This window comes from Dunckerocampus dactyliophorus, chromosome 17, assembly GCF_027744805.1.
Source record: "Dunckerocampus dactyliophorus isolate RoL2022-P2 chromosome 17, RoL_Ddac_1.1, whole genome shotgun sequence".
Lineage (NCBI taxonomy): Eukaryota > Metazoa > Chordata > Actinopteri > Syngnathiformes > Syngnathidae > Dunckerocampus > Dunckerocampus dactyliophorus.
In genome coordinates, this window is record NC_072835.1 from 23,952,260 (window position 1) to 24,077,500 (window position 125,241).

Genomic DNA, 125,241 nt, shown 5'->3' on the forward strand with positions numbered 1-125,241 from the left:
TGCGTTCCTGGGGGGCACTGGCTCGCGTGGAGGAGAAAGGAACCACTCGAAAAGCAACTAAGCGAACTAAAAGTCTGAAGCGAGCGCGTGTGAACCTCACCTCCACGTCGGCTGACATTTCGATGAACGTGCGAACGTGGATGATTGAAGATGATTGATTGGATGATGAGAGTGATGATGTTTGAGGACCTCCCTCGATGTATCTGCAGTCTCCCTTGAGGACGCGCAGACTCAAGAGCAGGAAGAAGAGCTGCCGGCGGAAGGTGCGCTCCATGTCCGCGAATCAAAGGCGCACCTGGGCGCAGCAAGTCGTGGAGCAGCTTTTATCAGTTCTTCGAGGACCCCCTGACACATGTCGCCCACCGTGGACGCCCCGCCCCCCCGTTACCGAGTGATTGCGTCGTTGTGACGATAAGACGGACAGCGAGGAGGAGGCGGGGCGGATGATCCGTATAAGTGACGTCGGCACAGGGACAGCTCTCGTGTCATCTTTACCAGACTAAACAAAGCTTGGAGAGTTTGGTTGGGTGTATTTGTCATCAAAAGAGTCATGCCAAAACGTGTCTGAGTGATATTGGAAGCTTGAAGGTTTAAGGCTACAATGAAGGAAACAAGTCCCACAGCGAGGAAGGACTGCGGTAAAGTTAGAAACATTCACAGATTCAAGCTTCCGGGATCAATAACCCCGAGAGAACTCGTGACGGCAAGATGAAGCCGACTGTGCTGGCACGTGCACCGACACTTCATGCGGATTCATTCCTCTACGGCGCCATCAAGAGGTCACTAACGTACTACGAACATCAGGAACGTGCTTGTGTTACTTTGTGTTACTGGTGGGAAATAAGCAGAATTCAAACATGGGTTTCATTGGTTTTTATTCAAAACAAGTTTTTGGCTGGCGACCAGTCCGGGGTGTACCCCGCCTGTTGCCCGAAGTCAGCTGGAATAGGCTCCAGCATGCCCCCGTGCCCCTAAAGAGGAGAAGCGGTGTAGAAAATGGATGGATGGATGAATGGGTTATTTCCAGGGTGGTGAAGGTGGATGGTTCTGGGTTAGTGTATAAATACAGGTAACGTTAAAGTGTCCTGGACTGATGTTAAGGGACTAATCATCATCCAGAGTGGGGGTAGTGTTACAGGCATTGCCTGAACAGCTATGTAGTGGGGGCTTGTATGACCTTTGGCTTGGAGAGAGAGAGGGCCTCGGTGTGGGTGTGTTCTAGCTGCTCTCTGGCTGCCGCGTTCACAATAAAAGTTGTCAAAAGCAACAGAAGTTTCCCTCTTGGCTGAAGTCAGGTCGCCCTCACTACGGTTCGGAGCTGAGTAACACTGACAAGGTAACACCTTGCAGGGATATGTTTTTATCCAAATGGTGATTTTATGGTGCCTTTTTTCATATCAGATAGCAGGGGTGTGGCCAGGGGACCTTCCTTTCCCCCTTTTATGACACCCCTGGCCAATAGCAGCCATTATAAATGAATTGATAAATGTTAAATATCAGCTGATTTCAGTCTCGGATGATCTGGAATTTTGTTCATTTCTGATAGGTCCCCAAGATGGGGTAAGTTTACCCCCAGGGGTTACACCAATTGTCATAAGGTGCCTGAATGCCATCCATCCATTTTCTATACCGCTTCTCATTAAGGTCGCGGGGGCATGCTGGAGCCTATCCCAGCTGACTTTGGGCGACAGGTGGGGTACACCCTGGACTATGGCTGGCGACACATAGACAACTCACATTCATACCGATGGACGCCAATTAACCTCACTTGCATGTTTTTGGAAATGTGGGAGGAAACCAGAGTACCCGGAGAAAACCCCCACACACACGGGGAGAACATGCAAACTCCAGCCCAAGGGAGAATCCAACCCAGGTCTTCCCATCTCCAGGCTGTTCCTGTGTTGGCCAACATGCTAACCACTAGACCACCGTGCGGCCTGCGCCTGAATGCCTCTACTGTGATCACATGAGAAAAAAAATCAAGTCCCCAGTTTGCTTTGGTCCACGTCACCTGGTTTGATGTCTGACTTGATGAGGAAATGAGCACTGGAAATGCCACCCTGGGTAATTGCCCATATGGCCCGTAGCTAGAACCACCACTGGCTTTTGGGAACCAGCGAGCTAGAGGGCCTCCATCAAACAATGTATTCATTTTTATTCAGTACATTTCGGTTACGTCTGTCTAGAAATGTTGGTGGTTCGATCCTCGCTTCCTCCATTGGAGTGGTTGTCGTGCCCTTGGGAAAGCATCTCCCCCAGGGCAGCTGAGGCTACAACTACAGATGTAGACTACCCACCACCGATGCGCCAGACACCCGTCCCGTTCCTGTGACGATGTGAACCAGAAGCGTGTCTGGTTTCCAGATCTATATTGTATATTCACGCTTATTCACTTTATTGTTGATTGAACAGAACAATGCAATTGTTAATCTACCTGCATTACTTTCCAGCTGAGGTCCCTGAGCAGGTGGCTAACAGTACAACACCATCCATCAGTAAAACACAATCAACATCAGTAAATGAAATAAATCAAACAATCAGTAATAGTAGGGCTGTCAAAGTTAGTTTCCTTTAACAGCGATTAACGTGCGCACGTCCTGTATGACCCTCGGCCCACACCGTAGTTTGAGGAACGCAGCGGTGACTGTGGAGCTACAAGCGCAAACAAATATTGAGTAGAAATGGAGATAGAGAAAAAGCATCAACACTTGGGAGCAAACATGATGAAAGAAAAAGGGAAAAAATACAGTAGTCTGCTGCGTTCAAGGTCGTCCAACAAAGTGGGACAAAGCACTGCTTGAATCTTAACATTCAAAAACTGGGGGATTTCTAACTTATTTCTGGAATAAAATCATAGCCCATATTTCCAAATTTGATATCCCGATACATAAAAACCGATATGGTTATCGTAGCTGCTTTGTTTACCACAAAGATACGACATCCCGATGAATCGCAGTTAAATACTTGAATATATTGACAGCCCTGAATAAAACACAAATCAATATCATCAAAATCAGTAATATATCAGCAAAATGCAATGCAAATGCAATCGTTATTAAGTCAAAATCAGTAAATGTGATCCATATCATTCATTTTCTAGGCCCCTTGTCCTCAGTAGGGTAGCGGGGGTATGCTGGAGCCTATCCCAGTTGACTTTAGGTGAGAGGCGGGGTACACCCTGGAGAACATGAAGAGAACATGCAAACTCCACAGAGATGCCCAAGGGAGATTCCAACCCAGAACTTCTCCATCTCCTGACTGGTTGGCCAACATGCTAACGTGCGGCCACAATCCATCAATAAATCAAAATGGGTCCAATCAATAATCCAATCAATATCAGTAAATCCACAGATCAGGGGTCTCCACCTTTCTTCTCATGAGAACAACTTAACATGAAAAAGGCTACTTCTTATTTTCATATCTTTGGGTTTTCATCAGTATTAGAGCTTCTCTTTAAACAGTGTGGCCATCACCTTGATGCTATTTGGTGGTCATTTGTTTTGAAATGCAGGCATCGTGTCTGACTGACACTCTTTGGTGAGAGACTCCCCAGACACTGGCTGGAGACCCCTGATCGGCACGTCCGTCAACAACGGCACGGATGTCACGCAGATCGTTTCTCCCCTGAAAATCAAGACGAGGAAGGGAAAACATGGTTAATATTTCCACGTGTTGATGCCTTAGTAAATACACCCTTACAAGTGATTGGTCCAATGGTTAGTGGCTTGAGTGGAGACCTGGAGGCAGTGCGCCGTGCTCTCCCCCTGCAGGACTACATGTGGAAAACAGAACAATCCAACTCAGGGCTTCAACAACAAAAGGCTTGGAACTAACCGTTTGTCAACAGTATACAGTGTGTGACTCACCGGATTGCAAGCGTTACTCCTGCGGTCGCACAGGCTGAGGCTGCAGTGGACGAAAACGTCTTTGTATTCCTCAATAAGGTGGAATCTGAAGGAGAAATGAGCCTGGAGGGACGAGCCGCTCTGAACTGCAAACACTTCTTCGTCGTCAGTGGGACATCTGATAAGAACAGTTGATCATCGGCATTGTGCATCTTGTCTCCGTATTCACCCCAGCTAAGCAGAGACATACTTGTTGGAGATGAGGGGGTCTCGCTCCAAAGTGCTGTCAGGGTCTGATGAGTGAGAGGCGAAGCAGTCCTCCAAAACAACTACCAGGCTGGGATCTTTCTTGTCCACAGAGACCCCCACATATAATGGTGAGCCCAGCTCAAGAACCACCGCACCTGCTGCATAAGGCTTTGTGTAGTCCGGTTGCTGGAACAGGACCATGGAGGCTCTCAGTTTGGCACCTGAGCCAACAAAGACACCTTCCCTCCTGTCAATAAAAGACACATACTGTATACTCATTATTATGGGCCTCATACTTCTGCTTGTGGAGCAATGCTCCACGCATTCTAGTGTAAATGGAACCATGATACTTCCCTGTATGGGCTCACTTCCAGGAGGCTAGCTTGCTGTGGTGGATAACCTTTGTCGAGCCTTCACACAAAGCAAACAGAACTCCTTTCAAAGATCAAAATAAAGTATAAATATTGTAATATTGTGAAATTGAAATGACATAACTTGTTAAAATAGTCTAATACATAACACAATACTGATGATGTAAGATGGCAGCAACCTGTGAGGATACAACGGCAAACTAGTCACGTTTCTACTTTCTACTCTAATCATCTCACATTATCGGATCATCTGGTATGATGGGTTCCTTCAGTCTGGTGTGTGTGTCCAGGGGATACTCGCAGGAGAAAGGAAGCCTCAGGGGCAGAAAGGAAGCTTTGTTTGTTGGATGGATGAATAAAGTGTTGGAGTAGATGACATGGGTGCCGTTGGTCTGAAAAACAGATGAGAACGTTTCATCAAATGCAGCCTTTCATTGATGATTGATGGATTTATGTGAAGAGATGATCAGGGACTTTAGTCCAGATGATTCCAAGGCTTAGCGGGAGAAAGGTTCTCATCAATCCTAAATGCTAATCTGTTTGTCTTCACTGAAGAAAGTGACCTTGTATTTGTAAGAGTTTCTTAAGTCAATGTAAACATTTTATTCACGTAGTACATGAATTGAAATCAGGGGTGGGCAAACCTTTTGACTCCAGTTGATAAAATTGTCTGGGGGGGCCAGCCTATATATTTGATACCTGCACTCTAGTTTAATCCTATACTTCCAACAGTCCGCCTGGAATGATTTGTCTTATTTTATCTGTAAAAGTCTCATACGATCTGCTATGTGGGCTCCTGGCCTTTTTTCAGCAGCACTTTAAACCCCAGACCACAACAAATCAGGACATTGAATTTGAGTGTTTTTACGGAAGACACCCGGAATGTACACGAAGAAAGGATGTGTGATATACAATATGAACCATGAACGTCCCTCCTTTTTCACGTCCCAGACAGTGCAGTGTGTAGGTTAGACATATTTGTTGACGTGTCATGGGTGGGGTAGTTGTCTGGATGGCTGACTCTTGTATGGTCAAACTTGAAAAGAAATGCTTTGGAAGCAACTGGCGGGCCGGATCCAAACGCTTGGCGGGGCCGGATGTGGCCCCCGGGCCGTAGTGTGCCTACCCCCGGCCTAGAAGACGTAAAGATGAGATTGTAGAGGAGCTGCAAGTCACAGCATGTGCACGTGTTCAAATATTGTCCACAGCACATGACAAAACCAGAACTGGCCTGTTGAAGAAGTGCTGATCACAGATTTAGTCAAAAGCTCTGCCAGTTAAACCCCTTTAGCCAAGAAGGCCCTCTTGGGACGGCATACAAGAGAAATAGTTATTTCTAAGTTCTTTGACACCGTACTGCATGTACAAAAATATTGGGACATCTGCACGAGCAAACTGAAAGGATCACTGACAGGATTTCTCACCTTTGCTTCAATAGTTTTCTATTGTTTGTAATTATGTTCTACATTGTTTGTTTTTCAGTAAAAATGACACATCAGAAAAGGGGCAGCGTAAACAAACATGAGAGAATGGAGGAGATAGAAGATGTTTACAGTGATTATAGCAAAGCTTTGAGCCATGTGTCAATCATTTTCCAGGAGGAAGAAACATCTGGAGATATACTGCTCTATGAAAATATGCTCTACCGCAAAATGCATTCAATAAATTTCAAATGAATAGGGTGGCAAGGAAGGAAGGTAAAGAAAAGATGATACTTCTGAGGGAAAAATACTACCTCACAAATTTGTTGTGAGACACAAAACTTGACAATACTAGTAAATATAGATAAACTTACTACAAAACTAGTAAATATAGATAAGAATGAGTTTTCTTAGCTAATTTTAAGATCAACTTTGTTTTAAAGCTTAAATATAATGTCTTATTTCTAAATATCCTACGAAGGCAATTTTGACTTCTTCCATTGGCAGAATTTGTACTTATTAAAAGCAAAAATATCTTGCATGAAGTTCTTTTCAACTTTTCCTGGGAGGAATGAAGGTAGAAATCAAATACTACTTCTGAGGGTAAAAATACTACTTTGGAGAATCACAAGCTTGTTATGAGACCCAAAATGTCCCAATATGAGTAAATCCAGCTAAGAATAAGTTTTATTTGCTCATTTCAACATCACTTTATGTTTTTAAAGACATATTGGAGGCTAACTGGGGAATGTACGCACACCGAGGCAAAATTGTGGCCTGAATTTTTTGTTGAAGGGATAATATGGAATTTTTGCCATGAAGTTGTACGACATCACAAATGTTTCCCTGCACTGTCGCCTGTCCATTCTTCCACACAAGAACGCTCGCATCTTCTTCCGCAACGGAGCACCGCGGCCATCTTGTTTTGCGTGTGTGTTCCACAGCAGCAGAAGACATGAGCGTCTTCATCACATCCACAGGATGGAATGGACATGTGACAATGCACAGGGATGCGGCGGGAGGCCATTTGTGAGCTCTGATTTTTTCAAGTAGGCATTTTTGTGATGCAAATGTGTTCCTCTTTTGAGAAGCCAAACTCCTTACTTGTGTAACTCCAGCCACCACCTGGAACTACGTGTCACGGCCTGCTGTGACATCTGCTGGTCTCATGCTCAGGTTTCTGTATTTGCTTATGACCTGCTTGTATCCCGTACTGCTCCCGCTTTTGTGTGTGTGTTCTCAGATGCTGGTTAACCTGAGTTGGGCGGAGCTACGGGATGAGCACAGCTGCATTCTATCTACTCAGCCCTTAAGTTCTCTCTGTGGCAGCTGCACGGTGTGGGATTATTCCCTTTTGTGGACGCTTTGCCCTACTAGACTTCTATGTCGGGCTTCTGCTTATGTCTTGGGTAGTCTATTGCATTTTGCTCTCCTGTTGTCACTTGTATGCTCATCCTAGTAGCTCGCCTGACCTGCAGATAGTTTTTTGTCACTACTTTGTGCTCCCGAGTTTTCCCTGCTCTTTCACAGTGCAGTTCGGACTGTATAGTGCACTGTCTGCCTCAGTTGTATTTTTGTGTTTAAATAAACCAATTCTTACCTGGAGTTGCCTCGCTCATGCATCTTGGGATCCCCCTGCTCAACTCCACACTCCAAGCCTGACACTACGTTCCCACCAGAGCTGGACTTAGAGACCAAGTGGGGGGGTAAGTTGCTGTTAATGTACTACACTGCTGATGGGGATGATCAGACAAGTTCATGTCAATTATTCCCAACTATAGCTGGAACTGAATAATGCTAACCAAGGTTCCACTGTACATAACTAGACATGCATGCTAACGCTAAGAAGCTGCATAAGCAAGGTCTCTGGCAGCGTGCCATGGCTGCTGAGGTGATGACCAAGAACGGTGGAGCTCCTCATTACTGAGTCCTACTGAGAACATTATTTTCTGGTTTGGAGAGTTTTTGGTTCTTTTTTGAGCGATGGTCTTTTGATCTTGGTCTTTTGGTCTTTTTGACTTTTGATGAGCTGATAAACAGCCTATTGCAGTTGAAAATATTCTTGTTTTTGCATATTGTAGCTCTACTTAAAACCTCATTAAGATCCAAATGTGCAACATGATCATTCTAGACATTTTTCAACTGGCATGTAAATACACGTCAATGATGTGTGAAATGGATACATGAACATTGAAGGTTACGTTGGCCTTCAGTGAAGATGTGATTGTTGCCAAACACATGATGAGGTCGCAAGATCAACACAGACACTGCCTTGGTCTAGTATTTACAGCTCTACAACCTGTCCCATCCATTTTCTATACCGCTTCTCCTCATTAGGGTCGCGGGGGCATGCTGGAGCCTATCCCAGCTGACTTCAGGCGACAGGACTGGACTGGTCGCCAGCCAATCACAGGGCACATATAGACAAACACTCACATTCATACCTATGGACAATTTAGAGTCTCCAATGAAGCTAACATGCATGTTTTTGGAATGTGGGAGGAAACCGGAGTACCTGAAGAAAACCCCCCCCACACACACGGGGAGAACATGCAAACTCCACACAGAAATGCCCAAGGGAGAATCCAACCCAGGTCTTCCCATCTCTGCCGAGCCTGAGCATATAAGTCAAGTATTTCAAAATGTGTACGTACATATACGTACACATATACGGAAGATGTGGGGAGTTGCAACACTTTACACAATCAGACAGTCTGAACAATGAAAAATGCTAAACATTGTACACACTGCCATCCTAAAAACTGAGGCACCAGACTTTGTAAAAGTTAATATTGGTGTCCTTCTCACATTCGGCCATGACTGTACCAGCAAGAAAGATATTGGTTGCTGAAACGACACTTTCCCGGCCTGGCAGGTGCTCCAAACCCACCACACATTCATCTTTGGTCCTGGCAGGACCAAAGATGGCAAAAAACCCAACTTTTCCGAGAGGTCGACTTTCACCACAGAGGGAGTGGCACTGATGCTCTTCAAGGAAGCCCAGAGGCCCATCAATTCAAAGATTATCACTGCGAGATTCCAAACCACCCATAAAAGAATGAACCTTCTTGTCATTCAGTGCAATTCACCTACCAACAACATTTTAGCTCATCTATCAGGCGGAAATGACAGCCCGGATTATCTGCCATTCACCTTTACCCTTTATTTCATGTCCACCGGCTACCTGAGACCTCTGACGGCCACGTACACACGTGCGTTTTAGCTCATTAGACGCCGCCCGACCAATGATCACATCACGAGCCATGAAAAGTCACCACACCCTGCCAAGTGCCCGCCCCCCACAATAAATGAGAAATAGGCCTTTTGTGTACATTGAAACAGCTGAGGTACGCTAAGGGAGGGAATTTTTCATTAAATAAAAATGAATTAATTCAGGATATTTCAATATCAAAGAATACAATATTCATCAACTCTTCCACACCCCCTGCATGGTGAATGTGGTTTGGTGCTGCAGGGCAGTTACAGGCAAAATGACAAGTGCTTTGCTAGGAGTTATTTCTTCAATTCACGAGTGGTTTTCCACTTTCTTCAACATTCTGGCACTTGCAACATTCTTGAGCTTCATTGTGGCTTCTTTATATCGCAGTGAAACGCTAAGGCAGGCAGAGACTTCAGGTGAGTGAGGAACACGCTTACATTCAAGCAGGAACTCACAGCAAAACACACAAGGTGGTGGCGTTGATCTCATTAGCACGTGGTGTCTTTGGCAACAATCGTGTCTTCACTCAAGGTAAACGTAGACACGTGACGTGATGCTGTAAAAGTAGCCTTCAATGTTCATGTATCCCTTTCATTCATGGCTTATATGAATTTAGATGCGGTTTGAGAGCCGGACTGTCTGCTCTGCTGTTTTCTTGTTGCAGCACACTGCCGACCAAGAGGAGGAGCTCATGCACACCTGTATGCAACCAAGCCATGAGTACTTCATGCCTGCTTGAGTGTTTGTTCCTTGCCAGTTTGTCTTCCCATGTTTGCCCATGTTCCCTTGTTCCCTCGTTCCCTTGCATTCTGGTCCACCTTGCCTTGTTCTCGTGAGTACCTTGCATTTCCTGTTCACGTTTTTGCTACAGTGATTCTTGTTTTGTACTTTGCTCCTTCTAGTTTTGGTTGCAGGTAGTGATGGGTAGATGAGGCATCCCGTATCGTTTCGTCGCAGACACACTGTATTGACACTGTGTTGCTGAATACTGACACCTGGTGGACTTAAAAAATCCCTGCAGGAAACATAGTTGACAGACTCAAGTGACTTGATCTGATGACCTATTGTATCCAATAGCGTCATTTACGTATTTGCATGCACATTTTCTTGTTCCATATACAGTATGTCATTTAATTAAAAATCCTCTGATATTTGAGACACAGTTGATAAATTAGTGAACATCTGTCATAATGTCAAAACCTCAGTGAAAGTGCTGTGAATGACGATGACAATGGACTCTTTGCTTAATGATTTTTATTCAAAAAATGAGTTCCTCCAGTGTTTTGTAATTCAGTCTATTTCGTTTCTTTGACGCAATTTCTCCTGCTTTGGAGAATATGCGTTCGCAAGGCACAGAAGATGCTGGTGTACATAGAAACTGCCGCACAAATGCGACATTTTACCTGCAAAAAAATATGAATAATAAACTAAGAGTTATTTTGAAAATGATTTCACTAGAACAGAATATTCAGAAAATATGACAAGTGGGTAAAATGAGGAGATCGATATAAATACCTTATTTTCCGGCAGAAGGTCAAAATGATCCCACGCGGCAGAAAATGTCCGTTTTCCATGGAGGTCCTCCATCTTTTATTCGCCAAGCAATGAACGCGTCAATAACTCGATGGTAAGCTTTGCGCTTCCATCCTATTGACAGATGCGCTTCCTTAAAACACAGTTTGGCGCGCGAAGTTTGTAGCAGTAGAAGTTTGTTATGTAGCCATCTTCGATTTGTTTTGTTGACTGCCGGGAGATCCCAAGACAGGGAAAGATCTGAAACTGTGTGCTTCTGTTCTGGCGTAAGTTCTTCATGTTCAAGCTAAAATAAAAGACCATACAAGTTATTACATTTGCCCAAACAATTTTGCAAGGCAAAGTTTGATACATACCAGTTTTATGATACTCCTGATGTGCAGATCAGGACAGTCTTCTGTAACAACAGTTGCTGTTTCAGGGTCCCCATTGAACAGTACATGAACTACAGCAGGACTTAATCCTGTGACACGGGGGCCATCATGCAGGAAACTGTGGGCCAATATCCTTCCGGCAACCCGGAAGAGGTCGCTTTCAATAAGCACCTCTGATGCTGCTGGAACAAGATGGTCAGGTTCACCCTCAAAAAGCAGTGTTCGGCCCATTCCTCCTGTAAAGTACCAAGAGAGCAGGGGATAAAGTCACAACAATTAACAACTGATATACATTTCAAAATTGCATCAGCTTAACATTCAAAATAGTAAGAGACTTACCAAGATCTAGACTGAATCCAAACTGCAGTTTGGATGTTATTGTTGTCATAAAGTACCGCATCACTCCCTCTCCGACAGCATCACCTGAAACAAAAAACTGATAACACAGTGGAAACACAGTGGCTGACTAATGCAGTTAACTGGATAGGGTAACATAACTTTGGGTGTAATTCTAGAATAGCATCCTTAATATTTACTTTTCCAGATAACAGGAGAATATTGTGCTTTTCATAAGTGGTCATCAAATTATATATTTTTTTTTTTTTGGATCCCATTCTCCCATGTAACAATTCCATATAAGATACTTGAGTTGTATAAACTTTACTGATAGATTTATATTACCTACCAAGAAGAGTACAGTGAAGTGGACATGCCCATTCTTGCGGCTGTTTATAGAATGAGAAGTTCCCGTTCCCTGTCCTCTTCAGAGTCCCTTACGTCCATTTTCATTCTCAATGGTTTTCCAGATGCATGTTCCCACAGCAGATTCTCTTTGAAAACTTTGGCAGCTTGAGCTGGTTCTTTTATAAGCTTCCATTCTAGACAACAATAATAAAGTTATCTATTCCAGAGACACATGTTGTGAGTTGGCATGTCACCTGCAGATACAGATATCCTCTCAGTCTACAGAAAAGGAGGAAAGTTCTGACAAACATCAGACCAAACATCTTCAGAATCTGTTACAAAGCTGAGCTGACATAAAAACAGCAAAACAAGAAAAACTAGAAGAAAAACTAAACATTTTAACAAAATATATAACCCAGTTGAGTGTTAGTGTGTAATTGTATTCTCTTATCTAATTATATCTTGCAGGTGTCATTTTTCTATTGACTGAGTTTAAGTTACACACAATCTTACAGCAACCCTATTGTGATGCCACAAACCATTGTCTGTTTCTTTGTGATCCAAGTCCTCGTCAATCACTGTTGGTACAAGTGCACTCTCAGCTGATGTTCCAGGCCTCACTGGAACACTGTCACTGACTGGGGCTGTCTCTCTATCATTTTCTTCACTTCGGCCTCCCTCTTGTTCTCTTTCTGATTCCTGCATCGGTGTCCTTGAAGTTAACAAAATTTAAATTAAGATCATATTTTATTATTTGTGTGCAAAACACTCGAAGAGAGACATTTTCCAAAATAAAAATTCATATGCTACCCTTGCATTTCTTTAAGAATTACATACCCATTGCAGCTCAATCTGTGCAGCTTCATCTCTGAAAAGAGAACTTCCTCTTGACAGGTGATGCAGGGGATGACTGGACCAGATGCAGTTTGTGAGCTCTCCTAACAACAAATTGTGTTTAACTAATGATTAAAAGTCACCAGTGAGCTTTGTTTTGATTATGTATAAAACTGTCTGTAAATCGATGTACACAATCTATGGGTAGATCCTGTTGAAGTGGACGTATGTAGATTGTAGCCTGTCCAATCATCGTCGATGGATCTTTCAGATAGGCAATGGTGCATCCAGTGCTGGGACACGGAAGCAACACAAGATTTCGACTACGAGTAGATCCTGCAATTTTTAGAAATTCTAAGCCTTCCCCTTCTTTGAGCTTCGGAAACACTTCCAGTTTATTTGTTATAACCATGGGATCGTTGTCACTCCCTGTAAAAAAAAAAAAAGAAAAAAAAAAGACATAACTCATATTGACTCACCTCAAGCCCGTGACAACTATTATTCACACTATGAAAATCAACCAAGTTTGAGTCGAATATGAACATATGGAAATACTTATGACTAAAAAGACATGCCAAATTGAACTGCAAATAATTTTAACGAGCCACAGACAGTACAAACTAATTTTTGTACACAGTAATGAGCCTACCGCAAATACACTTTCGATCCAACTCCAAATTGTTCTAAATTAACCTCCACCTGTGTCCTGAGTCATTGATTAGTAGCACACCTGGCTAACATTCAATTATTTAGCTTACCTTGGACAGGTGTAACGTTACGTGATGGAGCAGCAGGTATTTGCTGTGACTGAGCCGCCGGAGCCGGAGGAGTTCTGCTCAGAGCTTCTTCAATCAAATTCGCTGCTTCTCTCAGCAGCCCTGGGCAGGTTGTTGACATTTTGTCCTGCGCCTCACGCGATGTATCATCATTGGGGCTAGACGACCGAGTTGTCAATAAAGTTTTGTTTGATAGAGTATCCAAACCAACGTAGAGGTGAATAGCGCCACCCAGTGTATTAGAATGTGTTCACAAGCTCTGCATCAATCCATTATCTGGAATCGATTTGCCTTGACTTGATGTGCAGGGTAACCAATCAGGTGTTAGGATCTGCCCACCGACTTTGATGGGCGAGGTTGACAGATAAAATAAATTCATGAGCCACTGCACCGGATTAAAAGTGCCAAAATTAAATAAATAAATACATCATTAAATAATTAATTAAATATGTCATTAATTAATTAAAATGTATTTAATTCCAATTTTAATTAATTAATGACATATTTCATTAATTAATGACATATTTCATTAATTATCTAATGATGTATTTATTTATTTAATTTTGGCACTTTCAATCCTCCATAGGCTTGAGGTTTTTGTTAGCATTTTCCTTGTGGACATTTTCTGTTAATTTTGTACCTTTTTTGTTAATAAACGTGGTAACACGGAAACTGCATTTCGGGATTCTGCCAAACAGCTACACGCCGCCCGTGACACCGTCTGGAACACATTAATGACCCTAACCGAGGTTCTACTGTAGTACTACTTCCAGTAGTCATTCAAATGTACATCCCTTGCGGTCATGTTTCCAACTAAGTGCATAACCTCAGCTGATGATGACTTATAAGTCCGTGTTTTGGATTTGCAAATGATGTAGAATAAAGATGCTGGATCAAAAGCATGAGCTGTTTTGTGTTTTGAACATCTGAGAATCTCCGCTGAGCTATACAAGAGCAAGCTTTGAGCAGGAACATTTTCCTCTGGTGGATGTCTCACTTTATTTCTCCTAAGGCGTTTTTAGGAGAAACATTTTTAGACAAAGCAGAAACTAAAATGAGGCTGAGATCCATCCATTTTCTATACCGCTTGTCCAGTATGCTGGAGCCTATCCCAGCTGACTTGGGGTGACAGGTGGGGTACACGCTGGACTGGTGTCCAGCCAATGACAGGGCACATATAGACAAACACTCACATTCATACCTATGGACCATTTAGAGTCTCCAATGAAGCTAACATGAATGTTTTTGGAATGTGGGAGGAAACCGGAGTACCCAGAAAACCCCCCCACACACGGGGAGAACATGCAAACTCCACACAGAAATGCCCAAGGGAGAATCCAACCCAGGTCTTCCCATCTCCAGACTGTGTGGCCAACATGCTAACCACTAGACCACCGTGCAGCCTGAGGCTGAGATGAGAATGTCAAATGTATCTTCTGAGAATACACACAAGAAGAAGCTGTAGAAGAGCAAGCTTTGAGCAGTAAAACGTTCCTGTGGGTCCCTCGTGAAAGGAAAACCTCACTGACATTAAATTAAATGACATGCCCATCAACAGTGTACGCGTAGTACGCAATTACAAACGAGAGAGAACATCCTTAAGCAAAGTTGAAAAATCCTGCCGGTGCCCCTTTCATTTTTCAGCTTGTACTTTTGGTGAAGCGTCCTCATGCTCCATTTTTATTGACATTGTCAGAAGCTAATAATTGGACTTGATGTTTATTACTGACGTTGTGGTGGATGGTGCAGGTCTACCGTTATAGTGCATTATACACACAGTGCTCCTAACATTTTGCCCCAATAGTGTATATTAGGAGGCTGTGTATACTGTGTGTGTACTGGGCACAGTAAATACCATGGCAATGTTCAATGTATGGCTGCCCATGAAGATCGGGCAATTCACTCCACAATAGTAGTGGATTTACTTTGATGCTTCTTGTTTGTTCAACTGTGAAGTAAATCTCTTGAGTTCTTTTTCAGTGTTGGACATGAAATGAAATGTCTACAGTACGTGTGTGTCTGCTTTTTACCTTCACTGTGGTTCCACAGGTACCCGCCCGAGTGTCAGCTCCGTACAACACGACACTATATTGCTCCGTGGCCTGGGAACACTTGCCGTCTGCCAGCTTGCCACTGAGTGGGTTATAACCTGCGCTTGGTATGCTAGCTGAATCCACGCCCACTTGGATTTTGTCAGGGCCACAAGTAAGGTGAGTGAGGAACGGAGGATCCAATTCTAAAGAAAACATTATGGGGGCCATCATTTCATTTTCTGTGTGTCATTTGCCAAAATATGAAAATACATGACAGCCACCTTCACAAATATCACTGCTGCAGATCATGACATGGATCATACTGAAGTCTTTACATCTGCTAGCATGGCTCTTCTTATCAGGACGTGACTAACATTCCTACACCACATGGGTCCACACTACAGATTCTGAATGATTCTGTTGTATAAATAAATGCTTTGAATGGGTCATACCTGCACAGTAGGCCATGTGGCAAGTGAATGGCTTGACCAGTTTGTACATGTAGTAGCTGGAACCTGCTTGAGGGCACATCTTGACATACAGTAGATGATGTGTGAGAAATCGCAGCATCCTGTAAACCAACGCGCACACACTTTGCGAGCTACAATTTCATTGAGCTGTGTGGGATGAGGTTCTGCCATCCAGAGTGGTCTATAGGTTCCACACGTGTTTTCATCCATGCATCTCTCAGGAATATGTGCACTCTTGCCAACAGACGATACCAGCCCTTCCACTCAACATGCATGTCACATTTCCACGGTCTAATATTTGATTGTGTGGATCGCCAGAGGTCACCCAGGCGAGTGTGCCTCGTACAGGGGTCGAAACATAACACTTTCCCACCTTCTTCAGTGCAGGCTTCGTTGTCTCTACAAATGAGGTTGCTGCACTTGAAATGGAGAGCTGGTGAAGAAAAGACATCATATTTAAATGCACGCAGCTTGTACTTTGCATTTGTTTCATTCAAATTACGGCATGAAAAAGACTCCACAACTGCGTCATGCACCGTGCTCACTAATGATGCTCATCATTTTTCACATTAATCATTTTGCAGAAGACAAAAGTCATTTGCAGTGGAACCTCGGTTAGCGTACGCTCGTTGGGTTAGCATGTTTTTTGCTTTACGTCTTGGACGCATGGTAGAAAGGTGAATTACATTTCAATAAGTGTGCTATTTGTACACCCCCATCCTGAAAGGACGTACTGATCAACATGATACCTGAAATATTTGCAGCGGTGATCATCACAAAGAGGAACAGGAACACCCCTCCAGGCGTCCCCAACTCGGCGCACACGCGGCGTTCTACGCAAAGACGAGACACACGGATTGAAAGATTTACAACAACAGAGCAGGAAGGAGTCCAGGAGTCGGTGACCCAGTTTCACGTGTAGGGAGAGCAAGAGGGAGCAAGATACGCAAGTAAAAAAGTACAGTGTAAAGAATACATATTGACTACAACATGGTGGGAAGAGCAGAGGACAGGGAAGCATGATTGAAGTCACCGGAGATGAGGAGGAGGGATTGGGGGTGCTGGTTCTGAAGTTGAGAGACGATGGTGTGGATCTGCTTTATAGCTGCAGCAGCGACCGCTGAGGGGGGGATGTACACAGTCATAGCAATAACATGTGAAAACTCCCTCGGAAGGTACAACTGAACAATTTCAACACTTTTTGAACAATATTCAACATTTCTTACTTGTGTTCCCATTTGTATCCTTTTCCCCAACTTAATTTGCCAAAAAAGACAACTTTTTGTTGCTTCATTTCTCATATTTATTATTAAGTGTTTCATATGACTGCTGCTTCTTCCATTGTTGCTCTTAAATGTGTGTACATCTTCCTTTCCTAATGTTAGGACTTTATTCCCATGATATGAGGGCTTTTTCCCCAACCTAATTTTGCAACTTTGTTTTGTTTCTCAATAACTAAAAAACATGTGAACTTCATGCGACTAAGACGATGTTATTCTTCATCATAACATTACAAGCTCATTCTCCTCAAATTCTGGCCTTTTATCCTTCAATGACATTTTGACCTCATGCTTGTAATGTGCTTTTTTCCATTGCTGCTGACTTTTTTTCAATTGTTCAAGTATTTCAAATGTACATTTCCTTCTTGGAACTTTATTTCCAGTTTTTTAGTTTTTCCACAACTTCCCTGACCAAAAATCTGATGTTCTTTTTCCTGATAATATCAAATCATTCTCTTTCCTGTTAGATTGCAACTTTATTCTCTTTAATATTTTGATTGTCTTTTTTTTTTTAGCTTTCTTGTTCAATTCTGTTTTTAGAACGTGCCACAGGCTCATTAGCCGTGGGCAGCAAATGGCCCCCGGGGTGCACTTTGAACACCCCTGCTTTGAAAGATATGGAAAATATCAAGAGGGGTTTTGGTACATCAGCAATATTAGCTTCAATAAACACAAACCACCAAGATTCATACAATCTTTACAATCATCACACTCTTGCTGGGTGGGGGGAGAGAGAGAGAGAGAGGCCATGCACAAGCGCACGGGGGGGGGGGACCACACCCCAGCAGTCCCAAAGCTGCTACCCCCCCCCCCAAACAAAGAGCTACATCATAAACATTCGATAAATCGATGAATGATTTGCACGCACGCTGCCAACTCCTTCACTGGTGTCATTTTTTGAAAATCAGGAGGAGGTGATTGATTTGTATGATGGGAATAAAGTCACAATGTTGTAGAATAATGTCTTATTATGAGGGAAATGTCATTTTACTGGCACAGAGATGAAATATTACGGGAAAAGACGAATGAAATGTCTTTTTTCTTGACGCCCTTAAAATGATGTTCTTTTCCTCATCACGTGACCTTATCCTCGTAAAACCACAACTTTGTGTTCATGTTTGGACTCTGTTCCCATAACATCCCTGATGTGTTTCTCCATGTTTGCTGCACTTCATTCATTCATTCATTCATTCATTCATTCATTCATTGTCTACCCCAGCTGACTTTGGGCGAGAGAGAGGCGGGGTACACCCCGGACCGGTGGTCAGCCAATCACAGGGCACATACAGACAACCAACCATTCAGCTGACATTCATGCCTGCAAAAGTGTCCTATAGAGTGGTAAAAAGAGTGGTAAGTACCGTAAATCCCGTGCTTCATATGTCACGTGTACTCTGATGGGGGGGGGGGGGGGGGGGGGGGGGGTACTCCGGTTTCCTCCCACATTCCAAAAACATGCATGTTAGCTTCATTGGAGACTCTAAATAGTCCATAGGTATGAATGTGAGTGTTTGTCTATATGTGCCCTGCCATTGGCTGGACACCAGTCCAGGGTGTACCCCACCTGTCGCCCAAAGTCAGCTGGGATAGACTCCAGCATCCCCCCGCCACCCTAATGACGAGAAACAGCATAGAAAATGGATGGATGGATGATGTAATAGAATAGAATAGAATAGCATAGAATAGAATAGAATATAGGATATGTATGTCCTGAGAATACACTCCTGATCAAAATCTTAAAACCACTTGAAAAAATTGCTAGAATTTGAATAATTTAATGTAATGTAATATATAAAATGTAATGTAATGTAATATATAATGTAACACAATGTAATGTAATATATAATGTAATGTAATGTAGTATAATGTAATAATAATTTAATGTAATGTAATATATAAAATGTAATGTAATGTAATATATAATGTAACACAATGTAATGTAATATATAATGTAATGTAATGTAGTATAATGTAATATAATGTAATGTAATGTAGTATATAATGTAATGTAATATATAATGTAATGTAATGTAGTATAATGTAATATAATGTAATGTAATGTAGTATAATGTAATATAGTATAATGTAATGTAATATATAATATAATGTAATGTAATGTAGTATAATGTAATGTAGTATAATGTAATGTAATATATAATATAATGTAATGTAATGTAGTATAATGTAATGTAATGTAATGTAATATATAATATAATGTAATGTAATGTAGTATATAATGTAATGTAATGTAGTATAATGTAATATAATGTAATGTAATGTAGTATAATGTAATATAGTATAATGTAATGTAATATATAATATAATGTAATGTAATGTAGTATAATGTAATATAGTATAATGTAATGTAATATATAATATAATGTAATGTAATGTAGTATAATGTAATATAGTATAATGTAATGTAATATATAATATAATGTAATGTAATGTAGTATAATGTAATATAGTATAATGTAATGTAATATATAATATAATGTAATGTAATGTAGTATAATGTAATGTAATATATAATATAATGTAATGTAATGTAGTATAATGTGATGTAATGTAATGTAATATATAATATAATGTAATGTAATGTAGTATAATGTAATGTAATGTAATGTAATATATAATATAATGTAATGTAATGTAGTATAATGTGATGTAATGTAATGTAATATATAATATAATGTAATGTAATGTAGTATAATGTAATATAGTATAATGTAATGTAATATATAATATAATGTAATGTAATGTAGTATAATGTAATATAGTATAATGTAATGTAATATATAATATAATGTAATGTAATGTAGTATAATGTAATGTAATGTAATGTAATATATAATATAATGTAATGTAATGTAGTATATAATGTAATGTAATATATAATGTAATGTAATGTAGTATAATGTAATATAATGTAATGTAATGTAGTATAATGTAATGTAATGTAATGTAATATATAATATAATGTAATGTAATGTAGTATATAATGTAATGTAATATATAATGTAATGTAATGTAGTATAATACTACACAAGCATGCCCAAAGCCATCTATGAAGTGATGACCAAGCACGGTGGCGCTCCTCATTACTGAGAACATGTTTGGTTCTGCTTTGGAGTTTTTTGTTACTTTTTGAGCGATGGTCTTAAACTTTTGACCAGCTGACCTCGTTAAGATCCAAATGTTCAAAATGATCATTCTAGACATTTTTCAACTGGTCCTAAGATTTGGATCAGGAGTGTATCAGTCTGTCAATCAAGATGTTGACTGTTGCACGTGGTTGGATGGCGTACCTAAACAGTTGGACACCAAGTGATGGGCGGAGCCAGACTAATTGAGGCCACCTGAAGTTAATGTCTACTTCCGGTTGCAGTGAGCCAATCAGCAGAGAGGTTAGTTTATAAGTCTCAGCTGAGCTTGGCCTGCATGAGCCTTTTTTTTTTTTGAATTTTTTTTTTTGTTGTTGTTTTGGCGATTCTTGTCAGCAAAGCACCGTTTTGGACCCGGACTACCTGGACAGGCCTGGACCAGGACCGGACCATGTCGGGGCCTCCCGAGTGGATTGTGGTTTGGTTTTGGGTCACTCTGGTGACTCTCACGCGCCTCAACAAGGCCGACACCGGCGCCAACTTGGACGCGCACGGAGTTCCAGATGCAGGATTCTTCCCCGCCCCCGTGTGGAAGTTCATGGCAGGTAAGCGCAATGGAAGCTTGTGGTCCAGAGCGCAGTCAGCTTGGAAGGTTTGTGTTCTGCTTCAGTGTCGGGACGCGCAGGCACGTTGGATTCGGGCCGGCCGCGGTTCCGCTGCAGCCACACGACGCTCCGCGTTCGCTTGTCCCTCATCAGACACTCCAAAGCCCGCCTTCCAGGTGAGTGGGTTCGGGGTGCACGTGGCTGCCTGCGTGTTCTGACGTGCGGTTCTTGTCCGCAGACGGGAGGAGGCTGCCGGTGCTGCGCGACACCTGTGCCGCTTCGGTCCGGAGGCTCGGTCCGTGGCTGCTGATCAAGCTGCCGTACGACAGCTGCCACCTGGAAGCTTCGGTACGTCAAACCCGCCTCACACCCGCACGTGCTCAGCAACACCTGGCTGGGAGCGGTGTACCTAATCAAGTGGCCACTGAGTATGATGATTGACAGCTGGTGTTTTGAATGGAAAGAGTAGAAGTTTGGTTTTCTTCATAACGCCATCATGTTAACCAGCTGGAAAAGCAGGCGGTGTTCACAGTGCGGCCCACGGCGGGTTTGTGGTACGTCTGCTGCAAACACAACTTCTTTGACTTGACTCTTCCTCAATGGGATGTTGTCATGTGACCATCGTCTCCCCCTACAGTGCTTGTTTTTGTACTTCAGAGATCATTTGTTGATGTAGACATGAATGTTATGAAGTAAAGAAGTATGACGGTGTCATTCTGCCAGTATTTTCTCATGTGTAAAAGAGCACGATGCCCCCAAGCATGCCAGAAGGCAGGCGCCCCCCAGCCACACAACTTTCAGGTGTAAAAATAACATCAAATTTTATGGAAAGGGATATCAATTGTGGAAATGCAAGCTGCTGTTTTATTCAAATAAAATCATTTACAGTTAAAAATCCCACAGTTTTTGCATGTTTAATGCCAGTGGCCACACGTCCCACTTTGTTGGACAGTCATTGAATGCAGCATGTAGCTTTGTCCCATGCTGCACGGAGACTACTAGACTGTATTTTTAGCCGTTTTCTTTCACCTCATATGGGCTCCCCAGTGCTGCTGCTCTGTGGGAATGCGTTAAGGTAAGATTGAGTGCTAGTGTGTATCTTTGTGGGACACCACCTCAAGTGAATTCATGCTAGCAGACATGAAAGGGTGACGTATCATCTTCCTGACACAATAAACGAGATGGCAGGTGCAACACGCTTCGACAAGGACACCCAAACAAACATTCAAATGAGATTTGAACTTGGCGTTTCAATGAGAAATGTGAGGACATGTTAATGCCTGTCTGAGGGAAGTGTATTGAGTGTACGGCGGGGGCTCTTACAGCCTTAAAACATGTATCATGATGGTAAACATACAGTTGGCTACTTCGACCATTTCACTTATTGCGAGCTGTTTTGGGAACCTACAATCCCATCATCGAAGCATTTCTGGCTGAATGTTCTCCATCCAAGAGGCTGATCCATCTCTTATCTAACCAGATATCCAGCGGCATGGGTTAGTCCTACACAGCCTAGTCAAGGCAGGGCCACATGGACAGGTTTTGTGGTTTTTGGTGAATGATTGAAGTTAAATCTCCATGATGGAGAACCAGCTGTTTGAATACAGCATGCCAGTCAATGTACACATTGAAGCAAATGAAGCATACAAATGTCTAAATGAAGTCAAATACGAATAAAAGCCCCACTGAAAGAGGTTGTGATATGTAGTACTGTGCAGTGGTCGCTAGGTGGCAGTAATGTCAGTCATGTTGGCTGAGACACACAAGCACCAGACTTGATGGGCAGAGCGACAGGCTTTTATTTACAGCTTGGAATCATCTCACAACAGACCCAATCATCCCCAACACGGGATACTGTAGCAGCCATAAACCACACCAAGCTAACGTCAACTCTGAACCCTAAGACATCACTTCCTGTCTGCCCCTCACACAGCTCCCCCAGGACACACATTTGTAGTAACACGCATGAGCACCAGTCTTGTTCTGATGTCTACTATTTGGGTAATGGGAGTGTAAAGGTGACTATAGGGGTGTTATTTCATGTCTAGAGGGCTCTAATCATGTTGGTGTATTTAGAAGGCGGTAAACATGTTTTCTATGGTCCAACTACCAAAATATTCCATTTGTAAATTCGGAATCCTACTCAACTTTAAAATGAGTACACCTCATATTCCTGCACATATTTTCTGTCCATGGGTCAACACTGAAACACTGAATGTAACGTAGTCGGTGTACAGCTCGGATAACCGTGTCAGTTTGCTGTGTAAACCGCTGGCAACAGAAATGAGTCCAACCTCATGAAAAAGTGGGGATGGCATCTTCTATTGTGCTTCGAGTGTTTAGACTGATTTAGTGTTTTCCTAACGTTTGGCCATGGAGTTGGGTAGAACGTGATGGGTGTCAGGCATCCATGATGTTGGATTTTAGACACCTTGTATTTGTAAAGTAACATTTAGACTTTATTCCCATAAGCCCCCTCCCCCCACCCACCCCCCACCTCCTTTTCTAAGAATGACTTAGTTTTTGTCACATCGCAACTTTTTAAAGAACATTTTTAACATTTCATCTCTGCTATTAAAGTTTTCCTATTTTTGTAAAATTGCAGCTTTGTAGAATACACTTTTTTTCTTTTTTTTTTTTTGAAATTCCCAACTACAGTCGTCCCTCGTTGATGGCAGGTAATTAGTGCCTGACTCCTCCACAATACGTGAATTTCCACAAAGTAGGATGGAATAACAGAATATTTTGGTAGAGCATGGAAAACCTGTTTGACTTTCTGAATACGGGTTTTATCATTATTAGAGTTCTCGAGACATCGTCACCTTTACACTCTTATCCACATGGGCAGGCCATAGGATCACTGCAGGGACATAACAGACGGCCACTGCTAACATAGCAAGCTAGTGAGAACGTGTTTTATTCTAAAGTGTTTCAGACAGAGTGGGGAAGAGGAACAAAGAAACCAAAAACTTACCACTTCCGCATGGAATGGGAGAACTTCCCCCACCCCACTCGATCTCAGCCACGGCGTGTCCATCTCGACCACCACGGCATGCGGGCTGGGCTCTGCTAGCTCAGTCGCCAGTCTGCGTGCAGCGTGAAAGGTCGTGTAATCTTACGTCCTGTCTTGTAACATTCTGCTGCCTAGTGGGGATGTGAATATTTGAAAGACGATCCAACTTGAAACTAGATACACAGGATACGATTCTACGGTTAATGTTTGTTTTAGATATTAATAAACATGCCAATGCTATGAAAGTGTCATTCTTAGAGTATTTTCTAATGTGTGAAAAAGCACATAATGTCCCCAAGCATGCTGTAAGGCACTGGTAGAAATAGTTAACACAATAACATGTCAAATGTTTTCATTGGTTCAAAAAACGACTTGCTGAATGAACATCTTTCTTTGATGAATCAATATTTTACATTCTATGTATTTTTATACTGTTACATTTGGAACACTGAAGTTTGAACATGTCTTAATGTTGCTAGAAATGGAGGAGGAGCCATCAAACTAACTTTTATTGTATACTCTGTGCAATGACGATAAACATCCATCTATATAAAATACTGTAAGAATGGTGAAAAACACGTTTTAACCTTCAGTCCAATCAGTAATACACAATAAAATAGACATCTCTTCCACGCGCAGATACTGTAAGTAAATGGAAGTATGTCACACAAGTGTGATGAATGCTGTTTTAGCTTGGAAAAGTAAACAATCCCATACTCCAAATGTCAACACAGGTAATGGTACAACATTTCAGACTGAGCATCGTCATGTCAACACTCCAAAGTAATCAAGTTACATCGCAGAAAACTTACCATCATCGCCTCTGTTGGTGTGACTGCTCAAGTTTTGCACCCTTCTTGAAATTAATCCGAGACGCTCCAAACTTGGGCGTTCAAACGCCGGCTAGCTAGCTCGGCATGAGTGACCATCCTTTCGCTCTTGTGTTTATTGACTGATTGCTTCTCTCACGATACCCGGTGCATGTCTCCACAATCCATTAATCCAAAGATCTCTGGCTGAATATCCATACAGGAGGATGAGTACACAATAGCCCATTTTGTTGGCTCCTCAAACCAGATATCCAGTTGTAGCGGTTTATCATTCACAACCCTAATGCCTAGTGAGCACAGTACTACATAGAACTTGACTTTCAATAGTTTTGGACGAATAAAAGGCCACAGCTAACCACCAAACAGCCATCATTTATGAAAAAACGCGATATAGTGAGGGACAACTGTACTTCAGCTTTCTTTTTGTACATTTTCTTCGCGCGATTGTGACTTCGTTCCCATAGTTTGATTTCACGTAACCATAAGTGAGCTTTGACGACAAGCCAACATATCTGAATATTTCAAGTGTCATGACTCGCCACAGTCGACATTCTCACATTAAAGTGTGTTTTTACATTTTTTGTCAGTGATGCCTTACCACTAATGGCGGTATAGTGTAGTATAGAAAGGTATGGTGTAGTATAGAAGTGCAGAAGGGTGGTGTAGTTTAGAAAGGCATAGGAAAGTATGCTATTGCTAGCACTCACTTTTTGTGGAAGATGAACTGTGGAACTCATGGTATTTTTCTGAACAGGTGTCAAATGGAAGACGCTTTCACCAGTTGGAAGTCCATTATTTTGACAGTCTGCTGCAGACAAACATGATAGGCGTGGCCACCTGTGAGAATCCACCCAGCGCGCTGCAACTGGCACCACCATTGGTCCTGTGCAGAGCAACACAAATCCTTGTCAAATTGCCCCCGGGGAGCAAACTGATGAGGGTTAAAGATGTGGGAGACAACTGTGTCGTCCAGACCAGGGTCAGCACGGCAAGTGCAGGTGCTGCGTTTGTCCAGGTCCCCACAACAGCTAATACGGTAGGGAAAGTCCGAAACAGAATCTATACTGTGGAAGGTTGAAATGACGCTTCATGTTGTTGTCCCCCCCCCGGCACCCCCAGGTTTCCGTCGTGGAAATAATTTATTTGGACTCTCTTGGGGACATGTCAACCATGCTGGCAGCTTGCACCAACACGACCACACAAAGTGGACACAAACGTCATCCAAGATCTGTGCAGCAACTTGATCTGTCGGGGCCGGGGGGTGTCGAGGACATGAGTGTTGAAACATCCAACCCAGAAGCAGCACCATGTAAGACCACTGGAACACAAGGCTCTTATGGCGATGCCCATATCTTTGAGTTGTGGGGTTATGATGACATTCCCAAAGGCCCATATAATGCAGATGAAACAGGTGATACCCCCTGCAATCAAATGCCTGCAAGCCTGCCACCAACTCTCTCAAGCACAAGTGACACATCTCCTAAAGTGACCTGTCCCACAACTACCTCAACTGGTAGCACAAGTCAGTTTACATCTGCCACCTGTCCACCCCTAGCATCAAGACATTCCACAACTGCAAAACCTTGTCCAATCACAATGCACATTGTGCCTGCGACCCCCCCAGTAGCCCCATGCTCCCCAGCACCAATGGTGTCTACTTCTGTGACAATAAGTAGTCTTGCTTCAACCATAAAAACTTTTGCTCCGACTAGAACTAGTAGTCCTGTACCAGCCATGTGGACCTCAGCTCTGACCCCTGCGCCCAAGAGTGTGACACCCACTTCTGCGACCTCAACGACTGCTGTGGCAACAAATACTCGTGTTTTGGTCACATCCTCTGCTTGGGTCATGACTACTGATGTATCTTTGACAACACCTGCTTTGAGCATATCTGCACCTACAACTCCAACTCCAGTGCTCTCACCTCTTGCTCCTACAACAACAACCAGTTCTGGTGCAATAATGACCTCTGTTGTGCCATCTACCACCTTTACTCCTATGCAAACGACAACCAATATTGGTCCTGTCTCTACGAGCGCCCTTCCTGAACCAACAAATACACCTCTTAGTATGACAATGACAACTTCTGCTCTCAAAACTACCTCTGCTGAAGCCACTTCCTCAAATACTGCTCGAACCACACCTGCTACGATCAGAACGACATCTCCCACAACTGCTCTTGATCTGGTCACTGGTAGTTCAACTTACACACCAGCAGCTCCTGCTTTAGTCACAACAACCTCTGGTTTGGCCACAACCCCTACTTTTGCTGCAAAAACTGTTGTTCCCACAACCACCACTTCTGTAATAACTCCTACTTTGACATCTGGTCCAACCAACACAATTCCAATGATTGGGTCAGAAGTGACAAGTCCTGATGAACCGAGCACCACAATGGCTCTGGTGAGAACACAATCTGAACCGCCACTTCCCACACCACAAACAAGTAGCCTTGCTTCACTCAGCACCACAATTCCAAGAACTAGTATGGCTTCAACCATCATGTCTATGGAAAGCCCTACAGGTATGACCACATTTTCACCAGCTCTGACCGCGACTTCAGTGGCCGTAACCACCTCTGCCTCAACCACAGTGGGAAACATTCAAGCGACAACTCAGAACCTGGCCAAGACATCTACTCTATTATGTAATTTTCCACCACAAGGCCCAGGTCGGCCTTTGGCGGTCACAACCAGTATGACCACACTTTCCACCAGTTCTGCGCCATCAAGCACCACTGCTCCTCCAGTGACATCACACTCTGAACCAAAAACTACCACATCAGTAATCTGTCATGGTATACAAAGTACCACAACTCCCCAAGTGACTTCACCTTCTGAATCAAAACCAGTAACAATCAGTCACCATGGACAAAGTACCATAATGCTTCTTGTGTCAACACCACCTGAACAAACAACCATGCCTGAAATATCAACCACCACAACTCTTTCTGAACCAACAACCACGCCAATAACAGCCAATTGTGCTCCACAGAGCAGCACAACTCTTTCAACAACCTTGACAGAACGAACTACCACACCAGCAAGGACAACTCCTCTTGTAACCATTCCCGAACCAACAACCACTCCTGATCTACAAAGCCCCACTACCCTCTCAGTTACGACTATATACCAAGACGATATGCCAAGCATCACAATGCCTTTTGTGACGGCCCTTCCTGAAACAAAAAACATTCCTAACGTACCAAGCACCTCAACACAGTCGAAACATCTACTACACCAATCACTCAATCATCAATCTACTACACCAATCACAGCCAATCCTGCTCTGCAAAGTGGCACAACTCATTTAACAACCTATTTTAAAACTGGCACAGCAATTAGAACTAGTATTGCTCCTCCAAGCACCACAACTCTTATGACGGACCTCTCTGAACCAAAAGTGATCACGCCGGGAACAACCAGTTCTGATGTACCCAGCACCACAACTCTGCTTGTGACACCCCTTTTTGAACCATCAACTACCACACCCGTAACAAACGGTCTCAGTCCACCAAGCACAACCCCCCCATCAGAAATGACTACCTTGCCAGGAACAACTAGTCCTGCTCCACAAAGCACAACTCCCCTTGTGACAACGCCATCTGAACAAACAATGCCAGTAACAACCAGGCCTCATAGACTAAGTGCCACAACTTTCCTTGTCACGATTCCTGTTGCACCTGTAACAAACGGTCCTGTTCCACCAAGCACTGCAACTTCTGATGTGACCACACCTTCTGAACGAACAACCACACCAGCAACAGACAGTCTTGCTCCACAGAGCAGCGCAACTCCACTATTAACAACCTCGACAAAACCGACTACTATGTCAGTAAGAACCACAAAGCCTCTTGTGACAAATTTTCCTGAACCAACAACCAGTTCTGATCAACAAAGCCTCACAACCCTGGCAGGTATGACTGTCTCACAAACTCTGACCGTAACTTCAGTGCCCATAACCACCTCTGCCTCAACCACACCAACTCCTAGCCTGGCCATTACTTCATCTACTCAATTATGTAATTTGCCATCACAAGGCCCAGGTCGACCTCAGATGGTCACAACTAGTATGATCATATCACCAAATCTTGCGCCAACGTGCACCACACGTCCTTGTGTGGGAACCCCTGGGACAACATCTTCTGAAACCACTACTAGGCCAGTAACAACCACTACTGATAAACCAAGTCCTCAACGACCTACAAAGCAACAAACAAGCAGTCCTTATGTAACAAGCACAACACTTCCACTTGTTACAACTCCTTCTGAATTAACTATGACAATGCAAGTAACAACCAGTACTGCTGTGCCAAGCACAACTCATGTGACAACCCCTTCTGAAACAATCACCACAACAGTAACAACTAATCCTGATTTTCCTACATCTGTACTGGAGAATACAACTTCTCAAAATACAACTCCCATGGCAGGAGCAACGGACCATGCTCCACAAAGCCCCACAAATAATCTTGTGACAGCCCCTGCTAAATCAACAAAGCTAGTAACCAGTCCTGTTCCAAGTACCACAACTGGTCTTGTGACAACACCTTATGAATCAACCACAACCAGGCCAATAACCAGTCCTGATGTACCAAGCGCCGCAACAACCCCTCCTGAATCAACAACTACCATACCAGAAACAATCAGTCCTGGTCCACAAAGCACAACTGGTCTTGTCACAAAACTGTCTGAATCGGCCATTATCACACTTGTAAAAGCCAGCCCTAATGTACAAAGTGCCACAACTCCCTGTGTGACAACCCTTTCTGAATCAGCTTTAAGAATACCAGTTACAACCAGTACTGATTTTCCAAGCGCTACATCTTCACTTGTGAAACATTCTCAAGATACTCCCATTCCAGGAACAACCAGTCTTGTTCCAAGCGTCACAACTGATCTTAAGGCAACCCCTCTTAAATCAACAACTACAAAGCTAGTAACAACCAGTCTTTATGTACCAAGCAGCACAACCCCTTCTGAAACAACTACCCTGCCAGTAGTAACCAGTACTGATGTACCAAGCACAATTCTTGTGACAACCTCTTCTAAAATGACCACCACAGCAGTGACCACCTATCCTGATTTTCCAAGAACCACAATTTCACTTGTGACAACCTCTTCTAAAATGATCACCACAGCAGTAACCACCAATCCTGATTTTCCAAGAACCACAATTTCACTTGTGACAACCCCTTCTAAATCAACCATTACCACACCAGTCACAACTAATCCTGCTCCACCAAGCACCGCAACTCATAGTGTGTCAACTCTTTCTGAATCGACCACCACGCCAGTAACAACCAGTCCGAATGTACCAAGCACCACAACTCCCCTTGTAGCAGCAATCCCTTCTGAATCAATGGCTCCCATACCAGAAATGGCCAGTCCTGCTCCAAGCACCACAACTGATCTTATGACTACCCTTTCTAAATCAACTACAAAGCAAGTAACAACCAGCACAACCCCTTCTGAACAAACTACAATGCCACAAACCAGTCCTGAGGGACGAAGTACCACAACTGGTCTTGTGACATCTTCTGAATCATTGACTATGTCTGTAAGAACCACTCTTGCTCCACCAAGCACCACAGTTGTTTTTGTGACAATCTCTTCTGAAATCACTACCAGGCCTGTAACCACCAGTCCCGATGTTAAAAGCACAACTCCCCTTGTGACAACCCCTTCTGAAAGGACCACACCACAAACAAACAGTCTTGGCCAGCCAACTACCACAACAAATCTTGTGACTACACTTGGTAAATCAACTAAAAAGCTAACAACCAGTCTTGACGTATCAAGCAGTACAACCCCTTTTGAATATGCTACTACCATATCAGGAACAAATCGTACTGATGTACCAAGTACCACAACTCCCTTTGTGACAACTCCTGAATCAACAAAAACCATACCAGAAATAACCAGTCCTGTTCCAAGCACCCCAACTCCTCTTGAGATAACTCCTTCAGAACCAAGTAATGACAAGCCAGTAACCAATACTGATAGATCAAGCAGCACAACTGCCCTAGTGACAACCCCTTCTAAATCGACAACTAACATGCCAAAAACAACCAGTCCTGCTCCCCCAAGCCCAACAACACCTTCGAAAACAATTACCACACCAGTAACGAGGCCCACTCTACCAAGCACCACAATGGGTCTTGTGACCACCCCTTCTGAATTGACAACTACCATACCAGAAACAACCAGTCCTGCTGCACCAAACACAAGACCACCTGAACAAACACCTCTTGTGACAACCCTTTCTGAGTCAACTATGACCATGCCAGTAACAACCAGTACTCATCGACCAAGAACTACAACTTTGCTTGTGACAGCCCCTCCTCAATTTCCTGGAACAACTAGTCCTGATTTTCCAAGCATTACATCTGCACTTGTGACATCTTCTGAATATACAACTCCCACATCAGGAACAACTAGCCCTGTTCCACCAAGCTCCACAACCAATCTTGTGACAAAATCGACGACTAAAAAGCTAGTAACAACCAGTGCAGATTTTTCAATCGCAACTCCTCTTGTGATGACGCCTTCAGAAACGAGTACAACCATGCCAGTAACCAATACTGGTAGATCAAGCACCACAAGCCCTTCTGACGGAAGTACAACGCCACAAACAACCATTACTTATGTGCCAAGCACCACCACACCCTTTGTGATAACCCTTCCTGAATCAACAGCTAGCATTTTGGAAAAAAAAAGTCGTGCTCCACCAAGCATCACCGCGAGTCTTGTGACAACCTTTTCTGAAACGACCACACTAGTAACTACTACTTCTCCACAAAGCACCACAGCTAGTCTTATGATAACCCTTGTTGAATTAACAATTACCACACCAGTAACTGGTCCTGCTGCACCAAGCACTGGAACACTACCTGAACAAACTGCCACACCAATAACTGGCCCTGCTCCACCAAGCATCACAACTGGTCTTGTGACAACACCTTCCGAATCAACCACTATCATGTCAGGAACAACCCGTATTGCTCTACCGAGCACAACTGTGGTGACAACTCGTTCTGAAACGACCACCACAGCAGTAACAGCCAGTCCTGCTTTTCCAAGGACCACAGCTCATCTTGTGATAACTCATTATGAATCTACTATGACCACGCCAGTAACCAATACTGATAAACCAAGCACCACAAGCCCTTATGAAGGAAATACAATGCCACAAACAACCAGTCCTGCTCCACCAAGAACCACAACTGGTCTTGTGACATCAACTACCACAACCCTTTCTAAATTAACTACAAACCTCAGAACTACTTATGCTATATCAAACAGCACAGGACCTTTTGAACAAACTACCACGATGCTAGTCACCACCAGTGCTGATGTACCTAGCACAACTCTTGCAACAATTCCTTCTGAAACGACAATCACACCAGGAACAACTGGTCCTGCTCCACCAAGCAACACAAATGGTTTTGTGACATCTTTTCAATCAACCACTACCACACTGGTAACAACCAGTCCTGAAGCACCAAGCTCCACAAGCTCTTCTGACAGAACTAAAATGCAAAAAAAAGCCGGTCCTGATGTCCTAAGCGCCACAACTCCCCTTGTGACAACCCTTTCTGATGCCACGCCAGGAACAGCACTACCAAGCACCATAACTTCTTTTTGGATATTACTTTCTGAATCAACTATGACGCCAGTAACCAGTCCGGATGTAGGAAGCGCCACAACTCTCTTTGTGACAACCGCTTCCGAATCAATAACTGTTGCACCACAAATAACCAGCTCTACTCCACCAAGCTCTAGAACTGATGTGACAACTCCTAACTCAACAAGTACAAAGCTCATAACAACCAGTCTTGATGTACCAAGCAGCACAACCCCTTCTGAAGCAACCACAGAAGTAACAAGTACTGATTTTAGTCCCAATTTCTCAATCACTACAACTCCTCTTGTGATAACCCCTTCTGAATCTAGTATGACCACACCAGTAACAAATACTGATCGACCAAGCACCTCAAGCCCTTTTGAAGGAACTACAATGCCACAAACGACCAGTCCTGCTCCACCGAGCAGAACAGATCTTGGGACAACACCATCTGAATCAACCACTACCATGCCAGGAATAACCAGTCCTGATTTTACAAGGACTACAACTCCTCTTGTGATAACCTCTTTTGAATCTAGTATGATCACAGCAGTAACCAATACCGATGGACTAAGCACCACAGGCCCTTCTGAAGGAACTACAATGCCACAAACTAGTCCTGCTCCACCAAGAACCACCACTGGTCTTGTGACATCAAGTACCACAACCCTTTCTAAATCAACTACAAAACTAGTAACAACTACTCTTGCTGGATCAAGCAGCACAGCCCCTTCTGAACCAACTACCATTATGCCAGTAGTAACCAGTGCTGATGTACTAAGCACAACTCCTGTAACTGTTTTTTCTGAAACGACAACCACACCAGTAACAACTGGCCCTGCTCCACCAACTATCACAACTGGTCTTGTGACAACCCCTTCTGAAACGACAACAGCAGTAACAACCAGTCCTGATTTTACAAGGACCACAACTCCTCTTGTGATAACCCCTTCTGAATCTAGTACGACCATGGCAGTAACCAATACCGATAGGCTAAGCACCACAAGCCCTTCTGAAGGCACTGCATTGCCACAAACAACCAGTCCTGCTCCACCAAGCACCCCAACTGATTTTGTGCAAACACCTTCTGAATCAACTACTGCGACACTGGTAACAACCAGTCCTGATGTCCCAAGCACCAGGACTCTACTTGTGACAACCCCTTCTGAATCAACAACTATCATTCAGGAAATGACCAGTCCTGCTCCACCAAGCACCACAACTGGTCTTCTAAGAACTCCTTCTGAATCAACCACTACCACACTGGTCACAACCAGTTCTGACGGACCAAGCATGACAGTCCCTTCTGGAGGAAGTACAGTGCCAAAAATAACTAGTTCTGATAGACCAAGCACCACAGCTCCCGTTGTGACAACCTTTTCTAAATCGCCAACTAGCATACCAACAACCAGTCCTGCTTCAGCAAGCACCAAAGCAGGTCTTGTGACTACCCCTTTTAAATCGACCACACTATTAACTACTCCTGATGCACTAAGCACCACAATTGGTCTTGTGACAAACCCTTTTGAATCAACCTCTACCACACCAGTAACCAATACCGATAGACCAGTGGCCACAGTCCCTTCTCAAGGGACTACAATGCCAAAAACAACCAGTCCTGATGTACCAGGCGCCACAACTGATGTGACAACCCCTTCTGAACCAACAACTGCAAAGTTAATAAACAGTCGTGATGTACCAAGCAGCACAACCACTTCTGGTACAGTGACTACCCTGCCAGTAGGATCTAGGACTGTTGTACCAAGCATAACTCTTTTGCCAACCCCTTCTGAAACAACCACAGAAGTAACAGCCAGTACTGATTTTATAAGGACCATAACCCCTCTTGTGATAACCCCTTCTGAATCTAGTATGACTATACCAGTAATAAATACTGATCGACCAAGCACCTCAAGCCCTTTTGAAGGAACTACAATGCCACAAACAACCAGTCCTGCTCCACCAAGCAGAACAGTTCTTGGGACAACACCATCTGAATCAACCACTACCATGCCAGGAATAACCAGTCCTGATTTTCCAAGGACCACAACTCCTCCTGTGATAACCCCTTCTGAATCTAGTATGACCACAGCAGTAACCAATACCGATGGACTAAGCACCACAGGCCCTTCTGAAGGAACTGCATTGCCACAAACAACCAGTCCTGCTCCACCAAGCACCCCAACTGATTTTGTGCAAACACCTTCTGTGTCAACAAGTACCCCACTGGTGACAACCAGTCCTGATAGACCAAGCACCACAACTCCCCTTGTGACAACCTTCTCTGAATCGCCAACTATCATACCAACAACCACCAGTCCTGCTTCAGCAAGAACCACAACACCTAAAACTACCACACCAGTAACCAGTCCAACTCCACCAAGCAACACAGCGGGTCTTGTGACAACCCGTTCAGATTCAACGACCATGTCTGTAACAACCACTCCTGCTTCACCAAGCACCACAACTGGTTTTGTGACAATCGCTTCTGAAATAATCACTACCATGCCAGTAACCACCAGTCCTGCTGTACAAAGCACAACCCCCCTTGTGACAACCCCTTCTGAAAGGACCACACCACAAACAACCAGTCTTGTTCAACCAACTCCCACAACAAATCTTGTGACTACACTTGCTAAATTGACTAAAAAGGGAGTAACCAGTCTTGATGTATCAAGCAGTACAACCGCTTCTGAACATACCGCCATGCTAGGAACAACTCGTACTGATGTACCAAGCACAACTCTTGTGACAACCCCCTTTCAAACTGAGACAGCAGTAACCACTAGTCCTGTTCCACCAAGAACCACAACTAGTCTTGTGTCAACTCTTTCCGAATCAACCACTCCTGCGCCAGGAACAACCAATCCTGATGTGCCAAGCACCAACACTCCCCTTGTGACAACTCCTGAATCAACTGACACCATACCAGAAATGACCAGTCCTGCTTCACCAAGCGCCACAACTCCTCTTGAGATAACTACTTCAGAATCAACTGACTCACAAGTAATCAATACTGATAGACCAAGCAGCAAAACTGCCCTTGTGACAACCATACCAAAAACAACCAGTCCTGCTCCCCCAAGCTCCACAATACGTTCAAAAACAATTACCACACCAGTAATGAGGCCCACTCCACCAACCGCCACAGTGGGTCTTGTGACAACCCCTTCTGAATTAACAACTACCATATCAGAAACTACCAGTCCTGCTGCAGCAAACACCACAACACCACCTGAACAAACACCCCTTGTGACAACCCTTTCTGAATCAACTATGACCATGCCAGAAACAACCAGTATTCATCGACCAAGCACCACAACTTGGCTTGTAACAGCCCCTCCTCAATTTCCAGGAACAACTAGTCCTGATTTTCCAAGCATTACATCTGCACTTGTGACATCTTCTGAATATAGAAATCCCATGTCAGGAACGACCAGCCCTGTTCCACCAAGCTCCACAACCAATCTTGTGACAAAATCAACTACTAAAAAGCTAGTAACAACCAGTCCCAATTTCTCAATCACCACAACTCCTCTTGTAATAACGCCTTCTGAAACAAGTACGACCATGCCAGTAACCAATACTGGTAGACTAAACACCACAAGCCCTTCTGAAGGCACTACAATGGCAAAAACAACCAGGCCTGATGTCCCAAGCACCACAATTCCCCTTGTGATAACCCCTTCTGAATCAAGTACAACCACAACAGTGACAAATACACCAAGCACCACAAACCCTTCTGAAGGAACTACAACGCCACAAACTAGTCCTGCTCCACCAAGAACCACCACTGGTCTTGTGACATCAAGTACCACAACCCTTTCTAAATCAACTACAAAACTAGTAACTACTCTTGCTGGATCAAGCAGCACAGCCCCTTCTGAACCAACTACCATTATGCCAGTAGTAACCAGTGCTAATGTACTAAGCACAACTCCTGGAACAATTTTTTCTGAAACAACCACCACACCAGTAACAACTGGCCCTGCTCCACCAAGCATCACAACTGGTCTTGTGACAACACCTTCTGAATCAACCACTACCACACTGGTCATAACCAATTCTGACGCACCAAGCACAACAGTCCCTCCTGAAGGAAGTACAATGCAAAAAATAACTCGTCCTGATAGACCAAGCACCACAGCTCCCGTTGTGACAACCTTTTCTGAATCGCCAACTACCATACCAATAACCAGTCCTGCTCCAGCAAGCACCACAGTGGGTCTTGTGACTATCCCTTTTGAATATACCACGACCACACCAGTAACCAATACTGATAGACCAATGGCCGCAAGCCATTCTCAAGGAACTACAATGCCAAAAACGAGTCCTGATTTTCCCGGGACTACATCTGTACTTGTCACCGTTTCTGAACATACAATGCCCATGAAACCAGAAACCTCCAATCCTACTCCACTAAGCATCACAACTGGTCTTGTGACAACACCTTCTGAATCAACCACTAGCATGCCAGGAACAACCCATACTGATCTACGGAGCACAACTGTGTTGACAACTCCTTCTGAAATGACCACCGCAGCATTAACAGCCAGTCCTGCTTTTCCAAGGACCACAACTCTTAGAATAACCAATTATGAATCTACTACAACTTCACCAGTAACAAATACTGATGCCACCAGCACTGATACAACCATATTTTATGTACCAAGCACCACCACAACCCTTGTGGTAACCCTTCCTGAATCAACTACCATTCCGGAAACAACCAGTCCTGATGCACCAAGCCCCACAAGCTCTTCAGAAGGAACTAAAATGCCAAAAACAGCCAGTCCTGATGTCCCACGCACGATAACTCCCCTTGTGACAACCTTTTCTGATACCACACCAGTAACAACTGCACCACCAAGCACCACAACTTCTTTTGGAACATTACTTTCTGAATCAACTACGACACCAGTAACAATCATTCCTGATGTACAAAGCGCCACAACATCCCTTGTGACGATCTTTTCTGAATCAGCTATGACAATGCCAATAACAAGTACTGATCGACCAAGCACCACTCTTGTGTCAACTCCTTCTGAAACGACCACCACAGCAGTAAACAGTCCTGTTGCGCCAAGAACCACAACTGGTATGACAAGTTCTGAATCAACCTCTACCACACCAGGAACCAATACTGTTAGACCAATGGCCGCAAGCCCTTCTCAAGGAACTACAATGCCAAAAACGAGTCCTGATTTTCCCAGGACTACATCTATACTTGTCACCGCTTCTGAACATACAATGCCCATGAAACCAGAAACCACCAATCCTACTCCACTAAGCACAACAACTGGTGTTGTGACAGCACCTTCTGAATCAACAACTACCATACCGGAAACAAACAGCCCTGCTACACTAAGCACCAATGGTTTTGTGATGACCCCTTCTGCAGCAAGTACGACCCCACCAAGAACCAATACTGATAGACCAAGCACCACAAGCCCTTCTGAAGGAACTACAATGCCACAAACACCCAGTCCTGCTCCACAAAGCACCACAGCGGGTCTTGTGACAGCACCTTCTGAATCAATCACTACCACACTGATTACAACCAGTCTTGATGTACCAAGCACCACAACTTCCCTTGTGACAACCCCTTCCGAAACAACCACAGCAGTAACAACCGGTACTGATTTTACAAGGACGACAACTCCCCTTGTGATAACCCCTTCTGACTCAAGTACGACCACGGCAGTGACAAATACTGATAGACCAAGCACCACAAGCTCTTCTGAAAGAACTACAATGTCACGAACCATTCCTGATGTACCAAGCACCACAACTCCTCTTGAGATAACTACTTCAGAATCAACTGACTCACAAGTAACCAATACTGATAGACCAAGCAGCACAACTGCCCTTGTGACAACCATACCAAAAACAACCAGTCCTGCTTCACCAAGCGCCACAACTCCTCTTGAGATAACTACTTCAGAATCAACTGACTCACAAGTAACCAATACTGATAGACCAAGCAGCACAACTGCCCTTGTGACAACCATACCAAAAACAACCAGTCCTGCTCCCCCAAGCTCCACAATACGTTCAAAAACAATTACCACACCAGTAATGAGGCCCACTCCACCAACCGCCACAATGGGTCTTGTGACAACCCCTTCTGAATTAACAACTACCATATCAGAAACTACCAGTCCTGCTGCACCAAACACCACAACACCACCTGAACAAACACCCCTTGTGACAACCCTTTCTGAATCAACTATGACCATGCCAGAAACAACCAGTATTCATCGACCAAGCACCACAACTTGGCTTGTAACAGCCCCTCCTCAATTTCCAGGAACAACTAGTCCTGATTTTCCAAGCATTACATCTGCACTTGTGACATCTTCTGAATATACAAATCCCATGTCAGGAACGACCAGCCTTGTTCCACCAAGCTCCACAACCAATCTTGTGACAAAATCAACTACTAAAAAGCTAGTAACAACCAGTCCCAATTTCTCAATCACCACAACTCCTCTTGTGATAACGCCTTCTGAAACAAGTACGACCATGCCAGTAACCAATACTGGTAGACTAAACACCACAAGCCCTTCTGAAGGCACTACAATGGCAAAAACAACTAGGCCTGATGTCCCAAGCACCACAACTCCCCTTGTGATAACCCCTTCTGAATCAAGTACAACCACAACAGTGACAAATACACCAAGCACCACAAACCCTTCTGAAGGAACTACAATGCCACAAACTAGTCCTGCTCCACCAAGAACCACCACTGGTCTTGTGACATCAAGTACCACAACCCTTTCTAAATCAATTACAAAACTAGTAACAACTACTCTTGCTGGATCAAGCAGCACAGCCCCTTCTGAACCAACTACCATTATGTCAGTAGTAACCAGTGCTGATGTACCAAGCACAATTCCTGGAACAATTTTTTCTGAAACGACAACCACACCAGTAACAACTGGCCCTGCTCCACCAAGCATCACAACTGGTCTTGTGACAACACCTTCTGAATCAACCACTACCACACTGGTCATAACCAATTCTGACGCACCAAGCACGACAAGCCCTTCTGAAGGAACTACAATGTCACGAACCATTCCTGATGTACCAAGCACCACAACTCCCCTTGTGATCACCCCTTCCAAATCAAATACCACTATCATGCAAGCAACCAGTCCTGCTCCACCAAGAACCACAATGAAGTTTGCGACTATTCTCTCAACCAGTCTTGATGTATCAAGCAGCACAAAACCTTCTGAATCAACTACCACCATTCTAGTAGTAACTAGTACTGATATACGAAGCACAACTCTTGTGACAACCACTTCTGAAACGACCTCCACAGCAGGAATAACAGGTCCTGATGTACCAAGCACCACAAGACTTCTTGTGACGACCTCTTCTGAATTAAGCACTACCACATCAGTAACAATCAGTTCTGTTTTACAAAGAGCCCCAACTCCCCTTGCAACAACCCTTTCTGAACCAACTACCACCATGCCAGCAACAACCAGTCCTTATTTTCCAAGCACAACATCTGCACTTGTGACATTTTCGGAATATAAAACTCCCATGCCAGTAACAACCAGTCCTGATGTACGAAGCACCACAACCCCTTCTGAAACAGCAAGTCCCCTGCCAGTAGTAACTAGTACTGATGTACAAAGCACAACTCTTGTGACAACCCCTTCTGAAATGACAACAGCAGTAACAACCAGTCTTGATTTTACAAGGACCACAACTCCTCTTGTGATAACCCCTTCTGAATCTAGTACGACCATGGCAGTAACCAATACCGATAGACTAAGCACCACAAGCCCTTCTGAAGGCACTGCATTGCCACAAACAACCAGTCCTGCTCCACCAAGCACTGCGACACTGGTAACAACCAGTCCTGATGTCCCAAGCACCACGACTCTACTTGTGACAACCCCTTCTGAATCAACAACGATCATTCAGGAAATGACCAGTCCTGCTCCACCAAGCACCAAAGCAGGTCTTGTGACTACCCCTTCTAAATCAACCACACTATTAACTACTGCTGATGCACTAAGCACCACAACTGGTCTTGTGACAAACCCTTTTGAATCAACCTCTACCACACCAGGAACCAATACTGATAGACCAATGGCAACAGTCCCTCCTCAAGGGACTTTAATGCCAAAAACAACCAGTCCTGATGTACCAAGCGCCACAACTGATGTGACAACCCCTTCTGAACCAACAACTGCAAAGTTAATAAAAAACAGTCGAGATGTACGAAGCAGCACAACCGCTTCTGGTACAGTGACTACCCTGCCAGTAGGATCTAGGACTGTTGTACCAAGCATAACTCTTTTGCCAACCCCTTCTGAAACAACCACAGAAGTAACAGCCAGTACTGATTTTATAAGGACCACAACCCCTCTTGTGATAACCCCTTCTGAATCTAGTATGACTACACCAGTAACAAATCGACCAAGCACCTCAAGCCCTTTTGAAGGAACTACAATGACACAAACAACCAGTCCTGCTCCACCGAGCAGAACAGTTCTTGGGACAACACCATCTGAATCAACCACTACCATGCCAGGAATGACCAGTCCTGATTTTCCAAGGACCACAACTCCTCTTGTGATAACCCCTTCTGAATCTAGTATGACCACAGCAGTAACCAATACCGATGGACTAAGCACCACAGGCCCTTCTGAAGGAACTACAATGCCACACACAAGCAGTCCTACTCCACCAAGTACCCCAACTGATTTTGTGCAAACACCTTCTGTGTCAACAAGTACCCCACTGGTGACAACCAGTCCTGATAGACCAAGCACCACAACTCCCCTTGTGACAACCTTCTCTGAATCGCCAACTATCATACCAACAACCACCAGTCCTGCTTCAGCAAGAACCACAACACCTAAAACTACCACACCAGTAACCAGTCCAACTCCACCAAGCAACACAGCGGGTCTTGTGACAACCCGTTTAGATTCAACGACCATGTCTGTAACAACCACTCCTGCTTCACCAAGCACCACAACTGGTTTTGTGACAATCGCTTCTGAAATAATCACTACCATGCCAGTAACCACCAGTCCTGCTGTACAAAGCACAACCCCCCTTGTGACAACCCCTTCTGAAAGGACCACACCACAAACAACCAGTCTTGTTCAACCAACTCCCACAACGAATCTTGTGACTACACTTGCTAAATTGACTAAAAAGGGAGTAACCAGTCTTGATGTATCAAGCAGTACAACCCCTTCTGAACATACCGCCATGCTAGGAACAACTCGTACTGATGTACCAAGCACAACTCTTGTGACAACCCCCTTTCAAACTGAGACAGCAGTAACCACTAGTCCTGTTCCACCAAGAACCACAACTAGTCTTGTGTCAACTCTTTCCGAATCAACCACTCCTGCGCCAGGAACAACCAATCCTGATGTGCCAAGCACCAACACTCCCCTTGTGACAACTCCTGAATCAACTGACACCATAACAGAAATAACCAGTCCTGCTTCACCAAGCGCCACAACTCCTCTTCAGATAACTACTTCAGACTCAACTGACTCACAAGTAACCAATACTGATAGACCAAGCAGCACACCTGCCCTTGTGACAACCATACCAAAAACAACCAGTCCTGCTCTCCCAAGCTCCACAATACGTTCAAAAACAATTACCACACCAGTAAGGAGGCCCACTCCACCAACTGCCACAATGGGTCTTGTGACAACCCCTTCTGAATTGACAACTACCATATCAGAAACTACCAGTCCTGCTGCAGCAAACACCACAACACCACCTGAACAAACACCCCTTGTGACAACCCTTTCTGAATCAACTATGACCATGCCAGAAACAACCAGTATTCATCGACCAAGCACCACAACTTTGCTTGTAACAGCCCCTCCTCAATTTCCAGGAACAACTAGTCCTGATTTTCCAAGCATTACATCTGCACTTGTGACATCTTCTGAATATACAAATCCCATGTCAGGAACGACCAGCCTTGTTCCACCAAGCTCCACAACCAATCTTGTGACAAAATCAACTACTAAAAAGCTAGTAACAACCAGTCCCGATTTCTCAATCACCACAACTCCTCTTGTGATAACGCTTTCTGAAACAAGTATGACCATGCCAGTAACCAATACTGGTAGACTAAACACCACAAGCCCTTCTGAAGGCACTACAATGGCAAAAACAACCAGGCCTGATGTCCCAAGCACCACAAACCCTATTGTGACAATTTCTAAATCAACTATAACCATGCCAGTAACAACCAGTGCTAATCTACCGAGCACATATCTGACAGCACCTTCTGAAAGAACCACCACAGCAGTAACAATCCGTCCTGATGTCCCAAGCACCACAACTCCCCTTGCGATAACCCCTTCTGAATCAAGTACAACCACAACAGTGACAAATACACCAAGCACCACAAACCCTTCTGAAGGAACTACAATGCCACAAACTAGTCCTGCTCCACCAAGCACCACAACTGGTTTTGTGACACCTTCTCAATCAACCACAAGCACACTGGTAAAAAACAGTTCTGATGCACCACGCACAATAACTCCCGTTGTGACAACCCCTTTTGAATCGACAACTACCATACCAAACACAACCAGTCCTACTGCAGCAAACACCACAACACCTTCTAAACAAACTACACCAGTAACAACTAGTCCTACACCCCTTGTGACAACCCTTTTTAAATCACCGATGACCATGCTAGTAACTAGTCCTGCTCCACCAAGGACCACAACTGGTTTTGTGACAACCCCTTCTGAAATGACCACCACAGCAGTAACAGCCAGTCCCGATTTTCTAAGCACCACAACTCCCCTTGTGAAAACATCTTCTGAATCGAAAACTACTATACGGAAAACAACCAGTGCTGCTTCAACAAGTACCACAACACTTTCTAAAACTGCCATGCCAGTAGAAAACAGTCCTACTCCACCAAGCGTCACAGTGGGTCTTATGACAGTCCCTTCTGAATCAACGGCTACGTTATTCACTACAACTTCTCCACAAAGTACCACAACTAGTCTTATGATAACCCCTTTTGAATTTACAATTACCACACCAGTAACTGGTCCTGTTGCACCAAGCACTAGAACACTACCTGAACAAACTGCCACTCCAGGAACTGGCCTTGCTCAAAGAGCCACAACTGGTCTTGTGACATCAAGTACCACAACCCTTTCTAAATCAACTACAAACCTAGTAACTACTACTCTTGCTGGATCAAGCAGTACAGCCCCTTCTGAACTAACTATCATTATGCCAGTAGCAACCAGTGCTCATGTACGAAGCACAACTCCTGTAACAATTTTTCCTGAAACGACAACCACACCAGTAACAACTGGCCCTGCTCCACCAAGCACCACAACTGGTCTTGTTAGAACCCCTTTTGAATCAACCACTACCACACTGGTCATAACCAGTTCTGACGCACCAAGCATGACAGTCCCTTCTGAAGAAAGTACAATGCCAACAATAACTAGTCCTGAAAGACCAAGCACCACAGCTCCCGTTGTGACAACCTTTTCTAAATCGCCAACTACCATACCAACAACCAGTCCTGTTTCAGCAAGCACCATAGCAGATCTTGTGACTACCCCTTCTAAATCGACCACACTATTAACTACTTCTGCTGCACTCAGCACCACAACTGGTCTTGTGACAACCCCTTTTGAATCAACCACAACCACACCGGTAACCAGTCCTGTTGCGCCAAGAACCACAACTGGTATTATGACAAGTTCTGAATCAACCACTACCACACCAGGAACCAACACTGATAGACCAATGGCCACAAGCTCTTCTCAAGGGACTACAATGCCAAAAACAACCAGTCCTGATGCACCAAGCGCCACAACTGATGTGACAACCCCTTCTGAATCAACAACTGCAAAGTTAATAAAAAACAGTCGTGATGTACAAAGTAGCACAACTGCTACTGGTACAGCAACGACCCTGCCAGTCGGATCTGGGACTGATGTACCAAGCATAACTCTTTTGGCAACCCCTTCTGAAACAACCACAAAAGTAACAACCAGTACTGATTTTATAAGGACCACAACTCCTCTTGTGATAACCCCTTCTGAACCAAGTATGACCGCACCAGTAACAAATACTGATAGACTAAGCACCTCAACCCCTTTTGAAGGAACTACAATGCCACAACCAACCAGTCCTGATGCACCAAGCACCCCAACTGATTTTGTGCAAACACCTTCCGAATCAACCATTACCACACTGGTAACAGCCAGTTCTGATTTTCCAAGCATCACAACTTCCCTTCTGACAACCTTTTCTGAATCGCCAACTACCATACCAACAACAACCAGTCCTGCTCCGGCAGGCACCACAGCGGGTCTTGTGACAACCCCTTTTGAATCAACCACTACCACACCAGTAACCAATACTGACAGACCAATGGCAGCAAGCCCTTCTCAAGGAATGACAATGTCAAAAACAACCCGTCCTGATTTTCCAAGGACTACATCTGTACTTGTCATCGCTTCTGAACATATAATGCCCATACCAGAAACCACCAATCCTACTCCACTAAGCACAACTGGTCTTGTGACAACACTTCCTGAATCAACCACTACCATGCCGGGAACAATTAGTCCCGATGTACAAAGTGCCACAACATTCATTGTGACAACCCCTCCTGAATCAACAGCTACCATCCCGGAAACAAGCCCTGCTACACTAAGCACCACTAGTTTTTTGATGACCCCTTCTGCAGCAAGTATGACCACGGCAATGATAAATACTGATAGACCAAGCACCACAAGCCCTTCTGAAGGAACTACAATGTCACGAACCATTCCTGATGTACCAAGCACCACAACTCCCCTTGTGGCAACCTCTTCTGATACCACGCCAGTAACTACTCCTGCTTCACCAAGCACCACAACTCCTCTTGTGATCACCCCTTCCAAATCAACTACCACTATCATGCAAGCAACCAGTCCTGCTCCACCAAGAGCCACAATGAAGTTTGCGACTATTCTCTCAACCAATCTTGATGTATCAAGCAGCACAAAACCTTCTGAATCAACTACCACCATGCCAGTAGTAACTAGTACTGATGTACGGAGCACAACTCTTGTGACAACCACTTCAGAAACGACCTCCACAGCAGGAATAACCAGTCCTGTTGTACCAAGCACCACAAGTCCTCTTGTGACTACCTCTTCTGAATTAAGCACTACCACATCAGTAACAATCAGTTCTGTTGTGCAAAGAGCCACAACTCCCCTTGCAACTACCGCTTCTGAATCAAGTACTTCCCCACAAACAACCATCTCTACTCCACCAACCACAAGTAGTCTTGTGACAACACCTTCTGAATCAACAACTACAAAGCTAGTAACGAGTCTTAATGGTTCAAGAAGCACAACCCCTTCTGAACCAACTACCACTATGCCAGCAACAACCAGTTCTGATTTTCCAAGCACGACATCTGCACTTGTGACATCTTCTGAACATAGAACTCTCATGCCAGTAACAACCAGTCCTGATTTTACAAGGACCACAATTCCTCTTGTGATAACCCCTTCTGAATCTAGTATGACCATGGCAGTAACCAATACCGATAGACTAAGCGTCACAAGCCCTTTTGAAGGAACTGCGTTGCCACAAACAGCCAGTCCTGCTCCACCAAGCACCCCAACTGATTTTGTGCAAACGCCTTCTGAATCAACTACGACACTGGTAACAACCAGTCCTGACGTCCCAAGCACCACGACTCTACTTGTGACAACTCCTTCTGTATCAACCACTACCACACTGGTCATAACCAGTTCTGACACACCAAGCATGACAGTCCCTTCTGAAGAAAGTACAATGCCAGAAATAACTAGTCCTGATGTACCAAGCACCACAGCTGCCGTTGTGACAACCTTTTCTAAATCGCCAACTACCATACCAACAACCATTCCTTCTTCAGCAAGCACCATAGCAGGTCTTGTGACTACCCCTTCTAAATCGACCACACTATTAACTACTTCTGATGCACTCAGCACCACAACTGGTCTTGTGACAACCCCTTTTGAATCAACCACGACCACACCAGTAACCAGTCCTGTTGCGCCAAGAACCACAACTGGTATTATGACAAGTTCTGAATCAACCTCTACCACACCAGGAACCAATACTGATAGACCAATGGCCACAAGCCCTTCTCAAGGGACTACAATGCCAAAAACAACCAGTCCTGATGTACCAAGTGCCCCAACTGATGTGACAACCCCTTCTGAATCAACAACTGCAAAGTTAATAAAAACCAGTCGTGATGTACCAAGCAGCACAACCGCTTCTGGTACAGCGACTACCCTGCCAGCAGAATCTAGGACTGTTGTGTCAAGCCCTTCTGAAACAACCACAGAAGTAACAACCAGTACTGATTTTATAAAGAACACAACTTCTCTTGTGATAACCCCTTCTGAATCTAGTATGACCACACCAGTAACAAACACTGATAGACCAAGCACCTCAAGCCCTTTTGAAGGAACTACAATGCCACAATCAACCAGTCCCGATGCACCAGGAACCACAAATTCTCTTGAGACAACCCGTGCAGAAACCTCACTTCTCTCTCCCGCTTTGATCAGCACTACTTCAGTGCCAACAGTAACTGACATTGCCAGAACTGCTCAAACCCCCGTTAGGTATACTGTCCCTACAGAAATTACAAAAGACATAGCATCAATACCATGTTTTAGACATGGCCACAGCCATGACAGCAAGGCCGGACATGGACACAGTGGCAAGTTTGGTCATAGCCACGGCAAGGGTGGAAAGTGCTTTGAAGGCCACAGTCACGGACATGGTGGAAAACACTGGGACAGCGATAAGCCTGAACATGGCCACAAGCCCTGTGTGGGACACAGATATGACAGAAAGCCCTGTTGCAAGGACAAACCTGGACATGGCCACGACGACGTACACAGTGGAAAGCCCTGTGCAGGCCATGAGCATGCTAGCAACCTTGACCATAGCCATGACCATGGCCATGACTACGGACACAGGAAAAAACATAGCAGTCCAGACCACAGAAACGGTGGGAAATCCTGTGATAGTATACATGGTGACCAGCCCTGTGACAGTGACAAGCCCAGCCACGGACACGTGCAAAACCACAGCAGGCACGGAAATGGCAAGCCTGACCACACTGACAAGCATGGCCGAAAACCCTGTGAAGGTCACAACCACGGACAAGGTGGAAAACTCTGTGATAGTGACAAGCATGGACACAGCCATGATCATGGACACAGGCAGGCAGGCCAGGGTCGCAAACCCACGCATGGCAGCCGGCCTGGGCACAATCGGCCAGGCTATCACAGGCCCGGACAAAAAACAGGCCACAGCAGGCCCGGCAGTGACAGCAGGTCCGAACACAGTAGGCTAGACCACGGAAGACCTGACGGTAGCGGAAGGCCAGACTACAGCAGGCCCGACGGCAGGCCCAAACACAGTACATCAGACCACGGAAGGCCTGACAGCAGCAGCAGGCCCAACAGCGACCATGATGGAAGGTCTGACAGAGATGGCAGGCCCGAACACAATAGGGCAGACCATGACAGGCCCAACAGTGGTAGCAGGCCTGACAGTGACAGCAGGCTCAACCACGGAAGGCCTAATGGTGGCAGAAGGCCAGACCACATCGGGCCTGAAAACAGTAGGCTTGAGCACGGAATGCCTGACGGTGGTGACAGGCCGGACTATGGCAGGCCCAAAAAAAGAACAAGCGACAGCAAGACCGACAGCAGTGGCAGGCCAGGCCACGGCAGGCCGGACAGCAACCACGACCATGACGCAAGGCCTGACAGCCACAACCTGCCTGAACACAGTAGGCCATACCATGGCCACAGCAAGCCCGACAGCAGTGGAAGACCAGGCCAGAGTAAGCCAGGCCACACCAGGCCAGACAGTGGCGGACGTCCAGGCCACGACAGGCCCAACAGTGACCACGATGGAAGGCCTGACAGCAACAGCTGGCCCAAACACAAGCCAGGACACAGCAGGCCCAACAGCGGCGGAAGTCCAGACCACAACAGGCCTGGAGACAGTAATCCAGGCCACAGCAAGCCCGACAGTAGTGGCCGGCCAGACAACAGCAAGCCCGACCAGGGTGGCAGGCCCGGACATGGTAAGCCAGGCCACGACAGGCCCGACAGTGGCAGCAGGCTGGACCACAGCAGGCCTGACAGCGACAGCAGCACTGAACACAGCTGGCCCGACATTGGAAGTCCAGACCACAGCAGGCCCGGACACAGTAGACCAGGCCACAGCAAGCCCGACCAGGCTGGCAGGCCTGGATACAGTAGGCCAGGCCACAACAGGCCCGACAGTGGAAGCAGGCCCGGACACAGTAAACTAGGCCACGGCAGGCCTGACACCAACGGCAGACCTGGGCACAGCAGGCCAGACAGTGACCATGACAGAGGGCTTGACAAACCCAAACACATGAAGCCAGACTACAACAGGTCTGACGGTGATGGCAGGCCAGACCATGGCAGGCCCAGACAAAGACCTGGCCACAGCAAGACCGACAGTGGTGGAAGTCTAGACCACAATAAGCCAGGCCACGACAGAGGTGACAGTGGCAGCAGCCACGGACACAGTAGGCCAGGCCACGGCAGGCCCGGACACAGTAGGCCAGACCATGGCGGGCCCAAACAAAGACCAGGCCACAGCAAGCCCGACAGCAGTGGCAGGCTAGACTACAGCAAGCCTGACCAGAGTGGCAGGCCTGGACACAGTAAGCCAGGCCACGACAGAGGTGATAGTGGCAGCAGCCACGGACACAGTAAACCGGGCCACAGCAGGCCCGACAGCGACGGCAGGCCCGGACACAGTAGGCCAGACCATGGCGGGCCCAAACAAAGACCAGGCCACAGCAAGCCTGACAGCAGTGGCTGGCCAGGCCACGGCAGGCCTGACAGCGGCCACGACCATGACGCAAGTCCTGACAACCACAACCTGCCTGAACACAGTAGGCCAGACCATGGCCACAGCAAGCCCGACAGCAGTGGAAGACCAGGCCAGAGTAAGCCAGGCCACACCAGGCCAGACAGTGGCGGACGTCCAGGCCACGACAGGCCCAACAGTGACCACGACGGAAGGCCCCACAACGCCAGGCCCAAACACAATAAGGCAGATTACGACAGACCTCACGGTGGCAGTAGGCCCGGACACAGTAGGCCAGACCATGGCGGGCCTAAACAAAGACCAGGCCACAGCAAGCCCGACAGCAGTGGCTGGACAGACTACAGCAAGCCCGACCAGGCTGGCAGGCCAGACCACGACAGGGATGACGGTGGCAGCAGCCATGAACACAGTAAACCAGGCCACAGCAAGCCCGACCACGGTGGCAGGCCCGGACACAGTGGGCCAGACCACAACGGGCCCAGCAGTGGCAGCATACCAGGCCACAGCCGGCCCGATAGTGACCATGACGGAAGGCCCGACAACGCTAGGCCCGAACACAAGCCAGTCCACGACAGACCTGACAGTGGCAGCAAGCCCCAAGACAGTAGGCCAGACCATGGCAGCCCCGAACAAAGACCAGGCCACAGCAAGCCCGACCAGGGTGGCAGGCCCGGACAAAGTAGGCCAGACCATGTCGGACACAGTAAGTCAGGCCACAGCAGGCCCCACAGCGACAATAGACCGGACCACAGCCGGCACCACAGTGACCACGACGGAAGGCCCCACAACGCCAGGCCCGAACACAATAAGGCAGACTATGACAGACCTGGCGGTGGCAGCAGGCCCGGACACAGAGGCCACGACAGGCCTGACAGCCACAGCAGGCCCGAACACAGTAGGCCAGACCATGGTGGGCCCAAACAAAGACCAGGCCACAGCAAGCCCGACAGCAGTGGCAGGCTAGAATACAGTAAGCCTGACCGGGGTGGCAGGCCTGGACACAGTAAGCCAGGCCACGACAGGCCCGAAAGCAGCAGCAGGCCCGTACATGGTAAACCAGGCCACACCAATCCCGACAGCAGTGGCAGGCCAGACTACAGCAAGCACGACCAGGGTGGCAGGCCCGGACAAAGTAGGCCAGACCACAACAGGCCCAACAGTGGAAGCAGGCCAGACAATAGCAGGCCCAACAGCGGCAGAAGACCAGAACACAGCAGGCCCGATATCGGTGGCAGAAGGCCAGGCCACAGCAGGCCCGACAGCGGCAGTCGACCAGACCACAGCCGGCCCAACAGTGACCACGACGGAAGGCCCGACAACGCTAGGCCCGAACACAATAAACCAGACCACGACAGTGGCAGCAGGCCCCAAGACAGTCGGCCAGACCATGGCAGGCCCGAACAAAGACCAGGCTACAGCAAGCCCGACCTGGGTGGCAGGCCCGAACACGGCAAGCCCGACCTGGGTGGCAGGCCCGTACAAAGTAGGCCAGACCACGACAGGCCCAACAGTGGAAGCAGGCAAGACAATAGCAGGACCAACAGCGGCAGAAGACCAGAACACAGCAGGCCCAACAGCGGCAGAAGACCAGAACACAGCAGGCCCGACACCAACGGCAGACCCGAACACAATAAGCCGGACCATGGCAGGACCGAACAAAGACCAGGGCACAGCAAGCTCGACGGCGGTGGCAGGCCAGACCACAGCGAGTCCAACCAGGGTGGCAGGCCCAGACACAGGCCAGGCCACAGCAGGCCCGACAGTGACCACGACGGAAGGCCTGACAACGCTAGGCCCGAACACAATAAGCCAGACCACGACAGTGGCAGCAGGCCCCAAGAGAGTAAGCTAGACCATGGCAGGCCCGAACATACACCAGGCTACAGCAAGCCTGACTTGGGTGGCAGGCCCGAACACAGCAAGCCCGACTTGGGTGGCAGGCCTGGACACAGTAAGCCAGGCCACAGCAGGCCCGACAGCGGCGGGAGACCAGAACACGGCAGGCACGGACAAAGACCAGGCCACAGCAAGCCAGAGGGCAGGGGCAGGCCAGACAACAGCAAGCTTGACCAGGGTGGCAGTCCCAGATATAGTTGGCCACACCACAACAGGCCCGACAGTATCGGAAGTCCAGACCACAGGAGGCCAGGCCACGACAGGGTTGACAGTGGCAGCAGCCACCGACACAGTAAAACAGGCCAGAGCATGCCTGACAGCAACGGCAGACGAGAACACAGTAGACCAGACCATGACAGGCCAGGACAAAGACCAGGCCACAGCAAGCCCGGATACAGTAGGCCAAACTACAGCAGGCCTGACCAGGGTGGCAGGCCCGGGAACAGTAGCCCAGACCACGGCCGAGCCGACAGTGACCATGACAGCAATGGCAGACCCAAACACAGTAGGCCAGACCACGAGAGACTTGACGGTGGTGGCAGGCCAGACCATGGCCGGCCCAATAGTGGCCACGATGGAAGGCCTGATAGCAACGGCAGACCCAAACACAGTAGGCCAGAACACGACAGGGTTGAAAGTGGCAGCAGCCAGGGACACAGTAAACAAAGCCAAAACGGGCCCGAACAAAGACCAGGCTACAGCAAGACCGACAGCAGTGGTTGGCCAGACAACAGCAAGCACGACCAGGGTGGCGGGCCCGGACAAAGTAGGCCAGACCACGACAGGCCCGACAGTGGCGGAAGACCAGAACACAGCAGCCCGGAGAGCGATGGAAGTCCAGACCACACCAGGTCAGGGCACAGTAGGCCAGGCCAAGGCAGGCCCGACAGCGGTGGTAGACCAAGTCACGGCTGGAACAACAGTGACCACGACGGACGGCCTGACGGTAACAGCAGACTCCAACACAGTAAGCCAGACCACAACAGGGTTGACAGTGGCAGCAGCCATGGACACAGTAAACCAGGACACAGGCCAGAACATGGCAGGCCTGAACCAAGACCAGGCCACAGCATGCCCTACCAGGGTGACAGGCCCAACATCGGCGGAAGACCCGAACACAGCAGGCTAGACCACAGCATGCCTGGACACAGTAAGCCAGGCTACAGCAGACCCGACGAAGGAAGGCCCAAACACAGTCAGCCGGACAATGGCAGGCCCGAACAAAAACCAGGCCACAGCAAGCCCGACAGCAGTGGCAGACCAGACAACAAGCCTTACCAGGGTGGCAGGCCCGGACACAGTAAGTCAGACCACAGCAGGCCCAACAGCGACCAAGACGGAAGGCCTGACGGCAACGGCAGACGCGAACACAGTCGGCCGGACCACGATAGACTCGACAGTGACAGCAGGCTAGACCACGACAGGCCTGACAGCAAAGGCAGACCCAAACACAGTAGGCCAGACCACAACAGGGGCGGCCGGCCCGACCAGGGAGGTGGGCCTGGAAAAAGTGGACCAGACCACAGCAGGCCTGGATACAGTAAGTCAGTCCGGCCAGACAGTGGCGTAAGTCCAGACGATGATCGGCCTGACAGCCACAGCAGACCCGAACACAGTAGGCCAGACCACGAAAGGCCCGACCAGGGTGGCAGGCCCGGAAAAAGTAGGCAAGACCACGACAGGCCCGACAGTGACAGCAGGCTAGACCACGGCAGGCCTGACAGCAAGCCAGACCACAGCAGGCCTGACCACGACGGAAGGCCTGACAGTAATGGCAGACCTCAACACAGTAGGCCAGACAGTGGAGGCAGGCCTGTTCAGGGTGGCAGGCCTGGCCACGGCAAGCCCGACAGCAGGCCCGAACACAGTAAGCAAGGAAACGGCATGCCCAAACACAGTAGGCCAGACCCTGGCAGACCCGAACAAAGACCAGGCCACAACAAGCCCGACCAAGGTGGCAGTCCTGGGCATAGTCAGCCAGGACACAGCAGGACTGACAGCAATGACGGAAGGCCTGACTACAACTGTAGACTCGAACACGGTAGGCCAGATCACAGCAGGCCTGACAGTGACAGTAGGCCCGACCACAATCACAGCGGCAGGCATGGACACAGAAAGCCCAACCTCAACCACGTCAGCAAGCTTGGCCGTGACGATGCACATGATCTAAATCCCTGTAATGGTGACCAGCCTGAACACAACCACAACAGAGGATACAGCAACTACTATGGCAGTAGACCCGGAAACAGCAGGCCCGACCACTGGCCCGTAGAGAGTAAGCCAGATGACGGCAGGCCTGACCACACTGGGCCGGATGAGGGTGGCAGGCCTGGACACAATAAGCCAAATGAGGGCGGCAGACCTGACAGCAGTGGCAGGCCAGGTGACAGCAAGCCAGACAGCAACCACGGTGACAGGCTCGGGCACAGTAATCCAGATGAAGGCGGAAGGACTGACAGTAGCAGCAGGCCTGGACCAGACCCGAATAACAGGCCCGACAACAGTGGCAGGCTAGGTCACAGTAGGCCCGACGACGGTAGCGACGGGTCTGACAGAGACCACGGGGGTAGGCCAGACCATGGTGGTAGTCCTGAAGACGGTGGCAAGAGCAGACACAGGCAGCACCACTTAGCAACAGTTCACTGAAATGTTTGTGCTTTGCTGTTTTTTGGAATAAAGTAAAATATGCAACTTTTTTTTGCCTACTCCTTTGAATGCTTTTTTCCATGTGACGTGTATCGATGCATGTCCACATTCTTTGGCCATCCTTCTTTTCCACTATGTTTAAGACTCTTGTGTGTTCATTTTAGTACGTCACATGTAGTGTCTGCTTATGGTGCTCCACGGTACGGCGTTTTGTGATTATGAATGCGCTCCCATCAGTGGAAAAACTTCATTTTGGAATTCCAAAACGACTCACTGGAGGGAACTAGTTACAGCACATGAATGCATGTTGTTGCCTGAGCGCCTCATTTGCAGCTGCGTGGACTGAGGATTGCATCTTTACTGTTTGCACTTCATGATGTCTCCCATTAAGGCAGGCTCCTCTGGGGGCAGCATGTAAAAGGAACGTGAAGACATTGACATTGGCCGTGTTGTGTATACAGTGAGTGAGTGACCGAGTTGATTTAGCGATCGTAAGTATATGTACTAAAAGTCAACTTCACAGTCTAGGGACACGACTGGTACGTAACCCCAGGACTTCCTGTACATAGCATTGAGTCCCAAATGTTGCTTTGTGTGCAACATTTAACAGTATAACATTTGGTGTGCAGCATTTCAGTATATAATTGGTGTATAACATTTACTATATAATGTTTAGTGTCATTTCAAGAGGAGGCCTGAGGGAGACTAAATTCCATTTTGATGCGCAGTGCCATAATTTAGTCACAAGATGGCAGCTTTCACCAAGTTTCATGTGCAAAAAGTTCAACCAGCCTCCAAATTTGAAATGCGTCGTCCTCGGGACTGCGGGCTTTAGTTGCTGCTTTTGGGTCCTTTCTAGCAGTTCTTACGTGCTCGTAGTTTTTAGTACGTAAACACTGACGTACCCAGGTATGCCAATGAGGTTTTGGTGCTCATTAACGTTGAATGTCGCCGAGGCAAAGAAGGCAAAACGTTTTTGTGGTTGTTGTTTCTCCTTGACGCCCTTTTGTTTGCTGTCACCATGGCAACCCTCTCTCCGCTCGGCTGCAGAAAGTCTTTGTCCACAACTGGCCTCTAACGTGGCGAGGACCGGGACCAGGACAAGGACCAGGACCAGGACCAGGACCAGGTGGGTGTCAAGAGGTGGTGTGTGAATGATCGTTTTGGAGTCGGTGACGTCACCTGTGGTGCCTTCAATGCTCTATTGTGGTTTGAGCGCTTCTTTCCACCGATATCACGTGACATCTCAGAGTCTTTCCAGCCCAGATTCCAAAGCGGCATCCATTACAAGTCCAGTTAGCCATGCTGACCCCCCAGCAGGCCATGCTGCACAGGCAGAAACAGGACGCGCTCCGAGACCGGGCTCACAAGTTTGCCATGGAACGTCAGACCTTCGACATGAAGAACTCGTGGCTGCAGAGATCAGACAAACACTACGTGCAAAGAACCATTGAGAGGAACGTCAGAGACACGATGATGCAGCACTACATGGCCGTCCAGGAGCGGCAGCGCAGGTCTAAGCGATTCTACTCAACCTCATTTTCTGCTCCTCATCCTCGCTAGTCTCGTCTTCAGGCTCAGAACTCTGCTGGAGGCCGATGAGGAGCAGCTGGTGCAGGAGGCACGCACGGAACACGAGACGCCGCTGGAGAAGCAGGCCCACATGCGGATACGGGCCCAAACGCTGCGTGATGCGCGAGAGGTGCAGCGACAGCAGCTGGTGGCCGACAAGCTGGATCAGCAGTTCAGGTGGACCCCTTGGTTGTTCTTTCATCATTTTGTGGAATCACGAGTCAAACCTTAGTTGTAAAACTGTTCAAACACCTAAGTTTCCCAGAAACGGTGTCAGAAGTGGGATGGCTAGCTGTGAGGCTTTGCTAGTTTGGAGCTTTGGGAGATGGTGAGGTACGTGACCCACGTGAGGATGCTGTCAGAATGGTGTCAGAAGCAGGATGGTTTGACTAAACACGAATTTAAGCAGAGAAGAGGTGATCCAAGTGTAAAAATAAGTGTAGCTAACTGCTGGAGAGTTTGGACAAAGCAAAGATAAATGTACAGTAATCCCTCCTTTATGGCGGTGAATCGTTCCAGACCCGACCATGAAAAGTGAACCTCCGCAAAGTAGGATTCCTCATTGAGAAATGGAATCTTTTCCAACATATATATTTGTAGTTTTCTGGTTAAATGCTACTTCTAGAATGTGCCACAGACCGCAAATGACCCAGAGGCCACACTTTGGACACCCCTGTTTTGTGTCGTTCTACAGAAGATTTTGGTTATCCTCATCGTCAGCGTTTGATCGAGTTTCATCCTGTCCGGTGCTAGCTAAGGTAGACCTAAGAGGAATAAAAATCTTAACATCGTCAGCACAGCTTAGGTCCGTCCCGGTGTCACAGGAAGTTCTAGCTGATGTTTCTTTGACTATGAAGGCAAAATCTTCTTTTGGGCTGAACTCCAAACTTTGGTGGTTGGACATGGAGAACATAGTCCAGAGCTTGTGGCAAACTCCTGCGCTCACGTCCGCTCCCTTGTGGTCAGGGAGCAGTGCCAGGAGCTGCGCGAGGCCCAGAGCAAGCGCAGGCAGCTGCAGGTGTGCGAGGAACGTGCTGCGCAGCTGCACAGCCAGCAGGACTATGCCCAGCTGCAGAAGCAGGAGGAGGACATGTTCCAGCAGCTGTGGGAAGCCGACGCCCGAGCGAAGGAAGACAGGGAGCGGCAGAGAGTCGAGCACCAGCACCAGAGCAATGTGGCGCAGATGGACGGCCTGCGGCAGCAGATGGCAGCAGTGGAGGAGAGGCGGCGACAGATGAAGCTGCAGCGCGACGAAGACGCTCAGCAGCAGGTGTGCTCATGATGTCATGATGATGTGTCTTGACAGTGAGGCGGTCAGGTGAGACAACCGGGAATTTCACATCTTAAGAAGTGTGTGCGTGTGTGTGTGTGTGTACTCGTGCAGGCACAGCGACAGCAGCTGCAACAGCAGCTGGCTGAGCGAGAGCGGCGCCTCAGCCTGGACGCCGCACAGGCCAGACGGCGCATGCTGGACGACAGCTTGCGGCTGAAGAAGGAACGCCTGGCCAAGGAGGAGCAGGATGAGCTCCAGCTGGACATGAGCATCCTGCAGCAGACGCTTCAGGACGAGAGCCAGCACCAACAGGACACGGCCGACAAGAAGGTAAACGCAACTTTACCCGTTCACTCGTCCACCACTTGTCTGTCAATGCGTGCGCGTCGCCTTCAGGCCGAGCTGCGGGACGAGCAGCTCAGGTTTCGTCAGTATTTGGCCGAGCAGCTGAAGAAGCGCAAGGAGGATGAGGAGGAGATGGAGCAGCTGATGGAGGACAAGCTGAAGGAGACCTGGGACCGCCGGGACAAACAGAACTTCCTACAGCAAGAGGCCAGAAACCGACTGATGGAGGAGGTGATGGAGTCCCGCCGGCTGCAGACCGCACACAAACGTAAGAACTGGGCCGCACGCTCGCAAAACCCAATGTAGGTTTTGGGTGTCCCAATGTACCACCCAAGTCCACAGTCCAGCACCAATCTACTCAACACATGTCCAAACACCTGACATGACAAGCGTGTGTGTGTAGAACACGTGAACATGCAGAAACGTCTGGAAGCGGCCAAGGAGAGAGACGAGCTGAACGCCGCCTTCCACGAGATGAAAAGGGCGGATGAGGAGCAGAAAAAGAGGTATGTCGTCAGACGTGGGATGAGGGACCTTGACGTGGCCTGACGGGCATGTCGCCCCCCGCAGGCAGAGGCAGGCGTACGTGGTGTACCAGGCGGACCTGCGGGCGCAGATAGAGCAGCGCCAGCAGCTGAGGAGGGAACAGGAGGCTGAGGACGCAAAGCAGAAGCAGCAGGTGCTCACGCTGGAGCAGCAGCAGCAGCAGAAGAAAGAGCAGGTTCTGACCCGACCCACTGATGGTGCCTCCCACCCTTTTAGAAGATACAAGTCACCGGCGTCCCAGGACCTTTAAGAAAGCAACCAAAAATACATTCACATGGCGCATCGACTCATCGTATAGTCGAAGGGTCATCCAGGAAGCTGAACATTTCATGAAGTTGAGTTTCTAGCAACATTTTAGCTAGAAACCATTGTGGTCAGACAGATACATGATAATAACATGCTAACGGAACTAGCAGCAGGTGTAGCTTACTGCTAGCGCCACGTGCTATTGGAGCTAGCCACTAGCGGCTACTTTAGCGTTATCGCAAGATCTTTTTCAATGTTTAGTGGGAACTTTTACGCTTTCTTTGCAGCGGATGTCAAGCAGTCGCTAGCGGCGATACCGAGCAAATACAGGAGCAGTATCAACGATACCAATACCAAGACTTTTTACTGGACTTTTGTTTCAAGATCATTCAGTTTGTGATCATGATTAGAACTGAATAAAACATACAACCAGGATTGTAAGCCTTTTTTAAATCAACAAACTTCTTTGTAAGCAATATGATATTGAATATATAAGATATACAACAACATAAGACAACAGTACCACAATTTAATATAACAATACAAACAACACACACATTCAACATTATCTGTGAAATATCAGCACCAGAAAAACACATTAGTGAAAATAAACATAGAAGACAACAAAAAAATAACGCGCTAGTATCGATACCATCGATCTTGGAATAGATCACCTCTAGATCCTTCCTGAAAGCCGTGGTGGATGTGGGCGGGGCCAACGAGAGCTCATACCTGCACAGGGCGTGTCTTAGCTGATGTAACACCTGTCCGCATCAGCACACGTGATTTCTAATGAGCACACTTTGACATTTATACTGATTTTTATATTCATACTATATTCATACTATATATTTATACTTATAAGTATACTTATAAGTATATATGTATATTTGTATATATATGTATAAGTATATTTGTATATATATGTATAAGTATATATATGTATATTTGTAATTACACTTACAATCATACCGATAATATTCATACTTCCAGTATATTTAGACACATATGTATACTGATATCTCCACTTACATAACCACTAGATGTGTAGATGATGATATTTACACTTATATTGCTACTGTGCAACATGTATACTTCTACTGATATTGAGACACATCTGTGTATTTATACCCACGCTTTTATTTACATTCACATACCGCACGTGTATGATATATTTATGTTTACATTTATTCCAGAGTAAAGGAGACTTTAAGTGAAGTATCATTAAGTATGAGTATCAGAGAAGTTACTCTGGAAAGATTGAATGCATTAAAAAAAAGAAAACATCGGAGAGCCTTTGGAACTTAAGCAAGGTCGATGACGTCACAACGCGCCTCCAATCAACAGCGCGCGTGCGCCACCTGACTGGAAAGTCCAGTGTTGCGGTTTGTTTGGAAGGCGGCTGGGGGACGGACACGAGCGTGGACCCCGTCCGTCCAGGAAGTGACGACAGGCTGACACAAGTTTGACAAGTCCGCCGGCTCGGCTTCGGTTCGTCCAAGTTCGGCGAGTTGAGCACCGGGGCGGACCCGCCGCGCCATGCACCTGCTGTAGCGGCCGCACTTCCGGGTTGGACTTTGTTCGCCGTCGAGGAGGGAAAAAGATGTCCGTCAACGAGCTTTACACGACGGTGAGTGACGACTCCTTAGCTCACCTGTTGCTCACCTGCCGCCGCCATCTTGCTGAAAGGACAAACTTGAGGTGTTTTGGAAAACAACGATGGATCGGTTCGGTTCTGCTCGAGGAAAGGGGGCACACGCAGGTCCTCCAAGTCAACTTGTGCGCGTTCATGAAGTCGATCTCGTGAGCATCAGTGACCTCCCGCTGACCCCAGCTGATCTTCTAGTCGTGTCTGTCAACTGGACCTCAATAGAACATTTCCGAACCACTCAAACCTCCCAAATCATCGACTTAATCGTCGTCTTCATCATCTACTACTACTATAATCTGCCTCCTGCTGGGAGGATTACACACTCACTATGTGTGACCATTGTCTTATTATTGTCTATTGTTGTGTGATATCACATTGTGTGGAGCATTTCATCAGCAGTTTCCCCTAAGATGGCTCCTGGTCTGTGGGCGGAGCCTGAAGCCACCTGACCTGTGAGAGGGCGTGACTTGTTTGTGATCAGAACTGGAAAGAGTCTGTTCCAGGGTTAAAGTGTGTCCAGGCAACAGGTGTGGGCTTTTTGTTTTTGGTTGTCATTGGTTAGCATGTACTTAGCGTGTTAGCTGGACCAGGATCTTTGTGTGGCCCTTGTGTGGGTTCTTTCCTCCCACCGGCAGCCATGTGGCAGCTGGGGTAGGCTCCAGCTCACCAGTGTCCTGAAGAGCAAAGTGGTAGAAGTTCCTGTGCAGTTCTAGCACCCCCTGTGTCAAAACTATTTCACACAGTGTCCTTTGTCGTCGTCCTCCTTTTGAAGTGTGCTCCACTTCCACACAAACCTGCATGGCAGCTTCTTGTCAAAGATCCTCTGATGCTTTGTTGGGCTGATGGCAAACGCCATTCTTTCCACTCCCTCCAAGTGGAGTGAATCGGGTACTGCATTCACACAGAGCCAATGCTCAGAAACCCGCAACAAGTTGCACCCGCGAGTCAGTGAAACCCGAGTCCTTGATGAGCACCCGTGAGTCGGTGTTTCATGGATACAAATAGTTAAATTACCAGCTACACACTTCATGACATGCAGCCGGCTTTACTTTTTAAATGTAGCTAGTGCTAGCAGGGGTGACTAACTGAACGAGTTAATGTAGACAAGCACCCGTGAGTCCCCATTCACTTTAAAAGTTCATAAGTTTTGAACAACTCATTCTTGACTCGCACATCTCTACTCTGTTGTGGAATTTGTTGACTAACTGCTGTTGCACGTATGTGTCACACCTATGTCACACCTGTGTCGCACGTATGCGTTACACGTACAGTGGTGCGAAAAAGTGTTTGCCCCCTTCCTGATTCCTTTTTTTTTTTTGTGCATGTTTGTCACATTTAAATCATCAAACCAATGTAAATATTATTCAGTGACAACACAACCGAACACTTTATGCACTTTTTAAATGAAACCTTTTATTATTAAGGGAGCAAAAACAATGCAAAGCCACATGGCCCTGTAGGAAAAAGTGACAGATGGCCGGACATTCTCCTTCATGCTTCCATTTATCACAGCAAGTCTTCCAGGTCCTGAAGCAGCAAAACAGCCCTAGACCATCATACTACCACCACCATATTTTACTGTTGCTGTGATGTTCTTTTTCTGAAGTTTACGCCAGATGTAATGGGACACACACCTTCCAAAAACATCAACTTTTGTTTGGTCAGACCACAGAGTATTTCCCCAAAGGTCTTGGTGGTCATCAAGATGTTTTCTGGCTAAATTGAGACGAGCCTTAATGTTTTTGTTCAGCAGTGGTTTTGGTCTTGGAACTCTGCCATGCAGTGTCTTTCTTATGGTGGAGTCATGAACACTGGCCTGAACTGAGGCAAGGGAGGCCTGCAGTTCTTTGGACGTTGTTGTGGAATTTTTGGTGACCTCTCGGATGAGTCGTGGCTGCGCTCTTGGGGTCATTTTGATTGGCCGGCCACTCCTAGGAAGGTTCACGACTGTTCCATGTTTTGGCCATTTGTGGATAATGGCTCTCACTTTGGTTGGCTGGAGTCCCAAAGCTTTAGAAATGGCTTTCTAACCTTTTCCACATTGATAGATCTCATTTCATCTCAGTTATGTTTTATCACGTTTTCACACAGGGCCATGTAGCTTTGGAGTTTTTCCCCCTTGATAATAAAAAGTTTGATTTAAAAAGTGCATAAAGTGTTGAGTTGTGTTGCCACTGACTAATCTTTACAGTTGTTGGATGATCTGAAACATGTACGTACCAAACATGCACCAAAAGAAGATATCAGGAAGGGGGCAAACACTTTTTCACACCAGTGTATGTAGTACATGCACGTGTTACACGGATGTGACGCATCAAAAGATGGTTTCTCTATTGGATGTTAGCACGTCCTGCTAACTATGCCATTGTTGACACTAGTGTCCCACGGGAAGACGGTATGGATTGCTAATGGTTTGTCCACTGCAGAGATGTTTTATGCCCGAAAGTCCTGATTGAAATCCAAACACGCAACTAAGCATACGTAGGAGGAGGAGGCAAGCATTAGCAAAGTAGCGCGTGTGCTGGTGTACTGTACAGTACTGTATGTGTGACTGCTGGGTGGACACCAGAAGACTGCAAAGGAGCACTCGTTCCTTAGCTGCATGACGCTTACTAGCTCGTTGCTGCCTTTAGCTCCATGTTGCTAGTCACATGTGTTGGGGTCATGGGTCATGTGTTGGTGTGTTTCAGTTCACGCGGGTGTGGATCCCAGATGTGGATGAGGTGTGGAAGTCTGCAGAGATCATCAGAGATTACCAGCAAGGCGAGTCGGTGCTGCACCTGAGACAGGAGGATGGCACGGTATTGAAGAACACCTTTGTTTTCATTGTGTGTCGTCTGTGTTCTAAGTCTTCTTGTTAGCTATATAGATAGTTAGCTAGTTAGTGTTGACCTGAGCCCACTTCCTTCTCAGCTGCTGCAGTATCCTGTGGGTCCAAAGAGCAACCCTCTCCCGTTCCTGCGTAACCCTGACATTCTAGTCGGCGAGAACGACCTGACCGCTCTCAGCTACCTTCACGAACCCGCCGTCCTGCACAACCTGCGAGTGCGTTTTCTGGAGTCCAACCACATCTACACGTACTGTGGTCAGTCTCCCTGCGTCACCTTGCACGTGTTCTTGCTCGTGTGCACTTTTCAGTGCTGATTTTGTACATGCAGGTATCGTTCTGGTGGCCATCAACCCGTACGAGGAGCTGCAGATCTACGGGGAGGAGGTCATCAACGCCTACAGCGGTCAGAACATGGGCGACATGGACCCGCACATCTTCGCCGTGGCCGAAGAAGCGTACAAGCAGATGGCGAGGTGGGAGCGCATCACCTTGGAAACCGTGGCGGTGGGCAGAGCAGCTGGTCCTCCTTGTTTCATTTCTTGCTTGGTATTGTAGAGACGAGAGGAACCAGTCCATCATCGTGAGTGGAGAGTCTGGAGCCGGGAAGACGGTTTCTGCAAAGTACGCCATGCGCTTCTTCGCCACAGTTGGCGGTTCAGCCAATGACAGCAACGTGGAGGAGAAAGTCCTCGCCTCTAGTCCCATCATGGAGGTGAGTCCTCATCAGGGTTTGACTGGTCCGTCCGGTCATGGCCCCGAGTGTAGTCCAGTCCGGCTCCGCCACAGAACTGGGCCACGACAGTCTAGTCCAGGGGTGGGCAAACTTTTTGACTCGTGGGCCGCATTGGGTTAAAAAAATTCTATATAGGTGGTCATCAAACAGAACGACAACACAACACATCCACATAAACCAACTACTACTACTAAGAGCTAAACATAACACGCAACGTAAAATGCCCGCAAGGCATGCTGGGTAGTCCAGCATCAACAACAATATGAGCTATGAACAACAAGACGTTGGATATCAAGAGCATGCCAACTCCTCCTTGTTTACTTCCCTGACCACCTCCTTGCCGTATTTTGCAATCAAGCAAAAAGAGAAATGGTACCACAAGCTACCCAGCATGCCTTGCGGAGGGGAATATATGGGTGTTATTTTGGCATGGGTGTTGGGTGTACTGTAGGTATTTGTCTGTGTGATGTTTGGATGCCTTTTTCCTACAAGCTACAGTCTTGTCCAGGTCCGGTATGGAAGGGAGTCCGGTCCAGTCATGGAGGAGAGTCAAATCCCACCCATGGGACACATCCACTCATGGGGGCGGACCCAATCTAGTCCAAATACGTCACAGAGCTGAATCCGCAGTCTGTTCTGGGTTAGGATAGCTTTTGTTATTCTACTTGCTGTTGGCACTGGGCAGTGGAAGGCGTTGCTGTAATCAGATTACATTTGTCTGTAAGGCATTACTGTTGATAGTGGCCGTTACAAACGCACTGCTTTCCGAGACACAATCAATCACAAATCAATCACCAGGGTTCGAACCGGCAACCACTCACCCCCTCCAACTGGCTAAAAGCCGGGCTCCCGCCCCACAGACTGGGGTGAGGCATCAAGGAGCGAGCTTGTGTAATGGATTACTTTTTGAACTACACCAACACTGTCACCAGGCTATCGGGAACGCCAAAACCACACGAAATGACAACAGCAGTCGCTTCGGGAAGTACATCGAAATCGGGTTCAGCCGGAACTACCACATCATGGGCGCTCACATGCGCACATACCTGCTGGAAAAGTCGCGCGTGGTTTTCCAGGTGGGTGTGACCTCACAGCGGGACCACATGACCCTCAGCGAGCCTGAGTGCTTCCTTCCTGCCGTTGCAGGCTGAGGATGAGCGCAATTATCACATCTTCTACCAGCTGTGCGCCTGCGCCTCGGCGTCCGAGCTGCGAGACCTCAGCCTCAGTGAGTCCGCACGTTTGTTTACTTCCTCCCACGCGGCGAGCGTCTCAGCTGTCAATCATCTTGTTTGGCCGCCGGCCAGCCAGCGCAGAAGACTTCACGTACACATCGATGGGAGAGAACATCTTCATCGAGGGTGTGAGCGACGCAGATGACTTTAGCAAGACCAGACAGGCCTTCAGACTGCTGGGTGAGTGATGGAAAAACACCCAGCCCCACCCCTTCCTGTCACAGTCATAAGCACTGAGTGTTTGGCGCGTGGGCAGGCATCAAAGATGCCAGCCAGACCACCATCTTCAGGGTCCTGGCGTCAATCCTGCATCTGGGCAACATCGAGATCTGCTCCGAGAGGGACGGCGAGTCCTGCCACGTCTCGGTGCGCTCACAGCGAGCTGGCGATCTGCGGCTCGACACCGAGCTCGTCCTCTAACGCGTGCTTGCCTTTCAGAGCGATGACGTCCACCTGAAGCATTTTTGCAGGCTGCTGGGTCTCGAGCCTCAGCAGATGGAGCACTGGCTATGCCACAGGAAGCTGGTCACAGCATCCGAGACGTACGTCAAGAACATGTCGAGCAAGCAGGCCACCAACGCCCGCGACGCCCTAGCCAAGCACATCTACGCCGGCATGTTCGAATGGATCGTGGCGCACATTAACGTGGCGCTGCGCACGTCCTCCAAGCAGCACTCCTTCATCGGCGTCCTGGACATCTACGGGTGCGTGGCCCTCACTCCGCCCTCCGTCTGACACGCACCTGACCTCGTCTTCTGTGTCTGCACAGGTTCGAGACATTTGAGGTGAACAGCTTTGAGCAGTTCTGCATCAACTACGCTAACGAGAAACTGCAGCAGCAGTTCAACTCGGTGAGTCTTTGAGGGCGTGGATTATCAGACGCCACCTCAGCCTTGATGCGCTGATCTTGTGTGTGCAGCACGTCTTCAAGTTGGAGCAGGAGGAGTACATGAAGGAACAGATCCCCTGGACCCTCATCGACTTCCACGACAACCAGCCCTGCATCGACTTGATCGAGGCGCGACTCGGCGTGCTGGACCTGCTGGATGAGGAGTGCAAAGTGAGTCGGGTGTTGGAACGGCGTTGAGGAGCGGCATTGGTCTGCGTTCTTCCTCCTGTTTCAGGTGCCCAAAGGAACGGATCAGAACTGGGCCCAGAAGCTCTATAAGCAGCATGCCGGCAGCGCGCACTTCCAGAAACCTCGGATGTCCAACTCCTCCTTCGTCATCATCCACTTTGCTGACAAGGTGAGTCCACCTTTGGGTCACCTGACCCGCATGGTCAGAGGGCTCATGAATCGTGTGGATCGGACCGACAGGTGGCGTACGAGTGCGACGGCTTCCTGGAGAAGAACCGAGACACCGTGTACGACGAGCAGATCAACATCCTGAAGGCCAGTCAGGTGAGTCGGCGTGAGGAGATGGTCATGTGATCGATCACCATTTCTTCAAGGATTTGGACTTGGCAGGACAGCCGTACAGGAGCTTTGATGTTCGCATCCTTCAAACGTTTCCCCAGCAAGGCTTTGTGTATTTGGAATTGGATTTTTCACTTATGATTTGGCCTGTCACGCTAACAAATTGTGCTGGACGATAACTGCCCTACAAATGATTGTCGATAAAGCGGGCCTTACATCCCCACGTATGTGCTCCTACCTGCAAAAATGGGGAAAATCGCACGTTGCCCGCATGGATTTGCAAAGCCTGTGGGAAGAAAGCTGGGACGCAACTTATTTTCTGCGTGCACGCAGGAAAACCTTGCACACAGCCAGGTGGTGAGGGCAAGGCAGAGGAGGAGTACATTGTGTACATTCCCTGGCCTAACCCTAACCCCTAAAACCCCTCCAGCGCTACACTCACAGGCCTCTCACACAGCGTATCCGACATTAATGCACCACCATAGCCGCAGGTGCCGTAGGAAGTCAGTACGCCCGTCTTGCCATCGAAGTGAGTGGGCTTCACGAGCCTCGTACGACACCCACACATGCTACATCCCCAGTGAGTGAAACGTACGACAGCCTTACATGAAGCACACCTCGCACGCACGAGTCCCACGCCGCACTCACAATCACGATCACCATCTTGCTCCATAAGTACAACACACTTGCAACCCCTCTACTTCCTCTATGTGCTGGCCCGGCGGATATAAGGCCCTCTTAAGGTTATATTATTGCCAATATTATTTTGAGAGCATTTTTTCATGAATGTCATGATACTACATGGCGGTGCGAGTACACCGTATCAAAAGCAATAAACTTTCATTTCTCAACTTAGCTTCTCAATAAAATCAATGAAACAAACAACATACGAGATTAAACAGACAAGATGAAGATAAAATGGACTCTTTTTAGCAACAATTGCACTTAAAAATCCAATAAAAATCCCAATCATTGGGGGGTGGCGTGGCCCAGGTGGTAGAGCGGTCGTCTACCAACCTCCCATGATTGTGTCGAAGTGCCCTTGGGCAAGATACTGAACCCCCGGTTGCTCCTGAGGGTGTGTCGTCAGGAGGTAAATGTGCTAGCAGGGTCTCACTCAAGTGAAAGACCATTTACCAATCAATCACAATGTTTGATTTTGAATCAGTGTGGCTTTCATTATTAAAAACAGGGAAATATTGTGTCATGCAGACATACACAACAAAATGCCTTTGGTGCACAATACTTAGTATTATTCATGTCATTGTCTTTGTCACAAACCTTTTCATGTGACAAAATGACGACAGCACCAAGAAAAGTATTCAGTTGTGTAGCACAGCACACGCACGCGAGTAAGTAGTGCACTCCCTAGCAGCACGAAGCAAAGAGACAGAATGACTGACAGGAGGGTTCACCAGCCTGTAGAGAGAGAGAGAGGGGAGGGAAACAAACATGCATGCACATGAAGGCCAGCAGAATTATTGAGCTAGTTTGTATTTATCGTGTGATTTATTATGGTGACAGGCCGACTCATGCTACAGTGCAGACACGTACTGATTTCCCACATGCGACATGTTGAAAGCGAGGGGCAGGAAGTGTTTGTGGTGTCATGTGTCTTCTAAGCAAGTACAGTGCGGTCCAGCCTGTGGCTAGCAACAGTGCCAAGGAGAAGCCAGAACTTGAAAACCCCGTTCCGTAGTTGAAATTTGGAGCAGTTGGCCTTCCCACTGAAGCACGTGAAGTGGCTAAGATGGAAGCATTGGTCAGTGGAGATTTGATTATTTCTATTATGACCTGCCAGCAGTTTGCATAAAAGTTGCTCACACAAACGCTAAGTACTTTTATGTTTTGCGTTTTGGTGAACCTCTCAGGTATGTAGCCTGTGACAGTACTGCCATGGTCAGTACAAATACTGGCTGCCACTTCCTGGCTTGCAAAGGAAACTTGGCTTTGTGTTTGGGATCATCCAAAGTGTCTTTCAGGCGTACGCGATTGCTCATCCTCACTGCAGGGCACTTCTCAACACCAGCATGGTTGCTTCTTTGCCCTCAGGTTCAGCTGGTCGCCGACCTCTTCAGCAACAAGGACGGTGATCCCCCCCCCAAAACATCCAGAGTGCACGTGCGTGCTGCCAAGTCGGCCCCCAAAGCCCCCAACAAGGAGCACAGAAAAACTGTTGGCCTGCAAGTGAGCTTCTCTTCCTCTCTGTTGTCTTTGTGTCCTTTTTAATATGTACAGAAGCAGTATGGTACTGTATACGCTACATACTCGTACTGTATATGTTAGGAGGGAATGTCATACCCATAAATCTGATATCGTTAAACAGCTGTGATAACCGATAATTGTAAACAATGAGATTACTGAGTTGCTGCTGTAACTTCCTCTGAGCTCACTTGGAAACAAACATTCACTGTTTCAGAGACGTTTTGCATGCTAGTTGTACCAAATGCGTCGCAATGAGGGGAAAAGTAGCACGCCGCACACACAAATACTTCCTGAAACGCCAGCATCGCTACCACCTCTCGGGCATGTTGCGGCGTTTGAAAAGTGTAAAGGTTTGCCAGAGACCTCCGTGGCGTCACACTGGCTGCTCTGAGCATGTGCCCGAATACAGTGCACCTTGCTGGGCCACAGCAGGTGGCTCCTCCCCCTCTGTACTCTGGTTGTCCAGGTAGTAGTGATGTAGTAGTAGTGTCATGATGTGTCTGTCATTAGTTGTTCCGGTCCTTACCTCCACGTGTGCACTAACTACTCTTACATCTACAGTTTAAAGTAGACTGTAAAACACAGATTTGTTAAAATGTGAGGGTTTCTGTCACGTATGGTCGCCTGTGTCACGGGTTCACTAAAAAAAAAAACATGGAAGAAATGATGGCGCAGTCGTAGAACTGGTGGTGATTTTTATTTACACCAATTTCCCGAGCAGTGCAAAGGAGGAGCAAAGATAAATGAAAAAGATACTTGCATACTGTTACTCACAACTCTCCAGCTTCCAACGTACTCCCAACAGCTAACAGGAGAGGTAAATAAAATACCCTCCTGGCCCCTCCCTCGGGCATGCTGGTAAATATTAACGTGCCAATACATTTCTTTTAGAATTCACCAATACACAAACACCGCAATAATAATAATTAACACAACGGCCCTCCTGCGGCGCACTAACACATGTTCATTTACACCAAGCAATTTGGTTCTGTCCGTGGTCACGTGACCACCTCAGGCGTGCCCATGTGCACTTCTCAATGCGCAATTCAGGAAGTGTCTCGTTTGGCGTGTGCGTCAGAGGAGAGGATGCAGGCATCAACGAGGTGAGTGTCTGATGTGTGTGACATGTAGCGTGGACATTGAGCGTGCACCTTCCAACATGCAGCACACAGGGAAGCTCATGCACTTCCAGCACGTGCACACTCCTTTGGCCAGAGAGAGAGTCTTAAAGGAACGGAGGGGTCCCTTTCACTACATCACAACCTGATACACCACGCCCTTCAAGTGCCCCCAAAGACAGAAGTCAAGAGTGTCAAGCTAAACAAAGATACATGATGGATGACAGTGTGTGTATGTTTACATCCATATGTGTTTCTGTATATGCAGTACATATATTTATGCTGCATGTTCAGTTCCGTAGCTCTTTGCATCTTCTCATGGAGACACTCAACGCCACCACGCCTCACTACGTGCGCTGCATCAAACCCAACGACTACAAGGAGGCCTTCTCGTGAGTCCACTCTCCTTCTTCTCCTCCTTCTTCTCCTTCCTCTCCTCCTTGTGAGTGCCTTAGGAAAGTTGAAATGGGAGTGTGTGGGGGGAGTGTGTAGCGTTAGCGTCACCTGTCGGTCATGATCTCGGCGGTCAGAACAGTTCTGAGCAGGGACTCGACGGCGTGTGCCTGTGTGTACAGGTTCGACTCGCGGCGAGCTGTGCAGCAGCTGCGAGCGTGTGGCGTCCTGGAGACCATCCGCATCAGCGCAGCCGGATACCCGTCCAGGTGACCCTCTTCTTCCTCTGCTTGCTCAGCTGATTGTGGCGCCACGTTGTCACGTGACGCGAGGGCGCTACATGCGCGGCATTTCGTGGTCGTGTGGTTTGTCAGCAGGACGTGAGTCTGCTGGTTATGTTGCTAAGGTGTGTTGTGTGTGTGCAGGTGGACATACAGTGACTTCTTCAGTAGGTATCGTGTCTTAATGGACAAGTCGGACGTGTTGTGTGCAGACAGGAAGTTGGTGTGTAAGAAGCTTCTGGAGACGCTGATCAAGGTGAGACACAACCTGACCTGCTTGTTGGACCTTTTGTGTCCCTCCTCTCACAAGGTTTTTGTGAGTCAGGACGGAGACATGTTCCAGTTTGGAAAGACCAAGATCTTCTTCCGGGCCGGCCAGGTGGCCTACTTGGAGAAGCTGCGTGCCGACAAGTTCCGCGCCGCCTGCATTCTGATCCAGAAGACGGTGCGCGGATGGCTGCAGCGTGTCCAATACCAGAAGATTCGCAAGTCTGTCATCTTGTTGCAGCGATACGGGCGAGGCTACCTGGCGCGCAGGTTGGTACTTCTTGGTTCAGAGGTCACAGGTCATGTGTCCTTGCTCCACCCCGTCACATATTTCAAATGTTCTCCTTCGTCACTTCCTGTTAATTGGAAAGGACGTTGACTGTAAGAGCTCCGCTTTTTGCTAAAACGTAAACCTTTTGGAGTATTCCTGACCACGCTTGGTGATCACAACTCTAGAAGAGTGTGGTGACATCCTTGCCTTCAATTCGGACTAACGAGGGGATCCAACTCATCAAAACAAACGAACAACACATGCCGACAACCATTACAAGGCAAGCTAACAGGGAAGATTCAAGAATCTGGCAGAGATCCAGAAAGAGTGGAATGAGGCGGGAGTCACAGCTTCAAAAACCACCACATTCAGACGCATCCGGGAGATGGGCTACAACTGTCGGGTTCCTCGGGTCAAGCCACTTCTGAACCTGAGCCAACGTAGGAAGCGTCTCCACTGGGCCAAGGAGAAGAAGGACTGGACTGTTGGCCAGTGGTCCAAGGTCCTCTTTTCCGATGAAAGTAAAGTGTGCCTTTCATTTGGGAATCAAGGTCCAAGGGTTTGGAGGAAGACGGGTGAGGAAGAGAACCCAAGCTGCCTGAGGTCCAGTGTGAAATATCCACAGTCCGTCATGATTTGGGGTGCAATGTCCGGTGCAGGTGTTGGTAAACTCTGCTTTCTTAAATCCAAGGTCACCGCAACAGTCTACCAGAATGTTTTAGAGGACTTCATGATTCCTTCTGCTGAGGATCTGTATGGAGATGCAGATTTCATCTTCCAGCAGAACCTGGCCCCTGCCCATACCGCCAGAAGCACCAAAACCTGGTTTGATGCCCATGCCATCACAGTGCTTGACTGGCCAGCCAACTCACCGGACCTAAACCCCATTGAGAATCTATGGGGTATTCTCAAGAGGAAAATGAGGGGCACCAGACCCAACAACAAAGAAGAGCTGACAGCAAGCATCAAGGAAATCTGGGCTTCCATAACTCCCAGGCAATGCCACAGGCTGATTGCTTCAATGCCACGTGGCATCGAGGCAGTGATTAAGGCAAAGGGATTCCCAACCAAGTATTGAAGATTGACATATCGTTTTGAAAGTACCATATTTTGATTGATTTGATCCTAATTTCTTTCTTTTTTTCCTGCAAAAACTGAGAAGTAAATGGTGATTTCTTCACAGTATTCTAATTTTTTGAATTCCTGTTTTCGTGGGTTTAATGAGCTGGAAGCCCAAATTACGTAACAATAAACAAATAAATACTTGAAATCGTTTAAATTGTGGGCCCTGAATCTATAATCTATGAAAGTTTAACTTTTTGAATGGAATTATGGAAATTAAACAACTTATATACAACTCCAAAGCCAAGTATTGAAATGTTTGAGGATTGGATTAAAACAACCTTCACAGATGTCAGTCAAGAAATAATCTTTGGATGTGGAGAATTCACTATTGATCTCCTGAGTCCACACAAGAACAAGGAAATAGATGACTTTATAGACACAATGTGTAGTTGGAGTCTATATCCTAAAATCACCAGACCAAGCAGAATAACAGACCACTGTGCCGCCCTAATCGATAATACACTGCTCACAAAAATTAGAGGAACACTTCAAAAACACATCAGATCTAAACTGGTGGAAAAATGATCTTGAATGTCTTTCCTGACAATAATTGGGTGATGTATTAGTAACAAAATGATGCCACATAATTTGATAGAAATGAAAATGATCACCCTATAGAGGGGGGAAATCAAAGACACCCCAAAAATGAAAGTGGAAAAAATGATGCAGCAGACTGGTCCATTTTGCCAAAATGTCATTGTATCTGGGAGATCTGGGAGGAGATCCCCCAGGACACCATTCGTAGTCTCATTAGGAGCATGCCCCGACGTTGTCAGGCATGCGTACAAGCACGTGGGGGCCACACAAATAACTGAGAATCATTTTGAGTTGCTACAATGACATTTTGGCAAAATGGACCAGTGTGCTGCATCATTTTTTCACTTTCATTTTTGGGGTGTCTTTGATTTCCCCCCTCTTTAGGGTGATCATTTTCATTTCTATCAAATGATGTGGCATCATTTTGTTACTAATACATCACCCACTTATTATCAGGAAACATATTCAACATCATTTTTCCCCCAGTTTAGATCTAAAAGCTACCTAGCAAACAGGAAGCAATATGTGAAGCTGGGAGAATACACATCTGCAAGTTTAAATATTACGTGTGGAGTACCCCAGGGGTCAATACTGGGACCAAAACTGTTGTGATTGTATATTAATGACATCTGTAAAGTGGTGAAAGACTTAAAGTTGGTATTATTTGCAGATGATACTACTGCCTTTTGTTCTGGGGAAAGCACACAAGAGCTAATTTTAGAAGTCACAGATGAAACAGCCATATTAAAATGATGGTTTGATAAAAATAGATTATTCTTGAAGCTAAGTAAAACTAAAATAATGCTATTTGGTAATAGCAGAAATGACATGTACGACCAAATACAAATAGACGGTGTGGACATTGAAAGGGTGAACGAAAATGCATTTCTGGGGTCATTATAGATGAAAAAATGAGCTGTAAATCTCACACTAAAACTATACAACATCAAGTGTCAAGAAAGACTTCAATACTGAATAAAGAAAACTTTGTCCATACTTGCTGCTCTCTGGTATTACCATATCTAACTTGTTGTGTGGAGATATGGGGTAATAACTATAGAAGTACACTAAACTCACTAAAGGTACTGCAAAAAAGATCAGTTAGGATGATCCATAATGCCACGTATAGAGAACATACAAACAGCTACAATCATGCTTAAAGCAAACGATAACCTGCTACTAAAAATGTCTTACAATATTTTCTACGAGAGAGAGAGAGAGAGAGAAAAATGATCTCAGGGAAAAAGTAAACTTAAAGCACTTCTACACGAGAACAATGCTAACAACCTACAGCATTTCAGTAAGTGGAATGGAATGATGGAACAGATTGAGTCAGGACGCCAACAATGTACCAGGATTCAGGAAACAACACAAGCGGTTGATGTTTACAAAATGCAAGGAAGAAGAGTCTGTTTCTCTCTATTTATTAATATAATGATTATATTTGATGAATTGTGATTGTGGAAAGCCCCTGACATTTCTATTCTCACTTTGATGCATTCCTATTGAATGTATTAAAAAGATCACATGGGATACAGGAAGTGAATAGATGTGCAGCATAGGGGCTAGGATTACATAAGGTTTGCTTCTTGCTATTCCTTTTTGGACATGTGGAACTGCATGGAATTGTACCATGTGGTGCATTCCACTGTAACTTGTATGCGTGTTCAAATAAAACGAAAGCATTACCTTTCTCAGGTACGCTGAATATTTGCGACTGACACGCGCTGCCATCATCTGTCAGAAGAATTATCGCATGGCCAGGGAGCGCCGCGCCTTCGTCACGGTGCGCCAGGCTGCCGTCGTCATCCAGGCGTATGCCCGAGGGATGTTCACCCGCCGCATCTACCAGGAGGTGATGCACACACACCCCACGTCCAACAAGTATCACACACACACACACACACACACACACACACACACACACACAGAGTTGGTACTATGATTGTTTCCAGTCATTCTGATGAATGATTCTGTGAAAGATGTGCTGATTTTGGACCAATGTGAAGGCTGCACAGCAAATTCATAGAGCGTACCAAGAAAAGTTTCATCCATACAACTTGCTTCATGCTTGTTGAAAACAGGGAAGTAGTAGCCAACATAACTAACATGCCGACAAAGAGACACGTTACCTGCAATCGGGCAACCCGGGTTCAAGTACCCGTCGGAACCTCTGTGCAGATCCCACATGCTCCAGTCATGGGTTCTCTGGCTTCCTTCCATATTCCAACAATATACTTGATAGCATCATTGGAGACTCTATGTTGTAATAAGGACATTTGGCTTAAATGTAGCTGTGTGATTAACAACAACTTGCTTCTTTTATATTCTGAAAAGGCACAGGAAAAATACAATAGATATTTATACTATAGAATTCTAGCCAAGCCAACTTTGCTTACCCCATTGGCAGATTGTTTTTTAAAGAAATGAAGTTGGCTACTTGGTGGATTTCACTTATTGTGGGCTATTTTGGGAACCCACGTGTATCCCCTGTCATAAACGAGGGAACACTGTATAGGCGTATTATTTCATGTCTAGAGGCTTCTAATAATGTTAAAAAACATATTTATAAGGTCATAGACAGGATTTTCTACAGTCTAACTACCAAAATATTCCATTCCTAAATAAGGAGTGGACTTATCATGATCGGTTGTGGAACCATTCGAGCGCCATAAAGGAGGCATTACTGGATATGTTTGCTTTGGAGACACTGTCTCCTGTGAGAGGACAAGGAGGAAGTCGGAGGCCAAACGTTGTCAATTTTCCGAGGAATGTTGACATCATGTGCGCCTCTATCCCCCCGCAGTTTGTGCTGCACCACAAAGCCATGATCATCCAGAGGAACGTACGCAGCTGGCTGCAGAGGGCCAAGTTCAGACACATGCGCCACGCCGCCATCGTGCTCCAGTGCGCCTTCAGGCGCGTTCGTGCACAACGCCTCTTCAAGGAGCTAAAGACAGACACGGGATCGGCCGAGCGTCTGAAGAAGCTGGACGTGGGCATGGAGAATAAGATCGTGCAGCTGCAGAGGAAGATGGACGACCAGGTACGGTAGCATGACTCCCATCACTACTCTGATTGCCGCGCACCAGCAGCCCATCATGGCCGCCGCCTGTCCCGTCCCAGGGTAAAGAGTACCGCGCTCAGAACGAGCAGCTGCTGCAGGCCAACACCACGCTGGGCTCGGAGCTGAGCCGCCTCCAGAAGCAGCTGCAGCAAGCCCGCAGCCAGCAGGGCGACGCCACTCAGCTGAGCGTGCTGCAGGCGGAGCTGGAGAGACTGCGGGCGGAGCTTGTCCAGGCCGAGGCCCAGAGGAGCAGGCTGGAGGAGGACCACCGCATTGAGAAACAGGGTCTGACCGAGGTGAGCTCGCTGTGTGGGACCTAACGCCTGCCGTTAAACGCTCCACAGGATACTTCCTGTTTCCCAGTGAGGAGGCGGAGCTTATTCCTAACTCTGCAGGTTGTACTCGATCGGTGTCAGGATGTTATCCATTTTCTTGGCGCTCCATCAGAGGGTGGCCGAGCTGGAGAAGGAAAACTCGCTGCTGAAGAGCGAAAAGGAAGAATTGAACCTGAAGATTCGACAACAGTTGTCCCGCGCCGCAGGTGAGCCAGTCACACCGCACACATACACACGTATACACACACACGTACACACATACATACACACGTACGCACATACATACACACGTACACATGTACATACACACGTACACACATACACACGTACATACACATGTACATATACACGTACATACACACGTACATACACACGTACATACACATGTACATACACATGTACATACACACGTACATACACACGTACATACACATGTACATACACACGTACACACGTACATACACATGTACATACACACGTACACACATACGTACACACGTACATACACATATACATACACACGTACACACATACATACACACGTACATACACATGTACATACACACGTACACACATACATACACACGTACACACGTACATACATACACATGTACACACACATACACACGTACACACGTACACATGTACGTACACACACACATACATACACACATAAATACACACACACACATACACACACGCACACACATACACGCGGACACTCGTGCATACATACACACGTACACACATACACATGTACGTACACACACACGTACACACACACGTACACACACACGTACACACGCGCACACACACACCCGTACATATACGTACACACGTACATACATACACACGTACACGTACATATACATACACACGTACACACACCCGCATACACACACACACACACATACATATACATACATACAGATATACATATACATATACATACACATATATATATATACATACATACATACACACACATACACACACATACATACTGTGCATCCACAGCAGACATGTATGACGTGTCACATTCCACAAATATCATTTTACAAATAGTGTAGGTAGGTAGGTAAGATATATAAATAGCGTAGGTAGGTAGGTAAGATAGATAAATAGTGTAGGTAGGTAGGTAAGATATATAAATAGTGTAGGTAGGTAGGTAAGATAGATAAATAGTGTAGGTAGGTAGGTAGGTAAGATATATATGTAAATAGTGTAGGGAGGTAGGTAGGTAAGGATAGATACATAGTGTAGGTAGGTAGGTAAGATATATATAAATAGTGTAGGTAGGTAAGGATATATAAATAGTGTAGGTAGGTAGGTAGGTAAGGATAGATAAATAGTGTAGGTAGGTAGGTAAGGATAGATAAATAGTGTAGGTAGGTAGGTAGGTAAAATATATAAATAGTGTAGGTAGGTAGGTAGGTAAGGATAGATAAATAGTGTAGGTAGGTAGGTAAGGATAGATAGTGTGGGTAGGTAGGTAGGTAAGGATAGATAAATAGTGTAGGTAGGTAAGATATATAAATAGTGTAGGTAGGTAGGTAGGTAGGTAAGGATAGATAGATGTATGACGTGTCACATTCCACAAATATCATTTTACAAATAGTGTAGGTAGGTAGGTAAGATATATAAATAGCGTAGGTAGGTAGGTAAGATAGATAAATAGTGTAGGTAGGTAGGTAAGATAGATAAATAGTGTAGGTAGGTAGGTAGGTAAGATATATATGTAAATAGTGTAGGGAGGTAGGTAGGTAAGGATAGATACATAGTGTAGGTAGGTAGGTAAGATATATATAAATAGTGTAGGTAGGTAGGTAGGTAAGGATATATAAATAGTGTAGGTAGGTAGGTAGGTAAGGATAGATAAATAGTGTAGGTAGGTAGGTAAGGATAGATAAATAGTGTAGGTAGGTAGGTAGGTAAGGATAGATAAATAGTGTAGGTAGGTAGGTAGGTAGGTAAAATATATAAATAGTGTAGGTAGGTAGGTAGGTAAGGATAGATAAATAGTGTAGGTAGGTAGGTAAGGATAGATAGTGTGGGTAGGTAGGTAGGTAAGGATAGATAAATAGTGTAGGTAGGTAAGATATATAAATAGTGTAGGTAGGTAGGTAGGTAGGTAAGGATAGATAGATAGATAAATAGTGTAGGTAGGTAGGTAGGTAAAATATATAAATAGTGTAGGTAGGTAGGTAGGTAAGGATAGATAAATAGTGTAGGTAGGTAGGTAAGGATAGATAGTGTGGGTAGGTAGGTAGGTAAGGATAGATAAATAGTGTAGGTAGGTAAGATATATAAATAGTGTAGGTAGGTAGGTAGGTAGGTAAGGATAGATAGATAGATAAATAGTGTAGGTAGGTAGGTAGGTAGGTAAAATATATAAATAGTGTAGGTAGGTAAGGATAGATAAATAGTGTAGGTAGGTAGGTAAGATATATAAATAGTGTAGGTAGGTAGGTAGGTAAGGATAGAGAGATAAATAGTGTAGGTAGGTAGGTAGGTAGGTAGGTAGGTAGGTAAAATATATAAATAGTGTAGGTAGGTAAGGATAGATAAATAGTGTAGGTAGGTAGGTAAGATATATAAATAGTGTAGGTAGGTAGGTAGGTAAGGATAGATAGATAAATAGTGTAGGTAGGTAGGTAGGTAAGATATATAAATAGTGTAGGTAGGTAGGTAAGATATATAAATAGTGTAGGGAGGTAGGTAGGTAAGATATATAAATAGTGTAGGTAGGTAAGATATATAAATAGTGTAGGTAGGTAGGTAGGTAGGTAAGATATATAAATAGTGTAGGTAGGTAGGTAAGATATATAAATAGTGTAGGTAGGTAGGTAGGTAGGTAAAATATATAAATAGTGTAGGTAGGTAAGGATAGATAAATAGTGTAGGTAGGTAAGATATATAAATAGTGTAGGTAGGTAGGTAAGGATAGATAGATAGATAGATAAATAGTGTAGGTAGGTAGGTAGGTAAAATATATAAATAGTGTAGGTAGGTAAGGATAGATAAATAGTGTAGGTAGGTAGGTAGGTAGGTAAGATATATAAATAGTGTAGGTAGGTAAGGATAGATAAATAGTGTAGGTAGGTAAGATATATAAATAGTGTAGGTAGGTAGGTAAGGATAGATAAATCCTGGAGGTCAGCTCTTTGGTCTTGCCCATGGTGGTAGAGCATGTTTGGGGGTCTTTTATGTAAATAAAGAGCTGAGATGAGAGCTTCCTTAAAGGGACAGGACTCATTTGTGTTTCCTGGACATGTAACCACTCTGCTTTATTATTTATTTCCCTCAGATACAAATTCATCTTTTTTGGTCTTCCATGTGTTTTCCTTGGCTTGCTACACATTAGATGTCATACCTAATAGTGAGTGCGGTAAAAGTGTACTTCCTGCTCGCCCTGACGTGTGCAAACATTTCAGAGGATGCAGGAAGTGCATTGCTGCGTGCAGAGATGGATGCGGAGCGGCGTCGCTACCAGAATCTTCTGAAGGAATATTCCAGACTGGAGCAGAGATATGAAAACTTGAAGGAGGAAGTCTCTTTGACCAAGGTCAGATGCTTTTTCAACTTCCTCCTGTGGCCATGTTGGCAGTGGAATCTGCACTTCAAAGTGTCACCAGGTGAGGCGCTGCGGGACATGTTATATGACCTTGTCACATGCTCCAGTTCCAGCCGGGCCACCACCGGAAACCATCCAACCAGAACAGCCAGGAGTCCGACTCCAACTACACGTCCATCTCCACGTCGGAGGTGGGAGACGGCGAGGACGCCATCCAGCTGGTGGAGGTAAGTAAAGCCTGAGTCCAAGAGGCGGGCCTGTTGGCGCTGATGCATGTTGTCATGCAGGAAATGGGCGTGGACAAGGCGGCCATGGACATCAGCGTCTTCGTCAAGCTGCAGAAGCGAGTTAGAGAGCTGGAAAACGAGAGGAAGCGACTGCAAGCCAACGTGGACAGGATGGAAGCGCTCTCCAGACAGCAGGTGGCGCCACGCTCTGATCTGCCACTGCTAGCATCTGTCAATTTAACATGCTAGCAGGTGTTTGTTAGCGTGGTAGAATGTGCCTATTTAGAGCATTAGCATATGTCTGTTTAGCATGTTAGCATGTGTCTGTTTAGCATGCTACCACATTAGCGTGTCTGTTCTGCACGTTGGCATGTTTGTTTATCAGGTTAGCGTGTTAGCATGGATCAGTTTAGCAGGTTAGCATGTGTCTGTTTAGCACATTATGTTTGCTCAGCATGTTGGCATGTAAGCATGTGTCTGCTCAGCATATTAGCACATTAGCGTGTATCTGTTTAGCATGTTAGCATGTGTCTGCTGGCGTGTCTAACACGCACACATTGGTCACAGGGGTCAGATGTCAGGAGTCCCACTGCTGAGCAACAAGCGGCAGATTTGGCGTACAACAACCTGAAGGTACGAGCACAAGATGGTCGACACGAACATGTGACTAGCGTGGTGGTGACGTGGTGGCTTGCGCGTGTCAACCACAGCGACAAGAGTTGGAGTCGGAGAACAAAAAGCTGAAGAATGATCTGAACGAGTTGCGCCGCAGCGTCGCAGATCGCGACTCGTCGGAGGACCTTCAGGGCGGGTACAACCTGCTGCTGAGTCAGCTTCGAGCCGCCACGGAGGAGCTGGATGCCCGCAAGGAGGAAGTTCTCATTCTCAGGACCCAAATCGTCAGCGCCGTGGAGCAGCGAGAGAAGAACCACCATCTTGTCAGTCGCACTTTCTCATCCAACAACGAAGTCGTCGTTGACACCGCCGTCTTTTTCTCGGTAGGAGGATCAGGATGTGATTGACGACAGCAGCTCGCCGATGGACAAAGACGAGGCACTCAGAGCTTATCGGGGCCTAAACGAGTCCAACAAGTAAGTTCCTGTCCCGTAAGTTCCACCCAGCCTGCGATACCAGCTAACACCTCAGCTTTGTTCTTTGCAGCGCTCCTTGTAACCCGCTCACTTCCTCTTTCTCTGACTGCACTTCCTGTTCCTGTTCCTGTTCCTGTTCAGAGCTCCAATGGCGTTCTCTCAATGAAGATGGAGAACTCCTTCTGGCTTACCAGGCTCTCAAACAAGTGGCCAGGTTCCTTTTCTTCTCTTGCTTTGTTCCTCCTCCTCCTCCTTGTTGCTTCTTCTTGCTCTCCTCCTCCTCCCTGGGCTGTGCAGCAAATGAGATCGCTATTGTGATGTTCATCGTGGCTCTGTGTGGAGAAGTCGGGTCCATCTCAGTGGTGGTGAAGACCAGATCTTTTCCCATCAGTGAAGTTGTGCTTGGCGTTTGCATCCTGCCAGGCTACTCGAGGCGGAGCTTCAGTCACAGACCCGCCAACACGGCGATGAGCTGGAGGCGCTGCACACGCAGATTGAGCTGCTGAAGGACGACATCGAGAAGAAGCAGGAGATGCTCACCTACACCACGTCGTTGTCGCCCGAGGCCCTGCTGGAGTACAGCGTGCAGCTGGAGATCACCCGACTCACCAATGACAACCTGGTGAGCAGCGTGCCGCCGTGTTGTCATCACGTCGTCACGCCAGGCTTCTGACGAGCGTGACTGTGTGTGGCCCCGCCCACAGGACCTCAAGGAGCTGGTGGAGAAACTGGAGAAAAACGAGCGCAAGCTGAAGAAGCAGCTGAGGATCTACATGAAGAAGGTCCAGGAGCTAGAAGGTAACGAGGTCACGTGGCGAAAGCAGGCCCCCCATTGCGTCCTCACAATGACAATGTCGTTAGTCTCTCACAGCGGCCGCGCCAAAGCGGAGTTGGGCCGCCAGGTGACGCTGCAGCGCAAGGAGAAGGACTTTGAGGGCATGTTGGAGTACCGCAAGGACGACGAGGCCCAGCTCATCAAGACGCTCATCACAGGTGAGTTTGGACCACACGTCTGCTGCGACATCGCACTCCAGCCCTGCCCCCTCCTGCTTCGTCCCCTTTCCAGACATGAGACCCGACGACGTGTCTGGGACGGTCCCGTGCCTGCCGGCGTACGTCCTCTTCATGTGCGTCCGCCACGCCGACTACATCAACGCCGACCACAAAGTGGAGTCTCTGCTGACCGCCAGCATCAACGCCATTAAGCGCGTCCTCAAGGTGAGTGCCGCACGCAACTCGTGGCGACGCACCTCTGATCCTCAAACGTTTCCCACAGAGGAACGACGACTTTGACACGACCTCCTTCTGGCTCGCCAACACCAGCCGCCTCCTCCATTGCCTCAAGCAGTACAGTGGCGACGAGGTGAGCAAAGCCGCCATCTTGTGCTCAGAGCGGCAAGCTGAGCTCTTTTTAGACGTGTGTGTGTGTGTGTGTGTGTGTGTGTGTGTGTGTGTGTGTGTGTGTCCAGGCGTTCATGGTCCACAACACAGCCAAACAGAACGAACACTGTCTGAAGAACTTTGACCTGACCGAGTACCGCCAGGTTCTGAGCGACTTGTCCATCCAGATCTACCAGCAGCTGGTCCGCGTGGGCGAGGCTGTCATCCAGCCGATGATTGGTGAGCGCGTGGAAGCATTCGACCTCACCACGCTTCATGCGAGCTAGCGCTGACACATACACCTTACCAGTGTCGGCCATGTTGGAGAGCGAGAGCATCCCCAGCCTGGCGGGTGTCAAGCCCATGGGTTACCGGAACCGCTCGTCCAGCGTGGACAACGACGGCGACGGGCCCGGCGGTTACACACTGAAGGCGCTGATTCGTCAGCTGGGCCAGTTCCACGGCGTCATGCGGGACCACGGTCTAGACCCCGAGATCGTGGGCCAGGTGGTCCGTCAACTCTTCCACTGCGTCAACGCCATCACGCTCAACAACTTGCTGCTCCGCAAGGACGTGTGCTCCTGGAGCACTGGCATGCAGCTCAGGTACCGTGCACTTCCTGTTTGTGGTTGTGTGTGTGTGTCAGTGCACCACTTCCTGTGTGCAGGTACAACACAAGCCAGATGGAGGAGTGGCTCCGAGCCAACAACCTGTACCAGAGTCAGGCCGCCGCCACACTGGAGCCCATCATCCAGGCAGCCCAGCTGCTGCAGGTCAAGAAGAAGACGTCGCAGGACGCCGACGCCATCTGCTCGCTCTGCACCGCCCTCAACTCCCAGCAGGTGTCGCCGCCTAGCCGACCGCCACACCTGCCGGATGCCGTCGGACGCCCTGCTCACGTTGTCTCGTTTGTGCTGCAGATCGTGAAGATCCTCAACCTGTACACGCCCCTCAACGAGTTTGAGGAGCGCGTCACTGTGTCCTTCATCAGGAACATCCAAGTCAGACACTTCCTGCTGTACCTGTGCTGCTAGCTTGTCGTTTGCTGGCCATAACCATGTGCTCCTTTTTGCTCTGCTTGTTCAGAACCGCCTCCAGGAGCGCAACGACCCACCGCAGCTCCTGCTGGACACCAAGCAGACGTTTCCCGTCCTCTTCCCATACGCACCCTCCGCCCTTAGCCTGGAGACGCTGCACATTCCCGCCTCTCTTGGCCTCGACTTCCTCATCCGCGTCTGACCTCTGACCTTTTTAGCGGCACCCCCCCCAGGAGGAGGGGCTTGAGGTTTTATTGATGGTCACATGACTTGTACAAATAAAAATATTTATATAGAATCTTCTTCTCGTCAGTGGTCCAGGACCTGCAGCCAGGTCCGACTTTGACACTGAAATGTGATCCCGATCTCGCCGTCGTGCACAGAAACTCCAACAAGCGTCAACAAAAGACGCTTTCTCCGTCAAATAAGTCATTTTTGAAAAAAACATTTGGATTGAATGCAAAACCCCGCCTATGCTAGCTGGCAATATAATTAGCATAGATGCAAATGTGCTAGTCAGTTAGCATCGCGGTAGCTGTCACTATGCAATCCGTACCAGAAATGCGATCGGTTGTGCGCATGCGTGAAAGCTACGTCACTTCCTTCTTTCACGAATGTTTAATGCCGTAAAATAGATGAACAGATGACGTAGATTACTAGCGTAGTACAGATCTGCTTGTCTCACGCGTGACTGCTGAAAAGTAGGCCGCCACATGTAGACGCGTTCTGCACGTGTGGAGAACCGATCGTGTATTTCAACACGGCCGACGTCGCTTCCTGTCTACAGGCAGAAATGAGCAGAGGCGAGATGATGTCATCCATATTTAATGAGTTGAGTTGTAAGCTCACAGCTTCCAGGCGTTCCTCATCATCAGGATGAAGAAAACGTCGTTATCGATGGAGGCGCTGACGCCGCAGTAATAGTTGATGAACTCCTCCTGCGTCACCTGAGATTTGAAGGAAACGTCTGAGCTCAGTGGTTCTTCATTTGACTTTTTTTTTTTATCCTCATCCTCAACGTGCCAAAACCAATGAGACCGAGATGGGGGCGGAGCTTGGCCGACCTTCCAGCTCATTAGCCTACCTTATGTGATGTCATATGGACGACATCATGGGAACTCTTACCTTGCCATCTTTATCGTACGGAGAATCAAAGTTGTCCAGGAACGTCCTGAAGACCTGCTCCTCCGTCCATTCCCCGTTCTGGTACTTGGGGTGGTACTTGGCGTCGTAAACCCCCCTCAGGTCTTCGATAGTGATCACGCCATCACCTGTCTTGTCCAGTTTGCGGAAGGCCTGCATGACCACCTCCTTGCGGGCCTTGGACATGGCGGGCTGTGGCGAACACACAACCAGGTCAGGAACGCGCCACTAAAGTGCACATGCTAACCTTTGTTTACCCTCAGCGTCACCAGGAACTCATCAAAGTCGATGGTTCCGCTGCCGTCACGGTCGAAATGCTGAAAGACGGCGGCGGCTTCCTGTTTGTCCATCAGGATACCGTAGTCGTTGACCCCCTTCAGGAACTCTTTCAAGTCCAGCGAGCGGTTCTTGTCGTCGTCCATGATCCTGAAGACTCTGGTGGGGAAAGCTCAGGTTGTCCACTGCTAGCTAGCTGTTGCTCATGCTAAGCTAGCACATGTCTACAACTACTGGCATGGACTACATCTACTAGATTGGTATGGTCATGGTCTAGAAATGTGTATGTGTTCTACAATGAACTGTATGTTCTAGAATGGGCTACATTGTGTAGGATGGACCACATATTCTAGAATGGGCCGCAGTGTTCTAGTAGGAACTACGTTTTCTAAAATGGACTGCATGTCCTCTAATAGTCTACATTTTGTAGGATGGTATAGCCATGGTCTAGAATAGTCTAGAAGAGCTACATTGTGTAGGATGGTAGTATTCCAGAATGGTCCACAGTGTACTAGGAGGGACTGCATGTTCTACAATGGTCTATGTGTAACCCACCCTGTTTCGCACTGCCTGCACCGGGGCTTGAACACAGGACCTTCGTAATGGGAGGTGAGGGCGCTGACCACGCGACTAAAAGGCTGGACTTTTGGCCACGTGTTCAGCGTAGGTCTTGAGGCAGAGGGAGTGAGGTTTACCAACGTATACTCGCACAGCCTCACAGGCTGGCATCCGTTACATATGTATTCTAGAATGGTCCACTGTCCTACGAGGGGCTACATGTTCTAAAATGGACTGCATGTTCTCTAATCGTCCACATGTACTAGAATGGTCTACGTTTTGTAGGGTGGTATAGCCGTGTTCCAGAATGTACTAGAATGGGCTTTGTGAGACCCACCGGCCGAGTCCTTTGATCCCAGCAGATCCCCTGGCCAGGCACTGGAGGCGGAGTCTTTCTACCGGGTCAGAAGAAGCTGACAGTCGCCGCTTGGCGTTCAGCGCCATCTCTCGGTCGTGTCTCGAAGTCCCCGCCATCTGCGACGTCACGACAAAGCAAACGTATTTAGCCCCGCCCCTTGGGCGTCGTACACAACAGGAAATGTTCCATTTTCAACAGGAAGGCATTAAAACGTCATGTTTTCGAGTAGTTACTGGGATTTACTAAATCAGTGAATAGGGCCGGAACCTGTCGACCAGCCGTCAGTGGGGTTTTTTTCCCTTCTGGTTCTAGAATATTTCCGCTGGTTCCCTGCCGGGGACCCCCCACCCCCTCCCGAGCGTTCGCACCTCACGTGACGTATAGATTAGCCGGGCCTCGGTGACGGGGGACCCACCTGAGCTTCACGAGGACCAAGGTTCAAAGTTGAAATAAGCGACGAGGACCCGCTCGGTGCGGAAGGACCTCCCCCAAGCTGGCCGCCGTCGCCGTGGAGACCGGCTCATCTATCGCCTGATTGGCTATCATTCATCAGCATTGTACACACATTGGTGGAGTTGTAGACGCACACAATAAACTTGTAAGAACTTTTAATGACAGACAGGAAGTATAAATATGTCACTTTCATTCACGCTGCAACACTTTGATCAAGGGGGCAGCACAGCACATCTTCACGGGCTTGTCCTTACTGCCCTCTGGCGGGCAAAGTGCCGCCCTTCACCCACACGTGACAAGTGACAGACGTGCTTCATCACCAGGCGGTCCATGCGTTCCCGTGGAGGGGAGGGGGAGGTGAAAGCACTCATGAAGTCGAGGATGGGAGACACCTTCCCTGTTAGACGTCATCAAATATCCGACTGCGAGACGACGACATGGACAGGTAGCGTCCTCCCGCGTGTCTGAAGGACAACAACGCTGCGCTCAGACACACCACCACGTCAAGTTGCTGACTGCTTGCTTACCTGCCACACTCTGGGTCCGCCACTTCGTCCGTCAAAGAATCGGCGTTGAAGTCCAGAGGCTCGGCGTCCTGGAGCAACTCCACCCGATCGCGCTCCGCACGACCGCCGGCGCGCGAATACTTGACCTCTACACGACCATCACAACAACAACAACAACAACAACAACTGTTCAGCTAGCAGAACGTGCTACATGTTAATTATGCTAATGTTTATGCTGACGTCTGTCATTAGCGTCGCTCTCCTTGGCGTCGTGTTTGGTCCTGCTCCTCGCGCTCTGATCCTCCCTCTGATTTCCGTAGCGCTCCTTCCACTCCTGCAAGAGTCCACATGTGGTCACACTGAAGGTCACAGCGAGGAAGGTGAACTCACTCGCCGCCTGTTCTCGCCGTCCTCCGTCCTTTGGCGCTTTCGTTTCTCTGTGAGCGAAAAGCAGACGCGTCATTGCGAGCATTAGCCGACCTGCGCTAACATTTGTGTGGCACTGACCACGGCGAATCAGCTCCTTGCCCTCCTCCATCAGGTCAGAGGTCATTTCGGTGTCGCCCATGAACTGCTGGAAGCCCAGAAGGTTCAGACAGCGCGTCCCCAAACTGAGGAGACAAAACCCTGTCAGGCGGGCCTGCTGGGACGGGGGTGGCAGACCTGGAGGCGTCTCTTACCTGAAGTAGGTGGCGATGCACAGGATGACGATCAACATGGGGTAGTAGATGTAGAAGCCGTTAGCCACGAAGGACAGCACATGCATGGAGCCCATGATCTGCAGGAGACAGCGCGTTAGCGACCCAGCTTCATGCTAGCATGGCTAACACGGTTAGTAACCGAGGTGTAGGCCGTCTGCTCCTTCTGCTGGTGTGAGATGGCCGCGTCCATGTGGATGAGACCCAGGAAGTTGAGACACAGCGGGGGCGTGAGACGACAGAAGAGCCTGCGGGGGACGAGAAGACGTTAGGACCTCTCTGACCCTGGCGTTCCTAATCAAGTGTCCCTCACATGCCGCTGAACTGCAGGCTGTAGGCGTCCGTCTGATGGTGGGACGCCAGGTAGTAGTAGTTGAAGACTCGGATGCGGAAGACGGTGGAGTAGACGCAGGTGCACAGGAAGAAGATGGTGATGAAGCACGCCACCTGGTGGAGGGAGGAGGAAGCATGACCACAGCGCGGCAGTTCCTGGCGCACACGGCGCGTCTCCTCACCTGGATGTACACGTAGTTGTAGTCCCGCTCGGCCAGCTGGATGAAGACGGCGAACAGCGATAGGACGGGCTTGGTGCTGAAGAAGGTGCACTCGGACCAGACCACGGCCACGCTGAAGATTGTCAGGACCAGCGAGAGCAGGCGGTAGAAGAAGCGCTTGAGGAGACACTCCCAGTACCACTCTGAAGGAAACGCACGTTAGCGCCACGCCGCTAAGCCCGACGCCGCTAAGCGTGACAGGTGGGTGGGGCTCACCTACGGTGGGTGTGTACATGTATCGGCAGAACCACCCGGCGGGCTGCGAGCACGGGAAGCTGTGCACAAACTGGCGAGTGGAACTGCTCTCGTTCTTGGCCACGTCCTCCAGGTGGAAGGCCTGCTGCAGGAGGATCTGCCACTGCACACGAGTCCGGTTGTGTCTCTGCACGGCATAGATCACCTGGGCACAGACGCACATTAAGTGGCGCCGGTCGGTCGGCCGAGTGCGGGGCAGAACTCACTCACCTGCTTGTGGAGCTTGACCAGACTCTTCTCGCTGGGAAACGTCTGCTTGTCCTCAAAGTCCTCGTAGTCGTCCATGTTCCGACCCACTTTCTCCTGGTAGTCCGGCGGGCACTGAGTAGCGCGCCCATGTCAGAGCGCATCATGTGACCACGATGTGAGCGTGGGCCAGTACTCACCTTCCTGAGGATGGTGTCGATGCAGGTCCTCAGAGGATGGTTGTACTTGACGGCCTCGCTGACCTTCCTCACCTCCTGCCATCAGCACACGTGCTCGTCACACAAAGCGGCACGCACGTGTCACGTGCACCCACTCACCTCCATGACATCCTCTAGGTTCTCCTCTGCGTCCGCCTTCTCGGTCATCAGCTTGGACGCCTTGAAGTATGTCTTGAGCAGCAGGTGCCCGTGTCTGGAGGCGTCCCAGTAGGAGCGTGGGATTTCCACCAGGCCGTATCCCAGAAGCAGCACCAGCAGGAACAAACCCCACGTGTTGGCCGCCGTGATGCCGATGGTCTGCAGCTTGTACCTGCGCCACACGCACTGGCGTTAGCGCCGGCGTTAGCGCCAGCAAAGGAGGCGGGGTCTCACCAGGACAGGCGCAACTGGGGGTGAACGGCCACGTAGATGAGCAAGGAGCCAAAGATGAGCAGATAGCTTCCGTAGTAAATGGCGTTCTCAATGAGAGCTGTTTTCATCTTCCCCGCGATGGAGAAGCTTCCCGAGCGGGCGTACGACTGCATGAAGGGAAGCAGCAGCCTGCGCACGACAAAGCAGCTGGTTAAATGAGGCCCTGCCCACCGCCGGCGTGAGCTACGACACACGCACTGACCACGTCAGGCACTGAGATGTCCAGTAGACCACCCGCCAGAAGACGGGCATGATGCCGTCCGGGATGTAGCTCCAGGGCTTATAGCACGCCGCCCGCAAACTGAGGAAGGAGGCGCCGTTACTCCGTATTTGGACTTCCTGTCCTGACGCAAGAAGAAGCAGAACTCACCTCTCAGTGGGAGTCAGGGAAGCGTTCCCTGTGGTCTGATTGACAGAGGGCGGACTCACGGCGTGCTGCTCATGGTCCTTCTTGCACTGCTTGTAGATGGTCTGAAACAGGCAGCAAGGTGAAAGAACGTGAGGACAGAACACGCTAGCGCCACACTCAAGCAAGCGGGACCCACCGTGGTGACGTCCAGCGGGAGGATGAAGACGATGAGGAAGCACAGGTACCACGCCAGCAGTGTTCCAAACAGAACCATACGCTGCTGTTTGCCAAAGTCTCCATAGCGGTGCAGCAAGAAGAGCGCCAGGAAAAAGACCACCACTATCTCCAAGCCCAGTGCCGCCCCGCTCATCCTGACCGGAAGCTGGAGGACCTGCAACAAGTCACATGACTGCTACGCTTACGGATAAGGTGGACATCACAGTCCCTTAATTGTGTTCCTGCTGCCAAGACGGGGGCTCATTGGGAAGCTAATGCAGTCACGTGACGACACAAACTGACATGATTTCTCGGTTAACACGTGACAAACGTGTGTACAAAAAGGCTCAAGTGTGGCTTGAAGCTAATTGCAGCGTTAGCATACACGGCTAGCACGATAGCGACGGTGACGAATGGATTCCTACCGCAGTTTATGGCTTACGTTTTGCCCGTTGAGGTGGAACAAAACCAGCGACGGTGTCTCCCCCAATAACAGTCAATTGGAATTGAACCAAGTGCACGACAAAACAGCCAAATGCCGCACTTTCTGTCATCGGCCGTCACATCCGGGTTGGCCTGGCAGGGACCATGACGTCACGGGAACACACGGGCATGCGCAGTAGTGGCAGTCAACAAAACCAAACAATAAGCCCGTAACTAAACGTCCATGTTGTAATGCACAGCTACACTGTATTTTCCTGGCCACTCACTGACGAAAAAAGGAACATATTATTATTATTACTAATTTATGAAAAATGGGTACATTTTCTTTTTGGTGTCTGAAAATATTTGTTCATATTTGCTTGTCTTACATTCCGAAAGGGGTTCACGATTCAACAGCGATATGAGTTTGTTAAGCAGAGGAGCCTGTCCAGTGACGTCACAACAGGAAGCAGGTCAGAGGTCAACATTTGTCCGGTCAATGATTGGCTGTCATTGATCGGTGGGCTATTTTCAGGTATCTTTCTGCAGCTAAACTTTCATCTTTGTTCTCTTGAACGTAATCCTCTGTGCAAATATTGACTCTCTTCTTCGCTGGCAGGTTAGCTTAGCGTCCTATTTGATCATATCGTTTGCCTTGCTAAGTGTCTGCAGCTCACTGGATAACACATTGATCACCTGATCACTGACACGACAGCTGATGCTGAGACAACAAGCGATAATAACATGCTAACTTAACATGCTAACTACACGAGCTTAAACTAAGCTATTTGACCCTCGTGTGCCCCCATAGTGACCTGGGGCGGGGTCACAACCCTCACGCTCCGTGGGAAAGTCCTCTGATTGGCTCGTCAAGAATGTTCACGTGCAGCCTGAGTGGCTTTGAAGCCTGCGCACAAACAATCTGCGCACAGGCTGGCGAGCACGGCACCAGAAAGGTGCGCGTCCACGCGAGTGAGCCCAGATGAGGTGACCCGTCTCGTTCGCCCCCTACCCCCACCCCCCTCGGCGCCGCTCAGGTAACAAGACTTGAACGCACTTAGCTTGACTTTTAAATCTATCGTGCATGTAGCACGTGCTCACGTGACTCTAAAGCCTGTAAAGTTTACAGTCAGCTGCTAGCTTGTGGTGAGCGAGAATGTTGAGGCGCCACTCGTGACGTCATTCGCGTGTGTGACGACTAGTCACACATGTTTTTTTACATGTATGATGTTTTCGTTCAAAATCATGAGTGACATGACAACTGGTGACAGGCAATCAGCTGACAGCTTCTTGGCAGCTCACCTGTATGCACTTTTGTTGTTGTTTTGGCCTTCTTGTACACAGCTAGCAAGGAAACGCTAATAATCATGTCAAGGTCCAAAGATAGTGATGTCCAAAGTGCGGCTGGCGTGCCAGTTGTGCTCCCCCATCCCGCCACCTGCTGTTTTTTTTCCATGAAAATACTAATAAACAAGAAAACAACAGCAAAAGTGGGAGCGGGGGGAAGATGTCCAAAGTGCGGCCCAGGGGCCATTTGCAGCCTGCAGCACATTCTAAAAATATCATTCAACAAAACTTTAAAAAAAAATGCAAAAACAACATAAGAAGAAAAATCATCAGTAATTTTACAAGATAAAGTGAAAATATTAAGAGAAAAAGTCTTGTTGTATGAGAATAACGTAGGATATATCTCATCATTCCAGTTGCATAAAGTTGAAATATGAAAGAAAAATGTGATTTTTTTTTTTTTTTTTTTTTTTTTTTTTAGTCACCCAAACAACAAATACAGTTGGCAGTTTTGGAAAATTAGGTTGTGGAAAAAGTTATTATATTACGAGAATAAAGTCCAAACATTATGGAAAGAAAATCCTAATTATGAGAAAAAATACCGGAGGAAATAGTTGAAATAATTGGAAAATTAAAAACAAAACAACAACATACGACGTGGAAAAAACAACTGTAATTTTACGAGAATAAAGTCCAAGTATGAATAGCAAAAAGTTGTATTCTAACGAGAAAAAAGTCTTTTACGAGAATAAAGGAAAAGTGATGTCATTTCAGGAGCATAAAGTTGAAATATTCAAGAGAAAAGATATTATTTTATTAAAATACATAATATGAGAAACAAAGGAGAAGAAATAAAGTTGTCATTTTTGTCAAATGGGCTAAAAGTTCTAATAGTGTAGGAATAAAGTCCAAAGCTGAAATATTTGGAAAAAGTGAAGATGATATGAAGAATGTGTTTGAGTCAAATGTGAAAGTAGCCCGGTTGCATGCTGTGGTGTTTCACTACCCGTCCCGGTCCCGGTGTTGGGGTAAAGGTTTGGACAGCGCTGGCACGGTCCAAGAGTGAAAATGTCCTCCAGAAAGTCGTCAAGGTGTTTTTGTGTCTTTCAGCGTGGTGGGTTTCACCAGCATGTGTTCCCGTGGGGGCGCCACGCTAAAGCTAAGCAGCTAACTGAAGCCGACCCCACCCCACATCTCCCCACCCGACATGCCGACAGACACGGCGCTGCCCCTGTACTTGTCCAATGAGGACTTCGTCTACAGGAGCAGCGCCCCCCCCGCCTCCCGCTGCCACTCGGAGGCGGCGGCACGAGACGGGGGGAAGGTGAAGAAACAGGTGACCTTCGCTGACCACCGAGGTCTGCCGCTGACCAGGGTCAAAGTCTTCTCCCAGTTCAAGGACCCCATCGACATCCCTCTGGACATCCGGCGAATGGCGAGCACGGCGCCCGGCGCCAAAGACGACAAGTTGGTCCTGGACTTCGGCCAGCCGTCGGCGGACTACGTGCACTTCCGCCAGCGTCTGGAGAGGAACTGCGTGTGCCTGGAACACTGCGTGCTTAAGCACAAGGCCTTGGCGGGAACTGTCAAGGTCAAGAACCTGTCCTTTGAGAAGCGGGTCAAGCTCCGCGTCACCTTTGACTCCTGGAAGAGCCACTCGGATGTGGACTGCACGTACGTGAAAGACTCATACCCAGCGCGCTACGGCGACACCTTCTCCTTCCGGGTGAGTCTGCCGAAGCTCCTCCCCCCTCAGCAACACGTGGAGTTTGCCGTCTGTTACCAGGTGGGCGGAGCCGAGTACTGGGACAGCAACCACGGCCACAACTACCGCGTCCTGTGGGCGTCAGCCCGGCTGCACCGCGCCGACACACGACACTTTGACTCGGGGATCCACTTGGACCGATTCGGCAGTCCCACCTGCGGACGCGGTATCTTCCCCGAGTGGCCAAGTTACGCCGGCTACGAGAACGTGGGGCCGTACTACTGAGACGCCTTTTGTAGAAATGATCCAATACGTTGGCACTTGAAACGCTCTTAGGGTTCTTAATGAAGACACACCGTTTTAAAGGACTCTTCCTGTGCCTTTTATTCCCGTCAACATTTCCACTGAAAGGCGTCCTTGCCATTTCCTGCATGTTCATGTTTTTATTCGTGCGCTCAAGTGATTCCAACGTTCAGTCACATCAATTAGTTGCTCTAATATTTATTCAATCCTTCGTCTCGTGTTGGGGTCGGCACCGACCCGTTTTAAATTTTAAATGCATAAAAGAATCGCAGAAAATGTGTTAATTGCATCACAGGTTTTTGACTTGGTTAGTAAATTCTATTTCAATATAAAACCCCCAAAAATCTTTTCACAAAATTGTAAAATGCTCTGGTTGAAATGATGGCCATTGTATCGCCAGGGTCAGTTTGGAGCCGGTTATAATAATAATAATAATAATAATAATAATAATAATACGATTATGAAGCCGTGGTTGGAGCCAAAACTGAAAGGGCAAGTGCAGGACAGCCAGCTCCTCTTCTAACCAGGCAAGGTTTAGGGGACCCTCGTTGGGCGGGGTTTTCCAATATACCAGCAGAAAGACTAAATCAAGACGTGAGGTGAATTCACTCTTGATTTCACATTTTCAGTTGGCGTCATGGAAAGAAAGAAGAAGTAGAGTGAGCTTCGTGTTTGTTTTGGAACTCGTCATCTATTTCTATTGGTTTCATTAGCTTGATTGCTTGTTGTGTATTTGGCCAGCAAAGCTATATTTTGTGTCATGACCTGTTCTGCTTTTCCTTTTTTCAGTTTATATTAAAGTTGTGTGACCTTTTTTGCCTTTTCTTGACGTCAATATACAGCATGTGGGTCGAACACCGGAGATGTTACGTTCGTGATAATAAAAGTCATTTCTTTACGAGATGTCATAGTCAGGTGACAAAGCAAGCTTTTATTTATTCATATGATTCTATTGAGGTTCATTTGACCATTTTTTCGCATTGAAATCAAGGCGTATACTGACAAAAAAAGTATTAAAACCAACATTTTCGTGGGTGAGGAAGCCCAGCAAGGCAACCGAGAGTTGAGAAACAAATTGGATGGTAACGTCATGTTTTTAGTGTATTTTAATACGTATTTTTAATACATGGGTCCAAAACGAACCGTTAACATAAGATATGATACCCGAAAGCTAACACAAGACGAAGGTAAACAGGAAACCCTTGCTAATATTTACTCTACACTGACGCTCGCTGGCCACTAGATGGACACCGAGTACCGAAGCAGCGGAGCATCTAACAGTATGTACATGTATTTATCTACATGTACATATATATGCGTGTGTGTGCGTATAGCAGGATGTTCAAGAGGACGTAATGACTAAAGTAACATTTATTGCCGTTTTTGTCCCACTGAAAGCAAACCTAATATGAATTGTCAATACCTCAAATAGTAAAAATAATAAAGTGGTAGCCCAAGACGCTGCACAGTAGTGAGGGAAAGTTCGGCTCTTTTTAGAGAGTCGGTGTTCGTAGCTCGGCTCACTAAAGAGAGACAATTCTTTCGCTCCCAACGACGCGAGCAGGCTCATGTTGGTGTTTTTAAAGAGCGGGCCGATAGTGACAGTTCGTTTTCGAACGACACATCGCGTCTGCGCAGACCAAAGAGGTAAAAAAGGTAAATCACGTGACGTAGACTTTTTTGACTGCCCTAAAAGTGGATATTGACGATTGTTGCCATAAGACGTGTAAAACACAAAAATAGAAATGCAAATATGAAAGAAGGAGAATATGGAGAAATGTTCTTAGGCTTTTCTTGTTCCGCTGACGTGTCCTTCATCCTGTTGGAACATTTCCCGCACAAATAAGGAGGTTAACAAACAATGGGGGGGGGGGAGAAGAGGAAAGAAGAAGCGTTTGGGATCGAAAATAACTTTCGCTGAGGCCCCGCCTGCTCCTGGCGGGCGGGGGCGGAGTGATGACGCGGACTTCCGGACTCTCTGCCTGTGTCGACAGGAGGAAGAAGAGGCAGAGGAGGAGGACTTGCAAGCTGCCGTTGAGCGTCCTGAAGCGGGCTCGAGGCCATGACGAAGCCGCCCCTCCGTTAACTGGCAGCTTGGGTGCGCGGCGGCGAAGGGACGCCATGCGGCCCCCCCTCCGCCACTGGAAAGGCGTCAACGTTTCCCGCCAGCACGGCTGATCGGGGTCCAGCATGAGAACGCTGAATGAAAACAAGGAGGGGGGCGCGGGGGAGGAGAACAATGTGAAAGCAGGGCAGCTGTGGCGGGACGCCGCCCTCCGCTCCAGGAAGCTCCGTAGCGACCTGCGCAAGCTGACCCTGTGCTCCAAAGACCAGGACCTGTCCCAGATCGAGGCCCTCAACCTGGGCAACAACTTCCTCCATGAGCTGCCTGAAGGTCTGGCGTCCGGCCTCAGCAACCTGCGCGTGCTGGTTCTCCGCAGGAACCACTTCGCCACCATCCCGCAGGCGGTGTTCGAGCTCCGGCAACTGGTGGAACTGGACCTGAGCTACAACCGGCTGAGAGGCGTGGCGGAGGGCGTGGCCCATTTGAGCGTGCTCAAGAAGCTGTGCGTTAGTCACAACAACATCCAGCAGCTGCCCGAGCACATCTCAGCTCTGAAGCTTCTGGAGGAGCTGGACATCAGCTTTAACCACCTTCACAGCATACCCGCCTCCTTCGGCCGCCTGGCCAGGCTGCGCACGCTGGACGTGGACCACAACAAGCTGAGACGCTTCCCCCCTGAGATCCTGGCGCTTGGCGACTTGGAGGAACTGGATTGCTCGTGCAACATGTTTGAGGTTTTGCCAGAAGACGTGGCCAAGCTGAAAAGTGTCAAAATCTTGTGGCTGAGCAGTCTCCACCTCCGATCTTTACCTGACACCTTCTGCCACCTGCAGCACCTGGAGAGCCTGATGCTGGACGGGAACCACCTGACAGTGCTGTCCCCCACCTTTGGCAACCTGCAAAGACTCAGGATGGTCAACTTGTCCTCCAACGAGCTGGCAGGCTTCCCCATGGTTCTTCTGAGCATTTTGGGATTGGAGGAGCTTTATCTGAGCAGGAATAAACTCACACATGTGCCGCAGGAAATCGGGCAGTTGCAGAATCTGGCCAATCTGTGGCTGGACAACAACGCCATCACATATCTGCCAAACTCACTGGTGGACCTGGTGAAGCTGGAGGAGCTGGTTCTCCAAGGGAACCAGATCGCCATCCTTCCTGATCATTTTGGAAAGCTGTCCAAGGTGAACATTTGGAAGGTGAAGGACAACCCTCTCATCCAGCCCCCGTATGAGGTGTGCATGAAAGGGATCCCGCACATCGCCACGTATCAGGAGGAGTTGGCGCACTCACAGCTCGCCGCGAAGCCCAGACTCAAACTGGTTCTGATGGGCCTGAAGGGGGCCGGGAAGACGCAGCTGCAGCAGAGCGTTCTGAGCGGCCGACATGACAGCCAAGGAGTCAAGGGAGGCGATGGAATCCAAGTCGCCAGCTGGGTAGCGGATGGCGGCCTCACGTTCCTCGTGTACGACCTGTCGGGCAAGCAGAACCTAGACCTCATTAAAGCCTTTTTCCTTTCCCCCGGCGCTCTCTACATCCTGGTGGTCAACCTCAAAGCGTATTCGCCTTGTCGCTTCTACGCCCACGTTGGCTACTTCCTTCACCTCCTGGGTGCCAAGGCGCCCCGTGCTGTCGTCTTATTGGTGGGCACGCACGCCGACCTGTGTGGGGAGGCGGAACTGGAGGAGAAGAGGCTAGACATCCACCGGCAGGTCGGCTTGCAGCGAATGAGGGACACCCAGGTTCTGGTCAGTCTGGCGCTGAACGTGGACCAGGCCCTTCAGCAGGGCTTCGCTGCGCGCACCTCGAACCCCCACAACCCCTTCTATGCCGTCTCTGACAGTAATCTGTGGCAGAAGAGGGCACGGCTCCAGTTCCTGCTGAACCACCGCCTCCAGATCCTGTCTCCGGTGCTGAGCGTCAGCACGCAGACGCAGACCAACATCCAGCGCTTGAGGGAGAAACTGACGTTTGTTGTCAAGCACAAGGACATCTTCCCCAACCTCCACCGAGTGTTGCCCAGGTCCTGGCAGATGCTGGAGGAGCTGTACCCCAAGTCAGAAGACTTGTGGCTCTCATGGTTGGATGCGGCCCACCTCGGCCACCAGGCGGGGCTTACGGAGGAGAACCTGCAGAGCGCCTTGTCCTACCTGCATGAGAGCGGCCAGCTGCTCTACTTTGAGGACAACCCCGCCCTGAAGGATTACGTCTTTCACAACATTTCGCGCTTCATCGCCGTCCTCAACGTCTTCTTCCAAAGGGACGAACTCGCCCTGCTGGACTGCCAGGTCTCTGACGCCGAGGCGGGGAAGGAGGAGGAAGAGAACCTCAGGGTGGTGCGGCTGCAGCGTCACTTGGAGAGTTTCCTTCGATGCGGCCTTTTGCCCTCCACCGCCATCCACCTGCTGCTCGGCCCTCTCGTCCAGACCCAGCAGGAACAGAAACTCTTCATGGAGCTTCTGGAGAAGCTGGGCGTCTGCTACTGTGTCAACAAGCCCCGCGGCAAGCCCCCACATGGCGCTGCGGTGCTGTGGTACAAGTTCCCCATCTACGCTGGCAGCGAGGAGACAGAACCAGACCCGAGTTCCCTTCCTCCATGCCCGCTAATGTCGGCGGAGCAGCTGCAGATCCAGTACAGCTTCCCCTTCCTGTTCCCACCCGGACTCTTTGCTCGCTTTAGCGTGCGCATCAACAGCCACGTGGCTCAGAGGTCCGACGGCCCGAACCGCATCCTGGCATACCGAGGCAAAGTCCCGGTGGTGATCAGCCACCGTCCGTCTGCGGGGAGGCTGCAGGCCGACACCTTGTCCATCGCCAGCCACGCGTCGCTGCCAAACATCTGGACGGCGTGGCAGGCCGTCACGCCGCTGCTGCACGAGCTCAACGCGCTGCTGCGGGAATGGCCCGGCCTGCACTACGCCGTCCACATCCTGTGCTCCAAGTGCCTCCGCAGGGGGTCCAGCAGCCCGCACACCTTCCCAGGTAAGCTCCTCCCCCTCAGCCGGGTGACATTGCTACCTTTATGAGTGACGCATCATTCATGATGACGACTGAATCACGCCGCACGCCACGTGTGTGATGGCACCATCAGAGGAACACAATCCTATTACGCTAGCTCACTCTATCCGCCGTACACGTGCGCTCACGGGATTTAGCTGTCATGTGATCGTCCTGAACACGGCCACAAACACTGCAGGAGAACGTTCCTCCTGAGGGTTCAAAGGTCGTTAGACACGCACGCAGGCAGCTGGTGGAGCTGTGGAGGTGTGCAGACCAGCTGGGTTATTTTGGGAATGTTCCCTGCGTGCTGCATGCAGGGCAGACATTCTTCAGGATGGGGGGCGGGGCCAAGACTGGGTCATGTGCTCAGAGTGCATATTAGCTTTGTGCGCACACGCAAAGTGAAAGAGCAAAATAAAGCGGTGCTTGGGCGCCCCCTGCTGGGGAGCGTGCAGGAAGTGCACCCACTTTCTTCCTGTCACTTCCTGTCACTGGGCAGGGGCGCCATATGGGGGGAAAGTTAGGATATTCCAAGTCAGGGCCCCCAAAAAAGAGTAAAAATGAAGAAAAGTATGTGTTGAGAATGTTCCGCTTTTCAAAATGTAACCTCAGTTTTTATTTGTCGTTGGCAGTCAAGTGAAATATCCTCATTGACCAAACGTAAATGTCCATATGTTGATGATGTCAATGCTGGGGGATGTGCGGGCGTGTTCTGGGGCATTTATGGCTCCATGGCAGGGGCGTCCAAGCACATCCTAAAAGAGCATCTCACAAGAATAAGGAGCAGATGTTCATCGAAAAAAACATCTCATCTAAGAAGAAAAGAAAATCACATTTCAGTAGCAAAATGTTGAAATGCCAAAGAGAAAATGACATCAAAAATACGTAATATGAGAAAAAAGAAAACAACAAATAAAGTTGCCATTTTTCGAAAGTTAGGTTGCGGAAAAAGTGAATAAAATAAGAAAGTGATAATATCGTGATGGTAATAAAGTCAGCACATTTCCAAAGATGAATTAAGAAGAAAGTTGAAATATTTGTAAAACAAAAAGAGCAAAGAGTGAAGTTGAGATGAATAATACGTTTTTTGGCCCACGTATGACAAAGCTGGTCGGGATGCTGGTCCTCCAAGGTTGTCTAAGTGAGGCCTTTTCAATGCATGATGAGGGGTGTTGATCGGGGCTGCCGGTAGACAATTCCAACAGGGCACCATTCCAATATTCTTACTATGTTTGGGAAAGGTTTTTGTACTATTTGACACAAACCTGAATTTAATTTGATGCATGACACCAACGCATGGCAAATGAATGGTTCATCATTTCTGTTTTGAGTTGAAGATAAGAAAATTAAGAGAATAAAATTTGAGAAGCTAGAACAGCGCAGACCTCCGCCAAGCTCCGTAGTCCCCCCACATATTGTGATTTATACCATCAATATTAGTCCTATATTTAGTTTATCTACATATTTAGGTTGCTGCCTCATGCTAACGCTAGCATATAACACCTAGTATAATAGTGGTAAGTGTTGATACAAGTGTCTCCCTATGAAAATGGTTAACAATGCTACTAAATGCTAGTGTTAGCATGCTAACATGTAGCATAGTTGTGCTAAGTCTTTATATATGTGTCTAGCTATGAAAATGGCTACAAATGCTACTATGCTAATGTTAGCATGCTAACACCTTGTATGGAAGGCTAAATGTCCCAAATGAGTTGAGAATTTGGACTTTGGAACGGTCTGAATGGGTTGAGAAATGTGGAAGTATTAGTCGGTAACAGCAGTTGAACGGAAAAGGGTGAATTTTGAGAGGATTTAGAGTTTTGGATCACCCCCAAAATCATCGGTTCTTCCACTTCCCATTTCCGACAGTTGCAGAAAATTTCATCCAAATCCATTTGGAACTTTTCAAGTTATTTTGAACACAAACAAACAAACAGATAAACGTGGGCAAAAACATAACCTCCATGCTGCCTTGGCGGAGGTCATAATTATGTTTAGGAAATAGTGGTCAGCTTGTCTTTTACTGTATTTATGTACATTTAATATAAAAGTTATAGAAATAAAAAGCTACGAGGAGTTGAAGCAAACATTGGTGAGCTCGGACATCATCATCATCAGCCAAGACATCATTAGCATCGTGACAACAACACAGCTACCTTGAAAACGTTAGCATGTGTCCCATGAACGTCTTATCTGCTTCCCTGTGGGACCAAAAGGAGCTCCCAACTGACAGTTTTAAAAATAAAAACTAAATGTCACTGTGCTAAAAAGTCACATTTGGAGTGCCAAGACCAGAAGCTAGGTGGATAACTCTAGCTAGCTTGCTAGTGAGCTAGCTAGCTGCCGCCAGTGACAGCTAAGCAAAGCGTGTAAAGAAAGATGCATGAAAAGTGGCAGGTCAAAAGGCTTGATAAGGGATTGGCCTGGATTGGAGTAGTCTGTGTCAAGCTGTCAAACTCAAGCCATCGACAACCAGTGTTGGTTCTGGCGGCAATCCGGAACCGAGGGCGTTCCTCGTGTGCTCAGTGCAGGTGTTGGCAGCCCTACGTGGCAAAGCACACGTGCACATTCGTGTCATGTCTGTGTTGGCGTGACACACGCTGATGGCGTGCTTTTTACGGAAATCGAACGATACGGTGGCCGATCCATCGGAGCATCCCTAAACAAGTTTTTATGTCTTTTTGTCTCTGGTTAAGTCTACTATATTGTGTAAAGGTGACTATCGGGGTGTTATGTCATGCCTAGAGGGCTCCAATCATGTTAAAAAGCAGATTTAGAAGGTGGAAAACAGGTTTTCTATGTCTTATTTTCTCTGGTTATGTGTACTATGTAGGGTAATAGGAGTGTAAGGTGACTATAGGGCTGTTATATCATGCCTAGAGGGCTCTAATCATGTTAAAAAACGTATTTAGAAGGCTGTGAAACTAAAACATCAATCCTATATTGTTCTTCTACGGGTGATGGAAAAAGAATGTGGCAACATTTGGAAAAGCAAAAATGCATCCTGCATACACGTGTCGTAAGTTCAAGCTTCTACTTCCTGTTTGACGAGTGCTGGTTGTGGCCCCCACCAGGCCCGTAAGACAATCCTTCCCGAAGGCACCTCAGGATGTGGCGTTTGATTACATGTTATTCATCCATGCTGCCGGCGGGGGCCACATTGAGCGCTTGTCAAACAGGAAGTCGAAGCTTGAAGGTACGTCCAGGATGGAACCCCCCCGGGCTTATGTGATTGGGGTGTGGAACCAATGAATGAATGAATTAATGAATATCTTTTATTGAGAAGGCCCAGACTTCCTGCCACTAGGTCATGTGATGCAAGAGCAGGGGCGTGTCACGGTCCTACAGGGTGTCTTTGTTGTGTTGCAGGTGAGCTGCTGGGTCAGCAGCGGCCTGACGGACTGACTGAACTCGTCTGTCCAAAGAACGGTTCCGAGAGGGTCAACGTGGCTCTGGTCTACCCGCCGACACCCACCGTGCTCAGTCCCCCCCCCAGGTGAAGAACCACGCCCATGTCCGGGTTGTCGCGCTTCAACGTCCCACACGTTGCTTCTAGACTCTTCTGTGGACCTTGACACGCCCCATCAGGATGAACGGGCCGGGCCGGCGTTTGTTCTGACGTGTCCCAGCATGCAAAGTTGAATTTATTCTTCAGCTTCCGTCATCACCTCGCTGCCCAAAAAGCTGTGACCCCAGGCCACCGAGGTCGTGACTTCTCATGGAAATAAAAGCTTTATTTTTCTACCCTGGAGGTGCTGGGAGCGCACGAGGAGCGTGCATGTGAAACACCCCACTCAGCGTTTGTGCTTCTTGACACCCTCCACCGTGCTGGCCACCTGGCGTCTCATAGAACGCGCAGGACGGGCAGCATAGACCAGGGGGGTACGGATGGACCGTACCCGTACCGGCCAACCACCGATGCCGTGGAGTCAGTCGCTCCTGGACAAGACGCCGAGGTGCGGCCCACGCCACATCGTCAGCACTTCCACAGGACACCCCCACTGGAAACATCAGCAGTCATCTGGCAAGAATCAAGTCCAAACGTTCATGGAAGAAAGTTGGAATCAAACGGGAAAAAGGAACGGTTTTCCAAGAATAACATGACAGCAGCAGTGGCACCATCACGAGCAGAACCACCTTCGAGTGTTTAAACCACCTCACCACCGCTTGTTGGGACAACAATGCTGCCTAAAGGGTACAGTGTTTTGAGGATAAAGTCTTCATACAATGGGAATAAAGTGATCATATTATGGGAATAAAGTCATCATTATGAGATGAAAGTTGAAATAGTTGGGAAATAAAAAACATCAGAAATGAAAAGAAACAGCTGGAGCTTTCCAAAAATAAAGTTGAACTGTTGAAGAAAAAGTGTCAGGAATAAAGCAGTAAGAATAACATGATTTTAGCAGCATGGCTATGCTATGCTACAGTACGCTACACCACAGTACACTAAAGTACAGTACACTACACTACGCTACAGTACACTACACTACAGTACGGTACAGTACACTACGGTACGGTACGGTTTGTCATGCATGGCAGCTGGCATCAAGGAGCGTCTGCACTCGTCAACATGTCCAAAAAAGGAGTCATTCGTGGAAAATTAAGTTGAAACAAGGAAATAAAGTCATAATATTACGAGATGAACATTTACAAAGAATATTTCAGAAAAAGCAAAGAGAGGGTGATATCAGTAATAGTCTTTTACACTTAGAGGCCAAAGCTGGGATGAAGTGTATATAAGTTGTTAGCGTATCTACACGTGTTGCTTCCAAAATGCCCTCGGAAATGGAATGAAGCTGAGCTGGGCCTCGGAACAGGTAGCAAGTGGAACTTCCGTCCTCCTGGCCACCAGGGTGCGCTGACACTTCAAGAGGCGGACAAGACGCGAGCTGTGACTCCACCTCTTCCTTTTCCTTCCGCGGCCTCACAGGTAGGAGCAGTTTGCTGCTAGCCGACTACACAATCTGCTGTAAATCTTCGCTATATCTTTGCCATCCTCCGTTTTAAACCATCCAATATGATCTGTGATGAGCGCACATATGTAAATGTTCGAATTTTGTGGTAGATTGTATTTGTTGCCCTAAGAGAAATGGGTCAAGGTGCCGGGGTGGTGTTTGTCCGCCATGTTGGCTGCTTTCACGTTATCTCCGTTTTTAAACGTTTTTAAACTTCCTAGTTGGCGAATGAAGCTGGTCAGTGATCGTGCAGCGTGCATGTGGTTTTCAAATAATCGTAAATAAAGAGATTCAACGGAAGCTCACTTGAGCTACATGCTAGCTGCCAACTGAAACACGGAAGGTTGACTTGTGTTGTTTTTTTTTTGTTTTTTTTTACTACGTTTTGTTTCAGAAGTCTGACAATGGTCCGCTACTCTCTCGATCCCGAGAACCCAACAAAGTGTGAGTATAAAGCTATTTGAGGAGTGAAGATGTTGACTTTTGGTGGCGATGATGACTCCTTAGGACACCTTTGGATTCCTCATGAAAACAAGAACTATCTGAGCGCCTTCACGTAGTCATGTGCCGATACCGATACCAGCGATTCATGCACTAAAATCGAAGTAGCGATACTTACCGTCAGTCATGCGAGGTAAAGTTTGTCTGCTGAAATGTTTTCATTCTTATAGTTGTTAGTAATGTGAATGGTTTTGTTATTGTACTTCTAAAATGCAAATTTCACACGTTTTTTGGTTTTGTATTTGGATATTAGCTTGGCTATATTCAAGATAGTCAACCCGCTACCTGAAAATACTAATGTATTTCAATTCATACAGTACTGTAATGTTTTGGATTCTTTATGCTGTGCGTTGAAATACACAACATTTGAAAGTTTACCAGACACGTGATGTCAATTTGCACAAAATGTTGGATCAGTATCGCTGATACCAGCCAAAATTTTACCCGGCGTCGGGTTGGAAAGGAAATGAGTGGTATCGCACATCACTACCTGGAGAAGAGTGCTCGTACTTGAAGTGAAGGCCAGCAAACACGCGGTTGACTGACGTTTTGTCTCCTAGCGTGCAAGTCCAGGGGCTCCAACCTGCGGGTGCACTTTAAGGTGAGACTGGTCCACTGGGTCCTATGGTGAGGTCACATGACTTAACATGCGTTGCTAAGATGGTGTTGGAAACCGCTCATGTCCAAATCTAGCACGTGTTTGTTTGCATTCAAGTTGAAGAGCGTGCATGTCAAAATAAGAGCGTACATGTAGTAGCATTGATCATGTGACCCGTTGAGTGACGTGGCGTCTCGTTGTGCAGAACACCCGTGAGACGGCCCAGGCCATCAAAGGCATGCACATCCGCAAGGCCAACAAATACCTGAGAGACGTCATCGTCAAGCACCAGTGTGTCCCCTTCCGCCGCTACAACGGCGGCGTGGGCAGGTGTGCTCAGGTGAGTGGGTGCCATGGGTGGAGCTAGTGAGAGACGGCCGCTGTGATGACAGTCTTAGGACACCTTTGGATTCATGATGAAACTAAACGTTAGTCTGAGCGGCCGCTTGCTCTGACAGGAAGTGGAGTTAGGGCGGGTGTGAATGCTCGTGTCTTGCAGGCCAAACAGTTCGGCTGGACGCAGGGGCGCTGGCCCAAAAAGAGTGCCGAGTTCCTGCTGCACATGCTCAAGAACGCAGAGAGCAACGCGGAGCTCAAGGTGAGCGCTGAAAAAAAGGTTGTTAGTTGGCGCTGTCAGGGAAGTTGGCAAAGCTGCGTGTAAAAAGCCAAGCGGTGGCCTGTGAGATGTTATGTAACGATGGCCGCCACTTCCAGGGTCTGGACGTGGACTCCCTGGTCATCGAGCACATTCAAGTCAACAAGGCGCCAAAGATGAGGCGACGTACGTACCGCGCGCACGGCCGCATCAACCCGTACATGAGCTCGCCGTGCCACATCGAGATGATCCTCACGGAGAAGGAGCAGATCGTTCCCAAGCCGGAGGAGGAGGTGGCCCAGAAGAAGAAGGTAGGTGTGCAGTGGGGGGCACTTAGGACACCTTTGGACCAACCGTGAAAACACTTGACATCCTGAGCGGCACCCTCACTGGTCGTGTTTGTGTGCAGGTTTCACAGAAGAAGCTGAAGAAGCAGAAGCTGATGGCGCGCGAGTAACTTGAAATAAAATCCACTTGTCATCAGGACTCTGCTCTTTATTCACGCGCGCTCACCATCACACCCAGACGGGACACGTAGGATTTCTAAACACAGCGGGCACTTCTGACCAGGTGAAAGGTGAGCTCATGGACATTTTGATGATCAAACTGGAGGGGGTCCGCGAGCCAGACACGCTCCTCCCCCTCCAAACACGTGTAGCTCTACGTGGTACGCAGCCCCTACCTGAAACATCTCTTCTGTGCATGCGCCAGACTGACGTCACTTCCTCCTCTGGCACTTTTTACCACAGTGCTTCTGCAGCATCACATACTGTACTGTACATACTTATTATTATTATTATTATTATTATTATTATTATGTAAATGTTCAATAACCACACTTGATAGAAACTCAACACGTAATCACACTTGAGTGAAATCAAACTGACACTTTCACACGCTGTTGTGCAGATGGAATAGACGATAAGAATGTTACATTTCTGTTTAGTTTTGTTGGCATGTCAAGAACAAAGTATTGGAATATTTCATTCCTCTTATGTTAGTGTTCCCTTTTATTTTTTACCTGTGAGGCGTATCACCTCACCGGCTGTGTTGGAGTGTGGCTTAAATTACCGAAGTGATACAACGCCCGCGTCGGCCCCATCTCGTGGCGGAAGCCGATGTTATCCGATCTTCAAAATACAGCGGCCGATCCTGATCCAGAAGATGGCATCGGGACATCCCCACTATCCAGTAATAGTCAAGTTTTGGTGTCTGACCTGAAAAGTCTTGGAAGGACGTCTGGCATTGGCTCTGGCTGACGGATGCATGACTTATTAACTCTGATTTCTGTAATGTTTCATAATGTAAGGGCTGGTTCCCACCCCTGGTCTGGACTTTGTTTTCTAGATGGGGGAGGCACATCCATCCAACATCTGGATTTCAGTGGTGGGGGGGAAAACCGCTATAAAATAGATGGATGAATGGGTGACAGAGTACACGTGGCTGACAATGAAGAGGATGTAGACGTGTTCTGCACATGCGTACAACGATGGCAGTCGCTGGGAAACACGGCCCCTAGTGCCCCTAGGGGGGGATTGCACGCCAACCCAGAGCGGCACACTCATCATGGAGCACGTGGTGTCAAGTCATACGAAGAAGAGACGCTTGTTTGTGGTATGCTGGCACGAGAACAGCTCGTAGAGTGTCCAACCACAGTGCACCTTGCCGGGCCAGGTTCTATGTTCCATCACATCACATGTGTAATCTTTGTGTGTACTAAATATCCTATGGCACGAGGTGAAGAACGTGGCCTGTCTGTGGACAAATCCTCTTGTTTAGCGGGTGTTTAAATCCCGGTGTGCTATAGTGTGTAATAGCTTACGGTGATATCATTACATCACAAACGTTCATGGAGGAAACACTAGTTGATAACGGCTGTGATTTGTGCCTAATGGGGGCAGACTGTGTGACAACCGCTGAGATTTACCTTTTTAATGGCTCCCATTCCACACTGGAATCAATGTTTAATGTTTTAATGCTTCAGCCCAACCATGCAATCATTGCTGCATTGATTCCACATAGCTGTACTTTCATTACACACATGACCAAGTATTATTACACAGTACTACTAAATAAAGAGTACACACACACACCAGGCTGCCCCCAGTCCATTGCTTTCACTTCCATGAAATGAAAATCAATGTTTGATACCTATTCTCCTTGTGTAAGGTACATTGCAACCACCTGTTGGAGCCATATCACATTTGTAACCACTTGATGGCGCCTTATCACCAACATTTGCAACCACTTGATGGCACCTTATCACCAGCATTTGCAACCACTTGATGGCACCTTATCACCAACATTTGCAACCATTTGATAGCACCTTATCACCAACATTTGCAACCACTTGATGGCGCCTTATCACCAACATTTGCAACCACTTGACAGCACCTTATCACCAACATTTGCAACCATTTGATAGCACCTTATCACCAACATTTGCAACCACTTGATGGCACCTTATCACCAGCATTTGCAACCACTTGATGGCACCTTATCACCAACATTTGCAACCATTTGATAGCACCTTATCACCAACATTTGCAACCATTTGATAGCACCTTATCGCCAACATTTGCAACCACTTGATGGCACCTTATCACCAACATTTGCAACCACTTGATGGCGCCTTATCACCAGCATTTGCAACCACCAACATTTGCATCTGCCAGCTTTTTACATACACACACACACACACACACACACTGGACCACATAGCATCATTTAATGTTATTTACCTGCTTTTGTGTGTATCTTCCGCTTCACATGAGGTGACAAGTACACTGTTGCTTTATCTTTTTGTAGTACTGCCTGATGTCTACATAGGAGTACATTCAAATGTAGTATACCAGGGTGGACAAAGGCCACATAATGTTTGTTTTGTTTCTTCAGTTTCTTGTCCATTTGAGTGCATGATACAACTAAAGGTGTCTTTTGTTTGGACAAATATTACAATGACAACAAAAATAGCTTCTTTGGCGGTACAGTGCTATAGCTATTCATGTAAGAACTTATTCCCAAGAACAGCATGGAAGTTGCTAGATGCTAGTTGCTACAGTATACTGTATTTGTCATCACCATCGTGTTTGTCCAAACACATGTACCCTTAGTTGTTGCAGGATCCAAGATGGGTCCAAATGGATCAATCACCTGGAGAACAAGGCTGCTCTCATCAGCTTTGTCGTGCAGGTGAAGTCTTTTTGCCATTTTTATGCTCTCATGTTGCAGATACTTAACTTCTTCAATGGTCTTTGGACATGTTCTTCTCATAATGTTACTTTTTCTCCAACCAGGTTTCCCCAAGATAGCACCTTCTAGTTGTATACTGTAGTACCACTTCAGAAAAGAAGTAATACTACACTATTGACTGCAACTTGTTAGAATGCAACTTGAATATTTTAACTTCATTCTTCTACATTTACAGATGCTTTTTAGTTTTTAACTTTCTTCTGTCATGACCTGTCATGGTCCTCATAAGATGACCTCTTTGGAGACGGAACATTCCAACTTTTTTCTTAATAGTTTCATTTTATTTTTGGAAAATGACAGATTTCTTTCCTTTCTTATTCAGCTATATTTTTAGAATGTGCCCCGGGCTGCACATCAGCTTCAGGGGGGCAGCAGACTTCCCGGTCCCCCGCCACCTCTTCCACCTCCACTGGGGGGGGGGCACCAAGGCGTTCCCAGGCCAGCTGTGAGACATAACCCCTCCAGCGTGTCCTAGGTGTGCCCCAGGGCCTTCTCCCGGCTGGAACACCTCATCGGGGAGGTGTCTGGACTAGATGCCCGACCACCCCAACTGGCTCCTCTCCATGTGAAAGAGCAGCAGCTCTACTCGGAGCTCCTCCCCCCATTTCTTAGGTGTGTCCAGACACCCCATGGAGGAAACTCATTTGGGCCGCTTGTATCCGCCGGCTCCTTGTTTGGGTCACGCCCAAAGCTCATGACCATGGGTGAGGGTGGGAACATACAGTAAATGGGGGGGGGGGGGGGGGGTAAATTGAGAGCTCTCTCTTCACCTCGATGGTCCGCATGACTGCAGACGCTGCGCCGATCGCCCGAGATACTTGAACTCCTCCACAGGGGGCCCAACCCACCCTTGTCCCACGAAGAACCATTGCCTGGGATGTGGACGTGCTGAGGCTCATCCCAGAAGCTTCACGCTTCTAAAAACGATGAAGGTCACAGCCCCATGAGGCCATCGTCTGCAAATAGCAGGGACCAGATCCTAAGGCCCCCCCAACTTGGCTGCGCCTAGAAATTGTGTCCATGAAAATGATGAATAGAAGGGCAACCTTGGCGGGGGCCAACGTGGAGCAGGAAGGGGCTGGCTGGAAACTGGCCTACCTAAGATAGTGGGTATGCAGTGTAGAGGGGGAGGGGCTCATTTGGGTGGTTGCAAGTCAGCACTGAAAAGGAGAGAATATTAGCAGTACTACTAGGTAGGTACTACAGTAGTGTATGTAGCGTTAGTATTACACTGGCAGCATGAGGGACTGAGTACATAGCGTACACAGTATACGTAGTACTTGAAGTGTACTTATGGAAGCGTGCCTGAGGCTTCTCCTACACATGTATAAATGAGAGGTCAAAGTTGACACGAGTAGTTGTAGTAGTAGTTGACACGCAGATATACCCCATCATGTGACCATTTTTTCTGGTGGGCAGAGTGACGTTTAGGTGCTTCCTGCTGGAAGAAGAAGAAGAAGAGGAAAGGGATCCCAAGCAGGACTTGTGCTCTTATTGTGAAAGGTGATCTGGAGTGGCGACTCAGTCCCAATCATGAAGTTATTCACGTCAATGACCTGACGTGACCACCAGGTGGCGCCACGCCCCCACGCGTCGCTGCCGCTGGTGATGTTGCTGATGATGATGAAGAGCCGGAAGTGTTTAGAAGAGTAAAAAGTGAAAATGTTGTGACTGGTTTGTGTGCTTGTTGCTTTTCTTCTTTATTATTATTATGCTGATTAACAAGCAGACGGAGCCTGCCTCAGCCAATCAGGAGGCTGGCCTCCACTCGGGCCTGCCGACGTCACACTGCAGCGCTCCAATCAGCGCGGAGGTGTCAAACTTGGCCCCGCTGGCTGCGGGACGTCGGAACCAGAAGATCCACTTGCAGACCTGCAACTTGTTGAAGCGCGCCGAGCGGGACCGATCCACCCCCCCGACCCCCACCCCCACATACGGCCCAGCTGCGGTTCTGCGCCGACATGGACTGCTAGAAGTGGACCGTAGTCCGAATCCGGACCAGGGTGATGTTAGCGCTGGGTCCGATGGATGGGTCCCGACAGAGCAGCTTCCTACTGAGCACCCCCCCTCTGGCGGCTCTGCACAGCATGGCCGACATGAAGACCCCCCAGTACCCGGCCTACCCGCTCTCCTCCGCCGGGCCCACTTCGTCCACCTGCCCGGCCACCAGCTCGCCCAACCCGGGCGGCATGGCGGCCTCGTCCCCGGGCCTCAAGTCGTCGTCCGGACTGTCCTCGGGTCTCGGCTCCCCGCAGCTGTGTTCGTCCGCGACCCCCCATGGCATCAACGACATCCTCAATCGGCCCTCCGCCTCCTCGGCCTCGGCGGGGGTCCTGAGCGCCCTGCAGCCCCGCTTCAGCAGCCTCAGCCCGCCGCCGCCACCGCCGCCGCCCGGACTCTTCTTCACCCCCACGGCCGCTGCCGCCGTGTCCCGCTACCCCAAACCCCTCACCGAACTCCAGGGCCGGACCCCCATTTTCTGGCCGGGGGTCATGCAGAGTCCACACTGGAGGGACGCGCGCTTCTCGTGCTCGCCCCGTGAGTGCGCGCGCGCGCGCGTGTGTGTGTGTGGGTGTGTGTGTGTGTGTGTGTGTGTGTGTGTGTGTTGTTAGTAACGGTGATGTGTTGTTGTGTTCCAGAGCAGAGTTGTGTGTTGGACAAAGACGGGAAACGAAAACACACCAGACCAACTTTCTCTGGACAACAAATCTTTGCTCTGGAAAAAACTTTTGAACAAACCAAATATTTGGCGGGACCGGAGAGGGCGCGACTCGCCTTCTCGCTCGGCATGACGGAGAGCCAAGTCAAGGTACACGCGCGCGCACACACACACCTTCTCTAAAAACTAGAGACACTTTTAGAGACATCATCAATTTATTATAAAACATCATAACTTGTATTAGAAACATTACCTTTACTTTAATTATAAATACCATACTTTAATTATAAATACCATACTTTTATTATAAATATCATACTTTAATTATAAATACCATACTTTAATTATAAATATCATACTTTAATTATAAATACCATACTTTTATTATAATACCATACTTTAATTATAAATACCATACTTTTATTATAAATATCATACTTTAATTATAAATATCATACTTTAATTATAAATACCATACTTTTATTATAAATACCATACTTTAATTATAAATACCATACTTTTATTATAAATACCATACTTTTATTATAAATACCATACTTTAATTATAAATGTCATACTTTTATTATAAATATCATACTTTTATTATAAATGTCATACTTTTATTATAAATACCATACTTTTATTATAAATACCATACTTTAATTATAAATGTCATACTTTTATTATAAATATCATACTTTAATTATAAATGTCATACTTTTATTATAAATATCATACTTTTATTATAAATGTCATACTTTTATTATAAATAGCATACTTTTATTATAAATATCATACTTTTATTATAAATGTCATACTTTTATTATAAATAGCATACTTTAATTATAAATACCATACTTTTATTGTAAATGTCATACTTTTAATTAGGATTGTACTTTATTAATTATTATAGTGACAATTATAAAAGTGACATAGTGGCATAGCTAATTATAAATACCATACTTTTATAATAAATACTGTACTTTTTATTGTAAATATCATATCTTTTAATTATCAACGTTTACTTTTATACTAAATATAATTTAAATACCATACTTTTTATTAGAAATACCATACTTTAATCATAAATACCATACTTCTTATTATAAATATCATACTTTTCATCATAAATACCATACTTTTTATAATAAATATCTTATCTTTTAATTATAAACGTTTCCTTTTATAATAAATATCAGACTTTAAATGATAAATACCATACTTTGTATTATAAATATCATACTTTGTATTATAAATAAAATACCTTTTCATTATAAACGTTTCCTTTTATAGTAAATATCATAGCTTTCATTCTAAAGGTTTTCTGTGATTGTAAATATGATACCTTTTATTGTAAACATACTTGGGATGGTAAACATCCTAGCTTTGGTTGCAAATGTCATACTTGTGTAATCATCATCATCATTTAGTGGATGTTTCACTTTCTAATCATGCTACGTTCCTCATCCTCATCCTCATTCATCCTTTCCACTTCCTGTGATTTGGAAAGCCGTGATGTGCTTTTGTTCTCCCGTCACGAGCACGTGATGAGAAAGTGCTGCGTTGTGATTGTAATGTCGATGACGTACAAACACCGTGCGCGAGCACACACGCTCACGAAGTGACGCTGCTTGTATTGATTATTATGATAATCAATGACCGTCTGACAAGGAAAGTGATCCTTTCAGGGATACTTTGATCACTCTCCTTCAACAACACACGTGCTTGCATTATTGATGTATTGTTTCCCTCGCGAGCGCTGCTATTCGTCCTGATCAGGCACGATGACGTCTACTGTTTTCACAACAATCATCCGTTCATTCTTTTCCTCTCAACGTCAAATCTCCCAAAAATCAGAAGAACGAAATGTGCTCATAAATACAATTCGTCATTTCAGCTTTCAAATAGAATCCGATCACATAGAGCAGCGTGTGATATCATAGAGTCGAACTTTGTCTTGTACTTTCGCCCCGCGCGTGCAGGTGTGGTTCCAGAACCGGCGGACCAAATGGCGCAAGAAGCACGCGGCCGAGATGGCCTCCGCCAAGAAGAAGCACGACTCGGAGACGCAGAGGTTAAAGGTCAGTTCGGACCCGGACGAGGACGAGGACTACGACAAACCTTTGGACCCGGACCACGACCACCACGACCTGCTCCACAAACACACGCCCGAGCACGACAGCTCGTAAAGGTGCTTTTTCTTTTCTTTTTGTTTTTTTTTACCCTCGTGCACCTTTTGGCGGGAATGTGTTGTGGCTGTAAATACAAAAGAAAAGAAGAAAATGTCTTCCCGCTTTCATTTACTTTGCTTTTGTTTTTAGAGAAAAACAAACAAAAAAAAGAACGTGTTCAAGCGGAAGGACGGACTCGGCAGCACGTGACTGGTGATTGAACTGATCTTGTCACGTCAGCACTTTGATCAATAAACTTTCCTACCACGATGACGATGGTGATGATGTAAACATTTGATGTGAAATTAAAAAGACTTGTCAGCACGGATGCCTTGGATATTCCTCACACATCAATCTTCTACTTCCTGTTTAAGTTAGCACCTGTTGGCTGCCGGCCGGAGCGTGAGCGTGCACGTGATGAGTGATGAATGGTGAGGTCGGCGGGGGTCGCGGCCTCCGTGACGGATGATGCTGGGGGGGGTGACGCGGGGGCGGGGCTAAGAGAGAACGGCCGCTGTGAAAGGTCAGCGTGGTCTTTTGTGCGTTATTAGCGTTAGCAATAAGCTGTTAGCGTAGCAAATAACCTCCTCCATCATCTTAAAAGTCACGCCATATAACTCATCTCTATGCAAATGCTTTTATTAAAAGGGGGAGGCGGGCGGCGCGGGCGCGGAAACAGGAAATGACAGCTTCATCAGATGCTAAGCTAACGCTAATGTCAGTCCCAAACCCCCACTGCAACATCACGCCATCGATCGGGCCGTCTCGTCGTATCGATTACGCCGAGTGGACGCTCTCCTGTTTTGGAGGCGCGAGCGCCGACCTCTGGCCTTTGAGCGTGGTCACGGGGGGGTCACGGGATGAGCGGATCAATACTCTCCTGCTCCTAAGTGCTCCGCCCACACCTGCGACACCTGCCGCCTGACCTTCCTGTCACATGACCGCCGCCATCGGGCCCATCTCAGCGTGACCCGGTGCCACGGGGACCTCGTCTAACGTGGCCGACAACCTCCTTAAACACGTGCACACCCACACACACGCAGCATTGGAGCACACGACAGCCTGGATGAAGATGGCGGATGATACGCAGGTTAGCATACGTTAGCACCCCACAGCGTGTCCATCCCAGGGGGTGGATGTGCTACGTTGGCAAATACACAACAATGCATGAAGTGTGTTTGTGTGTGAAGTGTTTGAATGTGGAAAAGAGTGTGGGACATCATATCCCCAAGGCGGGGGACGGTGGGGGGGGGGGCAACATTCAGGCGCAGTGTTTTCCACTTGGAAAATAAAAGAATCGTTTGTAAATAACGACATCAGCTTTCAGAAAAGGAGAAACATGGGCCCTTGTTTGGTTCCAAACATAATAACACAGTTTTTACATGTTTAATGCGAGCAGCTAATTGTCGGTTGGACGGTCATTGAACGCACCACGGATAACACTACTAAACTACTAAACTACTACTAAACTACTACTAAACTACTAAAACTACGACTAAACTACTACTACTACTAAACTACTACTAAACTGTGCTATCGTGTTTCACTTTCATGTGCTGCTACTTGTGGGAATGCACAAAGGTAAGCGTGGAAAATAATAAAAAGTTGTGTATTTCAGATCATAGCATAAAGAATACAAGATGTTCCATGAAGGAAGTTATGAATTCATTGAATGAGTCATTTCAGAATAAATGATCTGAAACCCTGAAGTACTTTGAGGTAGCGGAGTGACAATAAAACATAAACAATAAAACATAAACAAGTACTAAGAATGAAAATGTTCATCCTTTCAAACATGACCTTCATTTCAGAGAACAAGAAGCTGATATTCAAGATTGAAGAGTTTAATTGTCATAAGCACAGTAAAACTGGTGGTTCTGCTATGCAATGAAATTCTTGTTCTGTTCATTCTCCCAAAAAAGAAAGAAAGAAAACACAAGAAAGAATAAGAACATAAGAAACATAAATACCAATAAATTAAGCAACAACAACAGAAGAGACATTAATACAGATAAATAATACAAATAAATAAATAAATAAATAAATAAAGTGCTATGAGTGTGTGCGTGTGTTGCGTGCGGCGTGTGCGAGTGCTTCGTTGAGAAGCCTGATGGCCTGTGGGTAAAAGCTGTTTGCCAGCCTTGTGGTCCTGGACTTCAAACTCCTGTAGCGTCTGCCTGACGGTAGGAGTGTGAATAATGAGTGTTGTGGATGTGTGCTGTCCTTGATGAGGTTGTGTGTTCTTCGTAGGACTCTAGTTTTATAAATGTCTTGCAGTGAGGGGAGGGCTGCCCCAACAATGTTCTGTGAGGTCTTGATCACCCGCTGGAGTGCCTTCCTATCACGTGTTGTACAGTTACCGTACCAAACAGTGATGGAGGCGGTAAGGACACTTTCCATAGTGCATCTGTAGAAGCAACTCAGGATTGTGGTGGACATGCCAAATTTCCTCAGTCTTCTCAGGAAGTACAGTCTCCTTTGGGACTTCTTCAGAATTTGTTGGGTGTTGTGAGACCAGGTGAGGTACGCGCTGATGTGTGTGCCAAGGAACTTGAAGGTTTTCACCCTCTCCACCTCAGTCTCATCAATAAACAGGGGTCTATGCGGCTCCTTTTCCCTTGTTCTTGGGTGGATGATCATCTCTTTAGTCTTCTCTGTATTGAGAAGGAGATTGTTATCACGACACCAAGCTATGAGGCCCGCCACCTCTCTTCTGTATGATGTTTCAACACCACCAGTGATCAGTCCGATGACTGTAGTGTCATCCGCAAATTTAATGATGTTGGTGTTGTTCTGGGAGGCCACGCAATCGTAGGTGAAGAGCGTGTAGAGGAGCGGACTCAGCACACACCCCTGGGGGGTCCCAGTGCTCACAATTCTTGAGCTGGATGTGCGATTGTGGACTCTGACTGACTGGGGCCTGCCTGTTAGGAAGTTAAACACCCAGTTACAGAGGGAGGGTGACAGGCCAAGTGTGAGGAGCTTATTTGTGAGTTTGTGGGGGCTGACTATTAAATGCATAGCTATAGTCTATAAATAGCATCGACATTGAATAGTATCAACATTTCAGTATCGATCCACACATCCAGGGATCTCTGGCTGATACCATTTATCCGGGAGGCTGATACTGATGCCTATCAAAACAGATATCAGGTGGTATGGTTTTCCCCTTCCCAAGCTGGTACTAATGTGGTGATGATTAGTACTAGCAAGTGCATCCAGCAGGTAGAGGGTAGTAGTACAGCAGTATAGTAGTATAGTAGTACAGTAGTATAGTGGTATAGTTGTATAGTGGTATAGTAGTATAGTAGTACAGCGGTATAGTAGTATAGTAGTACAGCAGTATAGCAGAATAGTAGTACAGTAGTATAGTGGTATAGTTGTATAGTAGTATAGTAGTATACATAGTAGTATAGTAGTACATGAGTCAAAACAGAAGGACCAGAAGTATAAATTGTCTGTTCCAGGGTCAAACCCCCAGTGTAAAAGTAAGTTAGAAGCAGGGATGGTTGGGCTCAGTATCGGTTTGATACTTGGGGTGGGGGGGGGTTTATGTTCTGATCCAAAAGTCCAAACTCGGAGCTAACTGTTGGATTAGCGCTACAGTGTTAGCATACAGGAGCTTGTGTACGTATGTTGGACTGCTGAACACTTCTCATGAAATACTTGCTCCATGTCGCTCCATGTGTATTTGTGTGTATTTGTGTGTATTTCATGTGTATTTATGTGTATTTGTGTGTCTTTATGTGTGTTTGTGTGTCTTTATGTGTATTTAAGTGTATTTGTGTGTATTTATGCGTTTTTGTGTGTATTTCATGTGTATTTATGTGTATTTGTGTGTATTTATGTGTATTTGTGTGTCTTTATGTGTGTTTGTGTGTCTATATCTGTAATTAAGTGTATTTGTGTGTATTTATGCATGTTTGTGTGTATTTCATGTGTATTTATGTGTATTTGTGTGTATTTGTGTGTATTTATGTGTATTTGTGTGTATTTTATGTGTATTTATGTGTATTTGTGTGTATTAATGTGTATTTGTGTGTATTTCATGTGTATTTATGTGTATTTGTGTGTATTTATGTGTATTTGTGTGTATTTATGCCTATTTGTGTGTATTTCATGTGTATTTGTGTGTATTTATGTGTATTTGTGTGTATTTGTGTGTATTTGTGTGTCTATATCTGTAATTAAGTGTATTTGTGTGTATTTATGCATGTTTGTGTGTATTTCATGTGTATTTATGTGTATTTGTGTGTATTTATGTGTATTTGTGTGTATTTGTGTGTATTTGTGTGTATTTCATGTGTATTTATGTGTATTTAAGTGTATTTGTGTGTATTTGTGTGTATTTATGTGTATTTGTGTGTATTTTATGTGTATTTATGTGTATTTGTGTGTATTAATGTGTATTTGTGTGTATTTCATGTGTATTTATGTGTATTTGTGTGTATTTATGTGTATTTGTGTGTATTTATGCCTATTTGTGTGTATTTCATGTGTATTTATGTGTATTTGTGTGTATTTATGCGTATTTGTGTGTATTTCATGTGTATTTGTGTGAATTTATGCCTATTTGTGTGTATTTGTGTGTATTTATGCGTATTTGTGTGTATTTGTGTGTATTTATGCGTATTTGTGTGTATTTCATGTATATTTATGTGTATTTGTGTGTATTTATGCGTGTTTGTGTGTATTTCATGTGTATTTGTGTGAATTTATGCCTATTTGTGTGTATTTGTGTGTATTTATGCGTATTTGTGTGTATTTCATGTATATTTATGTGTATTTGTGTGTATTTATGCGTGTTTGTGTGTATTTCATGTGTATTTATGTGTATTTGTGTGTATTTCATGGGTATTTGTGTGTATTTGTGTGTATTTATGTGTATTTGTGTGTATTTATGCGTATTTGTGTGTATTTCATGTGTATTTATGTGTATTTGTGTGTATTTATGTGTATTTGTGTGTATTCATGTGTATTTATGTGTTTTTCATGTGTATTTATGTGTATTTGTGTGTATTTCATATGTATTTGTGTGTATTAAAGTGTATTTGTGTGTATTGTGTGTATTTATGTGTATTTGTGTGTATTTCATGTGTATTTATGTGTATTTGTGTGTATTTCATATGTATTTGTGTGTATTAAAGTGTATTTGTGTGTATTGTGTGTATTTATGTGTATTTGTGTGTATTTCATGTGTATTTATGTGTATTTGTGTGTATTTCATATGTATTTGTGTGTATTTGTGTGTATTCATGTGTATTTGTGTGTATTCATGTGTATTTGTGTGTATTGTGTGTATTTATGTGTATTTGTGTGTATTTCATGTGTATTTATGTGTATTTGTGTGTATTTCATATGTATTTGTGTGTATTTGTGTGTATTCATGTGTATTTGTGTGTATTGTGTGTATTCATGTGTATTTGTGTGTATTGTGTGTATTTATGTGTATTTGTGTGTATTTCACGTTGGCCTCACAGAGCCAGCTAGCATTTCTCTGATTGGCTGATGAGAGCGAAAGTGTTGAAGAAGCCAAGCTCCGCCCACATTGTCAGATGTGTGGTGAGTGGATGTATTCCATAGTCCAGATGATGTTGTAGTGTAGGGGTCTGCTTTAGCACTCAATGTTGTACCATTTTACTGTTGTACATTTCTTTGTTTTTATTTGATCCTTTAGTTTTTACTGTAGTAATTTTTACTTATTATTGACATTTTTATCTTTATTTATTTATTTATTTATTTATTTATTTATTTATTTATTTATTTATTATTTGTGTATTTGTATTTGTGTCTGTGCAGCACTTTGGAAACAATGGGCCTCATTCACGAAACGTTCTTACGCACAAATGTGTTCTTAAAGCCTTCTTACGAAGATTTTTGGCATTCACGAAACGTGTTCTTAACTCCCAGTTCTTAGATCTAAGAACAAATTCTACGAACGCTCAGGAGGACTCTTACGCACAAGCAAAGCTTGCCTTTCAATGCCCAGTTGCCCTCATGATGGATTTTGCAACCTGATCCCAAAAAATGTAGTGCAAATAAAATATCCCAACAATGATTTATCATCAAAACAACTAAAATATACTCCATGGATAAATATATATTCAAATCCCAATTCATCAAAAAAAAGGCTGGCTGGACGTGCGCTGCGCAGAGAGAGAATGTAAAGGGACCATTAGATTTATTTGCTGAAAGCCACCAATATTTGATGTCCCGCTTCAGGCTTCAGGCTTCCCTCTCTGTTCTTGCAGGTGTGCAGGATCATCAGAATAACATCGCAATGAAACGTGGTGTGTCTATTGCGCACGTAGCACCCCCAGATAAGGACATGCGCCCCCAGCCACGTCTTGAGCCAGAGCACGGGGCTGCTGAATTAATTAGGCAGCGTCTAATCAAATGTAACCACGGAAAAAATACATTGTCACACACAAACTATGTATTTTGACTTTATTTTTCCATCGAGGAAAAGGCTTCTTGAGACGTCATCTGTACTTCTGTGTAGAAGGTGTCGGACGTTTATTTTTACATTTATTACATTTATTTTTCCATCATGATTGTGTAAATATTTTCTAGAGTTTCTGAAATGGTTTGGTTTCTGATTGATGGCCCGCCTCCCGTTTCCTCCAGATCCCTCTGGTGCAGTCCATAACCATAACCACCATAACCACCATAACCACCATAACCACCATAACCACCATAGCTACCATAACCACCATAACCATCATAACCACCATAACCACCATAATCACCATAACCATCATAACCACCATAACCACCATAACCACCATAACCACCATAACCACCATAGCCACCATAACCACCATAACCATCATAACCACCATAACCACCATAACCACCATAACCATCATAACCATCATAACCACCATAACCACCATAACCACCATAACCACCATAACCACCATAGCCACCATAACCACCATAACCATCATAACCACCATAACCACCATAACCACCATAACCATCATAACCACCATAACCACCATAACCACCATAACCACCATAACCACCATAACCACCATAACCATCATAACCACCATAACCACCATAACCACCATAACCACCATAACCACCATAACCACCATAGCCACCATAACCACCATAACCATCATAACCACCATAACCACCATAACCACCATAACCATCATAACCATCATAACCATCATAACCACCATAACCACCATAACCACCATAACCACCATAACCACCATAGCCACCATAACCATAACCACCATAACCACCATAGCCACCATAACCACCATAACCATCATAACCACCATAGCCACCATAACCACCATAACCACCATAACCATAACCACCATAACCACCATAACCACCATAGCCACCATAACCACCATAACCATCATAACCACCATAACCACCATAGCCACCATAACCGCCATAACCATAACCACCATAACCATCATAACCACCATAACCACCATAACCATCATAACCATAACCACCATAACCATCATAACCACCATAACCATAACCACCATAACCACCATAACCACCATAACCACCATAGCCACCATAACCACCATAACCATCATAACCACCATAACCACCATAGCCACCATAACCGCCATAACCATAACCACCATAACCATCATAACCACCATAACCACCATAACCACCATAACCACCATAACCACCATAACCATCATAACCACCATAACCATAACCACCATAACCACCATAACCACCATAGCCACCATAACCACCATAACCATCATAACCACCATAACCATAACCACCATAACCACCATAACCACCATAACCACCATAGCCACCATAACCACCATAACCACCATAACCACCATAGCCACCATAACCACCATAACCATAACCACCATAACCATCATAACCACCATAACCACCATAACCACCATAACCATCATAACCATAACCACCATAACCATCATAACCACCATAACCATAACCACCATAACCACCATAACCACCATAACCATCATAACCACCATAACCATAACCACCATAACCACCATAACCACCATAACCACCATAACCACCATAACCATCATAACCACCATAACCATAACCACCATAACCACCACAACCACCATAACCACCACAACCACCATAACCACCATAACCACCATAGCCACCATAACCACCATAACCACCATAACCACCATAGCCACCATAACCACCATAACCATCATAACCATAACCACCATAACCACCATAACCACCACAACCACCATAACCACCATAACCATAACCACCATAACCATCATAACCATCATAACCATAACCACCATAACCATCATAACCACCATAACCACCATAACCATCATAACCATCATAACCATAACCACCATAACCACCATAACCACCATAACCATAACCACCATAACCATCATAACCACCATAACCATAACCACTATAACCATAACCACCATAACCATCATAACCATAACCACCATAACCATCATAACCACCATAACCATAACCACTATAACCATAACCACCATAACCATCATAACCATCATAACCATCATAACCATAACCACCATAACCACCATAACCACCATAACCATAACCACCATAACCACCATAACCATCATAACCACCATAACCATAACCACCATAACCACCATAACCACCATAACCATAACCACCATAACCACCATATCCACATAACCACATAACCATCATAACCACCATAACCATAACCACCATAACCACCATAACCACCATAACCATAACCACCATAACCACCATAACCATCATAACCACGATAACCACCATAACCACCATAACCACCATAACCAGGTAAAGTTGGGACGTGGTGCAGAAAAATCCTGAAATACCGCTAGCATTCCAAAAGCTAGCAAGCAGGGCATGCTAGTATTTGTGTGAATGAAGTTGCAGTTATGTGCGCTAATCAAAGTGTGTGGGGATGAGAGGAGTGGTGTTGCCATGGGAACCAGTAAATGGATGAGGATGCTAATGTTTGCTGCGCTAGCGTGGATCAATGCTGCTCATGACTTTCATTGGCTAAATGAAGCATCCAGAAGCTTTTAGCCTCCTTAACCTCGTTAGCCCGCTAGCTAGCGCACATCCCATGATGCCGCACCACCTTTCACCTCGCCGAGAAAAGCGCCGGTGGGGTCAAAGGTCATCCGAGTACACTGCACACTGCCAGCGATATCAGTCTCATCCGTGTACTACACAGTATGTAAGCATGTGCAGTAACATGCATCTAGAAGTATTCACTTTTTCCACATTTTTTTTTTCCACAATGGCTAGCGAGAGGAACGAGGGAATGAGTGCAGGGGCGGAGTCAAGCAGACACAGGGTTGTGGCTAATGAGTGTACACACACGGAGTGGTTCACTCAGCTGAGTGTCAACTTTCTGTCTGTCAGGTAGCCTGGGGGCGTGGCCTCTAGGACGGTGTTGCCACCATGACTCGGCGTTTCCACGGCTACCAAAGGAGCAGGACAGTCGTGCACGGAGGCAGTTGAGCGCTCATGGGTGTGTGTGGGCAGAGTGAGGCGAGTAAAAGAGGGGGTCAGAGGTCAGGGTGTGTGTGTGTGTGAGGCCAATGAATAAATCATGGTGTGTTTGAATAGTGGCGGGAGGGGGCGGGGCAGGCTGTAGTGGGCGGGGCTGGCAGCTGTGTGCACAAAAGAAGGTGCACAGATGGCGACGGAGTTAAAGGAAGCAATGGAGTTAAGCGGCACGCCGTGGCCTCTGACAGGTGGCCATGACGGGGGCGGGGCCTGTGACAAAGACAGAGTGAGGCGGCTAATAGGAGGCTAATTAGAGCTAATTGTCCTTTTATTCAGGCCGCTAGTTTGCTGCTTAGCTTGTTAGCGTCGTACTGTTAGCATTGCGGGACACTTATGCTAATGATCCCCCAACAAAAGCGGACAATCGCATTTGTGAAGGTTGAAATGGATGAAGTAGCCTAGCCGCCCCGTTAGCAGCGTGCTTTTAAGTCAATTAGCTTGGCCACTAGCATCATGGATCTTTGATTAGCGCCACAATTGGATTGCTCACCGCCTCCTTTGCATCTGTCACAAGGTCGTCTCAAAGTCAGACAACCTTTCCTTCCCTGCACAACTTTGTCTTTTACGATACTTCATTCTATGTGCACCATTCTATATGCGCCATTCTATATGCACCATTCTATGTGCACCTTTCTATATGCACTATTCTATGTGCACCATTCTATATGCGCCATTCTATGTACACCTTTCTATATGCATCATTCTATATGCATCATTCTATATGCATCATTCTATGTACACCATTCTATATGCGCCATTCTATGTACACCTTTCTATATGCATCATTCTATATGCACCTTTCTATATGCATCATTCTATATGCACCATTCTATATGCATCATTCTATATGCATCATTCTATGTGCACCATTCTATATGCGCCATTCTATGTACACCTTTCTATATGCATCACTCTATATGCACCATTCTATATGCATCATTCTATGTGCATCATTCTATATGCACCATTCTATATGCATCATTCTATTCATTTATGTATTTATGTATCTATTCTATTTATGTACTTCTCCAGTGCCTTTAACACCATCCAGCCGTCACTACTCAGAGTGAAGATGGAGAGTGTGGGAGTAGACCAACACCTGACTGCATGGGTTATAGACTACCTCACCAACAGACCACAGTATGTGAGGCTCCGTCACTGTGTGTCTGACATGGTACTCTGCAGCACAGGTGCCCCTCAGGGTACGGTGCTCTCCCCTTTCCTCTTCACCCTCTACACCTCGGACTTCACACACAACTCCACACAGTGTCACATCCAGAAGTTCTCCGACGACACAGCCATTGTGGGTTGTGTTTCAGAGGGGAATGATCTGGAATACAGGACGTCATCAGGGACTTTGTCAGCTGGAGTGAGCTTAACCAGCTGCAACTCAACACCAGCAAGACAAAGGAGATGATCATTAACTTCCAGAGGAAAACATCTCACTTTACACCGGTGAACATCCAGGGAGCGGACATAGAGTTGGTAGACAGCTACAAATTCCTGGGTGTTCACCTTAACAACAAACTGGACTGGTCCGTCAACACCCACGCCCTCTACAAGAAGGGCCAGAGTCGCCTCCACCTGCTGAGGAGACTGAGGTCCTTTGGTGTGTGCAGGACTCTTTTACGGACCTTTTATGACTCTGTGGTGGCCTCAGCCATCTTCTATGCTGTGGGCTGCTGGAGAGGGGGCAGCACGGACAGGGACAGGAGCAGGATCAATAGGCTGATCAGGAGAGCGAGCTCTGTCCTGGACGGTCCTTTGGACTCCGTGGAGGAAGTGGGGGAGAGAAGGATGTTGGCTAAGCTGACATCCATCATGGACAACACCTCTCACCCGCTACATGACACTGTGGGTTCCCTTAGCAGCTCCTTCAGCAGCAGACTGTTACACCCACGGTGTAAGAAGGAGAGGTTCCGCAGGTCCTTCATACCGACCGCTGTCAGGCTCTACAACACCTGCACCACCTGAACCATGTGTAGTCACGATGCTTTACTTTACTTTACTGTTCTCTTTACTTGTCTTGCTTGCTTGCTGCTGTAACAAGTAAATTTCCCTGCTGTGGGATAAATAAAGTACATACACATACACATATATGGACCATTCTATATGCACCTTTCTATATGCATCATCCTTTATGCCTCATTGTACTAACTGATATGTATATACTGTACTGTATGTACTGTATGTACTGTAGTTCCAGATCTCTGCTTTTCATGTTGTTTTCACGTCTAAATCTGAAGCATTCCTACCCACCATATACACCATAGACGTGTGTTATATAGTCCACATGTCATCTTATGTACGTCACAGAGACTCCTGATCCAAACCTTAAGACCAGTGTAAAAATTGCTAGAATGATCATTTTGCACATTTGGATCTTAATGAGGTTTTAAGTAGAGCTACAATTTGCAAAAACAAGAAGGGGGGGGGACACAAAAAGCATTTTAAAAAGTCATTGATTGAAAACAACAATTCAACTGAAATGTGCTGTTTATCAGCTGATCAAAAGTTTAAGACCATTGATTAAAAAAAAAAAAACCAAAAAAAGTCTCCAAAGCAGAACCAAAAAAAATGTTGTCAGTAGGACTCACTAATGAGGAGTTCCACCGTTCTTGTTCATCACTTCAAAGATGGCTTTGGGCATGCTAGATGCCAGTGTTTCCAGGAGGTTAGTGGGAACATTGCTCCAAGTGGTGGTGAAGATGGCTTCACCAAGGGCATCAAGTGTCTGGAACTGATGGCCATTTTTAGAAACTTCCCTTGCCATCCATCCCTAAATGTTCTCTATGAGATTTAAATGAGGGGAACATGCAGGATGGTCCAAAAGAGTGATGTTATTCTCCCTGAAGAAGTCCTTGGTCAAGCCAGCATTGTGAACTGCAGCGTTGTCCTGTTGAAGAACCCAGCTAGTACCACACAGACCAGGGCCCTCGGTCATGAGGGACGCCCGCCCCAACATCTGCATCCGTTTGACGACCTCGCACCACCTGAAGCTCCGGTGTTCCACTGAATGAAAAACCACCCAGACCATGATGGACCCCCCTCCACTGTGCCGGGTAGAAAACATCTCAGGTGGGATCTCCTTGTCATGCCAGTAACGTTGGAAGTCATGTGGAGGTTCCGTTCCATCGTCAAGGTTCCATTTGTTCTCATCAGAGAATAAAACTTTGTTCCACCTTTCAATGCCCCATGTTTGATGCTCCCTGGCAAAGTCGAAACGGGCACTTTTGTGGCATTGAAGAAGACGAGGTCTTTGAATTCCTTTTTGTTTTTTTAAAGCCTTTTCCCTCCGATCTGATGGTTATTGCGCTGCAGTCGGCACCAGTAAAGCCTTCATGTGGGTGGAAGACCGCCCTGTGTCTTGATGGACAGCCGATCGGATCCTCCGGCTCAGCGCAGGTGTGATGTTTTTGGGTCTACAGCTTGACTTTTTTGTTCCATAATGCTCAGGATCTGAATGACTGAT

The 125,241-nt window shown here is 46.8% G+C and overlaps 9 protein-coding genes, 1 long non-coding RNA gene and 2 other non-coding genes across 25 annotated transcripts; 8 read left to right on the top strand and 4 right to left on the bottom strand.

Moving 5' to 3' along the window:
* Positions 1 to 3,491: 3,491 nt before the first annotated feature.
* Positions 3,492 to 4,801, bottom strand: LOC129170351 (uromodulin-like). The gene is made up of 5 exons (XM_054757782.1): positions 4,703 to 4,801; positions 4,096 to 4,505; positions 3,867 to 4,023; positions 3,700 to 3,764; positions 3,492 to 3,624 (listed from the first exon to the last, which is right to left on the bottom strand). Exons 2-5 carry the CDS (start codon positions 4,437 to 4,439, stop codon positions 3,492 to 3,494), a joined length of 699 nt encoding a protein of 232 aa, XP_054613757.1. The 5' UTR covers positions 4,440 to 4,505; positions 4,703 to 4,801.
* A 5,578-nt stretch (positions 4,802 to 10,379) lies between these two features.
* LOC129170180 (uncharacterized) lies at positions 10,380 to 13,461 on the bottom strand. The gene is made up of 9 exons (XR_008566542.1): positions 13,290 to 13,461; positions 12,725 to 12,960; positions 12,535 to 12,635; positions 12,237 to 12,409; positions 11,699 to 11,891; positions 11,353 to 11,436; positions 10,996 to 11,249; positions 10,622 to 10,925; positions 10,380 to 10,509 (listed from the first exon to the last, which is right to left on the bottom strand). It is a non-coding gene; the product is annotated as an uncharacterized LOC129170180 (long non-coding RNA).
* Positions 13,462 to 54,523: 41,062 nt separating this feature from the next.
* Positions 54,524 to 58,146, top strand: cfap53 (cilia and flagella associated protein 53). Of its 3 annotated transcripts, XM_054757284.1 has the most exons (9): positions 54,524 to 54,645; positions 54,787 to 54,865; positions 54,998 to 55,250; positions 55,312 to 55,485; positions 56,275 to 56,578; positions 56,693 to 56,911; positions 56,978 to 57,194; positions 57,330 to 57,432; positions 57,497 to 58,146. In XM_054757284.1, the coding sequence occupies exons 3-9, from the start codon at positions 55,039 to 55,041 to the stop codon at positions 57,720 to 57,722; spliced, it is 1,455 nt and encodes a 484-aa protein (XP_054613259.1). In that variant the 5' UTR covers positions 54,524 to 54,645; positions 54,787 to 54,865; positions 54,998 to 55,038; the 3' UTR covers positions 57,723 to 58,146. The 3 variants fall into 3 exon arrangements, with proteins under 3 accessions (XP_054613259.1, XP_054613260.1, XP_054613261.1); XM_054757285.1 differs by having other exon boundaries at positions 54,568 to 54,865; XM_054757286.1 differs by having other exon boundaries at positions 54,568 to 55,250.
* Positions 58,147 to 59,065: 919 nt separating this feature from the next.
* On the top strand, positions 59,066 to 86,235 carry myo5b (myosin VB). 3 transcript variants are annotated; one of them, XM_054756312.1, is made up of 39 exons: positions 59,067 to 59,348; positions 62,060 to 62,170; positions 62,283 to 62,454; positions 62,528 to 62,672; positions 62,755 to 62,911; positions 63,865 to 64,008; positions 64,079 to 64,160; positions 64,240 to 64,347; positions 64,424 to 64,533; positions 64,606 to 64,871; positions 64,937 to 65,018; positions 65,087 to 65,227; positions 65,292 to 65,414; positions 65,486 to 65,569; positions 67,637 to 67,771; positions 69,202 to 69,299; positions 69,483 to 69,569; positions 69,726 to 69,837; positions 69,907 to 70,118; positions 73,480 to 73,636; positions 74,588 to 74,827; positions 74,908 to 75,144; positions 75,296 to 75,389; positions 78,618 to 78,748; positions 78,865 to 78,984; positions 79,045 to 79,179; positions 79,552 to 79,617; positions 79,695 to 79,922; positions 79,987 to 80,075; positions 80,499 to 80,697; positions 80,780 to 80,873; positions 80,937 to 81,068; positions 81,142 to 81,293; positions 81,352 to 81,438; positions 81,545 to 81,695; positions 81,766 to 82,060; positions 82,123 to 82,297; positions 82,376 to 82,456; positions 82,542 to 86,229. In XM_054756312.1, exons 1-39 carry the CDS (start codon positions 59,322 to 59,324, stop codon positions 82,692 to 82,694), a joined length of 5,412 nt encoding a protein of 1,803 aa, XP_054612287.1. In that variant the 5' UTR covers positions 59,067 to 59,321; the 3' UTR covers positions 82,695 to 86,229. The 3 variants fall into 3 exon arrangements, with proteins under 3 accessions (XP_054612286.1, XP_054612289.1, XP_054612287.1); XM_054756311.1 differs by having other exon boundaries at positions 59,066 to 59,348; positions 80,780 to 81,068; positions 82,542 to 86,232; XM_054756314.1 differs by lacking the exon at positions 63,865 to 64,008 and having other exon boundaries at positions 59,066 to 59,348; positions 80,780 to 81,068; positions 82,542 to 86,235.
* On the bottom strand, positions 83,309 to 85,334 carry capslb (calcyphosine-like b). Of its 2 annotated transcripts, none has more exons than XM_054756325.1 (5): positions 85,243 to 85,334; positions 84,807 to 84,943; positions 83,893 to 84,070; positions 83,618 to 83,827; positions 83,309 to 83,439 (listed from the first exon to the last, which is right to left on the bottom strand). In XM_054756325.1, the coding sequence occupies exons 2-5, from the start codon at positions 84,941 to 84,943 to the stop codon at positions 83,338 to 83,340; spliced, it is 627 nt and encodes a 208-aa protein (XP_054612300.1). In that variant the 5' UTR covers positions 85,243 to 85,334; the 3' UTR covers positions 83,309 to 83,337. The 2 variants fall into 2 exon arrangements, with proteins under 2 accessions (XP_054612300.1, XP_054612301.1); XM_054756326.1 differs by having other exon boundaries at positions 85,071 to 85,281.
* lmbrd2b (LMBR1 domain containing 2b) lies at positions 85,419 to 89,309 on the bottom strand. Of its 8 annotated transcripts, none has more exons than XM_054756320.1 (18): positions 89,120 to 89,309; positions 88,675 to 88,869; positions 88,500 to 88,600; positions 88,332 to 88,430; positions 88,091 to 88,258; positions 87,818 to 88,028; positions 87,680 to 87,754; positions 87,504 to 87,614; positions 87,255 to 87,438; positions 87,000 to 87,181; positions 86,798 to 86,931; positions 86,627 to 86,732; positions 86,467 to 86,564; positions 86,294 to 86,397; positions 86,177 to 86,223; positions 86,027 to 86,120; positions 85,808 to 85,934; positions 85,419 to 85,744 (listed from the first exon to the last, which is right to left on the bottom strand). In XM_054756320.1, exons 2-18 carry the CDS (start codon positions 88,846 to 88,848, stop codon positions 85,681 to 85,683), a joined length of 2,079 nt encoding a protein of 692 aa, XP_054612295.1. In that variant the 5' UTR covers positions 88,849 to 88,869; positions 89,120 to 89,309; the 3' UTR covers positions 85,419 to 85,680. The 8 variants fall into 8 exon arrangements, 7 of the variants coding, with proteins under 7 accessions (XP_054612295.1, XP_054612293.1, XP_054612294.1 ...); XM_054756318.1 differs by having other exon boundaries at positions 88,675 to 88,966; positions 89,120 to 89,308; XM_054756319.1 differs by having other exon boundaries at positions 88,675 to 88,887; positions 89,137 to 89,304.
* Positions 88,813 to 93,485, top strand: ppp1r3b (protein phosphatase 1, regulatory subunit 3B). Of its 2 annotated transcripts, none has more exons than XM_054756323.1 (2): positions 88,813 to 90,154; positions 91,515 to 93,485. In XM_054756323.1, exon 2 carries the CDS (start codon positions 91,612 to 91,614, stop codon positions 92,392 to 92,394), a length of 783 nt encoding a protein of 260 aa, XP_054612298.1. In that variant the 5' UTR covers positions 88,813 to 90,154; positions 91,515 to 91,611; the 3' UTR covers positions 92,395 to 93,485. The 2 variants fall into 2 exon arrangements, with proteins under 2 accessions (XP_054612298.1, XP_054612299.1); XM_054756324.1 differs by having other exon boundaries at positions 88,813 to 89,652.
* Positions 93,486 to 94,376: 891 nt separating this feature from the next.
* mfhas1 (multifunctional ROCO family signaling regulator 1) lies at positions 94,377 to 102,474 on the top strand. The gene is made up of 2 exons (XM_054756315.1): positions 94,377 to 97,456; positions 100,844 to 102,474. Exons 1-2 carry the CDS (start codon positions 94,603 to 94,605, stop codon positions 100,972 to 100,974), a joined length of 2,985 nt encoding a protein of 994 aa, XP_054612290.1. The 5' UTR covers positions 94,377 to 94,602; the 3' UTR covers positions 100,975 to 102,474.
* A 201-nt stretch (positions 102,475 to 102,675) lies between these two features.
* Positions 102,676 to 104,612, top strand: rpl17 (ribosomal protein L17). The gene is made up of 6 exons (XM_054756327.1): positions 102,676 to 102,876; positions 103,494 to 103,534; positions 103,737 to 103,871; positions 104,031 to 104,129; positions 104,246 to 104,437; positions 104,536 to 104,612. Exons 1-6 carry the CDS (start codon positions 102,837 to 102,839, stop codon positions 104,581 to 104,583), a joined length of 555 nt encoding a protein of 184 aa, XP_054612302.1. The 5' UTR covers positions 102,676 to 102,836; the 3' UTR covers positions 104,584 to 104,612.
* Positions 102,920 to 102,983, top strand: LOC129170580 (small nucleolar RNA SNORD58). Its single transcript, XR_008566645.1, has one exon. It is a non-coding gene; the product is annotated as a small nucleolar RNA SNORD58 (small nucleolar RNA).
* On the top strand, positions 103,909 to 103,974 carry LOC129170579 (small nucleolar RNA SNORD58). Its single transcript, XR_008566644.1, has one exon. It is a non-coding gene; the product is annotated as a small nucleolar RNA SNORD58 (small nucleolar RNA).
* A 3,785-nt stretch (positions 104,613 to 108,397) lies between the features above and the next one.
* nkx6.1 (NK6 homeobox 1) lies at positions 108,398 to 112,507 on the top strand. The gene is made up of 4 exons (XM_054757315.1): positions 108,398 to 109,916; positions 110,018 to 110,187; positions 112,020 to 112,228; positions 112,359 to 112,507. The coding sequence occupies exons 1-3, from the start codon at positions 109,385 to 109,387 to the stop codon at positions 112,224 to 112,226; spliced, it is 909 nt and encodes a 302-aa protein (XP_054613290.1). The 5' UTR covers positions 108,398 to 109,384; the 3' UTR covers positions 112,227 to 112,228; positions 112,359 to 112,507.
* Positions 112,508 to 125,241: the final 12,734 nt, after the last annotated feature.

Bases quoted from the DNA above. Each gene is read 5' to 3' on its own strand.
- LOC129170351 (XM_054757782.1), bottom strand. From the start codon at position 4,439: ATGGTTCCATTTACACTAGAATGCGTGGAGCATTGCTCCACAAGCAGA. The intron at 4,024-4,095 runs GTATGTCTCTGC...TGTTCTTATCAG, and splicing joins GACCCCCTCATCTCCAACAA to ATGTCCCACTGACGACGAAG. The intron at 3,625-3,699 runs GTAAGGGTGTAT...CTTGATTTTCAG, and splicing joins AACCATTGGACCAATCACTT to GGGAGAAACGATCTGCGTGA.
- cfap53 (XM_054757284.1), top strand. From the start codon at position 55,039: ATGCTGACCCCCCAGCAGGCCATGCTGCACAGGCAGAAACAGGACGCG. The intron at 57,195-57,329 runs GTAAGAACTGGG...GTGTGTGTGTAG, and splicing joins GCTGCAGACCGCACACAAAC to AACACGTGAACATGCAGAAA. The intron at 57,433-57,496 runs GTATGTCGTCAG...CGCCCCCCGCAG, and splicing joins GATGAGGAGCAGAAAAAGAG to GCAGAGGCAGGCGTACGTGG.
- myo5b (XM_054756311.1), top strand. From the start codon at position 59,322: ATGTCCGTCAACGAGCTTTACACGACG. The intron at 62,455-62,527 runs GTCAGTCTCCCT...TTGTACATGCAG, and splicing joins CCACATCTACACGTACTGTG to GTATCGTTCTGGTGGCCATC. The intron at 65,019-65,086 runs GTGAGTCTTTGA...TTGTGTGTGCAG, and splicing joins TGCAGCAGCAGTTCAACTCG to CACGTCTTCAAGTTGGAGCA.
- capslb (XM_054756325.1), bottom strand. From the start codon at position 84,943: ATGGCGGGGACTTCGAGACACGACCGAGAGATGGCGCTGAACGCCAAG. The intron at 84,071-84,806 runs GTGGGTCTCACA...TTTCCCCACCAG, and splicing joins GGGATCAAAGGACTCGGCCG to AGTCTTCAGGATCATGGACG. The intron at 83,440-83,617 runs GTAAGAGTTCCC...TTCAAATCTCAG, and splicing joins CGTACGATAAAGATGGCAAG to GTGACGCAGGAGGAGTTCAT.
- lmbrd2b (XM_054756320.1), bottom strand. From the start codon at position 88,848: ATGAGCGGGGCGGCACTGGGCTTGGAGATAGTGGTGGTCTTTTTCCTG. The intron at 88,431-88,499 runs GTGAGTTCTGCT...CTCCTTCCTCAG, and splicing joins TCCCTGACTCCCACTGAGAG to TTTGCGGGCGGCGTGCTATA. The intron at 86,565-86,626 runs GTTACTAACCGT...TGTCTCCTGCAG, and splicing joins AGCAGACGGCCTACACCTCG to ATCATGGGCTCCATGCATGT.
- ppp1r3b (XM_054756323.1), top strand. From the start codon at position 91,612: ATGCCGACAGACACGGCGCTGCCCCTGTACTTGTCCAATGAGGACTTC.
- mfhas1 (XM_054756315.1), top strand. From the start codon at position 94,603: ATGAGAACGCTGAATGAAAACAAGGAGGGGGGCGCGGGGGAGGAGAAC. The intron at 97,457-100,843 runs GTAAGCTCCTCC...GTTGTGTTGCAG, and splicing joins CAGCCCGCACACCTTCCCAG to GTGAGCTGCTGGGTCAGCAG.
- rpl17 (XM_054756327.1), top strand. From the start codon at position 102,837: ATGGTCCGCTACTCTCTCGATCCCGAGAACCCAACAAAGT. The intron at 102,877-103,493 runs GTGAGTATAAAG...TTTGTCTCCTAG, and splicing joins TCCCGAGAACCCAACAAAGT to CGTGCAAGTCCAGGGGCTCC. The intron at 104,130-104,245 runs GTGAGCGCTGAA...CGCCACTTCCAG, and splicing joins AGAGCAACGCGGAGCTCAAG to GGTCTGGACGTGGACTCCCT.
- nkx6.1 (XM_054757315.1), top strand. From the start codon at position 109,385: ATGTTAGCGCTGGGTCCGATGGATGGGTCCCGACAGAGCAGCTTCCTA. The intron at 109,917-110,017 runs GTGAGTGCGCGC...GTTGTGTTCCAG, and splicing joins GCGCTTCTCGTGCTCGCCCC to AGCAGAGTTGTGTGTTGGAC. The intron at 110,188-112,019 runs GTACACGCGCGC...CCGCGCGTGCAG, and splicing joins TGACGGAGAGCCAAGTCAAG to GTGTGGTTCCAGAACCGGCG.